Source organism: Arvicanthis niloticus, chromosome 4 (assembly GCF_011762505.2).
Source record: "Arvicanthis niloticus isolate mArvNil1 chromosome 4, mArvNil1.pat.X, whole genome shotgun sequence".
NCBI classification, from domain to species: domain Eukaryota; kingdom Metazoa; phylum Chordata; class Mammalia; order Rodentia; family Muridae; genus Arvicanthis; species Arvicanthis niloticus.
The window spans coordinates 2515427-2639898 of NC_047661.1; the positions used below are offsets into that span (position 1 = coordinate 2515427).

Genomic DNA, 124472 nt, shown 5'->3' on the forward strand with positions numbered 1-124472 from the left:
TGAAAAAAATAAAATTATGAAGTTCACAGCTAAGTGGATGAAACAAGAAACAAGCATCTTGAGTCAGGTAATTCAGAATGAAGAAGCCAAATATTGCATGTTTTGCTTTATATGTGGATGTTACCTTTTAAGTTTTTGACAGGCATGTTTCAATCAAAACAACCACAGAAGTTAGGCAGCTAGTAAGGAACCAAGAGGGGAAGAAGGGAATTTTCCCAGGAAGGAGAAATAGAATATACTGTTATAAAGAGATGATGTGGACACTAAACCAGAAGGATTGACTAAGATGGGGATGGGAGGGCAGGGTAAAGGAAGGAATATGAGAAGGCTCATGGATCTACAGACAAACAGATTGTAAGAGCCAGAAATGGTGGATGATTTCAAGAAAATAGCATCATCCAGATGAAACAGGGCTGATACACATATGAATCATAGATACTCTGACAGCATGCACAAAATTGTACAGATTCAAGCCATACTGAGGGGGAGAAGTGGCCCCACCCCTAACCAAGAAGCTGTTTGCAATTGATATCTGCTTGGAAAGGAAAAATCCATTTTCTCCAATGTTATGTCACTAGATCTGACAAGCCCCATTCCCAGAAATATTTGGCCAACACACAACAGATGCCATGGTTTTATTTGTGTGCTTTTTGTTTTGTTTTTATTTTGCTACTTTTTTTGTTTTCAACCAGGTAAACAAAGGACGGCTCTCCTGAAAATACACCATGCCCCAAGGTCAAATAAGAAGCCTCTTAGAAACCTCCCGGTTGCATCTCTGGCTGGTGCATGCAAGCAAGTTTCAATATTTTTTCATTCCTTGGTTTATTCAGTGAAAATTTCAAAGCTTTCTTTTTCTTCACCAACAGGTGCTATTTGAATATTGAGGTAATTTCTGCAATTTACTTCAGTTAAGAATGAAAAGTTGAAAGTTTTGCAGGAGAGGCTCCATTAAAGCACTCTGGAAGCTTTCTTATGCTAATCTCAAACTTGTCTTACTGTGAAGCTTTCTATCTTTAGTTTTTGCAGCTACAGAAAAGCAAATGAGCCCTTTATTACCAAGCTAGGCTGGCATTCTTCAGTTTTTCTCTTATAAACTGCACATCACATGCTCCATATCACCAGTCCAGCTCTCCTCCTACACCCATTTCAGGTGATCTATGTTTATGAAAGATTTGTCCATAGCTGAACAGAGCTTTGTATGAATAGGCCAAGGCAGAAGGGAAGAAAGCCACTCTTTTTCTATCCTGCATTACATAATTCTACAGGCCCTGTATACACTTTGAGGTGACCATGTATGTCACACTACAGTCTTAAAATGACTTACCTGCTGTGAGAAATATAGGCAAAACACACTGCCTTTTCTGTCAAAAGGTTGAGTAACAAAGACTCTAAAAATAATAAAGCAGCAGTTTGGCCAAAACTAAAGTTCTTCCAAGTTCAGCATTTCTTGAAATTGAAGTTTGTGTTCAAGGTTGCATTTGGTGCTCAAAATTGCAGACTACATCATTTTAAATCTATTAATCACATAAAAGTGTGAGATGGAGTTCTGATCAGTCAGAGTGAGGCACAGGACTCCTTTTGTTAGTAATAAGAACCCAGTGGGCCTCCAGCTGTGTGTGCTTGCTGGTTTAATTAGATACGGTCATGTACTCTTCCAGAGACTTAAAAAAAAATGGTTTCCTTGCCCAAGTGCTTTGAATTGTGTGATCATTTTCTTGAGACCATTTCTTGCACAATGGTATTCGACATTGAGCTATATCTCTCTATGACCAGGAGTCTTGAAGACTGACTCTTATTCTGACCCCAACGCCTTGTTGAAGCAGACATGGATGAGAAAATAATCTTCTGCTTTGCAACTAACAGAAACCCAAGAAAATCAAGAGTAAACTGGCAACATAAGATAAAGACTCAATGCAAATCCCAGCAGTGACTGGGTAATGTTGCGGATATATGGAGGTAAGAAAATTGTATTAAGAAGTATGACTGAGTGGGTGGAGATTTTTTGGAGGATGTAACCAAGGCATTAGTCTGAGAGTCTGAGATTTTTCCAAAAGTCAGAAATAAAAGAGAAAATAAAATGAAATTAAAAAAAAAAAGTGTGTGTGTGTGTGTGTGTGTGTGTTTGTGTGTGTGTGTACGCTCGCATATGCTGGAAAAAAGAAAAAACTCCAGAGAGGATAGAAAAAGGGAAAAATAAGGATTCTCCTTCTGACATTCTTTCACTGGGTCCATTAGGGTGACTGTTAACATTCTGGGCAGACAGCTTCTAAATGAAGGAAAGCAAAATAAAATAAAATAAAGTAAAATAAAATGTATGTATGATGTATGTATGTATGTTTGTATGTATGTATGTACGTTAAAAAAATTGAAGATTAGTGTTGCTTTGGTAGTTGGGACATCCCTGATGATGTGTGGTGTAACTGAAGTGTGTATTCAAAAGTAAAGAGGGCGTGGACTTCCAATCCATGGTTCTAGTCTTCCAGGAAGAAATTGGGTAGAGAGAAAACAATAAAGCAAAATGCAGGGAATCTCTATGTGAAACCTAATGGGGCTTATCGGAAGTATATATTCTTATAGTATGAGGTGGTCCACCCTACTGACCCATCAAATAAGACAGGACTCTGATGCTTTCTGAGCATCTATGAGGTGGTCTACCCTACTGACCTATCAAATAAGACAGGACTCTGATGCTTTCTGAGCATCATAATGTTTTCATGTTAAGAAAGATAGGGATGGAAAACAAAGCTGCTTGTTTGACTAAAGAAAAGACAGAAGATCTGAGTCTAATAAAAATATACCTCAACCCAACCCAACCCAATTGATCTTTGGGACATGCTCTGGTATTGAGGAGATAATCCCAGAACAGGGGGTAATCTGTAAATATAGGGAGAAGAGATGTTTGAAGGATGGCTCAGCTTACAGAGAGTACAAGAAGTAATCTCCCTCAAAAACGTTCATAATGAGAATTAAAGGATCTCTCTCTCTCTCTCTCTCTCTCTCTCTCTCTCTCTCTCTCTCTCTCTTTCTCTCTCTCTCTCTATCAGATCCCACCAGGAACTTTCAATAGGTGTGAAGTGGAAGCAGATGGAAAGAAGCAGACAGGAAAAATAACCTTTCTGCCTAACTTTGAAAGTGCATATTCCTCTCTTTCTTAACTAGAACAGGGGAAATACATATTTTCTGTCCTCTAAAGTCACAATTATATGGGCTGGAGAGATGGCTCAGTAGTTAAGATGACTGGCTGCCTGCTCATCCAAAGAACTAAGCTTCAATCCCAGCCCTCTCTGGGTTTCAAGCATACATGTACACAAAACACCCATACAAATAAAATGAAAATAAATTTTAAAATAAAAAACAAAAAGTCCTACTTTATAGGATTGATATGTAAAGATTTTAGGCTCTTTATGCTTTTCTTTTATCTGTCTTGTTTTGTTTACAAAGAGGATCTCACTTTAAGGTCATTTTGATAATGTGCCAAGGCTCTTGCTAAAATGTAAATTTTGTTTTCCCTCACTCTCAGGTTCTGTAAGAAAACACACGCACGCATACACACACACAGACACACACACACACACACACACACACAGTGTAAATCCAAGAAAAAGGAAGGATTTTTTGAGATTTACAACAACAAAAAGCTTGATAGTTAAAAGTACATGGACAGGTAACCTTAAATGTGCTACATATGTTTTTTGGATTCAGCTCTTGATTGGGAAAATAAAATATGAGAAAAAGAATAAGCGGGGCTGAAAAATTTTTAAGTATATAAATATGATATTATATTTCTAATATAAATAGTTTAAAAAAGAAAAAAGTTCAAGCAAGGATGGATATTATATGATAAAATTAGACTTTTGTCTGAAAAATAAAAAAAAAAATAGCAAAATTATAAAAGCTTAAAGCCAACTTGGAAAAGGTCTAAATAAATTATATAAGGTTTGTGTATGGTGGGACTTAAAAATAATATATATTTGATGATTGAAATTTTTAAGGTTAATTAATTAATCAACTAAGATAATTACTTGTGATTTTGCTTACTCTGTTTTGCTTTAATTATTTTGGGAAAGAATCATAACAAACCAAAATTTACTCAAAACTGTTTGGGTTGTTTTCTCTAATTATTATCTAATTGTGTACATTAAATATTATACAAAAATTAAACTTACAAGGCTGTTGAAGATATCTGTGTGTTCTGGGTGTTCAACAACACCAGGCTAGTGAAGATAAAATGGTAAAAGAACACAGCCAAATTTTTGATCCTTGCCCTCCAGGGTCAGTCAAGGCCTTATCAGATACCTCTGATAAGTCCCCTGTTCTCTTGATCAGAAACACCAGAGACTGAACTCTAATAAGTGCACATATAAGAAGAGGGAGTTAAGGGGACTTGGGGCTAAGTGCAATACAAATTTAAAACTTAGGATTGTATAGGTGTCCACACAATCACTAAAATGTTATAAGAAACATATGACTTGCAGAAAGAAAAACAAAGGGGTAATATCACAAATGAACTTCATCTGGGAGGTCCCTTATACTAAGATCTTTCAAAGTATGAGGTAGGCACCACAAAAGTGCCAAAGGTAAAAACAAAACAAACAAATAAACAAAAAGCAATCAAACAAAAACCCTAAAATATTTACTGGTGATAGTGGATTGTGGGGAGCCAACAGAAGGCGTAAATCAACTTTTAAAAAACATATAATTAATTCATACTTCAAACAAGATTAACCTGTGCTGAATGTCTCCTTATAGCTTTTCTTAGGATTAAGATCGTTCTAAGAAGAGATGCAGGCCACAAAAGTATTGTTTGGCTTCCTATATCTCAATGGGTTCATAGACTTTTCCCACCATGGAAACTAAAGATCAGTTTCTCAAAAATTATGGGTCTTCCCTCCACTTTGCTTTCTCTCATGTTACCAGACCTTCTCACAGATTGCTCCACTCAAACATCCAGCCCATCCTTTATGGGGGACCAAATAAATGCTGGTAAAAATTTGAAAAAAGACCAAGTTGGAATCAAACTTGGAGGGGTCCTTTCAAATGTCATTAACCATCCAATCATGATTTTGTTACTTAAAAGATATTGGACACATTACATCCTCCTATCCCCAAAACCGTTGACAACAAAGTCCAAGGAAAATAGACAATCTTATTAGAAATTTAAAGATCCTTTAAAATTAAGATAAAAAACCTAGTTTTATTCTGTTATTATAGAAATAGAATGAAAAACTTTGTGATTAATGTAATGAAAGCTATCCCTTCACTCACTAGTCAGCTTGGTGGTGTCTAGTTTTATTCTGAGGAAACTTATAAACCAGACAGAAATTTCTTAAATGAACAAATATATGTGTCCCAGGTTGTCTCCATGGGTCATCTAGGGATAATTTAAAATTAATAATAAGATTCCCTGAGACCCTCCCTACATTCCACCACACACAGAGATCCCTTTTGAGGAGTTCCATATTCTTCTCTGGACTCTAAGGAGTTTTGACACAAGCAAGGTAATTGGAAAGACAGGCTCCAGTCAGAGACAGTGAGTACAGGTAACACAAGTGTTAACCAGATGGCAAAAGGCAAGCACAAGAACATAAGCAACAGAAACCAAAGTTACCTGGCATCATCAGAACCCAGTTCTCCCACCATAGCAAGTATTGAACGCCCCATCACACTGGGAAAGCAGAATTCAGAATTAAAATCACTTCTCATGATGATGATAGAAGACTTTAAGAAGGACATAAATAACTCCCTTAAAGAAATACAAGAGAACACAGGTAAACAGGTAGAAGCCCTTAAAGAGAAAACACAAAAACCCCCTTAAAGAATTGCAAGAAAACACAACAAACAGGTGAAGGAATTAAACAAAACCATCCAGTATCTAAAAATGGAAGTAAAAATAATAAAGAAATCTCAAAGGGAGACTACCCTGGAGATAGAAAACCTAGGAAAGAGATCAGGAGTCACAGATGCAACCATCACCAAAAGAATACAAGAGATAGAAGAGAGAAGAATCTCATGTGCAGAAGATACTGAAAGAACCTAGCCAGTTCCATCTAGTCCCTCGCCCCAAAAAGACTCGGGAGACGGCAGATTGTTGCAAGCATGCATGAGGTTTATTGATCCAGTGTACTGGGGTCACCTCGCACACAGGCTAGAGGAACCTCTAGCTAAAGCTAAGAACAGTTTTTATACAGTTTTCACAGGGCTCATAAGTGCAGTTTTACAATCACCTCTTAGACAATGTTAACCACAAAGGCTGGCCACAAACAGCCTCTCCCACGCCAGGTTTCCTGGCAACTCATATTTGCACATTATCTTGTGACAATGAGTGTTAGCTAAGTCTATCTTACCATAGCTCTTGTTTATCCAGGTTTATTGCGCTAAGGGCACAGCTTCCTGATAACCTTTTAATTTTGTTATCTTGTGCCCTTCTCCTGGAATGTGTGTGTGAGTCCTTGGAATGTGCTTCTCCCAGAACGTGTCTCTGGAGAAGTTAATTTTTAAGTTTAGGCTGAGATTTAAGATTCTTTCAATACCATGGAAATCATTGACACAACTGTCAAAGAAAATGCAAAATGCAAAATGCAAAATGCAAAAAGCTCCTAACCCAAAACATTCAGGAAATCCAGGACACAAGGAGAAGACCAAACCTAAGGATAACAGGTATAGAAGAAAGTGAAGATTCCCAACTTAAAGGGACAGTAAATATCTTCAACAAAATTATAGAGGAAAACTTCCCTAACCTAAAGAAAGAGATGCCCATGAACATACAAGAAGCCTACAGAACTCCAAATAGACTAGACCAGAAAAGAAATTCTTCCCATCACATAATAATCAAAACATCAAATTCACAAAACAAAGAAAAAATTCTAAAAGCAGTAAGGGAAAAGGTAAAGTAACATATAAAGGCAGACCTATAAGAATCACACCAGAATTCTCATTAGAGACTATAAAAGTCAAAAGATCCTGGACTGATAACATACAGACCCTAAGAGAACACAAATGGCAGCTCAGACTACTTTACCCAGCAAAACTTTCAATCACTATAGATGGAAAAACCAAGATGTTCCATGACAAAACCAAATTTACACAATATCTTCCCAGTGTGACTTTTTAAACTGATTGGTCTTTAGGGAATGAGGTGGCAAGAACTTCCCTTCTCTGTAGATGGCAAGTGTTGGTCCTGTGAAGTGTGTGCTCTGGACCTTCCTCACCCACAGGTGGGTTTTCTCCCCTGTGTTCTGAGAAATGTTAATCAGCCTCTCCCATCAGGCAAGTATCCCATGACCTTTCCAAATTTCCTGAGCTGACCAGGAATGTTAATTAGCCTCTCTCTTGGGGGTGGGGGGCAAACGTTCCAAAGTTCCTGAATACTCATTATCACCTTCTCAAAGTGCCAGATCAACATCTAGAGGCCTGGGCTAGTCTAGTGTCTCTTGCCTGCACCACAGTCTCTTCTGCTAGGACCCTTTCTCCCTATCCCAAAACTACAGACACCTCTCACAACACATCAAACCTTTCCTCTCAGACAAACACCCATACTCCAAGTGTGAACCAAGAGGCACATCCTGTACACAAACACAGTCCCTCTGTCTATCTGCCTTCATTCCGTGTAAGGCGTTTCCAACCTTTAGGCTTAATCTGATCACATTCTGCCCCAAAATATTCCATCCATTCCAGAATTAGAACTAACAAAAGAGGTCTGAAGGCCCAGATTTCATGGCAAAAATACAACCAATACGAAACATAAAGACAATATCTTCTTTCCAAAATCAACCAGTCCTAAGTAATGTTTGCAAATGAGAATTGCCTAGATGAACACCCCCCCCCTCGAGACCACAAAATTAAAAAGAACAAGTATAAGATTCATCAAAGAATTCAAGGAGTTAAAAAAAATCTCAATAAAATCAAGGGGAAAAAATATAAGGAGGCTAAATACCTGAGTGATGTCCAAAGTGCACACAGTGTGAGGCTGATGGAGGTGACGAGAACCACTCAGGCCTTGAGAATGGAATCAGTACAGAGGTAGAAGCACTGACAAGACCTCAAGCTGAAAGGAAGGTGGAGTTTAAAACTCTAAAAAATCTCAACTAGAAAACTCAAAGGATAGTCGTACAAGTAGAATGAATCAAGCAGAAGAGAAAATTTCAAGACTCAATGATAAAGTAGAGGATCTAGACCAAATATATAAGGAATATAACAAAATTAAACAAAGCAAAGCCAAACAAAAGAACATACAGGAAATGTGGGACTCTGATAAACCAAACCTTTGAATTATAGGCAAAGATGAGGAGGACGAATCCCAAGTCAATGAATGGCATAGACCAGATCCTCAACAAGATTACAAATGAATACTTCCAGAAACAAAAGAAAGACACATAGAAATAGGAAGCACACAGAACACAAAATAGACAAGACCAGTGAAGAAAATTGCCATGATATAACATAATTAAAACACAAAGTATATAGAACACAGAAAGTGTATTGAAAAATCAAGAGTAAAACACAAGTCACATATGAATGAAAACCCTTTAGAATAACAGCTGATTTCCCAGTGGACACTTGAAAATCAAAAGAGCCGGGAGCAATACCTTCCAGCTCTCCACTAACATACCTGCAGAACTATGTACCATGATTGAGGGAGAAAGAAAAAAAAAATCCCATGATATAAACTGCTTAAAATTTTTATAACCAATAAACCAAAGGAAAATACAGGAATCAATACTTTGTGCGTAAGAGAGGAATGAATATAACCAAAATGCAAATTACCACTGAGAACAAAACACCAAAAACCAACAACAGGATGAGCACAATTAAAACACACATTTTAATAACTTAAATTACAAATGACCTCAATTCTCCAATCAAAAAACATAGACTCACTTAATGGATCAAGAAAAAAAAATCCATAAATCTACTGTCTAAAAGAAATATATTTTAGTTTTAAAGATAGGCACCACCTTAGAGAAAAATGATAAATAAAATATTCTAATAAAATGGGACCAGGAAGCAAGAAGGTGGGACTATCCTAACATCTGCAAAATATACTTAAAACTAAAACTAATGAGAAGAAATAAAGTAGGAGACTTCATTCTAATCAAGTAACCATTAACCAAGAAGACATTACTATCCTAACCATACATGCTCCAAACTTGGGGACATCCAATTTCATAAGAAATGTATGTAAAAAAAAAAAATCGATTTATAAGAGCACTGACTGCATTTCCAGAGGTCCTGAATTCAATCCCCAACAACCACATGGTGGCTCACAACCATCTATATTGGGATCTGATGCTCTGGTGTCTGAAGACAGTGACAGTGTACTCATATACATAAAATAAATAAATACATAATTAAAAAAAGAAATAGATTTATATCAATACTCTACTTTTTCTAATAGACAGATTATTTGGACAGAATATAACACATAATTATCAGAATTAATTGACACTATACATCAAATGGAGTTAACAGACATCTACAGAACATACCACCTAAATTCAAAAGAATACACAATTTATTTTTCAGTACATGTAAGCTTTTCTAAAACAGACCACATCCTAGAACAGAAAACAAATACTCATAAATTTGAAAGATTGAAATAACATTTTATATTCTCTTGAACTTCAATAAAATAAAACTAAAAATTGACAGAAAAATAAAAGCCTCTAGTAAATACATAAACTCCTGGAAATTAAACAACTCACTACGAAAGGATGAATAGACTGAACGGAGAAGAAATCAAGAAAAAAAAACCACAACTAAATGAAAACAAAAACATAACAAACCTTCCGGGACAGGTTGGTAGCAATTTTAGTAGGAAAAAATAAAAATATATTGCATAATGATGAAAAAATTGAAAACAAAACCTCTACAATGAAGACATTAAACCTCTAAAGAAGGCAATAGGGGAAGTCGCTAGAGATTGGAAAGACACCCCTTGCTCACGGACTGGTGGAATTAATATTGAGATGACTATTTTACCAAAAACAGTTTACAGATTCAGTGTAATCTCAATTAAAATTCCTATCTCATTCTTTACAGAAATAGGATGGAAAAAAAACTCTCCTTAAGTCCACTTGGAAAATGGACTCACAAAAGGCCCTGGATAGCCAAAGGAATCCTGAGGAAGAGAAACATGCTGGAGGGAATCTCCATTCCAGAAATGTAAATCAGTGGGATAAAAATCCAAGATGCAAACATGAATACCTGTGCTCCAATTATTTAATATTTGACAAAAATGCCAAAAATAATCAGGAGAAAATAAATTATCTCCAACAAATAACGCTGGGGAAACTGGGTATTCATATGCAGAAGAATGAAATTAAACCAGTATACACTACCTTGCACAAAAACTAACTCCAAATGGATCAAAGAGCTAAAACAGAAGCTTGATACTGCTAGAAGAAAACATAAGTTGACATAAGTCTATGAAAGGACTTTCTAAATACAACTCAATTTGCCCAAGATTTAAAGCTAGTAATCAATAGATGGGACTTCATGAAACTAAAGTTTCTGCCCAGCTAAAGAAACAATGAACTGGGTAAAGACGAAGCCCATAAAATGGGAGAATCGTTACCAGCCTACATATAACACTGGGTTAATATCCAGTATATATAGAAAACTCAATCTCAAAAAACAAACAAACAAACAAAAAACCAACAAAACAAAACAAAACAAAAACCTTCAAAAAATCAAGGACTTTTTAAAATGACACATTCACAAAACTGGGCTGGGACCTGAACCAGAACTCCTAGAAGAGAGAAAATGGCCAAGAAATATCTCAAAAAATGCTCATATTCCTAGAAACCAGGGAATTGCAAATCAAAATAACTGAGATTTTATCCCATCCCTATCAGAATGGCAAAGATTATCAAAACAATGGAAAGTAAATGATGGGTGGGTGGGGGTGGGGTGAAGGGAAAGTAAACCTTCATTCACTGCTGGTGAGATTTGGTGACATTGACAACAAGGGGTGGGCAGCCACTGAGGATATCAGTGTGGGGAATTCTCAAAAGGCTAGATCTACCATATGATTCAGCTATACCACTGTTTGGCATAAGACCAAAGGACTCAACATCCTTCTCCACAGATACAGCCATGTTCAGTGATGCTCTAGGAAATGGAGACAACCTAATGTCATTTAACTGAGGAATGAATAATGAAAATGTGGTAAGTGTACTATAGCATATTATTCAGCTGTAAAGAATAATGAAACCATGTATTTTGCAAGTAAATGGGTGGAACTAGAAAAGATAATATTAAGTTAGATAACCCAACCTCCCCACAAATAAATGTTGCATGCTCTTCCTTCTTAGAAACTCCTAGCTCCACTTCATTAGATTTGAATACGGATCCTGGTGAAACTGCAGAAACCAGGAAAGTAAAAAGGAACCATTGCCAAGTCAGGGGTTTAGTGAGCAACACAGACGGTGACAGAAGTAGGAAGGAAGGTAAAATAACAGTAATTATGCCTGAAACCACACTATTGATTATTTACCTAAAAAAATAAATCTATACAAATTCTCTTGCAACTGTGTAGAAGATGGAGCAGCCACCAGTACCCACGAGAGCCACTGAGGCTTCACTGGGAGACTAGGTGACAGAGGATGAGCCTGCTGAGCACACGGTATCCATGGACCAACTAAGAACAGGCAGGTTTTCTGGGAAAATGCATTTAAAATATGGTTTCATAGAGTTGGAGCATGGCAGAAAGAAGTGGATCTGATGACATGGCAAAGATGCAGTAGACATAGGACCATGTCCTTGGGTTGCTATCAGGCCCTCTCACTCCATTGTTGCCTGCTTGGCCAGTGTCACCACTCTACCACGATGACCAACATGGCATGATAACCCTAGAAGTTCCGTAGTGGCATGCATTCCTTGGTAGTACGCAAAAGCTCTCTAGCTGTATTTAAGACCTTCTCAACAAGAAAACAGTCACTCCTGGTCCTGGAAACCTAGCCAACTAACCAGGGAGAGTAAATCACGGATCTTGGAGGAGAGCCTACAACCACCACTTTACTAAACCCAAACAATCTCTAATTTCTCTCTAAATATTTGTCCTTATATCCACAGATATGTTTAGTCTTTGTCCTTTGTCAAAGAAATTTCTCTTTGTAACAGACAGAGACCATTACAGATAAACCATAACCAATCAAAATGTAGAGTTGTGTAGCCTAGTTTCACTAAATGCATCTATGAAACAACTACTGCATTTAAGTCTCAGGGGGACATTGAGGAAAAGAGGGCAAAAATAGTCTAAGAGCCACAGGGTTAAGGGAGTTTGTTGTGAGATTGTCTCTTAGTAATGTCAGGAAAAATATCCATAAAGTCTCACCGACATGACTGCCTAAACGTGAGCTGAACAAGGACAAAAAAAAACATGTCAAAGTGGGCGTGGGGGGATGAGAATCCTGATACATGAACCATACACAATGAGCTACAAGGAACTGAGAAGCACTGAGAGTGGGAGAAACAGCCTTCCCTAGGGGCGAGCACAGCTATTGGTTATCAAGTACCAAATGGGAGCTCTGAAAATTTACACACAAGTAACGTTAATCAGACTGAGAAGGTTATATTTAGGAAGATACAGATACAGATGCAGATACAGATACAGATACACATACACATACATATATGCATGTCATTAAAGAAAAAAGAGGCCATGTACTTGAATTGAAAAAGAGCAAGGTTGAAGAAATGGGAGGGTTTGAAGGGAGAGAAAAAAGGGAGAAATGATGTAAGTATATAATAATCTTAAAAAATAAAATCTTCAGCATACTGCTCTAGAAACTTTTTAAAATAAAAGTTTATATATCAAAATTTCCTTTTATGGAAGTAATGGGTGATGTCTAACCTTGGGGAGTTTGATATGTGTCTGAGTCAATCCCCTGTCTAGGTTTAATCCACAATCATAAACTTTCACCACAATGCTCAGTTTTGCTTGATGGAGCAAATTCTATTTCCATAAGAACAGTAAAATATGTGTAAATGTTTGCATATTTCTTCAGGAAAGGGTGTGCTGTATGTAATGTGTTGTCCTTTACAGTACTAGAGTTTCGTTAAGGTAAAAAATGCAAAAAAAAATGCATAGAAATTAAATCTTCCAGATCTCTTTGAATGAAACTGATGAGGGATGTATTTGGAAACTTTAATAGTCTACTGGGAAATTGTAATATATAATAGATTTCCTCGTGTGTTTGCTTGAAATGATGCAACTGCATCATACAAGCTCTAGTCAAGGACTGTAGCTCTCCGAATCCTTGGGTAGGAAGAGGCTTTGTCAGTTTCAAAACAGAATTCTTTTTGTTGAGCTGATACTTTGAGGAGATCTCACATGAAGTCTTTGGAGAGAGAGAATCCAGATGGTTGTTGAAGAGAGGCAAGTAAGAATAGGAAATTCCTTTTAACACAACTCCGGACTCAAGCTGGCTCGGCCTACACCCACAACGCCCTTCTAACACTGGCAACCTAGTTTTGTACCATGTGTACAACCCTTATGTACACATGGTACAAGACTCACCTGAGACAATGAACCTAGCAGCGTGTAAGTAACCTAGGACTTGCATCTACAAATAAATTCCTTCTCCCCTTAATGACTCGTAAACTTTGGCAGTTATATTTAAATGTATTTCTATACATCTAGGTATGAAGGAGATATGATCAGGTTTGATCTGGTTTTGGAGGCCCAAGTAATAAGGCAAGCTGTGTCCTCACAAGGAAATTTTATGGAGATTCCTGTTTACCATGCATAATTGGACACATACTTATGCATAATTGGACATATATAATTAAAATTAGATGTATTATGAGAAGTTTTATTAGATATATTATGAATGTAAAGTGAGAAAATGGCTACATAACTCAAGAAAGAAAACCACCCACACTGCACCCATAGTAACCAAACTGTTCTTTTTCCCAAACATAAAAGGAAGACCCAAATAATTACGGAGGCCCTTTTCATTCGTGTGGCTTACTGTCAATGTCGACAGTGTGTTCTTCCCTGATTTGTGTCATCACTTTGTTTGGAATTAAGTTTCCCTGTTACCTTTTGCAATTTGTGTGAACCATGTCTTTCATTCTTTAATAAGAGGCCATGGTCCTGAAAACACCCAGACAAACTCCAGTTACTGGGTCATGGTCAGAGAGGTGTTAAGTGCTCATCTGGCAACAGACACTTCAGCTACACTACATTAAGGGATGTTACAGACTTTTATAGCATCATCCATATTATTTATACTAGTTTTCTAGATCCATCAAAGTATTACAAACTAGATGTTTTGAAACAACTAAAATTTAGTATCTCATAATTCTGGAATCTAGGAATCTTTGAGGCTCTGAGAGAACCTGTTTTCTGACTTTTCCTTAGTTTCTGATGGCAGCTTTGTGTCCCTTGGTTTGTAAATGCTCCACTCACCTAACTAATGGTATCTTCAAACATTTTATTTCCAAATAAACTTACATTCTAGGATTCTGGGAAGGTATGAAATTGAGGAGGAACATACTTAGCTAACTGTAATTTCAAAGTTATCTACACATTAGCATTTAGATACAGCTGCTGGGTACAGGATTCGTGCTCCATTGAGATGATCAGAAAGCCACTTTTAACTGATTTTAGATTCACAACTACATGTCTCTATGGTTTGTCCCCTTCGCAACTCATGTCGAAATTTTATTGTCATTTTACTGAAGTTAAGAATTGAGGTTGGGAAGTCATAGATATGACTGTGAAAAAGTACTTGCTACACAGGCATGAGGACCTGGGCTCAGATTTCTAGTTTCTATATTAAAACCAAACAAAACCAGACAGTCAAACAAAGAAGCAATCAAGCAAACCACCTAGGAGTATGTGTCTTAAGCCCTGTACTGTTAAAGCAGACACCGGAGGATACTTGGTGCTTGCTGGCAACATTGGTAAGATCCAGATTCAATGAGGGATCCTGAGTCAAAAATAAAGTGAGCAGTGATTGAGGAAGACATGTGACACCATCCTGAGTGACCTAAAAGAGGGAAAAGAGAGGGAAGGAGAGAGGTGTAACTAGGTAAAAGGCTACCAAAGAGTACATTTGGGCCTCCCTTTGTCGTTTTGCTCTGTTTTATGAGATGCAACGGACACGCTGTCCTGTGACTGTTGAGACTAAAGGACATTAAGAGGCCCTTCCAAGGCTGTTTGCTCGTCCAGCTTTTTTTTTCTCTGTTTGTTTTCTAATGAACCAGACTGGGAGACTCTTACCAAAGAGGCACATAATGAACTAAGACACTTAAACTGTATTTTTTCCCAGATATTTCAAAATACTTGGCAAGACACTTGAATGTGTTGTCAAGGTACAATTTAGGTGTATAATTCTATACCTAAATAGGGGTAGGTTTTTAATTTCTTGAGTGTGCTTAACAATACAGCATAGCATAGGTAGCTTAAAAAATACAATTTATTTTTCATGTTCTAGGATAGGAATGTCTAAAAGTTTCAGCAGTTTTGGTGATTGGTGAGAACCTGTTTCTTGGTTTACAGGTAGATCCTTCCTTCATCCTTACAAGGATGATGGGAATATCTAGCTCTTCCTGTATTTCTTTCATAACGGCCCAAATTCTAGCCATGAGGGATCTGCTATCATGACCTACTTATCTTCCAAAGACTTTGCCTTTTATTACCATCACTCTGGGTCTGAGGATTTCAACACAAAGCTGAGACTAAACATTAAAACTTTGGCAGGATTAAAGACTATATTCATCTTGTGGCTGGCCAGCAATGTTGTTTTCCTGTAAAGCTTTGGAGGCATCAGCTCATACAGGAAGGTGATGAACAAAGGCAATTAGACCAAGCTGGATGTTTAACTCATCGCTGTGGGGTCCTCTCTCCCTCCCTTTCTTACTTTCCATCTAGACAAATGCTTTCTCTGGCTGTCATTCAATTGCTGATGACAAATTCTGAAGCTTTGACTGGAACTTGGTGAACCACCAGCTCATGGTACTGCCTGCTGCATTCTGTGCTGAAAATTAAAAAGACTAAAAGTGGTCTGAGTTTGTGCAGAACTTCCTTTTCAGAGCCTTTATTTTTGGCAAATATGTGGGAGTACTGTAGAAAACAACAAAAACAAGAGTTGTATACTGACAACTACAATCATAAAACTTTAAGTTTGTAGTAAATTTTTAAAATAAGTAGGTAGAAATATATTGCCTAAACTATTGGTTAGGTGTTGGCATATTAATTTTTACTGCTAGACTTTTTGGTTTTATTTTAGTTTATTTCAAACATATTTAAATAAAGACTTAAACTTATTTATGAAATCACTGTAATAGAAGGAATTTTTAAAAATGACTGCTGAGGTAGGGGCTTGGGGGTTGGGGGGGAGTTAAGCAGAAAGTACTCAGGTTATATTTGGTCAGTAACATCCTTTGAAACCTGACCAATTACAAGAACTTGGAGTCTACATTCTGTCCAACCTAAGCATTCTGCTTTGAAGAAGTTATTTTTGAGAACAAATATTTGTCTTTGTTATACAATTATATATAATGGCAAAGTACTAAAAACCATTTAAACATGTGCCAGGAAGAAATAACAATATATTCACTTTGCCAGATAGCATGCAGTTGTTTAAAGTAATGTCATAGATTATTTCTCAGTTTTATTAAAGAAGTTCAAGCCAGGTAGGGTGGTGTGTGTCTGTGATCCCAACATTTGTGAGACACAGACAGAAAGATTGGCAGTTCAAGGCCTGACTTAGCTACATAGGGAATCTGAGGCCACCCAGGAATATAAGAGATTGTTTCAAAAAGACAAAGAAACAAAACCGTGGAGGTACATGCCTATAAACCCAGTGCTGAGCAGGTGGGGTCAGGAGGATTAGGAGTTTTTAGTCAGTCATCTTTGGTTCTGACAAATTTCAAGGCTAATCTGGGATACAATGACATCCTGTCTCAAAAGAAAAAAACCAACCAACAAACAAAAACAATGAAAAGAACCATAAACAAACAAACAAGCAAAGTAGTTAGATCTGGTGTCTTACTCCTGTTGTTTGACTACTTGAGAGGCAAAGGCAGGAAGATCAGTACTTCAAGGTCACTCTGGGTTATCCATAAATTTTGAAACCACCCTTAGATATATGCACTTTGCCTCAAACAGTAAAACAACAACAACTCACCTTTATGACTCCATTATTATCTCTTGCTTCCACCTGGTACTTCATTTGCCCACATGTCCATTTCTTACTTTCATTTTTTTAAATTTTAATGACAGTATTTAAATAGTGTTGCTTGCATGAGCATCGATGTGGGGTTATTTACTAGAGCATGGGCAACTACCAATCACAGTGTCACTTTGGAAGAATAGCCCCTTGTCTCTCAGGAGCCATTAACTGGGACCTCAAGAGTCTGTCACCCATCCATGCTGAATTGTCACCCATCCATCCTACTTCAACTTATGCGGGTCTTGTGCAGATAAAACTAGCTGCTGTTAAATTCAGGAGAACAAAGGCCATGTTTCCCCCAGAAGACCAAATTACACAATACTCTTGCTTATCTCTTAACTCCCGCATCTTTTTATCCAGATGTCCCCTGAGTCTTGGCTGGGGTAGCAGTGGTGATGTCCTGTTTGGGGCTGGGTACTCAACATTCATGCTCAGTACTTCCGCTTATTAGTCACTGCATTAATACTGCAAAAAATAAGCTTCTGTGATAGAGGTTGACAGCAGTTACTATATATGTAAATAAATACAAATATTTAATATGTTTCTGTTGCTAAGAAAGATCCCATCATCCCTTTACTCTTGCATCCTTCCTGACTTGACTCCAAAACCAGCACCATGTTGGCAACAATCCCAAGTTCATTGCCAGTTTGGCTGACACTTTGGCCCTTTGAATGACATTTGAACTAGCTTTTGTATTCAGCTGCTTGCTAAGAGCAGAAGACTCTATAGGCTTTTTTATTTCAGAAGTTGGAAGCTTAGTCTCTCTCTCTCTCTCTCTCTCTCTCTCTCTCTCTCTCTCTCTCTCTCTCTCTCCCTCTCCCTCCCCCCCTCCCCCATGTGTATGTCCTTGACCTGAGGACACTTTTCCTTTCATTAACACATTTTTAACCTCCTTAATAATTCCAGCCTGTCTTCCAGCACAAGCCAAAGCTGTAACATCAAGCTTGCCAGGTTCCTTTTCTACTCTAAAATGTACATTTCTACCCCACTTGGTCTTTCTCACTGTAGAACTGCATAAAGTGATTACTAATAACCACTCAACGGGGTCAATTAGGCTTTCTTGAAATTTCTTCCCATAAATAAATTAGTTCATTACTTTTTAATTTAGCCCCAGGCAAGTTCTTAGGATGAGGACAGAAAACAGATACAGTCTTGCAAAATACTGTAAGAATAGCCTCTAGACCAGTTGCTAACAATGCTCCCCTCTGAAGCCTCTTGAGCTGGTCCTCCACAATCCACATTGCTATTTTTACTACTGTCTTCCAAGCACCTACTAGGATGAATCTGATAATAATCTTCAACTAATGTTCTATTCTAAAGTTTCAAAGTTTACATTCCTCCCATTTTCTGGTTATGTCTTAGTGAGGATTACTGTTGCTGTAATAAAACACCTCAACCAAAAGAAACTTGGGGAGGAAAAGGGTTTGTATAAGCTGATGCCATGACTGCTCTGTGATATGGTTAAAGGGGAGGTTTTTATTATAGCTATTAGGAAGAGAATTGACCAAGGCTTCTGGAAGAGTTCAGAGAAGAGATGAAAGGAATCAAGTTAGAGTCTATTGAAGAATGCCAAGAAGGAAACTAAACTGAGTGGAAACCTGGAAGCGCAATTGAGTCAGAGGCCATGGGGGAGTACTGTTTATTGGCTTGCTTTTAATGCCTTGGCCAGCCTGCTTTCTTACAGAACCCAGGACCACCAGTTCAGGGGTAACACCATCCACAATGGACTGGGCTCTCCCCCTCAACCACTCATAAGAAAAGGCCCAGGCTGGAGAGATGGCTCAGAGATTAAGAGCACTGACTGCTCTATCAAAGGTCCTGAGTTCGATTCCCAGCAACCACATAGTGGCTCACAACCATCTGTAATGGGATCCGATGCCTTCTTCTGGTGTGTCTGAAGACAGAAACAATGTACTTACATATATAAAATAAATAAATCTTTAAAAAACAAAAAAGAAAAAGAAAATTTCAAATTATAGAGTTGCTTATGGCCCGAGGTTTTGGAGGCATTTCCTCATTTCTTAGTATCAGATGACTTTGTGTCAGATTGCCTTAAAAAGTAGCCCGCCCAAGTGTTTCAGTTATGGTTTCCATTCCTGTGATAAAGCATTGTGACCAAAGCAATTCACAGATGAGTTTATATGGCTCCAGAAGGTTAGCGTTCACAGTGAGGAAACAAGGCAGCAAGTTGCTGTCATAGTGGCTGGAGCAGCATGCTGAGAGTTCATATCCTTTACTGCAATCACAAAGCATAGAGGGTGAACTAGAAGCAGGTGAAGCCCTAAGCTTCCAAAGCCCACTCTACATGATCTACTTCCTCCACCAAGATTGTATTTCCTAAACCTCCACAACAGTGGGTCTAAGTGGGGACCACATATTCATAACCCCGAGACCATGGGGACACTAATCATTTAAACAGCACATTTATAACACAGTGTGACATGATCACTTGGTAAAACAGTGTCAGTAGGCTCCACTGAAGGCCTATGACTTCTCCAGCCTCAAGTTCTTGACCAGGTTTACAGTGCCAGACATGAATTTCTTCCTGTGAAGTGGGCCTGTAATCTCATGAGAAAGCTGTTGGTCACCCACCAAGCATTTATGCCATTCCTGTATGAGCGGGCACATCTTGCTTGGCAGGTGGGTACTGCAGCATGCAGGGGCTACTCCTGGTTAATATCAGGGATGATGCTCCCCACCTCACCACAGCTGCCGGCCTGAGTAGCACCACCTGGTCTTCTGAAAACTAACCAGCAAGAGGAAACCTTCCAGCTCGATTTCTATCTAGCCTGACAGTAAACTATGAGGCAACTTCAGCAACAAGGTCTTACTATCCAGTTCTGTGGCAACCAAGAGCAATGGCAATAAGCTCTACTGTTCTGGGGTCCTCGGAGTTACTTTGAGCAACTCATAAAGAGGTATCCCATGCCTTGGATTGTCATTGAATAACCCCTGGCTTCCGGGAGCAGCAGCATTATCCATACTTGCAGGGTACCTCTATTCAAACTCCCATTTGTATTATTATTATTATTATTATTATTATTATTATTATTATTATTATTACTACTACTACTTTTTAATTAACTTACAAAGAAGTAGGTTTCCATAAAGTTTTGTTGGGCATCCTTAGCCTTTATTTATCCTCTCTCTCACCTTTCCCTCTCTTCCTTCTCCATTTAAATCATCCCACCTCCCAATACTCTCTCCCTTCTGTTTTCAGGTATTATGTGCTCTAGAATTCTCCCCCTGCTGAAAGCCTCTTCCATTTTCTGCACTCATGGATCCTCAAGCTTTCTGGCCTCTACAGACACTCCAAATTAAATATCTAAACCTGAGCTAGGACCCACATGTAAGGCAGAACAGGTGGCATTTGAGTTCCTGGGCTGTTTTTAATTCTTTTTTTTTTTTTTTTTTTTTGGATTTATTTATTTTATGTATAAGTACACTGTTGCTGTCTTCTGACACACCAGAAGAGGGCACTGGATCCCACTACAGATGGTTGTGAGCTACCATGTGGTTGCTGGGAATTGAACTCAGGACCTCTGAAAGAGCAGTCAATGCTCTTAACCACTGAGCCACCTCTTATGTTTTTAATTCTTTAAGCAAGAAAATGAAAACTATCAGGAAATCACACACACACACACACGTACAATCAACAATAATGATTTTGTTTTTTGTTTTTCAAGACAGAGTCTTTCTGAATAGCCCTGACTGTCCTGGAACTCACTCTATAGACTGTCCTTGAACTCTGTCTGTCTCTGCCTCCAGAGTTCTGGGATTAAAGATGAGTGCCACCGCTGCCTGGATAAATAATTTTTTTTAAAAGAAGTAAAAATAAAGTCTCTTTACTGTTCCACTTATGATAAAGTTTCTAGGCTTTTGGCCAAGTTTAAGGAAGCTTACAGTACTCTAGTTATTTAGACATCATTTCTTTCTCACCTCTAGGCGTGAGTCTTTGATAACAAACCTTTCTCTTCAATTTGAAAATCTACACAAAACCAACTAGGTTCATAGGCCAAAATTGAGAGTGATTATGAACTTTATACTTGACAAAAGACATAGGATCCCGTTGGTTGCCATAAGTTCTCCTTGGCCATCTACCCAGTTCTTGCTGGTGCTATTTCTAATTGCATTTATATCTTTATAGTAGACCGAGCTTTTCCAACATGGCTACACTGCTACATATCTGGAGAATGAGTGACCACTCTTGCTTCCAGTGTTTCTAAAAGCAGCCTTTGTGATTCATATTTCAAAGGTTTGCGGATTCTTTAAAGACCATGGCTTTTTAAGCCATGAATCACAACCCCATATGGAGTCACATCACTGAATGTAAGGGTCACAAAAAAATTTGTCACTTTCTGAATATGTTGTGAGCAAAAGTCAAAAGCACCCCATGCTCTGAATTGCAATTTTATATTTCATTGAAGTTTTGGTTTTGAACACACAGTAGCATGCTTTGCATTGCACAAATTGTCAAACCACTGAGCGTATTGTTGTACCTAACCCACCATCCAACAACACTGTCTTAAATAGCTCAGCTCAGTGCCCCGGCCCATGGGAGATCCAAGGGGGGTGGGGGGAGAATGATAGGACAAGAGACACAAAGAAACAGCACAAGTCTGAATGTCTGATCAAGTGCTTAAAGTTTATTGTTGGGGCTGCCATTATAAAGGCAAGCAGGCAGGAGGGTCACCTAACAGTCAGGGTCCAGGGTCATCACATAATTGCAGAGTTCTCTAAACCCACAAGAATTCCTAGCCCAAATTACTTATCTAAATATTTTCTCACAAGCAAGAGGGCCATTAAGACATTTCTCAGCTCAAGTTGCTTATCTGATTAATATTTTCTCCCTGGCAGGAGGGCAATAAAGTATTCCTTAACTCAGGGTTTACCTACCTGACATTTGCTCTCAGGCAGGAGGGAGCCTTGGCTCCAGGCACTCAGGTTTGACACTATTGTGTAATGAATTACTTTTTCCCCTCTACACATACAGTTTTCTGCTCTTATAGAAACATAATGGTCTAATTACAGAGAAGAAAGACTTGATATCCATTTATTGACATTCCTGAACAAGTTCATATTAAATTAGTGCGTCTCTGGGTTAGACTGTGGTAGAATGTTTAATTTAAGAAATTGAATTCCTGACTTGAGTTTCAGTTAAAAAAAAAAAATCCTCCAATATATTTTGACCTGAGATCAGAACAATTTCTCATCATTTCAGAAATGACCTTAAACATACTTCAGTCATTTTATAAGATGCATATGTGTGTGTGTGTGTGTGTGTGTGTGTGTAAATATATAGTAAAAAAGTGGCTGAAGTACAAAGTCAAATAGCTTTTTCAGCATTGATGCTTATGGAATCAAAGTGTCTAATTCTGAAAACATGTTCACGTTGTTCTCTGTCCTGGAGTGACAGGTATTTAAACAAGATTTAATTCCTCATGTAAAATCAATGAGCAATCAGTCTAACTAGTATGTTAATTTTCTGTCCTCTTTCATAAATGGTAAAACTGTATGATAATAAAGAATCATTTTAAAGTTAAATTCTGTATGATTTCAATGCTTATTTTATATATCTATATGTAAAAAAATTGGGAGGCAGAGATCACGAGTGGAGAAAGTTTACAAACCCTTGTCTTAGGTAACCTTAGATACCCCAAAAGCGAGAGTCCACTTCCTCATCTTCTTGGTCTCAGAGGTGTTTCAGTTGTGACTAAAGGTCCACATGAAGCCAACATCCCTGCCATATCCTCAGGATATAAATCAGGGAACTGCCATATCCTCAGGATACACCAGTCTCCTGCCCTATCCTCAAGATCTATCAGTCCTTGAGATTACTTTTCTATTGGTTAATATGGTAGGTTTTCAGAGTAGGTGCCTGAAGACCTGATGAGATCTGAATTATGATTATGAAATTTCTTCTACTTACAGTCATTTCCCTTTTAAAATGTAATTAAAATAAAATTATATCATTAGCACTCCTCAAACCTCTCATGTGTTCAAATTCATGGTCTCTTTGTTATTGTTACATTTGTATGAACAAGGATGTACTTAGGAGTCCCTTTAAGAGTTGCTTGTTTGTATATGTTCTCAGGATTGTATATGTTGATAGGGGCTCATGCCTTCATTTTAAATTAGTTTTGGGGGAATTTTGTACCTTCTTTTGGGTTAAAGCCCCCATGGTCAGCGTTTCAAATTCAAGGCAGACAGATACATCAGTTCACTGTTGAAGATTATTTGAAGATGAGAGGGGCCCTATCTGGGAGCACTTTTTGGCGTTGTATATAAGATTGTATATCCTCTTAAAGACCTGAGAAAGGGGAGGCGCTGAAACTTCTATTCCCCCTACCTCCAGACTCCCGTCCCCCACTGGAGTCTTAGACCAAAGGTGGTGTTTTATAGTTTTAGAACTGGTGATTCTCATGCTCTGTTTTCTGCAGTGTGCTCTCCTCTCCTGACTCTGCACCACTGCAGGCCCACAGTCCTTGGCTCCTGAGTGCCATCGATTTGGAACTACTCTCTGCTCTGGCAGTCACCCTTATAGCTCACCATGCCAGTCCCAGTGGCCCCTCTCACCTCTGCATGAATAATAAGAACCTGAATGGAGAAACAAAACCAACCAACCAACCAACCAACCCACCCAATCGACCAAAACCCCCACACCATTGGGCATCGCTCCTTTGCATCCTCACTGGCGAAAAGCAATTTCACTCCAACAAAGGTTACTCCTCCATTCTCCCGTTTTGGGTCCAGGGTCCTGCCATCTCCCTGCCACCTCCCAGCTGTGAGTCCGGCAACCTCCACCAGTCAGCTTCCAAACTGCTGATTCCACCACCTCCCAGTCATCTCCCTCGCCCTAGGTCCCTCCCCATCCCGGTTTCCTCCAGCGGGGAGTCCCGCTACCTCCCCGCCCCCTCCCACCCCGACGTCGCCCCGCCTTCTCCGCACCCGCCGCGCCCCGCCCCGCTGCCGCCGCCACCATTGGTCAGGCGGGAAGTCGTTCTCCCAGCTCTTTCTGCGGCCGCGGGAGTGCGGGGGAGACTTCATTATTACTGTGACGCTGAAGGCCCGGGAGGCCTGAGCTGCCTGAGGGCTACGGCCGCGGGGTCGGCGCTGCGGAACCGGGTGCGGGTGCGGGTGCGGGCGGGGCGACGATCTCAGGGCACCGAGCCCGCCGCACCCGCGGGGGAAGGGGGCTGGGCTGTCCGCAGCTCCCTGTCACGGAGGTGCCTCCCGCCTGTGCTCCCCCGTGGGCGGCGGGTGACCTCCCTGCGTGAAGAGCTTCGCAGCGCGGCGGCAGGGGAATTCGCGTTGCGGCTGGTCGCCAGCTCCTCCCACCCAGCTGGCGGGCGGGGCTCGGGGATCCGGTGTCTGGTGCAGACGCTGCTGCGGCCGAGCTGACTGCTGGACCTTGGAGCAGGTGTGTGAACCGAAGGGCTGAACCTGGGGAGTCTCGCTTCGGCTGCTGCCGGGCGTGTGTGGAGCTCCGGGGCCCCAGGGGAGGGATGCTTGAACTTTGCTCTTTCTGGCTGTTTTCTTGTAGAGTTCACACCTGCCCCATTAGGAAGTGCCTTAAATTTTACCTAAGGCGTCTAGGATTTTACTGGGATTTGTCTCATCGGGGTGCTTTGGGGGAGGACGATTCAAGTGATAGCTTCCATTTTTATGTGCCTTCTGGCTCTTTCCACAAATAGGAAGCTATTTCTAGAACCTTTCGTTTGATAATTTGATAAAGTGAACTGATTTTTAGCTTTAGATCGGAAAGACCGGAAAGCGAAGTAAAAAGGATTAGCATTTTAAAATCTACCCAGAGCAGTGTGGTACTTTCCGAGGCTAATTACAGTGCAGCTCTTTTTTTGTACTCCTTTCCTCCGATATAAATCAGAAAAACAAAATCGGTGGCTTACTTCAGTTTTGACCCCATCTGAGAAGTTAAACTGTAGGAATCAAATTGGGTGCAAAACTCCTTTGTCGTGAAAAATAGAAGCGTGGTTCGCTGCTTGCCAGTTGAACTTGTTCAGTAAATAGTGGGCATTCATTGTGTTAAAGAAAGAAGCAGGAGTCCAAAGATGTTCCACACTGTGCTGGAGAAGTCAGTAAGTATTGCATTTCATGTTGCGGGACAAACTTGAATCTCTTAAGATCTATATAACCACTTAAAAACGTCTGTGTAAGTAATGAAAGTAGCGCCCCTGCTGGAGACAAACATAGCTTTGCACCAGTTTCAGAAATAAAAGTGATAGTCTCCTAATTGAAAGGGATTCTCTTACGAAAAGATGTCCAAACTCATTCAGGACCACGGAGTACATAATGGCTCATACTAGCTTAGCTGCTCCGTGGGGGATCACATCTTAGTGCTCCCCTTCGCTTTATGTGGGTGACTGGAGGTGCCTGTCTGTGACTTCTTGTATTGCACTTAGAGGATATGGTAACAGGGAGAAACGAAAGTAGCAGTTGTGGTCAGGTAGCTAGCTGTGAAAGATACCTGGAGAAATGAACAGCACAATTGAATTTTTTCAATAATTTCTGTCCAATCTGTCTATATAAGAGATTTGAAAGTAGTGAAAATTTACTGCCCCTATTAAGTGACAAGAATTTTATAAAGTTGTCTCTATGGCTCTAGTCACATTAAAGATGATCAAGGTTCGATTGAGGTTATCTTAACCAAACCCCTGTCCTGATACACACTGAAGAACATTCTGTCTTGAGTGGCTAAACATATTCTTCCTTTCAGAAGTTTACTCATACCTTTCCTTCCTTTTTTTCTTTTGGAGATGGAGTTATGCTATATAGTGTAGACTGGCCTCTAAGTTACTATAGCCCAAGTGTACGTTGAACCCTCAGTAATCCTCCTGCTTCAGCCTTATAAGCCCTCGGATTACAGGTGTGCGCCATCACTCTAGGCTTATTATGTATTTTTAAGCACTTAGCAGAGTCCTGTTCCGAAGTTATTTCTTTAATGTGCATCTCTCCATGCTGAGGTGAAACAGTCCTGGCTTCTAGTCCAAATGCCTAGGAGTGAGTTAACTTAAGGCCTCCGAGCCTTAGTTCCCCTCCACCCCACCCCCACCCCGGTCTTGTAAAGGGTGATGCCCAGAGCTGATAAGAGGATTAAACAAAGTTAGTGTAAAGGCCCAGACTGATACAGCTGCTTGGTGAGGGTCAGTAACACATCATGCTTTCCCTTTACTTTGAGGTAGACCAGAGTAAAAGATGAGTCCAGAAAGTGGGGGACCTAATTTCTGGGCTCTGCTTCAACAGCTTCTCCTTCCTCTTTTTCTTTTGTTATCCCCCCCCCCCCCTTCATTCGAAAACTGGATTTTATATAGCCGAGGCCGGCCTTGAACCGGATATGTAGCTGGTGACCACCTTGAACTGATGCTCCTGCCTTCACCCTCTTAAGTCTTTCTCTGTAGCCACTTAGCCATACGTACTTAGTCCTGAAGCTCTCGGCTGCCATTTCTGATGGATTGGTAAACCTGTTTCAGTAAGATGGCCCCTTTGACAGTACTCCCCTCTTAAACATGTAAAACATTCAGAAATACTAACTTGCTGGTACTAAGGGTGTGTGTTTCTGTGTAGGTGAGCTGGTTTTATCATGACTCAAGGTTGTAGAGGACAGTCTGCTTAACTCTATTGAGATCTGCTGGCTCCCCCTCCCTCGGCTGCCTTAAGTTCTGGTTGTATAATCACCGATGGTTATTGCCTACAGCTTCCCTTTTTATATTTTCTTTTAAAAATGTTTTATTAACATATGTTAATTACACATAGTAATAGTTTTATCATCACATTTTTATACATTTATAATGTATTTTGATCATATGCAGCTTTGTCTTTAAACTCATATTTACAAAATTTAGAGAGTGTGTGGCTTTTGTGATTTGGTTGGCTTTTGTTTGAAACACAGTTCAATGTTGTGTTCAAGAGTATGGCTTGTAGTCTAGTAGAGGAAATTTGAATTCTGCCTTTTGACTTCAGAAGGTTCTATTTCAGCTCCTTATTTACATGTTCTTGGGCAAGTGATTTAATCTTGCTAATCTTGAGGTTTCTAAAGTGGTTTTGCCAACTGAAACTCCCACCAGCTGTGCATAAAAAGACTTCTGGCTGTTCTAGATCCTTGGCTTGACACAGGGTAAATTAAAGTTTTTAGATCTAGACCCAGGATAGGTTTGCAGTCATGGGAAGCATTGTTTTTTCTTGGTTCAGAAATAATTTTTGAGCCCTGCCTTACTTAGCGTTACTTTGCTGTGATGAAACACCATGACCAAAGAAAGCATGGAGGAAAGGGTTTGTTTGCCTTATGCTTCCACATCACAGTTTATCACCAAAGGAAGGCAGGACAGGAATCTGGATGCAGGAGCTGATGCAGAGGCCATGGAGGAGTAGTGCTTTCTGACTTGTTCAAGGCACCCAGGACCATCTGCCCAGGGTGGCACCACTGCAGTGGGCTGGGCCCTCTCATTAATCACTACATAAGAAAATACCCTACAAGCTTGCCTACAACTTGATCTAATGGAGGAATTTTCTTGAGGTTCACTCCTCTCAGCTGACTTTAGCTTCTGTCAAGCTTCATAAAACTATCAGCACAAGCCTCTTCTATGTACTAGACCCCAGTCTGGTCTCTAAAGATGGAGAAAGGAACAGGAGTCTCAGGCTTGGAGCTACCATGGAGAGCCAGAATTCCATTTTCTCAGCTGTAGCACATTGATGTGCTTACTACCTCATAACCCCCGCTCCCCTGTGGGGGGTGTGTGTGTGTGTGATATGCTAGGGCCTTGCTGAGCATGAGGCTTCACACCTATGACTTACCTGTACTAACCTGTACTACATAGCAATACTCAAAAGCAGAACAGTGGGGGTCTAGATGGCAGTGGAGCTCATGGTATAGCCTTGAGTTCAGTCCCCAGTAATGCAAACAACAACAGCAAAACCCCATGTTTTGTCAGCTGTGATGGCTCATGTCTTTGATGTTAATACTTGGGAGGTTGAGGCAGGAGAATTAACGTGAGCTTTAGGCCTATCTGGCCCGTATACTAGGGGCCAGGCCAGCTTGGGCTTAATGAGTTAGAGTCTTAGTGAGTTAGGCAGTTTGGCTGTATGCCCAAGAATAAAATTCCTGTACTGTGCATATTTATATCTCTGTCTTCACCAGCAAGTGCAGACTGTTTTCCATAGTCATTTCTGCTTGGGGTTTGGAGTGACCCTGTCTCAAAAAGTAAAAGGAAAGAAAAATGGCAGGCATGTCATCACAGACCTGTAATTCCAGCACATGAGAGATAGAGGTAGGAGAACCAGAAGTGTCAAGGTCATTCTTAGATATATAAGAAATATATATATATATATAGAGGCTGGCCTGGGCTGCATGAGACACAATCTCAATAAATAAATAACCAAGTAAATCGGAGAAGTAGGCAGAGTCATTTCCTGTTTCCTGGCATATATGGTTGTGGGTGGTTACTGTGCTGTACCTAATCCCTGCTTCACTTCTGCCCACTTCCAGGGGCTTCTGGTAGTTTCCAGATAAAAATTCAATGTGTCTTTTTTGTAAAAGTATAGCAGTATATATACATGTGTTCCTGTGCACATATGTACACATATATAACACATATGTACACATATATAATTACAGTAAATGGAAAATAAAAAGCCTGCTCTCCTAAGCTGGCGATCCTGATCCACTGTGTTAAAGGAGAGCTACATTGTCAAAGGCATTTTCACTCTCAGGTCAGCCGAAGCACAGGAGGTCCATTTTAAGTGGAGACATACATTGTTATTTTTGTTAGGAATAGAGACTTAATTAGCCATATCCAGGCTGGAAAACATAAGTGTACGCAGATTAAACCTGGGGAGTGTGGTCTTCTCAGATCACGACTACGTGCATCTGGCTCTCCGCACCCTTGCATTCTGCTGAGAACAGGAGCCATCAAAGATGAACGAAGCTTGGTTCCTTGGTAGAGGCTGCCAGTCTGTGTGGGCATAGGCTATGGAGGGAGGCTGTAAGAAGTGGAACACTGCCTTACCGGTGCTTTTTCTAGATTGTGAAATACTTGCATCATAAAGTGGTGCTGGTGATGTATGTTTAGAGATGTGAGGACAGAAGCAGAACATCATCCTGCTATTGTAGCTCCTCCCGGGTGCTCCTTCTAGGTTGTCTGCTCTTCCCCTGATGCCTCCATAAGCTCTACCTTGTGTTTTGTGTTTATGAACGTGTTTGCTTCATGCCTTTACTACAACAATGTATTTGTTTTACAGCATTTAAGCTTTGTAACGTTCTGAACTTTCTGAGACTCAGTTACACTGTGTCTTGGTTAGGGTTTTACTGCTGTGAACAGATACCGTGACAACATTTAATTGGGGCTGGCTTACAGGTTCAGAGAATTATCATCAAGGCTGGAACATGGCAGTGTCCAGGCAGGCCTGGTGCAGGAGGACCTGAGAGTTCTATATCTTCATCTGGAGGCTGCTAGCAGAATACTGACTTCCAGGCAGCTAGGTTGAGAGTATTATAACCCACACCCACAGTGACACACCTGCTCCAACAAGGTTATACCTTCTAATTGTGCCTGGGTGAAGCATATATAAACCATCACATACTGTTAGTTTATTTTTAATTGCTGTATAGGATTCTGTTTTTATGCATCTGTAGTTTGTTTCCTTTGAGACAAGTCTCATGAAGACCAGCCTGGCCTTGAACCCCTCATCCTGCCTCTATTAGATTCTGAGATTACTTTTAGCCATCTCACAAAACATTCTTGTTTCTTCCCTGAGCATCCTTTTAGGGGATGGCTTGTAGGTATGTACCACCACACTTGGCTTTTTTTTCTTTCTATTTCTAATAATAATGAAATTCTTATATATATGAATTATATATATATATATATATATATATATATATGTATATATATGTACATATATATACATATATATTCACATTTTTTCTAAATAGAATTATATGTTTATATAAATATACCAAAATATATATTTATTTATACTTATTATCTTATATAAAATATTTATGTATACATATTTATATATGATATATATCAGGATGTCTAGATTAATGAATTTCTTCATTGTATGGTAAGGTAGCCAGTAGCCAGTCTGCTCACTTTTATTAAAATTAAAATCAAATAGTATTGAAATTTCAGTTCTTCAGTTGTATTAGCTACATTTCAAATGCACAGCCACTATAGTGGACAGTGCCAGCATACAGTATTTCTGCACTGACGCGTGTTCCAAGTTTCCAGGTTTTACTCTCTGTCTCTCTGCAGTTGCAGGAGCACCATAGATTCTTAATGAGTTAGACAGTCTGGCTGTAGGCTCAGAAAGGAAATGACTGTGCTATGCAGCATTCACATCCCCCTATCTTCACCAGAAAAATGCTAGCTTGTTTTCCAGAGTTGCTAATGGCAGTTCACACTCATTAGCTGTAAGAGCTCTGGTGTTGTGGTGTTACCAGGCTGTCAGATTCTTGCCAGGCTGGCTGGGTGTCTTTTGAAGGTAGCTCCCAGCTCCCATGGAGAGCCTCTCATTCAGTTAGTGTCACAAAGCCTAATGCCAGATAGCGAAGGCGGTAAGAAGGTAGTTGGGGGGAGCAGGTAGAATGAATCTTGTTATTGGCATTTGAGTTTTGTCTCTAAATTTGCCTCCATTTGGGGTGTACTTGCAACGTGCTGAATCCTTGTCCATGGCCTTCACACCTGCACACACATCACCATTCACGTATCTGTTGCTCAGCATGTTTGAGAGGATGCACATCGTCATGTCACGTGAGCTAATGAGTCCTGCCTCTACGTTACTAGGTGTCCGTGATTTTCAGAGGAGTAGGAATCCGTTGTTAGGTTGCTGTGATGTTAAAGACAGTTTAGGAAATGGAGGTTGCCTTTCAGTATTCAGCTCACTCACTAGGACTGGAACAGACAAATCTATCTCCCCTTTCCCTCCAGATTTTAAAGAAAACTCAGAAAGCTCTGTAGCAACCTCAGATGCCCTAACAAAAATGATGGCTGTGTGGGAAGCACAGCTCTGCTGCGGTGCAGGCTTGGCAGGACATAGCTTAATGCTAGTCCTGGCCAGGGAGATGAGGAGTGACACCTCAGCCTCTTCTGGAACCGTCTTGTCTGCAGAGGCTTTAATGTGGAGCGCCAGCCCTCATAGGAATCGCAGTGACAGTTGGTGGTCACTCACATTATGCTAGGACAGTGCTGAGCTCTTTGTACACATTTTGTCCTGGAACTTAGTTATTCTTCTCCATTGGAGAGAAAGGAATCAGGCCTGGGAGTCTCTGCACTTCCTTCTCCAGGCTTCTCAGCTAGTTCTCAGCTAGCTCAGAACTTGAGCTGAGTTGACCCATTTGGCCATTCCTAGTATCAATCTTTTACCAAGACTAAATGAAAAAAAAGAATGAGCCATGTGTGACACCCAGGGAATGTTGTCATTTGAAAGCCATCTCTGCTTTTGGTTTGTGGTTGAAGGAAAGAGAGACAGGAAATGGAAGCTGAGACTGAGAAGGTGTAGGAGATGGGTGATGTTCTACAGTCTTCTGTCACAGACTCCATAATTGGGTATTTTGTAGGGAAGCAAAAGAATTACCTTTTTTAATAGCCAGGGACAGGCATAAATGTAGAAACATGGATGAGCAAAGTGGAGAGATCAAAATGCTGAGCTAGAGGTTAAGTTCATGGACACTGGCAGCAACTAGCTTTAGAGCACGTCTGTAAGTGGAAGCTGAATTATTGGTGTGTGTGTGTGGGGGGGGTCCTCCTTCTTTTGAGAGGGTCTCACTGTTATTCAGTGTGGCCTCAAACCCATGTTTCTCCTGTTCTAGCCATCAAAGTACTGGGATCTCCAGGAAGTGCCATCATGCCCAGTTAGCAGTATTCTCTTTAACACACTGAACAAGCTGGGTGAGTTCAGTGCCCCCTGCTGCCATTTTGAGACAATTGCTTTCAATTAGGAAAGCAGCTCTCCTACAGAGATGCCTCTGCTTTATGTTACTGCTTAATTCTCCTGGCAAACAGATTTTATGTGGCTACTTGAGGATTCCTTTAATTCAAGTGGGGTGAAGTTTTGAAGGGTTTTTGTTTGTTTGTTCTTTTATTATTTTTCTTCCTAAAATGTTTCTACTTGTCAATCAGAGGTCACTCCTAAGGCTGCTCACCCAGGATTATACTCACCCAGAGCCCTGAGAGTTCAGGTGTGTCTCAAGCTCAAACTCCTCCAAAGTTGACTGACTCAGGATACCAGCATAGTAATGAAGAGAGATGCTACGCAGCTTGGGATGCCTGGATCCCATTGTCAATATGTTTCACCATTGTTGTAGACTTGGCCCTGGGGGTTGGGGGATTAGGCTGCTTGTTCACCATGGAACCCAAGCAAGACAAATGGCTGGGTGAACTTAGTAACTGCTATGATGGAGTCCTATATACACCATTAAGAAGTAATTCTTTAGTATATCCAATATACTGACTATTGATCAGGGTATTCATTCTTTGTGGATAATTCTGGGGACTTGTGGGAATGTTGAACATTCAGCAGTCCCTTGTAGGTTCCTTACTGGAGAGGTCAAGTGTAGAGTCTGAATTCAAATCGCTTGCTGTGCCACGATGTGAGTGTAGTCCTACGATAGTTTCTCTTAGCACTCTGTCTTGACTTTTCCCTTCATATGCATATATGTACATAGATACATACATACATACATACATAGTCACTTTTTTGGTCTTTCTGTATGTGTAAAATCTTATAGAAGATTAAACAGACCAATACTTTTGGGGTTGACTCAAAATAAGCTCAAATTAAGGCTTACTTCTAGATGTTAATGATGTAATTATTAATATTATCAGTTAGGAGTTTACTACAAGTAAAACAAACCCAATTCCAACAAAAGTAGGTGCCTGGCACAGTGTTCTTTTAAGGAGCATGATTTATGTGATTATATAGACATAGTCATAGTTGATTCTCATTATTTCCAATAATTACATTTTATAAAGCTACTATGAACACCACATTAGTGAACTATGGAAACCTTACATCCAGGTAGATGAAAGAGAGGGCACTATGTTTTTGTCACCACCAATGTTGCTTTATGTGTGCCTGTTTAGTGTACATTACAACTAATGACACATCTCTTTATCCACAATTGAGGAGGTTACCTCTTTTTTGGTCTGGTTAATGAAATGTTGGTATTTTAACTGTGAGCCTCTAGCTGTCTAGATACACAGCTGCTCCCCACAGTCTCCATCATTGTCATGGACTCTAGACTTTATGTAAAGATAGAAGAATTTTCCGTTTCTTTTTTTTTTTTTTTTTTTTCCTGTTACTGATTTTTAACACTTTAATTTACTCATGGAGAAAATTCACCTAAGACACACATGCTCTTCTAACAGAAGCCTTCTTGCACCCAGTGTAACTACACGGCATTCAGCTCTAAGCCTAAAGGCTCTTCTGAACAGCAGACTCTCCAGCATGTCAAGGCTAACATTTGAGCAGGCTCTCAGCTCTGAACCTCCTGATTGGACTGCAGACACTCTTAACTGCTGAGTCATCTCTCATCCCCAGACACATTTTCTTCTGTTGGCTAATCCTATAGTTGCTCATCTCTGAATTATGACTTGTCTGTGATCAGAGGGCAGATGTATTTTAAATTTTACAATTTTATGCCTTTGTTGAAAGCTTAAAAATTTAAAGAATAAATTAGAATTACTGCAGTACAGTTGTGTTTTGTATACTGACTACAGTGTAATCATTTCTAAAGTATTTTTGTGTTGTGGTATTTATTGTAGGTAACATGTTACTTGGGTATCAGGGTCGGCCTGTGGATCCGTGTGGACACTGGTGCCGGTGGAGCGTGGCTCTGCAGCCTCCAGCTGTGTGACTGTGGCGTTTTTTGAATGCTGCTTTAAATGAAAGTGGTTGTTAAGATAATGGCCGGATGTAATAATAAACCATGTGGTATTGCAGTGGCTGATAGTGTAATATCTTGGTGCTAATACAGTTGTTGGTAGAAGAGAAAAGACAAAACCACAAAATATTAAATTGAAAGACTTGAGTGTGGATCAGCAATTGAGTGACCCCTGGGGAAGCTCCATTGTAAACAAATGTTGTATCCTTATCTTCTCTCTGCCTGTTTTGTACTTCTAGGTTTTTTTTTTTCCCCTAATCTTAGCAGTTTATCAAAGAATAATACTTAAGCTTAATGCTTTTTTAGTCTAGCATCTAGACAAGATATTAAACTCTTGGGAAGAAGCAGTACTTTCTGGTCATGAAAAAGAATTGAGTTCAGTTTTATATTTTTGTACCTTTATGGAAAGCTTCGAAAAAATTTAAAGAATAAATTAGAATTACTGTAGTGCAGCTGTGAAGATATTTTACATAAATCAAGGACTTAGTACTGTGTCTGTTGTCAAGGGTTGAAGCAGTAGACTTAATTGGATTATAATCTGTTTGTAGCCTTTACTTTCACGTTAAGAGGAAGGAGTTACAGATCTTAAAGCCTGCATTTGCACAAAAAAGGCTGTCTGCTTTGTGCCCTTACTTCTTCCCTTGGGCTGGTTGATGACGCTGTCATGCTGTGTCTAGCCCTGTTGTGAGACTATCAGGCCTAGAATCCCAGTGATTAAGTAAGACGTCTGAAATGTATGCACTACAGAAAGTTGAAATGTAATCTGAGTGTTCCTAGATTTCCGGTGAAGGGGAAATCTAATATGATGGAGTTAAGTTTGAAGAGTAGAAAGAAGAAACTGTCAGTTCAGGTAGAGAAGTGGCCATGTCAGAGGAAGCAGGCCCAGATGGGTGTAGAGATTGTTTCTGTTGAGGGCCCCACTTCCAGGTAGAAGCATGACTGGGCTCACTGAGGGATGTAAAGAAGATTTACTTAAAACTGCCCTTTTAGTGCTACTGAAAACAAAACAGCATCTTTCTAACTTAAAGAACTACTGTTGACAATATTATTTTAAGATGCAAAGCATGATGATTATTAGGCAAGGGCCATTTTTAATTAACCCAAAAGTAACGGATTTCGCTTTGAGGTCTCATTCACCTGTCACGTCTTCTGCTCACATGGGAGGGTCGTTTTAACTGGTTGCATTTGTTACTTGATTTCTTCTGATGCTTTTAATAATTTTTTTTCTAATCTTCCTTTTTTTTCTTTAAAAAAAAACAAACAAACTATTTTCTAGGCTATATGAGACCCTGAAGAATAAGAACAATGCTATGTTGGGGGTATTGGTCTCTGGGCCAACCAGGCATCAGCTCCAACCTGCAAGGAATTGTGGCTGAGCCTCAGGTATGCCGCTTTGTATCGGACAGAAGCATCAAAGAAGTGGCATGCGGAGGAAACCACTCGGTGTTCCTGCTGGAGGATGGGGAGGTTTATACCTGTGGAGTAAACACCAAGGGACAGCTTGGCCATGAGAGGGAAGGTAACAAGCCAGGTAAGTGCTTTGATCATCAGGCACTGCTAAGACAAATGTAGGAGCTCATTTCTTACCAATCCCCTTTTCTTCAGGGAAGCTCTGGCTTCTTTAAGTAGTGCAGTATTCCCCATTGAACTGTGTCTAATTTAAGCTATGTAATGGGAAAATAGCCTTTCTTCTTTTAATCTTATTATACAACATGCAGAGCAGGATTGAGAGGTGATTTTTCCCTAGTAATTGAAAGCTAAGACACGAGAGTTTTAAACAAGAAGTCCTCACGTGATCAGTATCAATTTCCTCCCCGATTCCCTCTGTATTCTTTTATTTCTGCAACGTGCTTCTGTAAAGCGTTTGATGCTGAGAGCTGTGCGGGACTTCGTGAGCAGACATGAAGGATGTTGTGACGAGGAGACCTGTAATTCTTGTGGCAAGTTCACCACATGGACGTTTGGGTGCAGGCTTGTGACAGATACGCTGGGGTGGAATGGAGAGGTGAGGTGGGCAGAGCAAAAAGGATGAGTAGACATTTGACCCCAGAATGTGTGTGTGTGTGTGTGTGTGTGTGTGTGTGTGTTTATGACCTAGTGACCTAGTACTGACTGCACCCCAGGGTATGGGTGGCAGGTGTGTGTGTGTGTGTGTGTGTGTGTGTGTGAGAGAGAGAGAGAGAGAGAGAGAGAGAGAGAGAGAGAGAGAGAGAGAGACCTAGTACTGACTGCACCCCAGGGTGTGGGTGGCAGGTGTGTGTGTGTGTGTGTGGCCGAGTACTGAGTGTACCCTGGGGTGTGGGTGGACAGGTGCACTAGTGCTGTGCTGAGACTTGGTAATAGCCAGGGAAGGAAAGGTTAAGCGGAAAGACAAGAACTCCTCAGGGTTCTTACATCCGTACTTTTCCTTGATTTCTGACAGCCAGTGTGCCTTTTAATTCCTGAGAGTCTACATATTCTTCTCCTCACTTTATCGTTATAGAACCTAAGTTTGACCCTCAGTGGGGTTTCAGTGTACACTTTTGACCTAGAGGGTGGTGCTAAGGCGAGCCTCCTTGACTGTGCTCGCAGTTCGCACGCTTGGGAGCCAGTTTCTTTGCTCCTCGTTGCTCCTTCACTTAGTCCAGATCAAGTGTAGATATGGAAACGTGATGAAAGAACGGTCGCCAGGGCTGGAGAGACGGTGTGGTGGCTGATAATCGCTACTTTTTCTAGTCCCCTGGTCTGTTGGCTCAGAACATCCTGTAACTCCAGCTCTAGAGGATCCAGTGCGCTTTTCTGGTCCCAGTGTTCACTAGGCATGTGGCATATACTCACACAGACAAACATGAATGCACACAATTTTCTTTTAAAAGAAAAGGCCAGGGGTGGTGTCCTGTTAACAGCAGCATCTGTGGGACTGCAGGGTCAGGAGCACCCATCTGTGTTCCTTAAGGTGAGTTGTGTCATGGGACCTGATTCATACTGTTTCCTCCTTGTTTACCTTACCTTGTGCCATGTGCCTAGGCCCCTGTGCTGCCCTGCCCAAATGTCAGTCCTAATTTGCAATTGAGACTTTGTGTTGAACATTTGAAAACAATAGACTTTAGGATTGGTTTTAGGCAGAATTTATGTGGGGTTTAATGGCGAATGCTTCTGGTCTTAGCACTTGAGAGGTAGGGGCAAGAGGCCCCAAAATTCAGGGCAGCACTCATCTATAAAGCAATTGCAGATCAGCCTAGGCAATGTGAAACTGTGCCCTCTTCCCTAAATTATGAAGGGTATGAGTGTTCTTATAAGGCTTCCTCCTGTTCATTGTCTGCCACCGAGTTCCCACTTGGACAGTGCCCACTGTGTGCTCATGTGGCTGTCATCACAACTTTCCCAACACGTTGCCCTGATTCTTGGGATTTTGGGAATGGGTTTGTAGACTCACCTATCCACCAATGTCCTCAAATACAATGCATCAAAAATGCAAAGTACTCAGGGCTTGTTTTGTGCAGTAAAATACTATCAGTGAACAGTGTCAATAATTAATAAATGAGTAAGTCACATTATCTGTTTTGCCATTAGTAGAATATAGCAGGAAATTTCTGCTTTTTACTGATGGATGTCTCAGTGGAAAGCATTAAAACCTAGCATCTTTCTCTGTCTTCTCTTACAACTCACTGAGTCACATTAACACCGTTTCTTCAGGTGAGAAGCACTGTCTATTGATGGATGCCTACAGGGTGTGTGGCAGCTCACAGCCTGCCTTTCATAGGGAATGTTGATGTTCAGACAGTAATTGCTGGCTTGGAGTCACCTCACTCAAGTAATTTTTTTTTAATGTGTGTGTGCATCTGCGCACGTGCGTGCGTGTGTGCGTGCGTGCGTGCGTGCGTGTGTGTGTGTGTGTGTGTGTGTGTGCACGCGCATGCGCGAATGTGCATTCAGGCACTTATAGCACATACCTGGAAGTACAACTTTGTGAAGGATTTCAAGACAGGCAACATAGTACAGGTACTTCTCGATCCTGTGTGACCTTTGCATCCATTCTGGAGGTAGTCTCTGCAGTTGTTTAATGTAGTATCTCCCTGTCTCCATCAGGATGAGTCATGCTCCTTGCAGCTCTCTCTAGCAGATGGGAAACTCTGACTTTCTCTGTAATTACAAGGCTAAGTGTCTGAGCTGAGAGTCTGAGAACTGGTCTAGTCTTTTTACTACTAGGGAGTAAATGTAATCCTAGGTAGGACTCTTTCGTAGCTTTAGATCCATTTTCTTTTAAGGGATGAAACTTCTTGTTCTGGTATTGTAGATTTTTGGAAGGGGGCAGGGTGGGGAGTGTTTGTTTTTGACACATATTCTCATGTAGCCCAGGCTAGATTTGAACTTTATGTGAAACCAAACATGAACTTAAACACCTGTTCTGTCTCTGCCTTCCAAGGGCTAGATTACAGCTTTGAACAACGCTCATCATCTTTCACGGCCCTGAGTCCGGCAGGTAGCTTCACTCAGAGGTATGGGTACTCACATCTCACTCCATGTCTTTGCCTTAGAGCCTACTTACTAGAGTGGCAGCAGATAGGAAAAGGAACAAACTTGGTGGCACAATAATGGCAGCCGTCATTCAAAGGCACTGTAATGGGTAGGAGTGCAGTGTCACCTGTCTCTAGAGAGCCTCTGGACACAGTTCCGTGACTTAGTGGGAACCCTTGGGCCTCTGGAAGTAAGTGGACAATGCAAAGCAACACTTTGTTTGCTTGTACCCAGGGTTAAGGCCAGCACCTGCCTCAGCCAGGGCTGAGTGATTGCAGAAAACCAGAGAGCAGCACCAAAAAGGCCTTTGGAGTCAGCAAGGGGAGCTGGTCCTACCTGGGATGTAACTTTGTGGTAAGCCAGACTCCTGGGTAAATTAAAAGAGAGTCCAGAAATTTCTATTCCACTTTAAGCTAGTAGGTTAATTATAAACTTCACAGCAATTGTTGAATAGTGCCTCTGAATGGAGAGGTGTGTAGGTGGGCTCCCTCTAATGCTTTAACTTTTTCATGGGGTTCTAAATCTGGCTACCACTGGATTTATTTTTAATGAGTGGAAGAAAAAGACTGAGCTATCATGCTCCCTGTGCTTGTTGGGAATCCTTACCTGGAGAGCTACTAGGCAGAGAAAGGCAGCAGGGGACTATGGGTAGAAATCAGTAGACAGAACACATAGAACAGGGTTGCAGTCTGCTGTACTGTGGGAAAGAAAGGAAGGGAAACAGGGCAGACAGGCTCTACTGGAGGGACCTTGCTTCCCTGGCATCAGAACGGTCCTTCAGGTGGAACTGGGGAGGAGACTGCGTGAAAGCTCTTTGCTAGGGGGGTGTTCTTGTGTGCGTCAGGTTGAGATTTCACCTCACATCATACAGATCAGTTGTCTTTGGAATATGAAGGTGCCTTGGAAGTGAGTATGTGACGATGTACCACAAGGCTTTAAGGACGTGAAGAGAAGAGTTGGAGTTGTTCTGTGGGCTCTAAGGTCTGAGATGAGAAAATAGTTAATGCACCCTTCTCTGGCTTCAGGGAATATGAGGCAGGACTGTTGTCTGTGTCTGCAGTCATTACACTCATGTCACCTAGAGCACTGTGGATGCCGATGACAAGTGCATGGAGGACTCACTGCTTTGCCTTATGTCTTGAAAATCCAATGACCCAAGGAACTGTGAGTCAGACCTGTGGAGGAGAGTTGGGCGGTCTCACTACAGAGGTTTTTGGTTTGGCAGTGTGCCTTTGGTCTGTCTAGCTAGCTGTCAGGTTACTTGCTTTGTCTAACTGATATGACACGTGGACTTGCCTTTTTGATACAGATATCATTTTTTTTTTTCTTCATCTTGAGAATATGTGTTGCTGTAGATGCCCTTGAGGCTCCGTGGTTTCCTCAGACTGCCATTTCCAACTTCTCAGATTATGCATCTCCATCCCTGTGTGTGATAAGGAGGGATGATTTCTTTTTAAAGAATTATTACTAGTTATGTGTATGTGTGTATATATCTGTGTCGGTGTATGTGTACGAGTGCAGTTGCCCATTGAGACTAGAAGAAGACATTAGATCCCCTAGAGCTGGGGTTATAGTTGGTAGTTGTTGCTGCCCAGCAGGGTGTTGGGAACCTAAGTCAGCTCTGCGGCAAGAGGAGCACATGCTGTCAGCCTTTGAGCCGACATTCAAACTGCAAGAAGGGGATGTTTCAAGAATAGGCTGAATATTAAAACTCCTGGCTATGGCTGTCTGTATAGCTGTCTAAAGAGAGGATGATTATTTTTTAGGGGTGTGCTTGTGTGTGTATGTGTGTGTGTGACATTTGTTTGCAAATAGCCTAAGGGCAGTGAGGCCTGGGACAACCAGAAACTTTTTTCCTAACAACTTATAAAACTTCATCCAAACCCAGTGTCCAGCTTTCCTAGACTCTGGCTCTTCTGCAGTCTCCCTTTTTCTCTTTTTTCCATCTTACATTCTCATATCAGCCTACCTTCCCTCCTCCATCGAGGATGGAGGATTAGAGGATGGTAGGATTATTACTAATTCCTTTATGTTCTTGTCTGTTCATAATTTCATAAGACAATATTTTTATAGGCAACTTAATTTGTCACTGAAAAATAAGTAAACATGGATGGACATCCTTTTAGTGAGCTCAGTAGAAACTGTTGTCTGTCCATTTATTGCCCCTCTGTTGCTTCCACCGTGTTGTCAGCATCTCACCCCTACTTCCTTTGCACACACTGGTTTCCAGTGTTGAGATTTTGATGTAAGCTAATCCTTGTGTTATTAGGGATGTCTGAACTTATATAAATACCTGCTAGCCTTTCTTCCTGTTTTGAATAGGCAGGAACTGTGGTAGGTGCAGTACATTTAATTGAATTTCGCTCTGTGAGACTTCCAGTTCTGCAAAGACATCCCTAGAAACCTTTTGTAGAGAACCCAAAGGGTGACAGTTTATATCGAGTCTCTATGCCCTGTTTGATTCATAGCTCGTGCTCTTTCTTTGCACGAGATTCGTGCTCTTTCTTGTAGATGATTTAAGTCAGTTCATACACTCGCTCTGTGTTTTATCTAAGGACCTCCATAGTGCCGTCAGTGAATGGAGTAGCTCTGCTGTGTGAGGAATGAGGTTTATAAAGAATATCTAAAAGCCTCAATTCCCAAAACTGGTGCCGCTGCTGTTCCTGCTGGAAGTGACCCTCTCAGCTCAGGTATCTGGTGACTCTTGGCATCTGAAGGATGTGACAATTCTTGGTGAAAAGCTTGCTGGCTGAGCTTAAAGGAGACGGGAGCGATCCTTTCCTGAGTCCATGTTATTGAAGTGTGTAACATCAGTGTAAAAGGAGGAAGTCACCACAGGAAACATCTAGGTTTAACACTGTACTTGTTAGGCTTCCCTTGCTTGCCCATTTGAGTGGCAGGGAACTTGGGAAGCTGCACTTCTGATGGGGATGACAGCAGTCGTCAATCCAGTTCTCCATGCTCAGTGGTGTATAGACCACCGTCTGATGGGATTGATCAAAAGTTACTACTTTCTGCCTGTGACACTTATTCTAATTTCTTTAAAGACAGTTGAGTATTCTTGAAAAGCTCTCCTTGTTAACTAGCATCCATCTTTATGTGAGAAGTATTGGTGTTTTGTAATTGGCATTATTTTAGAAAATTATTAGCATTATTTGAGAAAATTAACCCAGTGGCTTGCATTGAAAACAAGAAGCCTTGGTTACTTGTTGTTGTAAGAGTGTTTATACCTGTTATAAGCTGTCATCATCTATGCTGTGATTAGCTTTTCAAAGCACATTAATCCTCATGCTGCCTCTAAAGTAGGTCGGTCAGTATCATTGTCTGAAGTATATGTAAAGGACAAGAGAGTTGAGTTTGGGCTGACCATTGGGATGTAATAATTCTAGGATGTTTATCCACAGATTTATTTTTATTTTATGTGTATGAGTCACCTGTTTGCCTGTGTGCTTATATGTCTGGTGTCTAAGGTCATAAGAGTGCATCCAATCCCCTGAAGCTGGAGTTACGGGTGGTTACGAGCTACTGTGTGGTCGCTGGGAAGGAACCCAGGTCATCTGCAAAACCAGCCAGCGTTCTTAACCAGTGGCCCATCTCTCCAGCCCCCATGCAAACGTCTCAGGTTGAATCGGTCTTCCTGATAGGAATTTATTCTTAAGTTATGCTTCTTGTTTATATTTATATATATTTTATATTTTCTTGTTTATATTTACTTTCAAAGAGGATGTACACTTGGCCACAAGGAAGTTTGCATTTTTTAACCTGCTAGCTAAAATACTAAATACAAAACAAGGCATCTGCTAAAAGGTATCGAGAGATAGTTCTTGTTTTATTGATAAGATCTTTAGACAACTATTGTTAGCTACGTGCTTTTTAAACAAAGTCCATGCGCATGTCTGCGTGCACATGTGTGTTTAACTTTTCCTGGTTTCCCTTGTATTTATCTGTGTGCACAAGGACTTTTTACCCTCTACAATAAATGAGATAAAGAAATAAGTAAATCAAAATTGCCATTACTGCAACATAAAAATTCAGAATTAAGAGGTATCTTTACTCACTGAAGTTATGGAACATTGCCAGTGTGTTGACCAAAAGACACTGCTCAGAGCTGCTAAGAGGACATGTGTCCCATAGCTATGATGCTTGTTAAAGATCAGCACTTGGAGTAGCCTGTGTTAGACCTGTGTCACCATGGGGCAGGTTACTTTGGTATGTTGAGGGCATTATCGTGTAGTGCATGGTAAACTGCTTTAGATAATGTTTACAGCTATAAATTCCATTCCCACCTGGTCTATAAGCTTCCAAAGAGTAGGGCTGGACTAAAGTTTGTTGTATTCCAACAATATCTAAATGAATGAAACTGATAGTCTAGTTACTCAGGAAATACCTTCTCAGTGACTTTCCCTCCCCCCCAGCAGCTATCAGCTGTTACAAGCTCCTCAGTCCGGGTCGGGATCCTTTCCCTGCTCCATGCTGAACTTTCTAACTCATGTGATCTTGTGTAACCACAACTGCTCTGAGTTCATGGGTTGGATATTCATGTCATGTCTAACCATCTCTAGCTCATAAATTCCATCTGTCCTCTCTTCTGGGATGCACCCTCAGCTTATAGGTAAGAGTGTAGAGCACACTTCATAGAGATGTCTCCTCTACAGCTGAGCACCCACGCTCTTTGAGCAGTTAGTATTGTCTGGACTAACCACTACCAGCCACAGTGAGAAGCTTCTCTGAGCCAGATCAGAGAACCCAAATCTATGACATACATATCAGTATTTAGAAGGAAGTCTGACAACAGGAAAGCAAAACAGCATCTATAGATTCTGGCCTAGGGCCCATGGCTTCCCTAACCCTGTGTATTTTGACCATGTCTATAGTGCCAGACAGAAATTCCCTTTTGTGGAACAGGCCTCGGATCTGATCTAGAGTGTGGTTGTTTGGACACTCATGCCGCTGTTACACCAATGGGCACATTTTGCCTGGTACGTTGGTATTGTCGGATGAAGGCCTCAGTGTTGGCTAAGACCACTTTGCTTCCCCGGCAGCCTGCATGGCATTCATTTCCTCTATCCTGCTGCACCCTTCTGCAGTTAACCTCTCTCTCTGCTCCCCCACCCCCACCCTCATATCCTCCCAATCCCATTCACTGTCTACTGTCACCATGGTTTGGCTCTATCTCTGTGAAATCAACTTGCATAGCTTCCATATTTAAGTGAGAACCTGCAATGTTGATCGTTTTGTGTCTGATTTGTTCCTCTAACATAACGCCTTCTGAGATCATCCATATTGCCCCACACCACAGAATTCCAGCCATTTTACAGCTGAATAATATTATGTATAAATGATAAATTTACATTATCTACTCACCTCCTGTTGATGCTTAGTTTGACCCATACCTTGGCTGTTGTAAACATCTTCATCCCATTTTCTGTCTTGCTAGACTTCTGTGTAGCACTTTTATTCTGTTCTATGTGGCTTGAATTTTTTTCTTACTCTTTTTAGAAGGTTTTTGTTTGTTTGTTTGTCTTTGACTAAGTTTAATTTGAGTTGTGATGTACTTATATCTCTCTTAGGTATTGGCAGGGTTTCAGCTATTTTTCATTAAATACATACCCTGTGGCTTTCTGCGTTTCTTTTTCTTCCCAGGCTATTGCAGTGATTTGTTCCTTTAAGGCTGTACTCTAGGCTTTACTTCTACCTTGTTTTTCCTCCTTTGAGAGATCATCGAGCTATCCCTGAACTCTCAGTCCTTCTGCAGCTCCCTCTTTAGTACTGGGAGGGTAGGCAGGTGCACCATGCTTACCTGTGGCATTGACATTTATTTATTCCTTTCCTTCCTCACTAAGTGAGTCTATTCTTTGACTTAATTACATTCTTTTCCTTGATCTCCTCGGGCACTGTGGCTCTCAATTACATTACTTATTTGCTGGATTATTGGTTTGTTATGATGTGTTTTGAGTGCGTACATGTCAACTGTGTATGGGTACACTGTGACCTAGGCCATGGATGTTTGTAGTGTGATGACGTTGGTACAGTTTGTCTGGGGTTGGGCCTCCTACCTGCAAGCCTGGCTGGTAGGAAGTGGCAAGTGTCAGCGTTTCTGATGTGCAGATCTGTCTGTTTCCTGGGAATCAGCTCGAGTGTCAGCCTTTCTCGTTGACACCGGGCTCTGTGTAGCTGTTCGTTAGATGCTGCCGTTGCCTATGCACTTGTGGTGGAATAAAAGAAGAAATTCAAGATGGAGATATATTGTGGCTACTAGCTTTCAAGGCAGTACACCTGATTACAGGATGGCAGAGAGCTGGATGATTTTCCCTGAGTGAAATCCTCCTATTTCCTGGCTGGGTACAAACACGAATGTGTTTTGGACCTCAGTAAAGAAAGAAATTTAAAATTATGAATATTTTGTGACCCTGATAACATCATAAAGTATCCCCTGCCCTCTGTTACCTGGCAGTAGTATTACAATTATGGATCTTACATGAAGATCTGTGAATTACATTTTAGGTTTTCTTTTCTGTCTTTCTTTTATGAGTCAGGGTCACATATAGCCCAGGTTGGCCCTTGATCTCACTATACAGCAGAAAATAACCTTGAACTCCTGATTTGTCTGCCTGTACTTCCTAAGGGCTGAGACTACAGGAATGTGTCACTGCACCTAGATTAAGCCGAGTTTTAAAAATAGGGTATAAGGTAGGGTTATAGTTTCAATCTTTGACTACTTGTTAAAAAAAACCACTATTCTCCACTCTATGCTTTCAGTGACTTTATTTAAAACTCAAATGGCTGTGCCTGTGTGGTTTATTTCTGGGTCTTCTAGTCTACATACCTATATATGTCTGTTTTCTGTGTCACTGATTTTGTTATTATAACTCAACAGCATAATTTGATGTCACATGCTATAGAGCTTTCAGTGTTGCTTCTTTTATTTCATACATGTATGTGTGATGGGCCAGATATGCAGCTGGTGAGTCTCATGTTAAGTGACATATGCCGAACTTAGACAAGTAACTTGTGTTTTCTTTCATATGTGGAATCTCAGTTAAAAAAAAATGCCATTAAAATCAAAGGAAAACATCAGCAAACAGATGGGGGATGCAGGGGGAGGCGTGTTAAATACATATAATGAGAATAAATATGACTAAAGTCTTATATACAGTTATGAAAATGTCAGATATGTACCGATGAATCCCCAAAGTTTAATATCTCTGTGAACTAGGTTTCTTTTTTTTTTTTATTGAATATTTTATTTACATTTCAGATGTAATCCCCTTTCCCCATTTCCCCCCCAATCAGGAACCCCCTATCCCATCCCTCCTCCTCCTGCTTCTATGAGGATATGCCCCCAACCCATCCTCCTACTCCCACCTCCCCACCGACGATTTCCCCCACACTGGGTTGTCCAGCCTTTACTGGACCAAGGACTTCCTCACCCACCTATGCCTGACACTGTCATCCTCCCCTACATATACAGCTGGAGCCATGGGTCCCTCCCTATGTGCTCCCAGGCTGATGGTTTAGACTCTGGGACCTCTGGTGAACCAGGTTTCATGGTTCTCTTTATAAAATAAAATTGCCTTGGATGATGATTGCTGTGGTTCACCTTCATTGTCACAACTGGATCTGGCGATCACCTAGGAGATATCTTAGAGTATTTGGGGGTTGCTTCTGAGGTTTAACTGAGGATGGAAGACCTACTCTAAGTGTGGGTGTTATCATCCTGTAGGCTGGAGTCCTAGACTCAACAAAAAGGGGTAAGGGAGAAAGCCAGTAGAATGCCAACATTCCAGACTCTCTTCCCAAGTGTCCCACCTGAGGATTCACACTGTTCGCTCCTTTCACTACAATATACTGAGCCCTTCTAGCTGTGTGCTGAAGTAAATGCTCCTCCCCTTCTGGTTAGGTGTTTGGCATGCAGTGAACGTGGCTACTGCAAGGGGAGCAGCCTTTTTGTCCCCAGGCTGTGTATTTTCTTCCATTATTTTGATCTCTTTCAGAACAAATTGGAGCATTGGCTGATCAGCATATCATACATGTGGCATGTGGCGAGTCACACAGTCTGGCTCTCAGTGACCGGGGCCAGCTGTTTTCTTGGGGTGCAGGCAGTGATGGCCAACTGGGCCTTATGACTACTGAGGATTCCGTGGCAGTGCCCAGGTGAGAATGTTGCCCAAAGGCTTCTTGATTTAGATGGATTCTTTCATGTTGTTATTTCCTTATGCTATTGAGACGCCTGGTAACAACATTGTGTTACACAGAGAATGATTATTGTTAGAAATGTCTGCCTCAAGTTATAAGCATATGAGCTGGTCCAGAACGGAGTTTGTTCTGGTAGACTAGGTACGGGCTGAATGGTAGCAACTGATAAACGTGTTGACTAAACTGGGCGCCCCTTTTATTTCTTATTCTTATTTACCTTGATCTGATGATCAGAAAGTTTTAAATTACTTTTATTTTCTTTTCAGATTTTTCTTTTTCTTTTCAGGTTTCTTTTCTCTCTCTCTTTCTTTCTTTCTTTCTTTCTTTCTTTCTTTCTTTCTTTCTTTCTTTCTTTCTTTCTTTCTTTCTTTCTTTCGCAGTGTCTCATTTAGCCTATGTAGATTCCTGGGCACTGTCAGCCATATTCTGCTCCTTAGCATTTATGAAAACAGTACATCATTTGGAGATCTCAAAGATCTTGTATGTGACAATAATTACTTTCTGAAGTTGAAGTGGCAGGTAGTAGGATTTTAGAAATGAGCCCAAGGGTGGGAGAATTTTTGTTTATTTTAAACAGTAAACTCCCAAGAGTCAGCCTAGTGAAAGCTGTAGTAAAATTTTTAACAGACAAGATTACATGCTTGATTTTTTTTTTAAAGAGGTCTTTTAGACAAGATAATACTTTTTATCAATCTGTATAGTCAAGAGTGTTTCTGATAATTGTGTTTCTGTGTGAATGCAAATTTGAGAAAACCCCTTTCTGTTTTAGGCTAATACAGAAGCTGAACCAGCAGACCATATTACAAGTTTCCTGTGGCAACTGGCACTGCTTGGCTCTGGCAGCTGGTAATTTATATAAATATATGCTAATGCTATGTTAATTTTAAAAGCATTTCTCCCCTGCAGTTCTATGTTATCTAATTCGAAAGCTTTAACAACAGTGACATTTATCACTCAAAGTCTGTGCATCACACCCTTTCTTGGAGATGTGGATGATGCAGGCATCATTGTTGCTTCTCTTATGGAAAACAGAAACAAAGGCCAGGACTGTGCCGGGGCGAGGGGAGGGGTTGGGGAATATAAAATATTTTCAGGACTTTATTTTAAAAAGCTACAATCCATTCTCAGACTCCATTCTGCTATGAGGATTCCAAATAAATGTAAAATTAGGAGTTAGGGACTGTAAGGCGGTGCAGAGCAGAGTGTTCTTGCTGCTTGTACTGCTCGGGCCTCCTTCCCAGAGCAGCGCAGGGCCGCGGCTGCAGCTCCTGAAATGTCCCGAGTCTCCTGGTTTAGGGTGGTCAGAAATCAGGTCACCTTGCTTAGATATGAGCCTGGTCACCAGCCTGTTTATAAGTGAATTTACTTAACCCTTTAGATTTACTTAGCCCTTAATACTTTAGATAAATGTTGATAGTCTTTGAAGGTCACTGAGGCTTGAGTTTACTTTTCTGTTGTCAAAAGCTAATTTAGACTTTGGAAATCTTTTTTTCTTTTCTTTTCTTTCTTTCTTTCTTTCTTTCTTTCTTTCTTTCTTTCTTATTTTTTCAGATATTTTTTATATCCTTTCTTTTTTTTTTGTTGGATTTTTAAAATTTACATTTCAAATGTTTTCCCCTTTCTAGGTCTTCCCTTCTGAAACCCCCTATGCCATTTCTCCTTCCCCTGCCTCTGTGAGGGTGCTCACCTCTCCTCTCCCCCCTCCTGCCTTCCTGCTCTGGCATTCCCCTACACTGGGGCATAAAACACAGTGTCTCTTTCCTTTCTTTTGGGTGAGTTTGGTGTCTATAGGGTAACTGATGACTGGTGTAACAGCTGACGTATCTTTGCATGTGGAATCGATATAATCGATATCATTTTGTTTGTAACATCACTTGACCTGTTGTTATTTCAGATGGCCAGTTCTTCACTTGGGGAAAGAACAGCCATGGACAGCTGGGCCTGGGGAAGGAGTTCCCCTCCCAAACCAGCCCACAGAGGGTGAGGTCTTTGGAAGGGATCCCGCTGGCTCAGGTGGCTGCAGGAGGGGCTCATAGCTTTGCCCTGTCTCTCTCGGGAGCTGTTTTTGGCTGGGGAATGAATAATGCAGGGCAGCTAGGACTCAGTGATGAAAAAGGTATGTAACTCTCCGTGCACACCCTTCAGTTCTATACCGCACTTGTTTACTTAACAAATGTTCCTTGTGGACCTTCTATGTGATAGCCTGGTGCTAGCTAGGCATTGAGGCAGTAGCAGCAAGTGAGGCAGGACATCTGTGATTTCACTGACCCCATGTTCTAGTGGGTGGATGGGAATAGCAGACAATAAGTAGTGTGTCACGTGGCTTTGGAGTAAGCGTTGTGTTTACCACAAGCTGGTCAGGAAGGAGACCTGGGATGAGAGCACATTCAAATTGAGTCCTGTGGGAAACCAGCTAGGAAGTGGGACATGTAGATAGCTTGGTGAGGAGTGCTCCAGTCAGGGAACAGGAACTAACAGGAAGAGTGGGGAAGCAGAGGTAGAAGGGAGGGAGGCCCTGTGGGTACTGCTACCAAGGACTCCTAGGGTTCACTTCCTGTCTCAGTGAGGGGAGAAAAAACCAAGGGTTTTGAAGAGAGACATGGTCTAGTTGAAGTCACTGTAGTGAATCAAGGGGCAGGGGTCTGTTGCGAGGTAGAAACTGCAGTCAAGTTTTTGTGGTACATGATGAGATGAAGATTCTCTTCATAGGCTGTGCAGTTGGAAACAAAGGGAAGGCTGGAAGGGTCAGGTTGTATGAGTGGGGCAAGGAAGGATGGCGTGAGTTGGATTGGACAAAGTTAGAGAGTTAAGAGATAATGGGTTAAGGTTTGAATAAATTAAATTTAGATTTTGATGGACTTTTCAAGTAGAGTTGGAGGCAGAGAGTCGAAGCGAAAGTGAATCAGAAGACAGGGGGATGGAATTCTTGCTGATTGTTGTGTATGTCTCATGCAAAAGGCCAACGGTAGTGACATGACGCGCTGATGCTTACTTTATTGTAGATCGAGAGTCTCCGTGCCATGTGAAGCTTTTACGAACACAGAAAGTCGTCTATATTAGTTGTGGAGAGGAGCACACAGCAGTTCTCACGAAGGTGAGGAGATTAGGGAGCTGGGCTGTGGACAGGGGTGACATGGGCAATTTCAAATGTCACAGAGAAGCTAGCTGTGGTGTTAAGGTACTATTCTTGGGCTTGTATTTTCTCTTTAGCTTTGTTTTGGTTGTTTTGGCAGGCATAGAAAGAAGACTGCCTTTTAAAAATATGCCTGTGCTTTCCTCTTGGATAACCTTATATATTCTTTAGGTAACATTCTAAATTAGTTCAATAGAAATAACTTTAAAAGTATGGTATATATACATATACAAAACAGCTCCCATCCTTTGTTCTTTAAAAATAATCCATTTGAATATAGAAAACAAATAGTAATTAATTGCTATTTTAAAATTATTAGGTAGTCACTATTGATTCTCAAAACATTAACATGCTAGAAAGAATAAAAGTCTATTCTTCCTTCCCTCCCTCCCTCCATTCCTTCTTTCTTTTTTGTGGCTGTTTTGAGACATGGTATTACGTGTCATCTTTATCCTGTCATGTCATACAGCATGCATTAGTACAATTTTCAATTCCTGCCCCTCCTGCCTTTACTTCCCAAGTACCAGGACTATAGGCATGAGCCAGCATGCCTAGCTTGAAAATGTCTTTTCATGGTGAGAACTTGGCTGTCATATGCTCATCGTATCATTTATTCAAGTACAAATTGAAAGCCGTCGCTACCGTTTCTGGAGCCTCAGTTTCTTGCATGTGAGTGAACCTGAATATTCAGTTCACCTGTTGTTTTTTTTTTTTTTTTTCCTTTAAAATTTTTTGCCTCCTCACACATTACTGCACTTAAAAAGATAAGTGCCTGTGTCTATGTACTTGTGTATTTGTGTCATGCACATGCCGGTTGCCTGTGAAGTCCAGAGGAGGTTGTTGGGTCACCTGAAATTAGAGGTACCTGTGGTTGTGAGCTTTGGATGGCGAGTGCTGGGACTAGAACTCAGGTCCTCTCAAAGAGCAGCAGTTGCCCCTCCTAAACTACTGACTAACTCTCTAGTCCTACGTCACCTCATACTCTTGACATACTCTTCAAATCTCCAATGGCAGCCAGTCCTTTAAGCAGTGTGGACCCGTTCCCTAAAGCTATAGTCTTACATTCCTTTATTCTGTTCCAATTCATAAACATTCTCAGGAAATGCTGACAGCCATCAGGTGAGTGCAATACCTCGACTGACTGGTGAGATGGAATTTTATGAATAAGGTTTAGATGACAGCCCTCAAACTCATTTATCAACTCACCTAATTCTTGTTCCTTGCTAGAGTGGGGGCGTGTTTACCTTTGGTGCTGGCTCCTGTGGACAGCTTGGCCACGACTCCGTGAATGATGAAGTTAATCCGAGAAGAGTCCTGGAGCTGATGGGCAGTGAGGTCACTCAGATTGCGTGTGGCAGGTGAGTGTCCCCAAGAGCTTTCTCATGGTAGTGATGGTAGAGAGATGCAGAGAGGACCTGGCAGTGGGAAAGCCTGTGGACTCACTGAGACACTGTCAGTCAAAGAAATATTGTTGTTGTTTGTTTTCTTTTCTCCCTACCTCTTAGTCACCTGTGTAGGGAAAATCAGGCTGTAGTGGGTATGGAAAGGAAGGGATTTACGTAAACAGATGAACAGGAAGACATTGACCCTCTTATAGAATAGAGGGCAAGTAGCAGAATGCCAGGAAGAGATATCTGAAGGAGGAAGGTGACAGGTCCTTGCTTGGGCCTGTTTTTTTTTTTTTTTTTATCCCAAAGGGAGGATGTGGCAGGTCGTTAATCCACTTCCACACACCGAGATCAGTAGGCACATGTGTGACCTTTGTCACAGCAATACAACAGTGTCATCTATGGTTGGGCTGGTGAGATAGTTCGGTAAGTTACAAGTCTGCCCTACAAGCACAAGGACATAAATTAGGACCCCCACCAAGCACATGAAAAGCCATCTGTAATGTCAGTGCTGAGACAGGCGTGCGTGTTCCTGAAGCTCACTGTCGAGCCAGTCTAGTTCACCAAAAGACTGCCTTTAAAAAGGATCAGTGAGAGATTGTCTTTAAATATAAGGAGAAAATTATTTCTGACCTACCCACTTGTGCAGGTATACATATGCATATGTACATGCAGATATACAACCTCCATACTAGCAAGTTTAAAGCACACACACACACACACACACACACGAACCATAAAAGCAAATTATAAAACACTCCTTTTAAGCAACTTTATGCTTTAGTGTTGGACCACTTTCAAAGCTGTCATCTGTTTGAGCCACAATTAGCCATGTCTGATGGGGTGTCACAAGTGAGAAGTCTGTTATAAACACAAGAACAAGGATAGGCTACACAGGAGCCCCTAGGAACTTCTGTGATGTTATGTGAATGTTAAAACATCAGGCTGAGTGTGCACCGTCATCAGTAGGAAGCCGGCCAATGAGTTTACTATTCCCGCAGACAGCACACTCTAGCCCTTGTGCCTTCTTCTGGACTCATCTATGCATTTGGTTGTGGAGCTAAAGGTCAGCTGGGAACCGGACATACATGTAATGTCAAGTGCCCATCTCCTGTGAAGGGTCACTGGGCTGCCCACAGCGGTCAGCTTTCAGCTCGAGCTGGTAAGAATGATTTTCATTGGAATTATATTTTTAGGTAATCATAACTGTTATTTTGATATGTATTTACTTGTCTTGAACTACTTTAGAGGGAATAAACAAGAGTTGGGTTCCTTCCTTCCTTCCTTCCTTCCTTCCTTCCTTCCTTCCTTCCTTCCCTCCCTCCCTCCCTCCCTCCCTCCTTCCCCCTCTCACTCCCCTTCCCCCCCCCCCCCTTTTCTTCCTTTCTTTGGATACTTACCAAATCATTTGAGTAGTCACTCTGCATGGAAGTCTTCAATCAAGAGCCTGAGGAACAATCAAAGATGCTGGCATCAAGGTGCTTGGTAGTGTATATCTTACTGTCGTTAAGTGGTGAAAATTAATCTTCAAGTCGTAATTGATTGCTTAACAAATTGCATTACCATAGCAATGGTAATGTGTTTGCTAGAAAGCAAACGCATGACGATTGGCCATCACCCCCTTGTCAGGAGCAAAGGACTGTTCTCCCAGAGGTTAGGGAACTTGTATAAGATCAAAACAATTCTAGAGGCATGATTTGAACTCAAATCTTCCTCATTCAAAAACCCATGCCCAGTTTTCATGGTGTCCGATGATAATGGCGTGAGACTTTTTAAAAAAGATTCTCTTGAGAAGATTGAGCAAGCAGACTGTTTGTTTCATTGGAGATTAAAATTAGACAGTTAGGCTTATTGACCAACTTCATCCTGGAATCATGTACTAGAGATAGAGATGGAGCTGCAGAGCTATTAAATAGAAGGATAGTTTAATAATCAAATTTAATTTTGAATTCTAAGTTAACAAATGCAGGGCTTGATAATGATTTAAAAATAACAATTGTAAGTTCCCTTACTTTTTTTGTTTGTTTTTGTGAAAAGCAGGCAAAAGAGATTCACTCAATTGGACACACTGGGAGGAAAAAGCATTGAAGGGTCCATTGACCCACAAATTCATCTTTCTCCTTCCTGGATGCTAAGAAACTTAAGGCCAGGGAATGAATAGTCTAATCTTTGTAAACCTAGCATACATCACCGAGCTGCTACAGACCTGTCACTCAGCAGATACTCACGGGACAGATATGTCTGAGATGTAGTAAGCTTAAAACACCAAATAAGCATGACTGTGCGTTAGTATTCTCCAAAGCAAAGAATGGTGTCGCCTTTGTCATTTCTAAGTCTCTTTCCTTAGGCATCCCCGTCATACTCCTCACGCATATGTTTAGCAAGTGTGTTGCTGGATTTAATTCTGCGTGCCTGTAACACAGACACCCAGTAGGACTGCAAGGCCTAGGTCAGCCTTTGCTGTGTAGCCTTGTCTCAGTCTCGCCCTCCTCCCAGGCAATAAGCAAGTCAAGAAACTCAAGTTTTATTTGAAACCACACTTTTTAATAATGGACTCACAATCTGGCTTGACTTAGGTGGTTGTAAGCTTATGTCTGTATGTTTGAAAAAATATGGTGCAAATAAGAAAATTTACAAATAAGAAAACTTACAAATTTCTTGTCATACGACATGTACTCAGGGGCCTTTGTTGTAATGTGATACCGCGGGGGACGGCATGGAGGAGTCTTACAGCTAGAGGAGGTTACTGCTGCTGGGTTGAGTTTGTCAAGGGGAGGACTGAGGGAGCAGGGCTGTTACCTAGAAGTGAAAATTCATGTCTAAGGAGGCAAGCCATTCAAGGAGAGTATACTTTGTGTGAGAGGAGGGAAAAGGTATGGCGAGATGAAACAGCATGAGAGATTAGGGGTGTTGGAAGAAATAATCATTCATATATATATGTGTGTGTGTGTGTGTGTGTGTGTGTGTGTGTGTATGTACATATACCTGTACATATACATACACATATACATATACCGTACATGCATGCATACATACATACATACATACAGGTAACACTAAACAGAATAAGAAGGTTGTGTGTGTGTGTGTGTGTAAAACAGTAACAATTAAAAAGGGTCATAATTTCAAAAGAGAGAGGGGAGGAGGGTACATGGTAGATCATAAGGGAATAAAGGAAAAGGGGGAAATGATGTAATTGTATTTTTAAAATTTTTTTAAATTAATTTTTTTTCAATTTTTTTAAAAAAAGCAATTAGGTGGTCTAAAGACTGGCCCAGTGATGGGATATTAACCCAGGACTAGGAAAAGAGGTCCTCGTATTGCCAGCACTGTCCTTGAAGGGGTTAGAGAGGAGTGCCTGCAAATGTGTGATTGCTATGCTTGTTACCATTTATAGCAGTGCCCAGTTTAGATTTCTGGCTGGTGGCATGGCGGAGTTAGCATGAGGAAGAGAAACAGGGTCAGGGTTAGCTGGCCGTGAGGGAGGCAGGCTGCGAGGGTATGGGCACTATTTCATATGGTTATTTTTAACTGAACTAGAAACAGTCCTGTGCAGGGAACCAGGAGGGCCTCTTTTCTGCATACAATTAAAACAGATAAGCCCTTCTGAAGCATATTTTGGAACATCAGGGGAGGATGGAGGGAGCGCCATTGACAGACATACTGTTTGAAATGCTTTTTGACAGATCGCTTGAAGTACCGTGTCGTTAAACAGATCTTCTCTGGAGGGGACCAGACTTTTGTGCTTTGCTCCACGTATGAGGTAAGTTTCTTTTATCACGTTTGAAGTAGAATGATGATAATCAGTTGTTTTTTTTAAATAGCTACGCAAAAGCTTTGTTGCTCTTTGTTTCTTGTTGATTTTTTCTTATTAAAAGAATCAAACGTTATCTCCACTGAACTCCTTTGAATTGCTAATAATTATCTTGTTCTTAACATTGTAGAGTTCTAATTTATAGTGTAGAATTAATTATTTATATTCATATTTGTTCTAAAAGAAATTCATGGAGGCTTAGAGCATTTGTGTTATTATTTTTGTTTCCTCGCTGTTAAGTACCAGCAAATTGTAGGCGTTTGATGATGTAGGGGGTTTCATTGTTTGGCATGACCAAGTATATAATAAATTTATAAGAGAGGTACAAAAAAGTTGAGATTTGTTATTATTATTTATCACCTGGTCATGATACCACACCAAGATTTCTCTTCTCTTGTTCCTGCATCACTCTATCAATTAAGGCACAAAGAACAAGTCTCATACATGGACATAGCAGTGCATACTTGTAACCCTAGTTACTTCTTACCTATAGAGACAGCAGTTCAAGGTTATCCTTGCCTAAGAGGCCAGTTTGGGCCAGCCTGAGCTACATGAGACCCTGTCTCAAAGGAAAAGAAAGGAAGAGGAAGGGGAAATGAGATGTGGTGTATTGCCTTTCAGGGTTCAGAGTCTGTGTAGATATAAGAGTCGGTGGCATTTATTTAATTCATTCTGCTCTTCACCGGCTAGGGCAGCCAGCTGAAGAGTGCTGAGATATGCTTCTCTTGTCTTCCCATACTCCTATTTAACAAGTGCTGCATGAGGTAGGGTAGGGAGTGGGGAAGGGGGAGGAGGCAAACTCAAAATTACTCAAGGCACTAATTGGAAAAGCCAGAGACGATGGAAAAGCCAGAGAACAGCACCTGTGGAAACAAAGACCCTTTCCAGTTGGGAAAGTCTCTCCCTTGCTCTGACACCACCATCTGTGTCCTTAATACCATTTTGTGATTCCATAGGAAAGGTGCTGGCCAGGGAGGCTCTGCAGCTGCACAGCCATGCTTCAGGTCAGGAGCCTGAGGGAAGCCATGTGCCTTAGCTGTCATAAGGGAGATGCAGAAGCTGCCTTGGGTTCAGCTTTATAACTTCACAGAGAAATTCTAAAAGGAGCTGAGGTTATGCCAGCAAAACGGATGATAAAAAGACAGGGTCTCTTCAGTAACTTTTTTGTTTTCAAGAAGTACACTTGTAGGGATTTATTTCTGAATGAAACTGACTTAAGATTCTGTCTTTTGTTGCTGTTCTTGAGACAAGGTTTTTCTGTGTAACCCTGGCTTGTCTTGGAACTCACTCTGTAGACCAGGCTGGCCTCTAAGGCAGAGATTTGTGTGCCTCTGCCTCCTGAGTGCTGGCATTAAAGCCCTCCACCACAACCACCTGAGAAATTGACTTAAATAATATCCAATTGTTTTTTCCTGAGAATTAAACATAAAACTTAAATTTCCTTCCTTTAGTAAATATACAATATGATCTGTGTAGCTGAGTTTTAAATATACTAGTAGTGTTGAGTATGGAAAACAACCCACCGATGAAAGAATGTAAGGTATACGATAGTGTTAGTTAGCTGGTAAGTTAAAGTTTCAGTTGGTGAGAAGTGTCCCCCATTAATGTTTTAAGTTCACAGTGGAATGTTCCTCCCCTCCACCTTGAGAAGGTAGCCAGGCTCAACTGAAACACAAAGTGCTGTCCTTGCAGCCATGAAAACCTTGCCTTTTCAAGTTTAAAGCCATACTTATTTACATGTTATTTTATATATATATAATATATATAATATATAATATATATAATATATATTATATATAATAATATATATAACATATATATTAAATATATATTATATATTATATATTATATATATTATATATTATAATATATTATAATATTATATATATAATATAATATATATTATAATATATATATAATATAATATATATTATAATATATATTATATATATAATATTATATAATATATAATATATATAATAATATTATATATAATTAATATATATTATATGTATAAAATACATATTCTATGTAATATATATATCTCTTATATGAACATAAAACAATGTGTGTGTGTGTATACTTACATACATGCTCTAGATGCTTATTAGATAGTTACCCTATCACTGCTTTAATATGTGAAGTGACAACCATAAAAGTAATGTTTCAGATTCTTTTGAATTTTGAAATATTTGCATATACATAAAGTATCTTGGAGATGGAACCCAAGTCTCTACAAGAACTCATGGCAACTCCAGTACATCATGGAGATAATGCCGTATGACATCTTAAATCCCTGTGTGGGCAAGCATGAAACTCACCAGGACTCACACACACTGGTATAGGACATCTTAAGTTATTGTTTGTGGAAATGTGAAACACACCATGAAGGTGTATGAGAGGATATATTAAATCACTGCATGCATGAACAAAGCTTCTTGCTATGGAGTCTTCCACTTCCAGTATCATGCTGGTCTGCAGCCCAGCCATATTTGAGATGCACTGACGTAGTACAATTTTTTTTTTTTTTTTTTTTTTTTTTTTTCTTTTGGCCTGTATATAACCAGCAAGTATGAAGGCCTGGGAATACAGCTCAGGTGTTCATACTTCCTAGCATGTGGGAGATCCAAAGTTTCATTTCCATACCTGTGGAAGGGAAAATTACGCTTTTTCTTGTATCTGTGGATTATTAAATACATGATGAAGAATAAGTACAGTAGTTTGAAGCCTGCATGTATTTTCTGTAAATTTGTGTTACTGTTGGTGTTCAGTTGTCCCTCTGGGGATGCTTTTCCAATTTGGTAGTAATAGTGCTTTACAGCTAAGATGGAGGAAGGTGTGTGTTTAAGTTGTGTATGTTGAGCCGGGCAGTGGTGGTGCATGCCTTTAATCCCAGCACTTGGGAGGTAGAGGCAGGCGGATTTCTGAGTTCGAGGCCAGCCTGGTCTACAGAGTGGAGTTCCAGGATAGCCAGGGCTACACAGAGAAACCCTGTCTCAAAAAAACAAAAAACCAAAAAAAGTTTTTTTGATATAATTCAATATATATTTGTCATCTGTCTAGTCATTTTTGTAGAATAGTTATCATCAGGAGCCAGATGACATGATGTGTGTTATAGGTCCCTTTCTTTCTCTATGTAATCTTAAATTACAACTGTAGAGTGGAACCAGCAAGTTTTCATTGAAAGCTATATTTTATGTACAAGTACAATGGAGAAAACAATGATTTTTCTATGCATTGATGGCTGACTGCTTGAATATTTCTTCCTCTCCATTAGGAGGCATAAAGTACCGTCAGCTTTTTCTTAGTTCTGGAATACAAATAGATGTTGGAGGAGAAAAGTTGAAAACAGGCAGGTTGAGAGAATAAAGTGTTTATAATAGTTTCTTTAAAGATCCCACTAAATGGGTTGGCATGTTGGCTCAGAGAAGAATGGTGCTGCCACTAAGTGGGCCATCCTCGATCTACCCCTGGAACCAGCAATGTGGATGGAAAGAACTGACTCCTTAAATTATCTTCCTATCCCACACATATACCTGTGTATGCATACACACACGCATACACAGACATACACATATACCTGTGTATGCATACACACACGCATACACAGACACACACATGCACACACATACCCGTGTATGCATACACACACGCATACACAGACACACACATGCACACACATACCCGTGTATGCATACACACACGCATACACAGACACACACATGCACACACACAAAGTAATAGTCATTGGAAACAAAAATACCACTGGGGTTGGAGAGCTGGCTCAGCGGTTAAGAACATTCATTGGTTGCTTTTCCAGAGGACCCAGGTTCAATTACAACATGGCAGCTCACGGCTATTTACCACTCTAGTTCCAGGGGATCCATTGCCTTTGGGTTTCTGTGGGCACGAGACATGCAGTGGTACCAGATATGCATGCTGGTAAAACACTTATACACGTAAAAATAAAATTAAAATGTATGTATCACTAAAGAAAGGACGTACATTGTGGACAGTATTTGGTATTTTCAGAGCTATGATTAACATCCCTTTTGATACTTTCAGAAAGTTTATAGGCTCAGTAGTAAAAGTGCTTGTCCTGCAAAGTGTGTGGACAAGAGTTTAGATCCCTGGAACCCTTGTAAAAGTTAGGTGGCTGTGGCATTAGTTCCATCATTAGGAGGTGGAGACAGAGCTAGCTTTCTAGCCAGACGAGCCATTGGTGAGCTCTAGGGTCACTTAAGAGACCTTGTTTCAATAAATAAGATGGAGAGTGATAAAGGAAGAGTGACCAGGTCAACTTCTAGCTTGTACATGCACATGTGTGTACCCACACACATGAAAATATACCTGTAAAGGCATGCACAGCACACACAAACACTTGACAGGGGAAAAAAGCACATGAAACTGAATTTTCAGAAATTTCTTACACTATACCTAAATTCTGCATTTGATTTTTTTAAACATATTAAAACAGGGTTTTATGTAGCCCTGGCTGGCCTTGAGAATTCACTATTCACTGTATAGCCAAGGCTGATCTTGGACTCTTGATTCTCCTCCCTGTCCTCACTTCTAAAGTTCTGGGATTACAGGTGTATATACTGTCATGTCTGGCTCAACCAGTTTTTATATTATATTTTATCGGAATTGAGGGAGCAGTTATGGCAACCAATACCTCTATGACCTGGTGACTCAAGCAAGGGGAAGGAGAGGGGCTCGATGGAGGGAGATGCTGGGTTGCAGAAAGACCTCACCCAGTGTGGTGTTTAGTGTACCTGACGTTGAGGCCACCAAGAATGATAGAACAGTGCGGGGCCAGGGGAGATCCTGGAGAACAGCCTGCACCCTCGCTGCAGGAGTGGGGACTGGTCTCTGCTCCAAGGGAGAAGATTTGGGAAGCTTCAGTTCATGAAGTGCGATCTGGGGACCACAACGAGGAAGGAAGGGGGAGAAGATCCATGTCTGTAATTTCTCTTATCTCTTGTATTTATTTCTCCAGAATTCTTCTCCTGCTGTTGACTTCAGAACTGTGAACCAAACACATTATACCCACTTAATAAATGATGAAACCATAGCAGTTTGGAGACAAAAACTCTCAGAACACAACAACGCAAATACCGTCAAGTACGCATTTGTCTGCCTTCGTTTTGCTTCTTCTAAAGCTGGAGTTTTCTAGCCTAGTGACTGATATTCCCTGCACCTACACTGTGGTTATGAATATGAATGGAGCCTTGCATTTATGAAATCATTTTTGTATATTTATTTGGAATTTCATCTCATTAGCCCCCAGCTAACACAGTGGTTTGTTTGCCCTCCAATATTTACTCCTCACCTTGATGTATCATTGCAAGGTCTGTGACATCCTCTGACGGAAGGCCTGAGATCATGTCTCTGCTGAGAGCTCCTAGGATGACGTTGCATGTAGAAATGGTTTTCTTCACACTGATGTTTCAAGGAATTATGAATATTAACAGCCTTTCATTATTTTAACTAATCTGAGTAACTTCTACAGTTTTGTCATTCAATGTGATTAGTTGAAATGATAATACAGAGTCTTCTGGGTGAAAGGTACATTAGAAATGCAAGACTGGTTGGGTTTAAAAATTAGTTTTCTGTATATTTTTACATATATTTTTACTTTGATCACCATTTCCATAATTTTCCTATAGTCTCACATATGGAAACAAATAAATCACTCTGTATAACAAAGACAGCTGTCTTAACAAATGCACAGTGGGTCTTGCTTTATGGTCAAGGCTGTGCTGGAGCAAATGCCCAGGCCCTACCCTGCAGCAGTTTATGGAATCTCCTGTGTTTTGGGCATTGTTTCGGAACTGAGGATAGAGGGAGAAGGAGGACAAGAGAGGCCAGGCTGCTGAGCAGCAGTGACCTAGAAGCATGGGCTCTACCTGGACTTCTGTTTTCTTAACAACGGAAGCTAGAGGAAATCATCTCTAAAGATCTTACTTGATCCAGATGCTGCAGTTGACGGAAGTTACCGTGATCTCTTTCCTAGCCATTTACTTGTTTTATCCCTTGTTTCTTGTGGCAATCCTGGGTCCTCACAGAGTAGACCCTTCTACAGACTCTGTAGAATTTAGGTATTAGGAATAGGTCTTTATTTCCACTCATTCTTAGTTTCATTCTCAGATGGTCACTAGAATAGGCAGACATGATTGGTCATGTGTTAACTTCTGTACTTGGGAAATAACAGCTCATTTTTTCTGTTTGTTTGAGATGATGGTCAGAGAGTATTCAAGCTTTTTGTTAGAAAAAAATACATACACATATATGTATATACATATATGCATACATATATATATATATACATACATACATACACACAGACACACACATATGTGTGTATATATATCTTGTGGGCTACTTGTTCTTGTCTATTTGGAGGCAAAGCATTGTTCTCTAATGAAGTATGCACTGATGACCCCCAATAGAAGCTAGCTAGGAAGATGTCTTGTTACTGAAACTTATATAAGTGCTGTTGGAAACTCTTAAAAGACTCCTTTCTCCTTTTCTGTCTTGAATAGTGGTGTTGTTCAGATACTGTCTTCTGCAGCTTGTTGGAATGGAAGCTTTCTGGAAAAAAAGTAAGTGTCATAGATGCTTCAGAAGCCATGTGTGATGTAAATACTTAGCAAGGCTGTGAACGACTTCTCCACAGTGCTTGGTTTCACTTGAAGGGGAAAGCTGACATTTGTATAAAAATTGAAATATCCAGCAATGATGAATTAGAGGATCCTAGAGTAGTGGTGTTTGCTCACTCCTCACTGGGGCAGATTTGCAGAGAGAAACGGTCCCTTGGGAGACGTGTGACGCAAAGCTAGAACTCCAGGCTGTCCCAAAGTGCTGCTCTCACATGTGTGTATGATTTGTTCTTAAATTCAGGATTCTCCAATAGTTCTTTGTTTCTGTAGTTTGCTCAGGTAATTTTTCATTTCTCAACAGGAGTGAAGTCATGTAGAGGTCTTAGGGAGGCTTTGTTCTGGGGCTCTGTGGATTCAGTCAGGCTCAGCTCTGGCCAAAACCAGAGGCAGCAAATAGGATGTCTCCTTTGGCCTTATCTCTTCTGCAGATGGCCCCCAGGAACCTCATGCAGCAGAATGACCTTGTCAGGAATTAGGATCTTCAGGGATCCCAAGTCCTATCAGTTTGCGGTTCTTTTTAATCACCGACTAGATTAATGAAATATTAGGATGAATATGTCACTCAGCTCTCTGTTGTTGTGAAACATACTGGTGATGACTGATAAAGACATGCTTCCCTTAGGTACATTTGCAGCATCTTCAGTCCATGGTCAGGTATCATGTTTCTTTAGGGCCAGTGGTAAGGACATCCATTATTGTAGGAGAAAATTCCATGTAGAAGCTACTCATGTTACATTGGCTGTCAGGGAAGAGATGGGAAAGGACAAAGGTCCAGTATCGAAAGGTGCAAACACTATATCTCAACTTCTAAGTGCTCCGCTCCCTCCCAGTGATGCTACAGGCTGAAGTCCATGCTTTCTACACATGCTATTAAGCAGATATTCCAAATGCAAAGTATAGCAATGAGGACTAACAGGAGTGGGTAAAAGGGAAGCTGATCAAGATAGATAGGGAGCAGTGAGCTCAGTGCACAACATTTGCTAGTATGGAAATGTCCCTATGTAAAAGTGCACTATGTGTAATTAATATATATAGTCAAAGAACGTTTTAAGTATAGCGACGAGTTAGACGTTAGTTCTCTGTGTGATTTACAGATCTGCCACATGATTCAGTTATAGCAGACTTGGGCATAAACCCAAAGGACTCCATATCCTATTATAAGAATACCTGCTCATCTATTTTTAGGGTTGGAATGCTCACCTCAGTATGTATTATGTGAGATCAACAGACCAACCATAAACCTGGGCCACACCTCCTGGTGCCAGCCACATGAAAGCTTTTATTTTTTGCCTATTTACCCTGACTCTTCAGGACAGGATCATTTGTCCTGTTGCTGAGGCATTCCTTTGCTGGTATTAAAACCTACTTCTGGATTCTAACATAAACCAAAGACCAGTGAGATATCCAGCCACATAGTCTGAAAAAACTACTGAATTCCTGGTCATTTTATGGAAAAACAGTCATTGTTGAACTAGTCAGACCATATCCTGTAAGCTATTCTAATAAATCCCATGCATATGTATGCATTCAATCTAATGTGTGACTAAGAAATATCTTTAAAATTATTCAACATCCTTAATGATTAGGGAAATGCAAATTAAAATGACTGAGATATCGGCTTACCCCAGTCAGAATGGCTGAGTTCAGGAACAAAACTAACAGATAATGCAGGAGAGAATGTGGGGGAAGGGGGCCCTCTTTCATTGAGATTTTTCCTAACAACATAGGAAAAAGTCCTTCCGCCTTTGTTCAAGGTTACCTCTAGGATATTAAACTTAATGTCTTGGTTAATTCATTGTAGGTACAAGAACAAAATACTCATTAAGGAAGTCTAATCAGCTGTTCTGGGTTTTGCCATTTTGATTCTAATATATGCAATGTCTACATTCTGAGTTTTCATCTATTGTAACATTGTCAGAGATTGTTAAATCACTTGTATATATACATTACTCAGAACAAAGCCTGTTTTTCAAATGACTATTTTTGCAAACTAATAGATATAATATATTCAAGAGTGACACTCTTAGAAATATCCTTTGTCTCTGGGGAGCTAGACTATGTGGAGTTGGAAAAATGATTTTATTGCTAATAAAGTTTGAACACTAGCTGTAAAATCCCTGGGAGGTAACTGTAATTGAATCTGTTTAAGTAAGAGAGATAATAACTTGGCTTTTTTGATCTGATATTTATTTTGAATAGTTCTTGAGGAAGGCTTGAAATAAGAGGGTCGATGTGCCATCTTTTAGGAGTGGGCCCCTTTTGCATAAGGGAAATGTGTGAGTGTGGGTGGGTGATTGCAACCAGCTGCAACATCCACATCTAGCAAAACAAACAAACAAACAAACAAAACAAAAAAAACCCATAGAAGTGGGTTGGGCAAGGGACCTGCTTTCATGCTTTGTGAAGGCCTGGCTTGAAATGGTAGAGTTTCTACTTTGACTTGAGGGCGAAAAGGCTTGAAACATTTAAAGTCATGTATAACAGTGGAATTGTCCCCAGCACTTAGGGGACAGAGGCAGGTGGATCTCTGTGTTCAAGGCCAGCCTGATCTACATAGAGACTTCTAGGCGGGCAGGGGCTACCTAATAAGACCCTTTCTCAAATTAAAAAGAAACAACCAAAGTGGGGTAGGTAGAATTGCTTTAAGGCTTAATCCTCTGGTCTTTCCCAAATTAGTGTTCTTGAATATCTTATTTACTAGGTCAAATTAAGATCTGTCTAGACTGGGTTAGCTAATTAAATACTTATAGTTTGGTTTTTTTTTTTTTTTAATCAGTATTTGCCTTGTGTTTAATTTCATACGGATTTTTGCTTGTTTGTTTAGAATTGATGAACATTTTAAAACCAGCCCCAAAATCCCTGGGATTGACCTGAACTCCACTAGGATTCTATTTGAGAAGTTAATGCACTCTCAGCACTCCATGATTCTAGAACAGGTACGTTGTTTACATTCATAAAATTCAGTTTACCTTGGAGAGTTCTGTTGAAGTAATAATTTAAATAGTCGTATTCTTGGGCCAACCATCTAAGCGGTGGCAGCTCTGCTTAGCTCAGGCCAAAGTGCACCGAATCCTAAAGCCAACTGCTCTGCAGCTGGAAGTGGCCAGAGGCCACTCACGTGCCACGGCTAGAGCTGGCCAGCCAGAAACACCAGTCCTGGCACCCAAGAGATGCCAGTGTGGGAAATGGCTCTGCCAATCTTCCACACTGTCTCCACAAGGCTGGGCTGAGCCCAGACCATCCTGCCATCCACGCAGGCCCAGTAGGAAATGAGACTCTAATGCTTAGATTATCCAAAGGCTTTATATATTTGGTAATGCTCAGTAACAAGATGCCCACACAATCAGAGGTGTAACGCAATACCCAATCTAGATATATCAACTACCTTTGACTGCTAGAGACAGATCCACATCCATTTTCCCCTCTCTCTGGTCTTCTCTCCCCTAGCTCCTCCTCTTCCTTTTCCTCTTCCTCTCCTTCTCTCCTTACTCCTCCCACCTTAGCTCCTCCCAACTTGCGAAAGAATATCCTGTTACAAATCACCCTTCCTGTTAAAATTAAAAGACAAACAAACAAAAAAACACATTCTCTCAAAATACAACTAGAATACAGCTATACCAATTTGTATCAGTAAGGAACAAGATAGACCTAATACCCAGTCCATTATTTTTGTTAACTAAACAGAACCTCTGTCATCTCTCCTAACTAAGAGACTTAGTTCTGAACCTGGCTTATGTCCTGGCTTTAGAATGAATGTCATTTGAAAACCATCCTCTCAAATCCACTGTCCCAAAGTAAATAGCCTGGGTTGGCTATGAGACTACAAATCTTCAACCCCATCAAAAATCCAGAATGACTGAATTAACTGAAATTATGGGAAGCACAAAGCATGGCTTCTAAAACTTAGCCAGTTTATAGAGACCGCTGAACACCTGGACAGTCCTTTACTTCAAAACATTGGAGCAACTGGTCTTCAGCCTTCTGGCCCAGGATCATCTGACAGACCTAGTAATGCAGAAATTTTAAGGGCTGATTACTCTGGTCTTCTCTCTCCTAGCACCTCCTGTTCTTTCTCCTCTTCCTCTCCTTATCCTCTTCTTCCTCTCCTTACTCCTCCCACCTTAGCTCCTCCCAACTTGTGGGAAAAAATCCCGCTACAGAGTTCTGCTGTTAAGACAAAGGGAACAGCAAGAAGAAATGATACACCTTGTACAAGCTGTAATTTTGCAAAAGCATTAGTGTTGGCACTTATACTGTCTGTTGCTCATATCTTCCTAAGGAGTTGCCTCTAAAGTACCAGGTCTGAGGGGTGGGAACTTCCTTCCTTCTCTTCACATGCTGGGAGTCTGAAGCAGCACCTGACTCCTTCTGTTTGTTCTGTGCACACCAAATGAGTGAGCAACCGAGTGGTTGTGAGTTCATTAAATCTTTTGAATTTAGAGATGAGTTAAGTCTCAGATATGTTTACATTTCTCACTTTTTTTTTCTTTCTTACAGATATTAAACAGCTTTGAAAGTTGCCTCATTCCACAGTTGTCAAGTTCACCCCCAGATGTGGAAGCAATGAGAATCTATTTGATACTGCCGGAGTTTCCGCTGCTTCAGGATTCTAAGTATTACATAACGCTGACCATTCCCCTGGCGATGGCCATTCTGCGGCTGGAAACAAACCCTAGCAAAGTATTAGGTAAATTCATCAAATTTAATACCACTGGCTTTGGACTTACTCGCTTTGTTTTGTCAGCTGGCTCTTGTGGACTGAGATCTAACAATCTGTTTGTCGCCATTTACTCGCTTTGGCACCCACTCCTTTCTTTGCTGTTGATACCTTGCTAACCTTGTTTGCAGTTCGGGCGAACTGATCTCATATTTAACTCATGTGAAATGATTCATGGGAGATGAATCTCAATTTTGAGATTTTCATAAAGTTCGGTTATTCAACTTTAAACCGCCCCCTCCCCACATTTGCTTGCAGTTGCAATGCCTCAAATATTAGTATCCTTCTGTCTGTCCATCTCCAGTGCTGATGTTAGCGGGTGGGAGTCAAATGAACCGATTGAGTGAGGCAGAGATCTCCATACAAGGAGGGACAGAGTGACCCAGTGAGGACTTACGGAATGTTTGTTTTCTTTTTCTTTTTTAGGACAGTTGAGTCCACACTGATTTTTGCAGGCTCCGGACACTTTGCTGAGATAAGAACCTTCCGTTCCTCAGCGGGCTGGAAAGGGTCTCTGCTGGAGTAGCGCCGAGACGTTTTTTTAGTAATGTGGTGCAGACACCTGTCCCCTGGCTTTTGACTTTTTTCCCCTCCCTTGGTAATTTTTCCAGGTGTTCCTTTCAACTTGGTAACGTCTGTGGTTCAGGTGGCCTGAGTATCAGTGCAGCATGGTTTGCCCTCAAGAGAACTGACCTGCTTCTAGCTATTCTGTTGCTTCCGCCTTCAAACAAGAGTTATGATGACTTCATCAGCAACACGTTAGCACGTGCTACTTCCCAGCATCAGGGCCTGTTCAGAGCATGTGTTCTTGGCTGTTTCTAATAGGTGTAAAATAGAGCAGTGGCTGTTTTAAAAGACATTTTATCAGACTTAAATTTTTGGCGTTTTAGCTTTTAAAATTTTTCTAGGCCAGTTAGCACAAAACAGAACTGGATTATTCGGTTTTATAATTAGTTTATTTCTGACACCTGCCAGTTCAAATTGAAGAGAAAACCTTAAAGTAGAGCAAACCCAACAGATGCCTGTCACACAAATCCAACAGCTCTCAGTAGTTTGTCCTTTTTATTTGATGTTTCTCCCACTGTGATTTTTTTTTAAGGTTTCTTTTATGTGTATGGATATTTTGCCTGCATGTATGTCGCTGTACCATATGCGTGTCTGGTGCCGTGGAGGCCAGAAGAGGGCATCAGATCCCTGAGAACTGGAGTTTCAGATGATTATGAGAATGAGTGTATGTGGTAGGAATCAAACCTGGGACCCCAGGAAGAACAGTCAGTGCCCTTGGACACTGAGCCAGCTCTCCGGCAGCCCTCCCACTTTAATTTTTAATGAAATATTTTAAACAAGGAAACCTTATGGATTTCAGTATGGCTGAGTTCATTTATGAAGATACAGTGATATAATCCTGCTTGAATGGAAAGGCACTGCTCGGGGAGAATAAACATAATCAATTTCTTAAAATCATTATGTCTCATAACAGGAAGGAATAGTTTCCCACGTCCTCTAAGTGTGAAGTGTCCCTTGTACAAAATGTCGTTAGTGGCTGAGATCAGTCCCAAAAGGTTGAGGGCGCACAAATACGACTGCAGTGGCTGCAGTCAGCATTCTGCCCGGAGTATATGTCCAGTCCCCACAGCCTCGGAACTGAGTGTTTTCAGGTTAGCCTTCAGCCTGTATCTCAGAAAATAACGAAAACTCCAACATAAAAACTTTTAAGAAAGAAAGAGGCAGGGGAGAGAAAGGAGGAGTTAAAAGTGTTAGAGCCTCTTGTATAACTGTTTCTCCACACATGTTTTAATGGTTCCTTTGAAAGATCATTTTTGAGAAGCTGTCTTGTAGACTAATACTTACCTTCTAGCCACAGGAGTTATAGCTAGCAGGAAGATGACATAAGAACACTTGTCCAGGGTTATATGCTAAGACATGTCTTTCTTTCTTCCTTTCTTAAGATAACTGGTGGTCTCAGGCCTGCCCAAAATACTTCATGAAGCTGGTAACCCTCTATAAAGGTGCCGTCCTTTACCTCCTAAGGGGAAGGAAGACATTCCTAATCCCAGTAGTGTTTAACAATTACATGACTGCAACCCTCAAGCTTCTGGAGAAGTTGTACAAGGTAACCCTTGGGGATGAAGGGGGAGGGTGTGGAGGGATGAAGCATTCTGCCCCAGGCTTTCTCTGGGAGACTTCCCAATTCTTTGGTTTTAGTTGTTCTTATTTTGTTCATTATCAGGTAAATCTTAAGGTGAAGCACGTGGAATACGATAAATTTTATATCCCTGAGATTTCTAGTCTTGTGGATATTCAGGAAGACTACCTCATGTGGTTTTTGCATCAATCTGGGATGGTAAGAATTTCCTGTAAAGCATATTTTAAGGCTTTAGCCTTTTGTGTTTGAGGTGTGCACTTGAGCCATACACCTTGCCTTTGACTTGAATGCTGTTACTACTTTGGAATTCTTGAAACTTGCAAGTATTTTAGGTAACCATAAGTGTCATAAGTCTCATGAAGTATGTAGGGCTAGGGTTGTAACTTAGTGGTGGACTTTGTGTTTAGCATGCTCAGGGGTCTATGTTTAATACCAATAACTACATTTAAAGAAAAGAAAAAAGAAAAGTAAATCCAAGTATCTAAAGCAGTCAGATTGATAAATGCAGAAAGTGGAATGGTTGGCAGAGGTGGTTTGGAGGCACTGGGAAACTCAAGTTGTTTTTAATGTATTTTAGGTTCCAGTTCTCCAAGATGAAACAGTTCTGGAATTCTGTTGTACAACAGTGTGGCTGTTTCAGGGGCTCTTGTTTATCTATCAGTCTATTGACTTTAATATTTTATTTTATGTTTCTGAGTGTTTTATTTGAATATATGTCTGTGTACTGCGGTGAGCTTCTTATATGTGTACTGAGGATCAAACCTGGGTCTTGTATCTTTAACTGCTGAGCCTTCTCTGAAAGCCCTTATGGTTTTTGTTTGTTTTGTTTTGTTTTTGAGATAAGATCTCATGTATTCTAGGGTAGCTTCTGACTTACATATCCAAAGATGACCTTGATCCTCCTGCCCCTCACCTCCTTACAAGTTCTGCAACTATTAGTGTGTGCTTCCATACCTGTATTTTATGCACCGCTGGATATTGTACTGAGGACTTCATTGATCTAGACAAGCACCCACCTAGTGAACTATGTATCTCTAGTCCATGCAAATATTCTTAATATTGCTGATTTGTACATTTGAAAATAGTGAGAATGATATAGATTTATACTGTTTACTTACTTTTTTGAGCCACAAATTAAACATCAAGATATTAATATATAAACTTGCAGCATTTGTTGGGTCTTGGGCGATCTGGCACATAACTAGCTTCCAGAAGTCACTAGCTGGCTGGTGCAAGAACATCTTCTAGATGAGGCTCTGTGGGCTGCATCCCCACTGATTTATCTCTGACATTTAGGATCATTGACTATTCGTTTTCTGAGAGTAAGGCTATTTCACTCTTGTGTCAACTTTCCAGACCCTGTGACCAACCTCTTATTGAGGAAAGCTCAAATACAGATGCCATACATTTCTGCCCCAACTCTGATGATGTCTGACACAGAACTCAAGGCTCTGTGGATTCCTGCCTACCATCGTAGGCATGGCAGCAATTGCTCAGTGATAGCAGACTGGCCTGGATATATGAATTCATACAAATCTGAATATCAGAAAACAAGTTATCACTTAGTACTTGTGTTTAATGCAGCTGGTACAGCAGATACATCTGTCATGAGTTTTTGCTAGTCTTACAGATTCATCACTGGCATTAGGATGGATTTTTTTTTTCCTGTAAGGTTTTTAGCTCTGGAATGGGCTCTAAAGGCAGAATATTTATATAAGTGTATTTAACAAAATAGGCAAGTTAGTTTTCCTTGTCAGATGATAGATGATCAAAGTAATAGAAATATTCTAATGAAAAATTAAAATTTTGGGGACACTTTGTAAGTTTTGTAAGTTTGTAAAAACTTTTGTAAGTCTGTAAAATAACTTTTGTTATTGTTGTGAAAACAAAAAATTACTTTTCAATAGAAATCATGTTTTAAAAGAGTTTTGTTGGAATTTTAACATGGGAGCATCCATGGGCTCTAGTCTTACTTTCTTTTAAAATTATAAGTATCAGTTTGTAAATTATAAAATGTTAGAGATAGACACGAGTCTTGAGTTATTTCAGGTAACTGCTTCGCCCCTAGGTAGAACACAGAGGCCTGGGCAAGTTGAACAGTTTTCTCTCACTCAGTTTGCTCTGACAGTCTGTCCTTCTCTTTCTTTCTGGCCTTAAGAAAGAAGTTGGTTACATGAGAATGTTAATGCTCATAACCATGGTCTCTGAGTAAAGGTACTGAAATAAGTTTTTCTGTGAACATGTAATAATCAAGTGTCTTACTAGACTAGATCTCGAAAAATTTTCATCTCCTCTTTGCTAGTTAAAGCCATTACTACAACAAGATAGGAAATCAGCCGAAGTTTATGTGTGACATTTTATGCTTCCAGTAGAATTTTTCTATTACATAAGGGACAGTGTAATTAGAATTGAAATGTAAGCTTCTTGGTGTCTTAAAGTTTTGCCTTAAATGCTGGTGAAATTTTATATAGTTTTATTTTTTTTTAGTCACTTAAAAATAAAGAGTAATTGGTTTGCTGTATTAATATTTTAGCCTGGTACTAGCACAGTGAATAGGTGGTACACTTTCAGTGGTCCATCCTGAAAGAACTGTCTGGGCATAGGTGGTGTCCCTGCAATTGCTGAGGCCTGCAAAGAAATGAATTATGGAGAGACAAGAAAGAAACTCAGTTCAGCAAGACCTAGCCAGGCTGGCTCAAACTTCTGAAGTCTAACACCAGGCAGTTAATTTTAGATAATTTAGGTACAGTACAATTTAGGAAAAAAGGTTTCCTGTACCAGTTATCTCCATCCCATGTGCACACTAAAGGTTAAAATGTGACTATAGCAAAACCGTGTAGTAAAGAACATGTTATCTATAGCATGAAGATGGGTTTCATAGGTTACGGACCTAGGGGAAGATCTGATGTCACCAGGCTATAAAGCATGTGTGGCATCTCCCCTGAGGTTCTATTGATGGGCAAACAAAGCTAAAGGTAAAGGCTTATGTGAAAATGCTGATAAAATGGACTCACGGAATTGGAAAGAAAGACGGTAGACCAGAGCTTCGTGCTGCAGAGAACTACCAGTCTATACTGTTCACTGTTACATCTCATCCAGCTGCAAGCACAAAGACTGTGCCTGATGAGCAAGGAGCCAGGAGCAGGGGCAACATCCACCACAGGGAGATGTGCCATGCCTGAAGCTCCTATAGAAATAGGTCAGTCAATACTGAAGAGGGCTCGCCCTAGGCCTGCTGCCTAGCCCCCAGCATGGAGCCACCATGGTTGCATCTGGTGCTGCTTGTCCTGCTGGGAGATGAAAGGCACAGGGTATCAGTGCTGCCCACATCTTCCAAGCCTAACCCTGGTGACTGGCACCGACAACAGGGTGATGTCCTGCAAGCAGCCTGGCGCTCCCTTGGAAACATGTCATTACAGAATAAGGCTGCTGCTGTGGAACTCTCAGCCAGCCATCCACCAATGTTGATCACTGTGACCGGAGAACCAGGTGCAGTGGTGCTTGCCTGCATCCTACAAGCTCAACAGTAGGCCTGCTAGCTGGCCCCCAGCCTGAAGCTGCTGTGACCGCAGCCCACACTCTTCTCTTGGAAGACAGATAGTGCAGGGCTGTGGTGCCCTCAGGCTACAAGGACCAAGGGCAAGCCTGGCAACTCTTGGGTGGTCAACATCAAGAACCTAGCCACAACAACATCCTAACTCTGGGCAACAGCAGGACATCTAAGTCTCTCGGCAATGGTCCAATATTTATGGTGCTTCAGAAACCAGACACCTTGAACCAGACCTATGACTCATTGCAATAAATATTTGCATGTAAGTCTGTACACCATGTGATACAGTGCAGTTTCCAGAGCTACTACAATGAACACTTATGCGAGGGAGAGGTAGGAGAGATTGAGGAGCAAAGAAGCAGTGACATGGAGCTAGGGACTGGTTGCTGATGTCAGGTGTGAGAGAAGGCTGCTGTGGACACAGTTGCAGAATATGGTGGATAGGGTGATGGGAAGCAGCCTGGAGCTTGTGCAGACTTGGCCCCAAACATGCTGCCTAGCCAAAAGAATGCTCTGGTTCTCAGAAGCAACTGAATGTCCAGATCAGTTCTCTTCTGGAGTTAACTACCTCAAAGACCTCTGTGGTCCAGGTTGTGCCTGGAGCCCATGTTCATTTTTTTAGTCTGCCACTCCAGGCCCTGTTGAGGCCTGAGGTTCATGTGGGTTGTTCATGGTCTGGGCTGCCACTGGAGGCCAGGTAGATGTCCATAGTCTGTGCTACCACAGGAAGCCATGTTGGTGTCCATGGTCTCCAGGTTGCCACTAGAGGTTATGTCAATGTGAGTGGCCTGTATAATCACCCGGGGCCATGTTGATGTCCTTAGTTCATGTGGTTGCCAGAAACTTTGTGCAAAGTTCATGATCTGTGCTTCTGCTGACTGTTAAGGGCAAGAAAGCTACTTTTTCAGTGGCATCAATGACTACAGATTTACAGTTGGGAAAGCTTCTGTGACACCTCCTCCCTGTGAAAACCGTAACAGCCTGGACAGAAAACTATCAAAAAGAACTCTTAAAAATTGTGATAAGGATGCTAAAATGTAGTTCTCCATAATGGTTTCTAGCAGGAGTGTGGTTAGGGAAGGACTGTTTTCTTTAAGGTGCTGGCCACTGTTAGTTTGATCATACTCTACTGAGTATATAGACAACATAAATTGAACTTGGTTTTTGTATTTTTTTTTTTCTTTTGTAGAAGGAGGTCACAGCCGTAGGGAAGAGGCAGACCTGGGAGAACTGGGAAGTAGGTGTGATCAGGGTACACAATGTGAAATTCCCAAATAAACAAGAAAAAAATACTACATTGGAAAAAAAAATAAGAAAGGAAAAGAAGGAAAAAAGGGGGGAGGCAATAGTGGCTTATCTTACTGGCTAATAATGTGCCATAGTCTTCATTTGAACACTAAAAGGCATATAGGGTGAATGTCTTTGTAGGCTCTGTAGAGGGCAGTGCAGGTGAGACATTCACTGGTTTGCAAAGGCTTTCAGAGACAAAAATCTGAGAAATCTTTGACATCTTGCTGGTTCATCAAAGGAGATGCAGCACATGGGGAGTGTTTGCCCTTAGATGTCGGTACTGGGCACATACAAGGAAGAGAAGGCGGGGCCTGAACAGAAGCAGCTGTTTCAGTTTCAGACCTTATATGTCTATGTGCAGAGCCGCCTTGTCAGCGTATCTAGGAAGTGATGATTTCTTACTTAAGAAAGGGTGTTTCTGATTCTTCAGCTCTGAACTATTTCCTTATTTATGGCTTTTGTTTCATATAGTTTGAAAAATGAATTTATGCCATAGGTACAACTGTGTTGCAGGCAGAGGCTTTGACGTTCCCAAGCTTGTGAGACCCATTTCTGGGAAATGAATAGCCCAGGATAAACAGTCTTATAAGAGGTGATCAATCCAATAGTTCAATTAAAAATATCTTGATATATTAGTATGAGAGTGACCTAGAGTCACCTGCATTATGTGTTCCAGACTTGGTTCCATGGACTGGAATTGTCTCTGGTGTTTCTCAGTGTAGACAAATGTTGTAAGATCCCTCAAGGAATATAGTTCTAAAGTATCAATAGGATGGATTTTAATTATTATTGTTGTTATACAACTTCATTTAAATATGCATACACACAAAAGGAAGTGTAGTTCTTATTCATATAATATACATAAGATAACATAGTTAGCCAAGTGCTTAGCTTCACTGGCTCCGAGTGGTGAGCTAGTGTGGCCTGGAAGCGAGCATTCTAGCGTTCGAGAGAAGGACTTCAGCCGCCAGGCGCAGGCTTGATTCTCCCACAGGCCGTCAGGAATGATTCAGCTCTTTTTCTCCCTCTGCTGTGAAATCTTATTCATGGAGCGAGCTAGCATTGGCTTTTTCCTTAGTAACCGCAGCATCTACCAGGGGAAAATTTCTTTTTCTTTTCTCACTGTGCTCACACAGTTAAGTGTTTATAATCCGCCTGCACAGTCATTAACAGATGAGTGTAAACTGTGTGATTACACGTAGGTAAGAAGAGATCTTCTGTAATGTTTTTGTTTTGTTCAGAAGAATCATTTTAAGAACACAGAACATTCTGGGAGACATTAAAGCAACAGCAGCGTAGTGCACTCAGGTCTCTAAGCATGAATTTCGTTCATTGTTTCCTTTTGATAAATGTCACAGATCAAAATGATCTTTATTGCTCATTTTTGTGTTTCTGGTCAAGATACTTATTACATAGCTGTCAAGAGCACACCATGCTAGAAACATAGACGGATATGTTTGTGTCTTTCTGCAGTATCAGTTTATTGAACAACGGTGAATTCACATTTACTAGTCATTTTCCACATTGCTGTGACTATAAGCCTGAAAAAAAAAAAAAAAGCAATTTAAAGGGGTTCAGAGGGATGCAGTCCCTCATGGTGGATGAGGCACGGCAATGGGGGCAGTCGAGTTCATGGTATCGTTCAGGAATTCAGTCACTCAGATCTCTCTCTCTCTCTCTCCCTCTCTCCCTCTCTCCCTCTCTCCCTCTCTCCCTCCCTCCCTCCCTCCCTCCCTCCCTCCCTCCCTCCCTCCCTCCCTCCCTCCCTTCCTTCCTTCCTTCCTTCCTTTTGTCCTTTCTTTTTGCTATAAGCCCTTCTGTAGCTCGATCTGGCCTCAGAGTCAGAGAATGACCTTGACTGCCTTATCTACCCCTGCCCTACCCTCTCTGGGTTGAGCATCATAAGCACGCACCACCTTGCTCAGTCTATGTAGTGTTGGGAATCAAACTGAGGGTTTATACATGCAAGGCATGCACTCCACTAACTGAGCTACTCCCATAGTCTGGCATTCTCACTTCTTAATCCGGCCAGGACCGCAGCCCATAGAATGATGTTTCACACTTCCATGATGCTTCATTTCCCCTTTGAACACCCTTACCAATATATCCAAAATGCTTTTCAGAAGATTGTAAATGGACCATAAGAGCTAGCTATCACAAGAGCTGGCCATTAGCAAGTTACAAGCTCTTTTGTGCTAGTTTTCCCCCCCACCCCCCCATGAGAATGGGGCGGAGACGAGCGGGACGAGAGCAGGATTCGAACACACACACAGAGAGAGAAAGAGAGAGAGAGAGAGAGAGAGAGAGAGAGAGAGAGAGAACACGCACGCAGAGGGGCCGTGCCCGGTTACCTTAGCTGCTGTGCCACTGCCGGTTCACTCTTTTGTGCTAGTCTTAATTATTAGTCTTACCTGTGAAATCCTGGATTACGTTTCACACAGTATACACACAGGTTACATGTTGCCTACAGAAGAGCTCAAGGAGCTACAGTTCAGAGGCCATACAAGAAGCAGGTGCAGAGAACTCTATTGCAGGTGCTTTCAGGGTTGCTGAGTCCAGAGAGATTGCTACTAGAGGCCAGCAGAGCTGAGTCATAGGATCAAAACAATGAGAGAGAGCATCAGGTTCAGCTGCAGGGCTGTAGAATCATCCATGTGAGACACAGGACGTGGTTCAGGTAGATGTACCGGTCCATAGACAAGTGGACAGGTGGTCGGATAGATAGACAGATAACAACTCACATGGGCCCTGTTGGCTGAGCTGAAGCTAACAGCTGGTAATCTCTGCCTGGCAGTCAGTCCCTTGACATGTTCACCGGCTGCTCAGTGACTGGGATCTTTTACTAGCTTATTGTTAAATGTCCTTCTTTCTGTGGGGTCCAGGTAAGTATGGTGCACTTTTGTTGGTTTGTAGTGTCTGGAAAGTTCTTGGGCATAAGGGTTTAATTCCACCATTTCTTCTATCTCATCAAAACATTGTCAGCTATTGAAATGATATTAGGTTGATGGCTGAATAACCAGAGACTGTGAAAAGATTTGTTAATATATATTTTATATTTGGGGAGGGATAAAATTATGCTTTTATAATTCAAGTAAGAATTTTTTTTTCTGTTCTTTACACAGAAGGCTAGACCATCCATCATGCAGGTAAATAATACCTTTTGCATGTAGGTATGTATCTGTGCTGTTCTTTCTCTGTAGACACAGTAAAAATACTAATGATGTGTTTTCTTTTAGGATACTGTAACCCTTTGTTCCTATCCTTTCATCTTTGATGCCCAAGCCAAGACCAAGATGCTGCAGACTGATGCCGAGTTACAGATGCAGGTGGCTTGCTCAGAATCTTCCCCTCCTTTTACCATTCTTGTCATTGTCTACATTCTCTTGTAATATCTCCACATGGAAGGGGTGTTTCTGAGTGAAATTTTATTATGACTTTAAAGAATTATATTTTTAAAATAACTTTATTATTATTTTATTTTTTGAGAAAGTCTCTAATTATAGTCCAGGCTTCTTCTGAAAAAAATTCTGGTTAGAAGTGGATTATATGCACACATACACACACACACACACACACACACACACACACACACACGCATATATATATAATTTTATGTATATGTAAATTGTGCGTTTGTGTGTGCATGTGTGTGTGTGATTATACTTTGTTCTTTGCTTTTCCATTACCCTCTGTCTCCCTCTGAGCCGCACTCTTGCTGGTCCCCTTCTCTGATAAAATACCCCTCCCTCCTTTCACCTTTTCTTCTGTACTCAGTTGCCCCAGTTAGGCCTCTTCTACTCTCTCAGTTCCCCTCTTCTGTGCATGTAAATATTTACAGTTAAACATATATTGTGCAGATGAAAGCAGGATGTGTTTTCCTCCTGGGTTTGGTGTGCCCCTCCAGACATTTTCCTGCAAATGTCATATTTTCATGCAGTCCCATCAGTAAATTCTTAGATTTATTTTTTGTGAAAGCCCTTGGCTAGTCTCTGTTTTTAAGTATTTTTTAATTTACCTTTTACTCTAGTATTTTCCAAGTCTTACATGAAGTTCACTTTGATGTCTTTTGAGTTGATTTTTATACAGGAATAAGAGAGTTGGATCTAGTTGGGTTTTTGTCTTTTTTTTTTTCTTTCTTTCTTTTTCTATTTCTGTGAATATCCAGCCCTTCCAGTATCATCTGTTGAAGAGGCTGTCTTTTTCTAATGGGTGTTTTTAACATCTTTGTCAAAGGTGAGGAGTCTCTAGCTATGTGGATTTATTTCTGTAATCTGATTTTTTTTCTCTTTATTCTTCTGCATAAAATATATCAAATAATGCTGTTACAGGAATGTCTGATATGTCAATTATATTAATATACAGAAAATAAAATGATTTTTAAAAATAAAAATTTTGATGGAGAGTGTATTGACTCTCTATCTTGCTTTTGGCAGATTATTGCTCTGCTGGATCAGGCCTGTCCTTCAGTCTTCTGTGGCACTTTTCCATTTTTTACCCCATGCATCTTACACATTTCATTGTCAAGGTCGTTTCCACCTACTGGTTGAGTTTCTTTCCAGGCTAGTTTTGACTTCACTGTGTAGCCAAGGTTACTTTGAAGTCTTGGCCTTTCTCCAGGCCCCTGTTGCTAAGATGATAGATGTATACCACCATGCCAGCTTCAGTAATTTTATGTTCAGTGTACACTCCTGTAGACTTGGAGTGATAGGTATTTCTGTTTCTGCCAGGTAGTAAACATGTGGGCCTTGTGGACCTTGTGTCTTTATTAAGAACCATTTATTTCCTCCACAGACGGCAGCCTCAGGAAAAGAAAAAGGGGGGTTAAACAATTGTAAGAATGTCAAAACACCCCAAAATTAAAGCAAATTTCTATATATGTATATTAAAGTTTGAATTTCATATATTTTCTTACATTGTAAATATTATACCCAAACTTTTAAAATGATAGAAAACCATTATTAGTTCAATAGTTTTGCAAAATCAGGTCCCAGGCTGGGGGGACCACAATTTGCTGAGTTGATGCAAATTAAATTATAGGGTGGTCCTTAATGAATCAAAAACGATTGTTTAATGGTTTGATTTATTGTGCATTTTATTATAAAATATAATATATTTTGTTTGAATGTATACAGAGACATTAGTGAGTTAGAAATCCAGATCTATCAAGCCCTGCTCTTAGTGGGCATGCCTTCATTCGTGTTTCTGTCTCTGTCTGGTTTTGTCTCTATCTATATTTATATCTGCTTTTATATGGCTATAGCTTTGATACTGCTGAGGTGGAGGTTCTCTGCTGAAATGGATACTTTTCACACTGACTCTTGGTTTCTATTTCTCCTGTTTTGAGAATCATGTTTTCATGTCCTCTGTCATGATTCTTCAAGTGTATTGTTATTTTAGTCTTAACGAATTGAAATCACTTTAGTTGGCCTACTTATTCATATCCTATAACTCATAAATTATTTCAGCTTATCTTGTTGAGCCCATACTAGGAAGATTTAGGTATCCTGTAAATATAAGTAGTGAAAAATTTAAGGCTTTGTAGAAAAGGCAAAATGGAAGTGAAGTCAGCCGTTTCTGCTGTCTCACATTCTGGCACAGCACATTCTTCAGACTGTGTGCTGGACTCAAAAACTTGCTCTGTTGTTCTGTTCTAGGTGGCAGTCAATGGAGCCAACCTGCAGAATGTCTTCATGCTTCTTACCCTGGAGCCTCTGCTGGCCAGAAGCCCCTTCCTGGTCCTTCACGTCCGCAGGAACCACCTTGTTGGAGATGCCCTGAGAGAGCTGAGCATTCACTCTGACATTGACTTAAAGAAGCCTCTCAAAGTGAGCGCCTTCCCTGAAATCCTTTAGTATCTTTGTAAGCATATGGCAGCAAGCAGAGATCTTACTAAGATATGGAGGGCAGCAATATATCATAGCGTATCATATCATGTCATCATTGACTTTTTTTCGTTTTTCTTTTTTCTTTTTTTTTTTTTTTTTAAACAAGGACCTAAACACCTCCTTTTGTGAAGTCACCAGAAAGAGCATATCATTGTAACATCAGATTAAATGCTGTTGGGTTGTTGAGTAACCACTGGGCTCCGCTTCTGTTTTCTGTAGTTCCCTCTTCTAGACTGTCAGAAACAGTCATTTAAGATGTAAGGCTTTGACAAAATATAAGAACTAAGCTCTTAGCCAGGAAGATGAGAAGGTGAACGAGAAATGGAGAAATGGAAAAGTAGGAAATCATCTTGAAAGCTGTTGGCCTACTAGCAACTTGTAGTTAGTAATAAAGTATCTGTTCCCATAGACTGTGCATTAGTGCATAAGACTGATTACTATGCTCCAGGCTGAAGGTATCCTGAGGAATAGTTAATGAATTTCTTGAAGTTGTTTAAAATTAAATGACTTCTGTTTCTTGTAATTACATCATAAGTATTGGTTTTAGGAGTTTCAGAGCCATAGTCCACAACAGATTAAATTGATATGTTCAACAATTTACATTGTTACCATTTCCAAAATCTAAGAAGAACACAGGTAAACAACTCTAATCCCAGCTAATCAGGAAGCTGGAGGAGGAGAATGTGGGTTCACAGCCATTCTGGAAAAAGCACTAGCAGTGTAGCTCAGTGCGAGAGCGCTTGCTTCTCCTTGTGTGACTCCTGTTCAATTACTAGTACCTTACAAAACAGACACTTTTAAAAGACCCTAAATAACCTTACTGGTCTGTCTGGCTAGTTCTCCCTAGAACTTCTAGGTTTGATAACACACAGCCATTGTTTTCAGTTATTCAGACAGACCTATTGCATAGTTGAGTCTTTGGCTGGGCATTTCTTTCTCTGAAGTATTCATTTTGTTTTCATGTTTCAAGGTAATCTTTGATGGGGAAGAAGGAGTAGATGCTGGTGGTGTTACGAAGGAGTTCTTTCTTTTGCTGTTAAAAGAACTTTTGAATCCCATTTATGGGATGTTTACCTACTATCAAGATTCAAATCTCTTGTGGTTTTCAGATACAGTAAGTGCATGATGTCACAATTAAGTTTACTATTTGTACTAAACATTTGCTTCTTGTCAGCCTAGTCCTTGGCTTTCTATCATTGCAAAATTAACCATTAAAATGCCTAGAATGTCCAGCCTTCAGGCTTAACCTATTTTCAAGTCTCATGGTACATTTTGTCATCCATGAGCCCCAGTGTCATTTCTAGTGGTAAGATCCAGGACATAGTGTACATGAAGGTTAAAAGGAAGTGTGATAACTTAGTTTTAGGAGCTGGAGAGATGGATCAGTGGGTAAAAGCACTGGCTGCTCTTACACAGGCCCAGGTTTGATTCCCAGCATCCCCATGGTGGTGCATCACAAATTCTAGGGGATGTTCTCTGTTGCCTCGTCAGACATCAGGCATGCATGTGTCCACAGACATGCAGGCAGGCAAAAGAGCCATGCACATAACAAAGTAAAATAATGTTATTACTTTCACTCTTCCTGTTCTCTATCATGACTCAGGATCAAGATGAGAAGAGGCCCTACATAGAATCCCACATGTGTGGACAGTGGAGACAGACTGACCTGGTCAGCCCAGGGACTGGAGCAGCTCAAAGGCCAGAACCAATGCTAGATGTATTTTGGGGTTCTTTAAGCATTGAGAGATGTGGAAGCATTGCCATCCACTATATGGTCTGTAGGCCAAGGTGGAAGAAATCCTAGACTGCAGGTGCCAGAGAAAGAGTTAGGTAAAAACAACCCCCAGATATTAGAAACTTTGGTTATGGGGATTGCATAAGTCAGAGTTCTCTAGAAGACTAGAACTAATAAGATAAATTTGTATTGTATAAAAAGTTTCATTAGATTGGCTTACATCATAGGGGTTGGGTAGTTAACAATGGCTTGCTATATACTGGAAGAGTTGCTCCGCCCTTGAAACTGGATGCTTCAGTAGTTTCAGTTAGTGGGAAGGCCTGGAGAGTTCCTGAAAACTGTTCATTACTCTACAACAGATCCCCCCAAAACTGGAATGTTATGTTAGCAGCAGCAGCAGTAGATACACCCAAGAGTGCAGGCAAAATGGCAGTGTTGCTCTTACCCCAGACCTCTGAGGAGTGCCACCAGCTGTGTGGGAGGGTCTTTGCTCTCAGTTAATCCTTCCTAGAAATGCCCTCATAGAGCCTCCCTGAGGTATGTCTCTTAGTTGATTCTAGCCAGGTCAACAATCAAGACTCAGCCATCACAGAGACCCAGAAACACACAGATCCAGGTATCAAATACGATCTGAGCATTGATGTGCATTGCTGAGACATCTGTGTAGTGCTGGGTAGGGCAGGTTTCAACAACAGACAACCAGAGGACAGGGTGCTCGAAAAGCAAACAGTGAGAAATGGAGGTGATGGGATTACTCTAAAAGGAGTAAGATGGCTTCGTGGGGTCATCCCTTACAACCAATAAGCTCTATCCAAAAGGCCAGGAAAATGCTTTCATTGAACAGTTAAAAAAAGAGAAAAGAAATTAGCTTTCTAATGTGTTGGGCATCGGTCATCACATATTTGCTCTTTTAATAATAGTAGTTTGTGTCTGAATATGTACACATAGACTTGTACTGTTTTGTTTTTTTTTTAAGAATTCAATAGAGAGCTAAGTTTTAAAAGGTATGCTAGGGTCGGGGTGCGGCTCTGGGTCGGGGTGCGGCTCTATGGTAGAGGACGCACCATGCATGCATAAGTACCGGGGTTAGATCTCTAGCATTTGTGGGGCTCTTATTCCATCCAAGTCATAATTTAGGGGTTCCTGGAGTTTTCTTGTTAGATATTCATTAAATTATAATTCAATAATAAAGATTTACTACTATTCACATTCTGTGTGCTTTGAAGCCAGTAAGGGACAGCGCAGAATACAGTTGTTCTGTCGTCACAGAGCAGTCGCTGAGCCATTCTGCTGGAGAGAAGAGGAAGCTGTTTCTTTATCATCAGGAGAGTCACGGGTGCTTGACTGTCTGTATTGCATCTATTAACACTAACAAACTTTGACCAGGGAAGTTTCTCTGCCTCAGAGTGTAAACATAAACAGGGCTTTATTCTAATATACTGAAATATTTTGAATAGGTGGTACAGTGTTTCACAGTCTCAGACACTACTTCTTTCTAATACGTTTGCATGTACCCTATAGTGTTTTGTAGAGCACAACTGGTTTCACTTGATTGGCATAACCTGTGGATTAGCTATCTACAACTCCACTGTGGTTGACCTCCATTTCCCATTGGCTCTCTACAAGAAGTTGCTGAATGTAAAGCCTAGCTTGGAAGACTTGAAGGAACTGTCACCAACTGAAGGAAGGTAAAGAGCTAAAAGTTATGCTGATGGTGTGGCAACCTGCACCCCCTGCTCTAGCTCAGGAGCTAAGATGGAAACAACATATGTTACTGTATAGACAAGTGAGGAAATTAAAAAAAGAGGCCTGGGCCTGTAAAGATGGCTCAGTAGTTAAAAAGCATTGGTTTCTCTTTCAGAAGACCTGGATGTTGTTCCTAGAAACCACATAGTGGTTCACAACCATCTGTAACTCCAGTTATAAGGGATCCAATGCCCTCATCTGGTTTACACAGGCATCAGGCATGTACAGACAAACATGCAGGCAAAAACACCGACACACCTAAAATAAGTAAACCTTTAAATAGAGAGTGGGGTGGAGATCATAGTAGCTCCCTAGGAATATTTAGTAATCTCTGCTTTTATTATTTTCCACCATAAATAAATAATGAAAGAAAGAAAGAAGGAAAGAAAGAAACTGAGCCTTGTCATAATGCAGAGATAAGACTGGGGAGATTATTGAAATGAGAGACTTTGAAAAATTTTTTGATAAAGTGATAGATAATTTACATATTATACAACTGACCCATGTAAACAGTATTTAAAATATACTTTAGTATATTTAGGGTTGTGTGACCATCACTGCAGTCAGTTCTAGAAGATTTTCCCCACCTGAAAAGCAGCCTAGCCCTTTGTTATGTTACCCTGGTCTCCATACCATGAGTCCTAGGTAAATACCAATATGCCTCTGCCTCTGTCAGTCTGCCTGTCCTATGTCAGTCTGCCTGTCCTAGTTCTTGTTTGTTTTGTTTGCTCTTTTGAAACAAGGTTCCATTATGTAGCCCTGGCTGGCCTGCAACTTAGTTAGTTGCAGACCAGGGTGCCCTCAAACTCACACACAGTCTTTGCCTCCTGAGTGTTGGAACTAAATGTGTGTGCTGTCATGCCTAGCTACTCTGGATAGTTTTTAAAAATGGAATCTTAACTGTTGTTCAGTTTGTCTATTTCATTTGGTATGTTTTCCAGATTTGTCCTGTTATAACATGAATCAGTGCTTCATTTTTCAGACTGGCCAATAACATCCCGTAGTTCACCATTGTATGGTCTACCATACCATTGTATGATAGCCCACTGTGTAATAAATCCTTTGTACACATACACCATATTTTGTTTTTTCTGTTCTTCCATTGATGGACACTTGGAACATTTCTGCTTAGAACGACTATGAACAGTGTTGCTGAAAACATTTATATACAAGTTTTTGTGTGGGCACAAACTTTTGTTACTTTGATGTATGCCTAGGAGTAGAATTACTGATTCATATACTAATTCCATATTGAGCTTTTAGAGGAGCTGTCAGAATGCTTTTCAAAGTAGTCAAGCCCTGTTTTTATGTTACTCTCATTTTTCTGCGTCTTAAGTGCTCCCTTTTTCTTGAGTTTCTCTGTGTTGATTTTGGGGAGCAAAGAAATGCACAGCTGTCTTCAGAGGGAGGAAGCAACTTCTTTTTATGGGAGGAGATGCTGGTTCTGCATTGGAGCAGGGGCTGGTGGTGTAGCTCAGTGGCACTGTGCTTGTCCAGCCTCCCAGAGTCTTGGAGTTTTCAATTCAGCACCATAAAACAACAAGCCTACCCGCCATAGTTGTGAACATCTGTAATCCCAGCATGCCGAAAGCTGAGACAACAGAGCCAGGAGCTCAAAACTGATTTCCATTTCACAACTTAGTTCAAAGCAATACTCTATCTCAGAAAATAGCGTATTTACAGACCTTAGGGCTATAGCCTAGGTTTAGCCCCCAGTGCCAGGAAAACAAAACAACGAAACAAAACAAAACTATTACTTAAAGGTGAAAGAAGTTTCTAAGATACTATCTAGAAATGAGACTGCCATACTTACATAGGATACTAAAGAACTCAGGAATAGTGGGGTGGGAACACTGAGAACCTTAGAATATGGAGAAAAAAAAAAAGCGGAGGACACACAGGCGGGATTTATTCTGATTCCTAAGGAGAAATCTGCAGTAAGCGATCTGGCTGCTCTTTGCTTTGCCACTGTCTGAGAAGTGGGTATTTTGAGGTATGGTTTTGGCTGGCTACCTGGTGGCAGCCTCAGGTTCTGTAGAAGGAACTTGTCCCTCAGGTGGCTCTTTGGCTCGTTTTCTCTGCAGTCCTCCCTCTCTGCTGATTTGCCTCATCATTTTGACACTGTCTCACACATCCACCAGGCTTTGCTTAATCTGTTAGGAGGGGCAGAAGAGAGGTAAGAGGTGCAGAGCTTGCCTCATCACGTCACTTCACTTTACCTTCTGAGGCAGAGGCTGGCATGTGGCATTTTAAGATGTCTTCCTCAGAAGTCTGGAATGTTAATGATTTCACACAGAAAGAGGAAAGCTCAAAAACTACCATGGTGTATTCTCTCTCAATAGGAAAGATATTTCCTTTTTATACATATGTATTTATAAAAGATAAAATTTCCCAAGATCCTAGCTCTTTGGGTGACTATATATTTTATGGTGACCCAGTGTAATGACGAGTCATTTTTTTTCAAAGGCTTTGGGCTGTTCTTTATTTCCAGCGGCCACACTTACAAAGCTGCTGCTCACACCAACCAAGGAGGTGTTACTTGTTTTTACAGTTCATTTTTTTGGTGTATTTGCTTGTGAATAATGTTTGTGTGGATCTTAACTACTGTGCCTGTACAACTGCGGTTCATGTATTTGAGTGTTTATGCTTTTGAAAGCCTCTATTCTTCGCCCACTTTGTGTTTTGAAGTGGTTTCATAGTGTTGTATTTTCCCAGTCCTCCTTTCAGAGTGGAAGCTACTGAATTTGTCTTTTCTGTTTGTTTGTTTGTGAGGGTTGTTTTCTTCCTTATCATTTTTAGGGCTGGATATTGAACCAGGACTGTAGTCTGCCGACTGAGCCACACCCACCGCTCCTTAAAAGTTCTTAAAATTAGTTTTATTGGAATTATAGTTGATACTTTAGACTTTAGGAATTTTAGACATTAGACATTCTGATGTTTGAGGGTTTCAACATTTGGAATTGTCATTTGGGTGATTAGGTCCTCACTCACCCTTAAGATTCCTGTCTGGATAAGGTGACTGACTGTATTAATAACTTTTCTTTTATTGTGATATAAAGTCATGAAGAATTTTCTGGGCTTGGTTTGTCATTACCGGGTGGCACAGAAGTAGGCAGTAGACACGGTGGCAGGAGCAGCTGGGAGCTTATTTCTCAACCCTCAGTCAGGAACCAGACAGAGCAGACTGGGAATGAGAGTGGTTTTGAGGCTTCAGAGCTCCCCAAGTGACACTTCTTCCAGCAAGGTTACACCTTCTAAACCTACCCAAACAAAGCCACCATGTGGGGACTCAATATTCAGATACAGGGGCCTATGGGCATCAGTCTCATTTATACCACCACAGTGACTTTGTGGCCTTTTCTTTTTTTAATGGTGATATAATTATTCTCCTCTTAGAAGGGGGTAAAGCTCGTCTCGGGCCCTTAGAGTACCCAGTTCTTGTGTATATATGTATGCACTAAGAAATGTTAAGGAGAAGCAAACATAAGTGCATCAAGGTTAAATCCATCTTGATTTCATGGTTCAGTTTAAGACTGTGTCAGGAGGAAGGGAATCCATAAGCCTGCTGCTTTAGTTCTCTACGGTCTAGGTACATGGCTTTCTATTTTCTGAGTTTATATTCATTGTAGATTTTTGAGTTTTAGTTTCCTTAGCAAATAGTCTGGAACTAGATGAGGTAGAGACACGATTGTGACACTTACCTTGCCTCTTTTCCTTTTCTTTGGTGACTAGGAGTCTTCAAGAACTTTTAGATTACCCTGGCGAAGACATTGAGGAGACCTTTTGCCTCAACTTCACGGTACGAACTCCTGTGTTTATGACTGGCTGTTCCTCATAGTGATGGCAGTCATGGTTAGCATTAGATTTCTGACAAAACAACAGAGCCAGAGACTTTCAGTCAGCAAATCTTGAATTCAGTAAATGTGTTGCACAGAGGAACCTGTTTATCTGTGCATTTAGGAAAACTGCTTTGCTTTTGACATTTCTACAGCTCATGTCATTTTCTCCTTGATTCTGTTACTACATGGCTTAAAATGTTTTTAAGATGTTGACATTTTCTGACTCAGATTTTTATCCTACCCCAGATTTCTGGCAAAGATGGTTATTAAATTATGTTTATTCCTAATTTCTCCTGAGTCATTTGGGTTCTAGAAAGGCTATTGTTAGCTAACAAAAATGAAAACACATCTTTTTCTGCTTTGAATGAAGGTGTGCCGAGAAAGCTATGGGGTGGTAGAACAGAAGAAGTTGATACCCGGGGGAGACAGAGTGGCCGTGTGCAAAGACAACAGGTTAGTCCTCATGTTGGGCTGCTGAAGATGTGGGTGTTTTAGATTCCTGAAGTTTGATGTATTAACTCTAGGATTAAAATTATATTTTAATTTCTCTACAGAGAATATGAGGGCAATAGAACAAGAACCTGAAGACTGTAGAGAATTTTAATAGCAGGGCAAGCCATGGAATTTAGTGGATAGCTATTTAGCTACAGATCTGCAACCTTGTGGCTTTGAAGCTGAGTAAGTCATTAAGCCACATACACTGTTTACTTTCAGATATCTCATCTATAAAACAAAGACGATAAAAATCACCCTTCCTACCTTATGGGATAGTTGTGTGAATATAGTAATATATAGGAAGGTATTTTGAATGAAGGTATTTGAATCATAAAATAAATGAATAGCATAGGGTTTCTCCTATCTAGTGGAATGCCTAGTGCTAAATGCTATATAAATATGTATTGCATAAATACTTCCAGTGTGTGTATAGAAGGAGAAGCTGACGCAGAGCCCTTGCTACTACACTTTCATGACTAATTACTTTTCAACCCTGCAAGTTGTCAGGATTTCCACCTCACAGTAAACAAGCAATTAACTGCCTTCTAGACAGCAGCTCCGTGCTCATTAACCCAGCTCAGTTGTGATCTGCACTGTTGTGATAATGAGACTTTTTTTTTATCAGTTACTATAAATAACCTGAGAAAAATAACCTAAAGAATAAAGGTTTTGGCTCACAGTCAAACATAAGCTGGTGGAGCGTCATGGTAGCATGGTATGGTACAGGAAAGCCGTCTTTTCCATGGGAACCAAACATGCAGAGAGTCTGTAAGAGGGCAGGAGCAAGAGTCATTCTTCAATGATAAGACCTAGTGGCCTACTTCCTCCTCACATCTATTAATCCGAATAGAGTGTATGGGGAAACTCAGAGCAGGGTCTACTTGTATGGTTCTCAGACTGTATTGCATTCTTAGTGTGGATCAGAATCTCTTCTGAAACGGGTATCTTGTCATCTATTATCAGCCAGGTAGGTCAGAGTATGGCAGAGATAACCCAGGACCTTAGGACAAAACAAAACAACACATACTCACAAATCCCAGAATGTCTCAGTGGTGACATACTATTCTTAAGGTGAGATTTGTAATTCAGGTTTGAAGATTTAGCTGAGTTTTCAGGATGAATCTCAGTCCCTGAGTTACCTTGTTAGAGGAAGGTAAATATTTGGTTTTATTTAGTTTTACATTGAACTGTGATAATCTGTACAGACATTCATTTACTTTACAAACACAGTGTTTGCTGTGTGCCCATCATGTTGCAGACTACAGGATATGACTAGTTCTTATCCTTCGATCTGTGAGTTGAGAACGTGCACAGATATGTAACAGATCATAGTATATGTTATATGTCAGGTGCCATGGAAGTAGGAGAGAAGCAACAGACTTGTTATAAGACATTTAAGAGTGTAAATGTTGGGGCATATTTTAGGCTAGTGAATATGTGAGTCAGAATTTTCAGGGTTGATAGAGGATAGAGATTGTTGAGAACTTGTGAGTGGGTCAGGATGGTGGGTATAGGAGTTCTAGAGTGAAGACCATCAAAGTCTGGAATAGGGCTTGAATCGAAAGATAACAGGCCCCAGTTTATAGAGATAATTTTGATGACCTTATAGATATAGACAGTGTGCACAGAGGCCGGAGAGGAGGTCATTGAGCTGGCTCAGATAAAGAATGGCAAGGACCAGGGTGGGAGCTGTAGAAATATCAAGTTGAATATGTGAATGGCAGTGTCAGTAGGTGTCTGATTATGTATGAGCAAGACTGGAATTGGTAAGTTTGCCACAGTTTCTAATTCGGGTAGCTGTATAATAGGTAACAGACTATAAATAAAGGTGGTTCATCGAGGGAAGTTCTGTTTTGAATCTTTTACTTTGGCTGTCTGTCTGATAATATTGAGGCAATTATTTAAAGCAGGAAATTGATGTGGGTTTCAGGAAAGAAGTCTCATTAGAAATCTTTGGTTATGCCTGCCAGCTTCAATTGACAGTGAGTTTGAAATCACTTGAAGTGGGAAGTTGATAGAAATATTAAAAGAAGAATGAGGAAATCTTCCGGGCCTCTTCTGTGTCCCCTTCACCCGCGAAAGAGACACGTGAGGCAGTGTTCGGGTGGTTACCACAGCAAGGCTTTATTCTTGTATCAGCAGAAGCGGAAAGACACCAAGCCTGGAAAAGGCACTGCTATATGTACCCTAGGGTAGCGTGTTCACTTCTGATTGGCTGTTCACTCATTACCCCTTATTGCACCCCGGGATGGGCAGTGACTTTGGCGTGCTTTTGCCTTTTGCACCTACGCAGTTAGTTGTTTACTTGTGGGAGCACAGGATGCCCGCGCCATCTTGTAATGGCGAATGTTGTCACCGCTAACCGCGGCTCCTAACAAGGAAAGTATACATTCTTCAGAGGACCTGTATCATTAGATTGCATGGCAAACCACTTCGATGAGAATTTGAGCATTGTTGCCACCCTCATTGGCTGGCAGTGATGCTTGTGTGAGAAGAGCAAGGGATCTGGGGGATGAGAAAATGCTTTTCTCGGAGGAGGAAGGCTGTAAGTGGGGGAAGCTGGACACAGGGAAGCTGGGCTTCAATTAGGCTGTGAGCAAAACTCACAAGATTGCATTTGTGAGTATGGAACACCACCCTCCCACGCCCCCCCACCCCCACCCTGCCCAACCTCACAGCTCTCACTTCAAAGAGAATAAGGGATAAAAGACTGTGGCCCAGAAATGGGGTGCTAGGTTATCGAAGGTTCCGTGTTCCCAGGCAGTTTCACGTCAGAACAAGGAAGGTCACAGTGGTGCAGACATCAGTCTCTGTGCCTGCAGGTCAGAGAACTTGTGAACTTCTGTCTGTCCAAGTGATCTACCTTTGTTTCCTTCCATGAGCCTTCCTCTGAAAAGAGAAAGAAATGATAGAAAAGCTGACAAGCTTATTTTTTTTTATTGTTTGGCATTTTTACAAAGGAGCTAGAAGCTAGTGCAGATTTGATAATCTTTTTTTTAACCCAAACTGTATCAAACACTCAAGCTTTGTTTTCAGACTTGTGGATATTTGTATAGACTTCAGCAGCCAAGCAGCCCTAATCTAGAAATATAAAATCAGAGACCCGATGAGCAAAATGTTGTATTGAGGAAGTCTCAGATGCTAGAGCATTTTGACTTCAGGTTTCTGGACTAGGGTTCACTTTGCATGGTATCTTACAACACACAGTGATCTTTTTTTGTAATATAAACCTTCCAGTCAATCTAGGATGTTGTCTTTGGAAACTGTGAATCCTGATGCCAGAATGTTGAGTACCCAGCAAAAATGGCTTTAGATGACAAAGTTACCTTGGTGTCTTTGTTGTTCTATTGCTATGTCTGAGCATGACCAAAGAAATCATTGAACTGGGGTCTTGCTTACAGTTCCAGAGAGTTAGTTGTGATCATTATGTGGCAGAAAGCAAACAGTTATGACTCTGGATCTGTAGTTTGAGAGCTTTACATCTTGATCTGCATCCAGTAGTCAGAGAGAGAGGAAGGGAGTGTGTGTGTGTGTATGTGTGTATGTGTGTGTGTGTGTGTGTGTGTCTGTGTCTGTGTCTGTGTCTGTGTCTGTGTCTGTGTCTGTGTGTCTGAGCCTGGCATGGCCTTTTAAACCTTCAAAACCCATGCCTAGTGACACATTTTCTCCAACAACCTTACACCTCCTAATCCTTCTCAAAGTGTTCCACTTACTGGGAACCAAGCATTTAAACAATATGAGCCTATGGGGGTGATTCTCGTTCAAACCATCATGCTTGGCCCTGGAAGTCTAGTCTTGACTCAGATGATTTTGCTATCATTAAAAAATGTTTATTGGATAAGGGACCAAAAAAGCAGGTCCTTTATTTTTATAACATTTGTATTTTTGTTAGCATTATAAATAGCTTATTTTCAGGCTATTTTTCATTCGTAAGAACAGGCTTATTTGTGGCAAATTTATAAAGGAAGCATTGCTTACAACTTGGTTCCAATTATTCTTCTTTACTCCTAATTTTGGTCACTGCATCATATTAGATGCATGTGCATATGTAGATTCATATACAGCTATATGACATGGTGACATTTTGGTCTGTGACCAAATGCAGGAATGACACCTACAGAACAGAATACATGAGCGTAAACAAGTATGTCACTGGGTTTTATATTTGTCACACTCTACTTTCTATAATTATTTTAGAGTGTTTTTGGCATACAAAAAAACCACAGCTCTCACCCCAAAAGAAGTAAGAGTTTATTACAGAGCCAAATGAGTGACCAGTTTATGGTAAGTGTGGAGTTCATTATACCAGGTTCCATGTTTCAACAAGGAAATCAAAAAATATATTAGTGGAAACCTCAGAGAGACAGGTTACAGCAAGATGGGGGAAATATCTTCTATAGGCCACAGATGCTGTCTGATGACTTCTGTCTGCTACGTTAATACATTCCAAAGGTTTTCTTCCATTAATCACAGAATGGCAGGCCCAACATTTTGTTAATTACAGAATGGCTTAAGGGGTTAAATCTAATCCAAGATAAACTGTAATTAGGCAATGGACTTATTCTAACCTCACCAGACCACTGAAGTTCAAATCACTAGTTCATATTTGCAGATACAGCTTCTTTCTGGGAATTCTCATTCTCTGTGATACTGGCAGCCTCCTCCAGCATCAGATGTCTGTCTGTCTGTCTGTCTGCGTATGGGGTGTGTTTCATACAGGACATCCTCAAGATGCATGGTTAGATAGTCTTTAGTCTTTCCTAAGATGTCTTACTGTTTGTATTAACTTGGTCTCAGACAAGTGTCTGTGTGTGTGTGTGTGTGTGTGTGTGAGTTGTTCGAAATTAACAATTAACACTGGGGTAGACAGTAGCCTGAAGAGGGGTGATGGCTTATCCCATGCTCTGGTTAGTCTTCATAGGGCTATGTGTGCTCTTGATGGGGAAAACCAACCCAGCTCAGGACAGGCAGTTTGTGATATAGTTAGGGTTGTGACAATTTTAGGACTTAGAAATCTTTTTCATACTGTTATTAAATCATTTCTCTCATACGTTCCTTATTTAGCAGACATTTCTCTGAATCAACAGTTCAGTTGAGTCAACAATTGCAAGATAAACTGTGTGGGAATAGTGAAATAAAGCTGTTTAATTAGGGAGATAAGATGTTCTCACACGCCACCGTAACTGGTCTTGGGAAGACTTAATAGCTGTGCTTTAATGTGAAGACAGAGAGGTCATGTTCAGCAGATCCTCCTCGGGTCTGTTAGACCTGGATGTTAGCCTACCAACACTTGGACACAGAAATGGAGAAGAAGGGACACACACATGACAAGGTGTTTTGTGGGCTGATAGATAAGCCTGAGTTATTCAGGCAAAGAGGACTGGGGCACTGCTGGGAGTTTGGCTTGTCCAGCTTACTCTTCTTTGTGGGAGACTAGACTGTAAAAGACTTGGGACATTAGAGAAGGTAGTTTCTGCTTGCAGCTGCTGAGAAGTCACTCCTGTTCTGTAAGTAGAACCTCTGTGTTACAGAAGTGGGTCCAGAGTACACTGTTTACTTTGCCTTTTTATCTTCCCCACTGTTTGATTCTGTTGCTGGCACATGCACTCCCCTGAGCATTGCTGAAGCCCCGAGTACCTATTCTCTGCCCTTGGAGGAGACCTTGTGTTTATCTGAAAGGCATGCCTGTTTTCTTCTCTCTTGCTTCTCAGTTGCTAGTCTCCCTTTGACATCAGTTCTACTCTTACAAAATGCCTACTGCGGGATGCTCTAATGGTACCAGAAAGATTGTCCACAATCCTAGGAGTAGTAACAAGACAGCACACACAAGCTCCATTTCCTCTCCTGCACTCTCATAATGCAGGTTACTTTAGTGGCTTCTGAAGTTGCAGGGATTTCACAGTACCAGTGAGCAAGCAGGCAGTTCTAGAGCAAACTGGCAATCCTCGAACCCAACTTATTTCTTTCACTGTTTCATGGGCATATCTCACAGGCTGAGGACTCAACACTCCTGTGACCCCTATCAGGTGTCAGTTGTGAGCCTCAGGTTGCTTAACCTTGGCCTGCCTTCATACTTCAGTTGCTTACAAATTTAATGGAAAAGATAGTTAGTTGCCTCTACCAATTTGTTGTAAGAGATGTTATACAGGTTATACATGAGAAGATGTCTCAAGAGGTAAGGTATCGAAGAAGCATGTGCTCCTCAGGTGGCATCTCTGTCTAAACTTGCATGTGTTCAACCATCCAGTAGCTATTGAAACTCTATCCTTTTGGCATCTAATAGATAGTTCATTTTATAGGCATGGAAGCCTAACCAATTGTGTGGAAGTTTTCGTGGAGAAGAGGGTACAATCTAATGCCAGTACACTGAATAGGGAAACCCCATAAGGCCTCTTCAGGCTTTTCCTGGACTCTGTAGGATCTTTTCATCTAGAGTATAAGGCAAAAGCCTTGGAAATGGACTTGTCGGGACCTTTTATAGGACAAGGTTAGTTAAAGAATTATGGCTTGTTGCTTTTCTCTCTCTCTCTCTCTCTCTCTCTCTCTCTCTCTCTCTCTCTCTCTCTCTCTGTGTGTGTGTGTGTGTGTGGTTGGAACCCTGGGCTCTGTCAGTAGTAACATATTTGGATGAAAGTACCAGAAAAATACAAATTTCATTCAAATGAATTACATGCATCCAAAGACAAAACTTCTGTGACCACTTGCTGGTGTCTACCTAAGCCAAGTCTCTCCATAGTGGTAGCCACATCTGGATGAAACTGTACTGTGTCAGTCCTGGGATTAAGTATTTTTTATATTCCATAGCATGTGTTATTACCACTAATGAAAAAAAAAAAAAAAGACCTTAAATTAGTGCAATTAAACTCCAGCTTTGTTCTAAAGGGCATCTAAATTCTATAGAAAGGAGTAAGAATGGAGCTCGGACTCTGAATTACCCCTTTGACGCACCTCATGGACATTGGTGAGGGCTACAGTCTTTAAGGGCCACGCTATACTTGTAGTAAATTGTCCAGGAACAAAAGATAATGAGAACAGCAGTCCCACTTCTGGACTCCTTTCCATGTGCCCAGCACTCACTCTCCTAAGGACGACATGGAAACCTTCCCACTTGGCAGATGATGAAATTGACACAGAGAATGACATCATTTGACCAGCTATACAGCTAGAAGAAAACGACTTGATTCAGGGCCTGTGCTCCTGGAGTTGTACCTGCCACTGAGAGCTCACAGCGGAGCTTGAGCGTTCCTGTCCTCTCCCCCAGGGAAAAAGAAGTGACTGAACAATTTACTGTTTCCCCTTTCGGGCAAACTGGATAATTTTCTAAGAAGGGAAGGCTGGTATAGCTAGGAGCATACTCTAAGAGTATGAAATTGAATGTCTGAACATTGAACCGGGAATCCAGTGCGCATGCAGCACTTAAGAGGAGATAAAACTCCCACGAGCGTCTCGTGGCTCAAGCCTGTGATCCCAGTGCTGAAGAGGTTCAGCTGAGCAAATCTTTGTGAGTTTGAGGCCGGCCTACGTTAAATGAGTTCCAAGACAGGGCCTGAGCTATATAATGAGAACCTGTCTAGAAAATAATAAAATCAATCAATCAGTCAAACAAAACAACAACAAGCGCCTCCTGGATACATGTACTACTGTGTAGTCCACTATGTAAATGTGTTTTCTTTGGATATTTGGTCTGTTTGTATGTTTTTTTAATTATACTTTCTCTATTCTTTCAGCTCTCCCCCATTTTTTAGTAAAAGCGTTACAAACATCTTTTGTATATTAAGAAAAGGATTCTTTTTACCTTTAAAAAATACTTTTTAAAGATCAAATTCTAAGGATAAATGTAAAAGTATGGCATTTTGAATCTATTGACAAATATTTTTGCTGGGTTGATTTTATTAATGAATTGTACCATGTTATTCATCTTTATCAGTATATAAGGATACCTATCTCACTCCGTCCTCACAAAATCTTTAAAATATTTGCATTTGTTTCATACATATGGTACTTTAAAAATTCTTCACAGCACTGATACATTCCAATGCTGTGTGAACTTCTAAAATACTTTTAAAAATATGATTTAGAGGTAGTGTTTGCACAGTACTGTAAACATCTGAAATTGGTGCTTTAAAATTGGTTTGTTTTATGTTATGTAAGTTTTCCCTAAAAAAAAAAAAAAGCATTTGTTTCCACGTATGTACATGTGTTTTCATGTATGTGTATGCATATGCGTGACCCTGCAGACGGGCAGAACTGCACCACCTCTGAGCTTACCCTGTGAGCCTTGAGGTGCTGCAGCTTCCTGTGTCACACTCTGAGATCGTGCACTGACTAGATAATGTGTGCCGCTGGCTGGTTACATCGTGTTGTTAGGTTTGGCCTGTCAAGGGTTAAAATGGTTTACTGCAAAGCAGTATTTTACTTGCCTGGAGGAGATGGTGTCCGGCGACATTACAGTGCAGCTGTGACGCACTTTCAAATAAGCAGCTCAGGAGACACACATTTAGGATCAGCTCAGTGAGGAAATGGATAGACCTCCATCCTAAACATCTCTGATGGACATGTATATAAAATATAATATGTATATCATGTAAAATAGTGCCTGCTGGCCGGAGCACACAGCCGTGACATGATGTCTCCAGCCTTGCCAGAGCCCTGCTTCACCTTGTGCTGCTCAGAGCACACATCTCCCTCTCCAGCATTTTTCCTTTTGAAAATAATCAGCAGGGGTTCTTTATGTAAATCTCTACTAGTTACATTTTAATTTATGTAAATCTCTGCCAATTTTATTTTCATTTTATTTTAGTAGTGTAAAACAGTACTAATTTTCATGTGATTTGTCAAACTATTAAGAGTGCTGATGTTCTGTTGTCTATATCTGTTACAGGTATAATTCACGGTACTTGTTTGCATTTGAAATGAGTGTAAATACTCAATTTGATTGTTTTCTAATTTTTTGTTTTCTAATTTTGATTTCTAATTTTTTGTCTTGTCATGTTGTCTTTTGGCTGTATGTGTTCTAATCTCAGCCTTTCTATATCTAATACTTAATAAATATTTTATGTATTTCCTTCATTAAAATGTTTCCTTGAGTCAAAGTCTATAACTTGTTTCTGAGTTATTGAAAGATGCCTTAGGTATTTTTATGGGTAAACAGCATAGAAATTGTATTACATTCTAGATTCCACTTAGGCTTTTAATTGAATTGTGATAAATTTAAATTAATTTTGGAAGAATTTATGTTTTGTGATAATCTTCTAAATCAGGGATTAATTTTTTTGTGAAATCCCATAATTTTTTATATACATTATACACATTTTTATTATAGGCTAGCTTATATTTATGTATGTGTATACTATTTCTAGGATAAAAAAAACTTATATATTTTAATGTCTTGGTTATTGATTTTATATATTTATCTGATAACCAATCAATTCATCAAACTTTTCTCTAATTGTTTTCTAGTTTATTCTTTTGAGTTTTCTATATATAATAATCATATAACTACAAAATAAATTTCTCAGTGTTTAGACCCTTTATACATAGTTATTTTTGAATTCTTACTAGACCTAGAGAAATATGAAATGACGGTCCCTCCATTTCTGAAGAGGAGTGAATGTTAATTTTCATCACCTTTGTCTTATTGAAATAATCATGTGGTTATGATGATATTGATCTATATACCTCACATCTTCAGTTGGATTGGTCTGGCCAAAAGGAAGATTACCACTCCTTAGAGTTGTTCGGACCCATCTGTTGTCATTAGCAACAGGTTAGCACTGCCCCCCATCTCCAACGTCATCAGATTTTGCTGCAGTGTGATTAACCCTTGCAGCAAATGGAAAAGAATGGCGTCTGATTTGTGTGTGTGTGTGTGTGTGTGCGCATTCATATTGTCACATTAAAGTCTTACCTTGTCTGAGAGGAAATTAAAACCAGGCTTTGTATGGAGGAAACCAAGATAGTTTTTAAATATCCTATATTTCTGAATTAGAAGCCATATTCTTTTCTGATAATAAGAAATCACCAAGGTAGAAATGAGTAAAGCGACCATTTTCTCTTGGGTAGCAGGGGAGGGAGTTGAATTTTCTCTAAGGGTCTTTTGTCTTTACTATAACAATAATAGCTGGAAATTATTCCTAGGTGTCAGACGCTGCTGTGTGGGCTGTAAGTGTAGTAACTCGTTTTCTCCTCATGATAGCTGTGAAGAAGGGACTGTTACCACCCACCTTTATTGATGACAATACAGGCAGTCAGAATAACAAGGTTTTTTATTTTTGAAAATACTGTTTCATTAACACCACAGTGGTAAACAACTTTATGTTTGTGTTTCTTTACAGAACATTGGTTCACAGACAATTCAAAACCCACAAAGAAGCTAAAGGCCTTTACTTTAAATGTCTTTTCCCTTCCTTTATGCCATTCTGTCCTCAAGCAATAAAATTTGATTATGGCACCATTTAATAAGTCACGTTTACATAGCAAAATAATGAAGGCACAGCTAATACAAGCAAACTTAAACCCTTTCTATTTCTGAGCTGGGGTTGGGGATACACACTTGGGTTTATTCTTCAAGTATATACTTTTTCCAAACGTTAGCTTCATTGAGGGGTTCGGATGGTTTTCACAACTACTTGCTAAAAGCTACAAGACAAAAAGACTTCACAAAGGTCAAACTAGGCAACACATGCTTTACAGAATTGCTACATTCTACATCTCTTCAAGTAAATTATATTTCTAAAATGCTATAAGGTAATTTAATACTTAAAACGTTTGGGGTCATTTTTACGATTTTGTAAACAAACACTACCAAGAAAACAGATAACATGAGACCATCACAGATGAACACGTGTTGACAATATTATACATGGAATACACCCTCATTTGTGGAACCTTGTTCTTTCTGTAAATTCAAATATTCAAAACACTTTTCACAACTTGAAATGGCAGTTTTCCTAGCCACATAAACAGTAAATGTTGTCAGTCCAGACTTCCAGGCTACATCTCCTCTGGAGTGGAAAGCTGATGTCTGGGTTTGCAAAAGCAAAAGTCTTAAAGATGACGTCGTTCTTGGGTTCCTCTTCCTCTGCGCTGGGAAATGTAAAGAAACTGAAGAATTAAGCATTGAGAAGAGTTCTGTCTTAGCATGGGTGTTCAGGTGTAGTGTGATGAATGGATTTCAACGTGTGACGCACTTTAATTTTCATCTAACTGACAACCTTTCATCAGTCTCAAGTCCAGTTCTTACAGAAGAGCAGGGAGAAACAAAATAAGTTTAATTATCCTTTTAAAAAAACATCTTTTGGCATCTGTCTTACACAAATAAAAGTTAGATTAGAAACGGGCTAGCCAGAATCTACTTGATTGAATTTAATTTTAGGAATGTCAGAATAGATTCACATTGTATTTTGGGCAAATCCTGAGCCTTTATAGTCTGCCAACACTGGAAATAAAAGGGGCAGGGGATTTGTCACCTGTCAGCTGCTGTGCTCACTTCTTGTTGGAGTCGGGACCTCCAGTTGCACCAGCTGCAGCCCCTTCTTCCTCCTCCTCCTCGTCATCTTCTTCCTCATCGTCTTCATCATCCTCTTCCTCCAGGGTCCACGCGCAGCCCTCCATCTCTCCGGTCAGCTCCTGGATCTTGGCCAGTAGTGGCTTGTAGATATCGTTGTACTTCTTCTCCAGAGCCTGGAATTCCTTGTCAAATTTGGCCTCGATCTTATCACAGCGCTTCTGCAGCTTTTTGAGCGCCAGAACCCGGCATTTGACGGAGTTGGGCAGGCTCTCGATAAAGTCTTTTTTGGGCTTGGTCGCGTTCTCCGCGGGAGCCTGGGGCTCTTCGGCCGCTGGCGCAGTGGCATTCTCACCGGTCGCGGCATCCTCGCCACCCTGGGCGCCCTCCATTACCTCGTCCTCGACGTGGCTCTCAGTGGGTCCCTGCTTCTCGGGGTCGGCCATGGCTAGTGCTCGGCTCAGCTGGGCTTGTTTGCCGCAGTGGTCTGGTGGTTGCGCAGTCTGTGACAGAGCTGGTCCAGAGAGGTCCTGCAGCTGTGACTGCGGCTGGTCCAGAGTGAGTCTAAAGATGCGGCAAACGCTGACGGCTGTGCTGACGTCCGCGCTGCCGCTTCGCGGCTCGCGGCAAGTGAATGGCTGCTCACTATCAGCTGATGGCTGTGCGCACACACTGCACCAAATTGTTGCTATGCCGCTATCTTCGAGGTCTCTAAAACCTACCACTTAGACACCCAGCCCCCAGCATCCGCCCCCACCCCTGCAGAACTGGCTGGAACCAGCTCGAGGCTGAGACTGTATTTTTCCATACCTGTTTATACAGCCCCCCTCTGTTTACTGTGTGCTCCCCCTCCCATTTCAGCACTTCGAATCCGCAATGCACCTGACAATCTTTTTCGGAAGTGCGCCATAGCCTTGGTTATGGGTACATTTCTAAATCTTGATTGCGTCTTAAATTCACTTCCCGAGAACAGTAATGCGGGAGAACGATTTTCCTCCTTCTCTTTTGCAGACCTGTAGTGCGTATATCTACACAGACCATCTTGGGCTCCTAGAGCAGTCAGATATCTCTGTTAAACCTAGTTACATGTGGCAAATTATGACTGGAGGGACTTTGGAATTGGTTCTGTAAGTGTTTGTGTGGCAAATTTCTGCACTGTGAGCATTCTAGTAATGTTACCGAAGGGTCCACACAGGTGCCTATGAAAAGAAATAAAGCGAGGATGAACAGAAGAAAAGCAAAGCCTTTGGAGTGTCCAACCTAACGACATTGTGAAAAGATGCTGTCATGTACAGATGTGCAAGGCCCAATTCTGGTTTTTGGAGGAGGTACACTGCTTCCAGTTAGCAGATTAGACACTCCCATAAAGACAGGGGAAAAGGCCATTTTAATACATCTTGAAAAGCATGCGTTTGGTCCTACTCTTCCTTAGGGACTCACAGATGCATGTACAGCCATTTGTCACCAAACACTTCACAGTTAACCATCTGTTCTTTGAGTCTGCTTGTGATTTCTATGTGGGAGCTTTGGAAAAGACCATAAACATCAAAGTCTTGTTTTCTGATAATGAACTGATCTTTTATTTTTTTTACCCATACAAGCCAGAATTAGAGAATTATTTATTTTGTTTCTTTCTTTCTTTACTTATTTAGCCGATCCAGTCTAGCTTCAAACTGTGTGAACTTCGGGTCCTTCCAGTCTCCTTAGAGCTTCTTGAATAAAGAGCAGGGCACAAATCTTAAGTGGTCCTAGAGAATACATTCATTGTTTAGATCTGTCTTTCTCTGTGTTGGGGCTTGCCAGAATTTTACTCATATTAGTTCCATAAGGAATTTATATTTTTTTAGTTCTTATGTATATTAATTATATGTAAATCTTTCAGTGCTGACACGGAGTAAACTCTGGATATTTTTTAAGTAAAATTACTGTATTAATATGCAACCAATTGTTATGCATAATGTCTTTCAAAAACACTTGTCCCTCTGATCAAAGAAAGTAAATATTTACAAAATACATTTTAAATGTACTTATGAGGCCTTTAGTTTGTTTTACTACCCCTCTTTTTTTTTTTTTAACATTACATTTTTGTCTTTATTTGTTGATAAAGCAGTTGCACATTCCATATGTGAATGTCTGTCAGTTCTGTCATTCAGACTATGTGTTTCTTGGAATCTCAATTAGGTCTTAGGCTTGGGAGCAAATGACTTATCTGCTGAGCTACCTTGCTGGCCCTTTTTGAAGACTTTTATTTTTCACTCACAAGATCTTAAAACTTAGTCTAGGCTGTTAGTAAAACCCAGCATTTGGGGAGTGTTTCCACAAACAAATGTGTTCATGTAAGCTCTGTGCTAGTCAAGATAGAGAATAGTAACTTTACTCACCTAAAATACCCTTGGGGCCTTTCTCCTACAGTGCATGTGATACATTGATCTGTATACTGTCTTAGTAATTCTATTCCCTTGTTTTGTTTCTGGAGACAGAATTTCTCTGTGTAGCCCTGGCTGTCCTGGAACTCTCTCTGTACATAGGCTGGCCTCAAACTCACAGAGATCCACATGCATCTGCCTCTGAAGTGCTGGAATTAAAGGTGTGTGCCACCACCATCTGGCTTAAAATTTGTTTGTTTTGTTTTACAAGACTGGATTTTTCTGTGTAGCTCTGCTGTCCTATAGCTTGCTCTGTCGACCAGGCTGGCAAGAACTCAGACATCCACCTGCCCTTTCCCCTGAGTGCTGGAAATAAGGGTAAGCACCACCAACCTAATTCTGTACTTTTTAAATTATTGTGAATGAAATCATATGTGTTTTTTAGAGTTTGCCATTTTCACAGGCAAATGCGTTTGATACTCATCTATGTGGTCATGCATGTTATCAATTTATTATGTGGTATTGTTGAGGAATATTTTTAGTGGTAGTATTTTCAGTTTAAAAAAATGAATAATACTACTGTGAACATCTGTCTAAAGATTTCTGTATGAGCACATCTGTATTTCCTGTAAATACCTACCAGTAAAATTGCTGGATTGCTTGGTATATTTAACTTCATAAATAACTGCTGCACCTTTTCCACATGGCTATAATAGTTTGATTTCACACAGTGATGTGGGGAAGCAATAGTTGTTCTGAATGCTTTGTTTTGAGATAGAGTCTGTATACCATGTCGATTGGTATGTCAGACCTGGAACTCACATCAGCATCTTGAGTGCTGGAATTGCCGTGTTCCTGGTATTCTGAATGATGAATGATTCTGAATATTCACCAGTATGCATATTTACTATTCTTATATTTTTGGATAACATGTATTTAATTCTGTTACTTATTTCCAATTTTTTTCCTGAGTGTTAAGTTTTTCTTATATATTCTGGATGGAAATTCTTTTTGAAATATGTATTTTATAAATATTTTCTAGCCTGTATTTTAGTTTTATACTAGAAATCAGAAGTAGACTTCAAATAAGTAGACAAAAAAAAAAAAAAGGCAGGTTCTTTTCAGCAACAACTCACTGTTTGGTACGAAGTTCTATATTAGTTACTTTGCTGCTGTAGTAAAAAAGCAACTATTGGAAGAAGGAATTGATTTTGGCTTCTGGTTCTAGTGGCATAGAAGTCCATCATGGCATTGGCAGTCGGCCGAGTAGGATGCTGAAAGCTTACCTCATCAGCTTCAGGCATGATGCAGAGAGTGTGGTGTGGCAGTTGTACAAAGCTTTCCATCTTATACTTCCCAGTGACATACTTCCTTCAGCAAGGCTGCATCACAAAAACCTCCCCAAATTGCACTGCCCACTAGGGAACAAGTGTTCCAGTACATGAGCCTATGGGGAAGTTCCCATTCAGAGAAAAAGTGTGTGCTGTATCTACAACACTTTCCTTCCAAGTTCCCAACTGTACTTTTCAAGTTCATGGTTTCTTTATTTTTGGGGTGTGTGTGTGTGTGTGTGTGTGTGTGTTTATGTAATATACAAATACAAACTGCCAAGTCCATTTAGGATTGCTGTTCCATCTTCTTTTCAGCTTGAATTCTCTTCAGTATTTCCAATCTCCTTATTAAACTCAGTTTTCTAATCTTGGATTGACTTTGTCCTCTCATTTGGCCATATTTGTGTGTTCTCTTAGGCTTTACTCAGGCTTTCATTGAGGTGTTTGTTTATGCGATCTTTAAACTCTCTGAATTATTTGATGATGGTTATGATTGTTCTTTCACATCCTGTGTCCTCGGGTTCATGTAGGTACTTTTCATTGGGGAACATTTCTATAGTATATTTCTGATGTTGCAATGAAACCTGGGTATGTAAACTTATTTCATAGGTTGTATGTGTATTATGAGTTTCTAGGCTGCCTGGTTAGAAGAAATGTGTTTCGTTGCTGGCCCAAGTTTGGTTGATTTCAGGTCATGCAGAGTTGGTAGGTCAACCCTCCAGATGCTTAGTGTTGGTTATGGATCGGTTGAATGGGGGTGATTTTAGCTCAGTGGTAAGCAGGAAATCATAGTACAGGCTAGAGAGACACCTCAGTGGTTAAGAACACTGGCCACTCTTTCAGAAGCCCCTGGACTTGATTTCCAGCGTTCATATTGTAGCTGAACACCATCTGTAACTTCAGTTCCATGTGAATTTGATGCTTTGTGGGCACTAAGAGTGTAAGTGGTGTTCAGACATACATGGAGGCAAAACACTCATATATATAAAATAATGACTTTTAAAAAGGAATGATATGGGTAAGCTTTAGGTTGAGAAAACATTTAAAAAGAAGGAAGAAAGGAAGGAAAGATGAGGGGAGGGAGAGAAAGAAGGGGAAGGGGGAGAAAGGAGGGGAGGGAAATGAATGAGATCATTCAGTTGGATCTGATTAGGTTGGCTTTCTGTCATTGCTACCCAGGCTATGCCTGAGACTGTGGCCATGCTAAGGGTGTGCTGAGATCTTGGACTTCACTAGTCTACGACTTTGTACAAACTGAAGCAAGGCCTAGGAATTTGGGATGGTGCAGCTGGGTGTGATTAAGACTGAGCTGGTGCCCAAAGTGTGCAAAAGGGACCAAGCCTTGGGGAGTTGGGAATGGCATACACAAGATAACTCAGACTACGCAGAAGCACTAGTTTATGAGCTGGTGGGATAGCTTCAAGGACTCAGGAGGTTATATGCAAGCCAGGATTCAAGGAACTCTTCAGACTGGGCACAGGGTGAATGCCCTGGATAAGGCATGAAGGTTGGTGTGACATGGGTAGGCTAAATAAGTCAAGTAAGCTGACTAGACTGGGCTGGCACAAAGCATGTGCCACTGAGAAAGTTCTCAGGGGCCTGGAATAGAGCAGGCAGAGTTCTGCAGGTGATACTTTTGAAGAAACAGGAAGTCATTGAAATCTGAAGAGAACTAAAAACTTTCAAAACATTTCCTAAAACCAGTAAAATTGGGAATGCAGCACCCCACAGCTGGAGGCTGCAGAGTTTCACTGTCAGGGAAAGTTGCAACAATCAATCCCAATCAATAAAAGAGTTGGAATAAGCTGGGCAGTGGTGGCACACACCTTTAATCCCAGCTCAGGAGGCAGAGGCAGGTAGATCTCTGAGTTCAAGGGCAGCCTAGTCTACAGAGTGAGTTCCAGGACAGCCAGGGCTACACAGAAAAATCTTGTCTTGAAAACTCAAAAGAAAAAATGACTTTGAATAAGAAAACTAATACGGCATCTCAAGGACTTAGATAAGCAAGAAGGTACCAAAGCTATTGGGGCTCTGGGAATAGGTGCACAGAACACTCAAAAACCATTCTCAGTCAAATAGGGATGGCGTATTGCATGCTACACCCCGAGCCCGATCAATCACGACCACAATTCAGCTCCCAAGCATTACCCAGGCCTAAACAAAACCTTAAATCAGATTGAAAGGAACAGCAAAGAGAAGAGCCAAAATAAAATCTTGAAAACAAATGTATGTGATATGAATGGAATGATAATGGTTTTCTTTTCTATGCTTTCAAAGAAAACGTATCCAGTTTTTATAATGAGAAGAGTGGCTTAATAGTCAGGCATAGAACAGAGCATAGCCTAGATTTGAACCTGTCTGCTCTGGTTTTTTGTTGTATTGTACCATTCATTTGTTAGGTCCAAGCACATGTAGAGTTTGTCTTTCTGAGTCCGGTATTTTTATTTAACACGATCTCTGATTCCATCCATCTTCCTGCAAAAGACATAATTTATCCTTTGTGGTTGTATAATACTTGATTGTATATGTATGACACTTTATTATTTATCTGCCAATGAACACTGTGGTACTTAGTGTCCGTTGTCCACTCGGTATGGTTGTAGGGTGTGGGGTGGGCCAAGCCTCTAGACACACCTGTGATTGACTATCAAGACTAAGATTAGTCTCTGATAACATCCTGTGGGATTGTCTTGACTACCCAAGTTGATGTGGGAAGACCCACTGTAATTATGGGCAGGACCAGTCCTTGGGTGTTGGGTCCTGAGCTGTATAAAATGGAAGAGCAGAATGAGCAGTGGCATGCATTAATTCATTGCTCTCGGCTCGTGATTACAGATAAAATGCAACCAGTTCACTCATGTTCCTGATGCCTTTACTTCCATGCAATAATGCATGTGGAATTGTGAACCAAACAAGCCTTTTGACCCTTTAAGTTGCTTTCGTCAGGAAATTTCATCACAGCAATGGGAAAGGAAAGTAATTACAGGCAAAGGTTGGTTCTGTAACGTGGCTGCTTTGGTTAGTAGCACAATAAATATGGCAGCGCAGGCATTTCTTGGACAATTTCATTTCCGCAGGATTTATTTCCCAGCAAGTCCGTTATTGGTGTATAGAAAAGCTGCTGACTTTTATACTGATTTGGTGTGTTGCTGCTCTGATGAAAGTACTTATCAGATCTCAGCCTTATTGTAAAGTCTGTAATATATTAAAGAAAGATAGAATCTTATTATCTGAAAATAGGGATGCTTTGTGTCTATCCCTTTTTATTTATAGTCCTTTCATTCCTCGCCTTTTGCTCTGGCTGTGATTTCAGACTATACTGAATAAAGGTTGGGAACATGGACACCCCCTTTTCACGGACACCCTCTTTCTCATGGACTCCCCCTTTTCATGCCCGATTATAGGGTAAATGCTTTCAGTTTTTCCCCACTCTATACACACTGGGTATTTTCCTGTTGTTTTTCATCTTCACACCATTGATTTCTGTCTCAATCTTTACTGTTTCTTTCTATGTGCTACTTTTGGATTTGTCTTGTCCTTGTTTCTCTGCAATGTTAGGTCATTTATTTGAGATCTCTGAAGTTGAATGTGGGCACACATGGCTCTAAAGTTCCTACATAGAGCTAGTATTGCTGTGTCCCTAAGCTTGTGATAAGTTGTATTTTAATGTTCATTTGAACTTATGAATTTATTAATTTTCTTGTTGATTTTTATAACCCATTGATCAGTCTCTGTGCACTGGCTTAATTTCTGTGGGCTTTTCTTTTCTTTTCTTTTCTTTTTTACTGTTCATTCCTGAATTTCTTTTATTTTCTGATGAGATACAAAAAAATTTTCCAGTTTCTTCTGTATTACTTATTGACTTGCTTTATGACCTAAAATGTATTCTATTTTAGAAAAAGTTCTGTGGGTTGCTAAAAAGAGCGCATATTCCACAGCTGTTGGATAGAATATTCTGTGGATGCCAGTGCTAAGTCCACTTGTTCAATGGTCCAGTATAACTCTGGTGTTTCTCTGTTGATGTTTCTGGTTCTTTCTCTCTCTTCCTTCCTCTTTTCTTCCTTCCCTCCCCTTCCCTCACTCTACCCTTCCCTCTCTCCGTCTCTCTGTCCTTTTCCCCTCCTCCTTTTTTCTTCTGCCCTCCCTCTCGCCTCTTTTCACTAGAATTGAGATATCTTTTTAAGTTTTCTTTTTTTTTTTTTTGAAATTTTTTTTATTATTTTACTTATTCACTTTACATCCCACTCACTCACTGCCCCCACTTCCCGGTCACCCCTTCCCACAATCCTTTCCCCCTCCCTGTCCCCTTCTCCTTTAAGCAGGTGAGGCTCCCCTGGATATCCCCCAACCCTGACACTTTATGTCTCTGCAAGGCTAGGTACTTCCTCTCCCACTGAGGCCAGACTAGGCTGCCTGGCCAGAAAAACATATCCCACTTACAGGGAACAGCTTTTGGGATAGCCCCCATTCCAGTTTTTCAGGACCCACATGAAGACCAACCTGCATATCTGCTATATATGTGCGTAGAGGCCTAGATCTACCCCGTATATATTGTTTGGTATATATTGTTTCAGCCTCTGAGAGCCCCAAGGGTCCAGGTTAGTTGACTCTATTAGTCTTCTTGTGGAGTTTCTATCTCCTTCAGGGCCCACGATCCTTTCTTCTATTCTTCCATAAGATTCCCCAAGCTTCGTTCACTGTTTGACTGTGGGCATCTGCATCCGTCTGAGTCTGCTGCTAGGTGGAGCCTCTCATAGGACAGCCATGCTAGACTTCTGTCTGCAAGCATAACAGAGTATCTATCATTAATAGTGTCAGGCATTGGTGTTTGCCCATGTGATGGGTCTCAAGTTGGGCTGGTTATTGTTTGGCCATTCCCTCAGTCTCTGCTCCATTCCCCATTCCTGAATTTTTTGTAGACAGGTTAAATTTGGGGTTGCAAGTTTTGTGGGTGGGTGGTGTCCTGCCTGGCTACAGTAGATAGCCTCATCAGGTTTCATATCCCAACTGTGAGTCACAGCTAAGGTCACCTCCACTGATTTGTGGGAGCCTCCCTTATCCCAGGTCTCTGTCTTGTCCTGGAGATGCTCCCCACCTCCCCGCCTGTCAGCTGCAGATCTCCGTTCATTCTCATGGCCATCTAAATATCTCTCCTGTCCTTCCCCACACCTGATCCTCAAGCATTTCCCATTTCCCCTTTCAATCCCCTCTTCCTCCCAGTTCCCTCCCTCTATCTGCCTCTTTTGACTATTTTATTCCCCATTCTAAGTGAGATTCAAGCATCCTTGCTTGTTCAAGAAACTAAGCAAGCATCTTGTTTAGCTTCATTGGGTCTATAGAGTATAGCATGAGTATTTTATGGGTAATAGTCACTTGTAAGTGAGGACATACCATGCATGTCCTTTGGGGACTGGGTTATCTCACTCAGGGTGATATTCTCAAGTTCCATCTATTTGCCTCCGGGATTCATGTCTTTGTTTTTAATAGCTGAATAGCATTCCGTTGTGTAGATGCACCACATTTTCTTTATCCATTCTGCAGTTGAAGGACATCTAGGTTGTGTCCAGTTCCTGGCTATTACCAATAAATCTGCTATGAACATAGTTGCACAAGTCTTTGTAGGATGCTGGAGCCTCTTCTGTACCATATACTCAGGAGTGGTATGGCTGCGTCTTGAGGTCGATTGTTCCCAGTTTTCTGAGAAATCGCCAAATTAATTTCCAAAGTGGTTGTACAAGTTTTTACTCCCACAGAAATGGTGAGTGTCTACCTTGCTCGACATCTTTGACAGCATATGCTATCTCTTGAGTTTTCAATCTTAGCCATAGAATCTATATTTCTATGCTGGATATTTCTATCCAAATTGTTGAATTTCATCTAGATTTTGAATTCTTTAGTTCATTCTTCTGTTTATTTGAGTGATCTTTGAAGTTGTTGATCGTTTAAAAAACAAAACAAAACAAAGCTCTAAGCTTTTGAATTATTTGGTAGTTTGACCATTACAGTTTTTCCGAGAATTGCAAACTTCTCGACAAATCATGATGCATTGCACTTTTGGCCGATGCATGTTTCTAGCTCCAGCTTATGTGTGTGCTGGGATGGTATCCTTTCTGGTTTTATGATAGAGTCTTCTGGGTGGCCAGCTTTCTTTTGAGGGCTCTGCCACCCAGAAAGTAAAAAAACAAAACGAAAAAACTGCTCTTAGAATACCAGCAAAATAAATGACATAGACAAACCAACTAAAGTCAAGAACTATACTAACAAGAACTTTAGGGAAAAAAATAGTATCAAATAAAGTATGAAGTTCAACAGTTTGTGATGGTTAAAGAAATAACAATGAAAGAGAATACAATTAAGGAGCTGGGAGGGAAGGAGAAAAGGAAGAAACAAGGTTAAATAAAAGAGGAAAAATGTAGCTCTGAGTTCTGCACTAGAAGGAACCAACTCTGCCTGTGCATCTTAGCTCTTTCAAGCCTGGTAACAGTGTTCTGGTAAGCCAGGCTTCAGATTCAGGTAGTAGCCTCAGATCCCTGTCTCCACAGGGATCCTCGGGCAATAGGACCCTCACTGAAGAACTAACTACATCTGCAATTCTCAAACAATCTCAAAAATGTTCAGTAGAAACCAAGCTTCTTAGTATGAAGTAAACCATGTCAACATTTACGTAAATTGCTTTCTTTGCCCCTGAAACAATGTTACCAATACAAAGCAAGATCTCTACCACTTACAGCCCAGACCTTATGCAAGTTATTTAGTCTATCTTTGCCTGGGTCTTTTAACCTTGGAGGCTAGGGCAACGAGACACTGGCCCTCCACAGCCTTGGCTCCCACTTGGAATTGTTCCATGTTCACAGATCCTCTATTGTCCACTGTCAGGATGGTGCCTTCTGCAGCACTGAGCTGCTGAGAAATTCTCTGAGTTTCTTCTACTCCTGTCCTAGAGGAATGGCTGTTAACCTAAACCAATACTGGACTTTAGGCTTGAGGGAAGTGGGTGATCATCCTGAAGCCAGTCCTGCTGGTTTCTTAGCACCAGGGTCCTCTGCTTTACCCCAAATGCAGCTTCAGAAGGGCCCTCACACTCCACACCTGGCCTGAGCTGCTACTTTTCAACTTGTTTTCTGCAATCTCCTTCTATTTCTCTCTGCCTTTTAGAGGTTCTTTCACCACATTTTCAATTCCCAGTACTCTTCCTCTGAAATACATTCTTTACTTTTTTTTTTTTTTTTTTTGGTTTTTTGAGACAGGGTTTCTCTGTATAGCCCTGGCTGTCCTGGAACTCACTCTGTAGACCAGGCTGGCCTCGAACTCAGAAATCCGCCTGCCTCTGCCTCCCAAGTGCTGGGATTAAAGGTGTGCGCCACCACCGCCCGGCCATTCTTTACTTTTGACCTACTGATTCATGGAGTCTAAAGATGGAGACTTCTAATCTGCTATCTTCTAGAAGCCTAAGAGATATATTTGATTTGGCCATTTTGGAAGAAGTCATTGATACCTTATATATAGTAAAACCTGATATATTTCTTCAATCCCTTCATGCTCATTCATTTTTGTTCTCTCTCTCTCTCTCTCTCTCTCTCTCTCTCTCTCTCTCTCTCTGTCTTTTCCCCTTTCCCCATCCCTCTCCCTCTCCTTCCCTCCTTTCTCCTCCCTCTCATTTCATACTGCGGATTAAACATAGAGCCCTGAGACCTTACACATTTTAGGCAAGCCCTCTCCTGGCCAGTCTCTATCCTTTGCATAAAATACTGCCCATTTGATGTGTTATTTCAGGTTTTCAACTTTTATAACAAACATGTACATCAAGACAAAGACATTTTAGCATTATTGCTTTTATTTTTAATGATGAAACTATATGACATATATACGTATCATACATGTAAATATTCCTAAACAGTATGACAGCAATAGCTACATCCTGTTTTAGACTGCTCTTGGTCTTAAGCACCTTTATAGATATTAACTGTTTTTCCCGGATGAGAAGACTGAGAGAAAGACAGAATAAATAACTTCTTGGGGGATGGAGTTGTGAGTGGGGGACTCTTGCTTTTCATTGCTAACTCTGCATTGAAGACAAAGGAAAGAAAGCAATGTGCGTGATTGCTGGCGTGATTTATTTCACACCAAGAAGCTTAGTTTGCACTGAACATTCCTGAGACTGTTTATTTGGAGAAGTGCAGATGTAGTTGGTTCTCTGAACGCAGTCTGCTGATGCTTTCTGTCATATCCTCGCTCATTCTTATGTTAGTGGATCGTTGCTTTTGTTTCTCTGAATTCTCTTGTTAACAGGGTTGTGCTGCAGCAGACATCCCAAGTTCTTTGTCCTTTTCCTCCAATGTCTCCAGATCTCTTTGAAGGCTCGAAAAAGGGTCATAAAGCTCAGGAGGAAAAAAAAATCTATATTTTCAACATTTCCAGATATTGGCAAATTCTCCCCTTGAGTATTTATGTCTCACTTCTTAGTTTATGCCCCTGTTTATGAAAGATTTCATAAACACATGGACATTAGTCTGACCACCTACAAGATAGAATTCTGATCCATAATGTGTGGTGACTTGCAGAGGAAAACTAACTCAGTAAGCCATGCAGGAGGTTGGCCCATTCTGTCAGCCTTTCTATTTTTCTCAGTAACTTCAATAAGAATCAGATCAAAATGATCACTATTTTAAACAGTTAGCAATCTTCCTATGACCCAACTACCAGCTTAGCCAGAGAGAGAGAGACAGAGAGACAGAGAGACAGAGAGAGACTGAGAGAGACCGAAAGAGACCCAGTGTGCACACCTCAGTACTAAGTACTTGCTTAGGATGCCTGCATCTGTTCAGCCAGCCACAGCTTCCATGTACCAGAGGCCTCCATCAGACTGTTTTGAAATGATCCCATTTTCTGCTGTGAGTTGCTCCCTCCCCATTCTTCTGACTGCTTTTGAGTCACAGGCAACTGTGGCTAACTTTTTTGTTATAGATGCTTTGATTGAATAATCTTTATTTTTCTCATTTGGCTGGTCTTCGTTTATTTCTACAGCAAGTATTCATTGTTCCTGTCATGTCCCAATTTATCCTCCCCTGGCTCTCTATGAAGTTCTAGTTTCCCAATGATGTCATCTCAGTTTTAAGTTTATGCCACTTAAATGGGTGCAAATGGTAATTCACTGCTTTTTATATTTGCAGTTGCCTAATTACTAGGAGATAGAATAGCTGTTAAGACAATTGTTTCCTGAAGTGCCCTAAAGGATTTATAAAAAAAGCAGATGCAGCCAGATCTGGTGGGACAAATTTGTGATCCCAACACTAGAGGCAAAAGATATCAGAAGATGGAAAGATCTCCCATGTTCATTGATCTGATCGGTAGGATTAACATGGTAAAAATGGCCATCTTACCAAAACCAATCTACAGATTTAATAAAATCCCCAGCAAAATTCCAACACAATTCATCACAGATCTTGGAAGAACAATTCTCAACTTCATATGGAAAAACAAAAGACACAGGATAGATAAAATGATTCTGAACAATAAAGAACTTCTGACAGTATCACTATCCCTGACCTCAAGCTGTACTACAGAGCAATAATAATAAAAACTGTAAGTGCTTAGTAATAAAAACTACATAGTATTCATATAGAAACAGACAGTTTGATCAATGGAATCAAATTGAAGGCCCAGAAATAAAACCATACACTTACAGACACTTGATTTCTGACAAAGAAGCCAAAACCATATAATGGCAACAAATGGCGCGGGTCTAACTGGATGTCTGCATGTAGAAAAATGCAAATAGATTCATATTTATCACTCTGCACAAAACTCAAGTCCAAATGAATCAAAGACCTCGTTGTAAAACCAGATGCACCAAATCTAGTAGAACAGAAAATGAGAACTAGCCTTGAACTTGTCAGTACGGGAGACGATTTCCTGCGCAGAATACCAGTGGCTCAGGCACTAAGGTCCAGAATCAGTAAGCAAACATAAGTTTAAGAGGAGTTACAACAGGCTAGGATGCAATGGTATATTTTGATTGGGCATGTTAATTAGGTAACCCTAAAAGGGCTTTTGATTGCTAGACTTTAATAATTTGATAGCGGGGCCTTTCTAGTCAGCCTCAAGAGGAGGAATTGGCCAAATAAGGAAATAGACCTTGATGACTAGCTTTAGAAATGTAATCTAACAGGTTTTTTTTGGTTGTTGTTTGTTTGTTTTTTGTTTTGTTTTGTTTTAGCAATGCAGAGGGAATGGGGGAGACAGACAAGGCTTGCCAGACCTGGTCTGGCTGGAGTCCCTTCATTGACATTCTGAGTTTGACTCCCAGTATTTAGGTAAAAACACAAAGCACGATAGTACACACTTGTAACCCCAGTGGTAGGGGAGATAGAAGGAGGTAAATCCACAGGGCTTGCTGGTCACCCAACCTATTCTACTTGGTGAGTCCCAGGTAATGATAAAAACTGTGTCTCCAAAATCAAAGTGGATGACATCTGAGAAATGATACCAGGAATTGTCTTTTGACTTCTACATGCATACACATATACATTAAAAACAAAGGAAATACACAAAGATATAAATAACAGGTAGCTTTAGTTTCTGAAGACAGAGCAGTTAACCTGCAACTAAGACTTTGGGCATTTTTTTTAAAGAGTATGTTTTTTTTCTTTTAAACTCTAAGGAAGACATTAAAGAGATGGCAACTGGAGTAGCTCAGGCAAAATCAGTAGTTGGGTTTTATACACTTGCCTCCCCTGCTGCAGATGATTGCTTTAGGCACACAGTGAATCCGGGGGGGGGGGGGGGGGGGGGGGGGTAGATGCTGAGGAGGAGAGTCCCTGATACTACAGCCTGCAGGATACCCGAGGAACAGCCATTTTCACCACTTTCCACCTAAGTGTAGAAAGGGAGTTTCATAAAACCTATGGGCTTCGTGCCATATCTGCTTATTTCTCTGGTCCTCCCGCAGACAAGAATTTGTGGATGCTTATGTGAATTACGTCTTCCAAATTTCGGTTCATGAGTGGTACACAGCCTTTTCCAGTGGCTTCCTAAAGGTGTGTGGTGGCAAAGTCCTCGAGCTTTTCCAGCCTGCAGAACTGAGGGCCATGATGGTGGGGAACAGCAACTACAACTGGGAAGAGCTGGAAGAGGTGAGCTCTGAGAAACCGTGTTTGAAGCCGGGTGAGTGTGTAGCCGGGCAGATGTGCGGAGGACCTTGTAGCCGCCAGCGGCTACCGGTACCGGGTTCACCTGAGAGGAAGGCTGGGAATGAAAGGGGAATGGAGGGCGAGAAGAGATGAGACCAAGACACAGTTCTCTGATCAAGGCCCAAAGTTTAATATTTTGCTTTCACACATAAAGGGTAAGGCCCACCCCCAGAGTCTCTTCTCGGTTCAGCCCAGGGGTTGGGCAAGGAGATAGTAGCCAGAAGGTGTCAGGGCAAACTCAGCAGGCGGTCCATTCTTCTTAGTTCCTGTAACAGACTGCCGGGGCTCCAAGGCCCGCAATGCAATGCATCCCATGTCCTATTGTTTGGTCTTTTGTGGTAAACAGCATTGGGTCTGCTCAGGCTGGCAGGCTGGCAGGCTGGGGGAAGGGCACAGGACCTGGTCTTCATGTGCTTTGCCCTTGAGTAGTTGGTGGCGGTCTCTTGCCTCCCAGTGACTTCTGTTGAAAATGTAAGTGATATCCAGTGTGTGCTGTAATGTTTCTCTAAGATTCATCCCCCCCCCCCCGCCCCCTCTTTTGGACAGACTGCTGTCTACAAGGGTGATTATTCAAGCACACATCCCACTGTGAAACTATTCTGGGAAACATTCCATGAGTTCCCATTAGAGAAGAAGAAGAAGTTTCTCTGTAAGTATTTATCACATCGATGGGTTGTTCATAGTTTAGTGTGACGCTGTGTAGGAGGATGCGATTCACAGGTAAAGGTTAACTTCTAAATGGCTAAAGACAGTAAGAGAAATTAAGCGTCAATATGTTTACAATATATTAATTAAAATGCATCGGAGGCTGTTAGTACACATGTGAAACAAGAAGATAAAAGTAAGTAAAGAGTCATCTCACCGATCTCCACGTTAATAACAGTCACTTTAGCTGGAAACAGTTGTTTATGCTTACAGCCTCAGCTACTTGGGAGGTTAAGACAGGAGGATTGCTTGTGCCCAAGAGTTTAAGATTAGTCCGAGCAACATAGTGATACCCTGTCCCTCTCAAATGTAAAAGGATTGATCTGGAAAGATTCTAGATGAAACTGGGTGAGATTTGACTTGTGAAAGCTTTGTTGTGATAAGCTCCTCCCAATGTGCAGTTTACCTGTTCACAGTGTAAAACCGAGGGGGTGTTAGTGTGTCCAGAAGTGGATAATGAGTTTATTCCCGTAATTTCTGGCAGTTCAACGGTGGGAAAAAACAAACTGAACAGACACAGCAACCAGAAGCACTGTGCAGCTGCTTTGGTCTATGCTATGCAGGGCAATTGAATCATTTCGGTCAAGTAACAATGTATCACAATAGTGAATTGCCTACAGAACTTGTAGGTCAAGTCCTCTGGTTTTTGAAAGGAGGGAAATGAGTCTGTAGATCCCTAAGAGGAAACAGTTTCCAGACACCTGAGAAAGGGGAGATCTTGAGGTCACAGGGACTCGGGTTCTCTGCTGGCTGTCTTTCCCTATGACAGTAATTTCTTTCCTCTTTGATTTTGTGAAGGTCTATGAGGACGTGCATTCTACAGAGGTGCTAGGATGTGTCTAGTACATACATGTTGGTATCTAAAGAGCATTGTAGTCCCATGGGAGCCTTTTTCTGTTGCTTAGAAGACTGTATACCATTGATGCCATTTTCTTCTCCTCAGTGTTCCTGACAGGCAGTGACCGGATTCCCATCTATGGCATGTCCAGTCTGCAGATCGTCATCCAGTCCACAGCCACTGGGGAGGAGTACTTACCTGTGGCTCATACCTGCTACAACCTTCTTGACCTTCCTAAATATAGCAGCAAAGAGATCATGAAGGCTCGACTGACCCAGGCCCTCGACAACTATGAGGGTTTTAGCTTGGCCTGAGGCACTCCAACTTACCCAAGACATCCATCCCTTCCTTCTTCGGTGGCCACATTGAGGCTGATATAAAATATCATGGGAAGTGATTTCTATTTTTTTATTGTTTAAGTGGTTTGAGACTTTTGAATCCTAAACCTTAGTCAAGGTGTTTCTGGGGTTCAATAGTAAATAGTCTTTTTGAAAAATCAGTGGTTGGGGATGAGCCAAAAAATTGGCTGTAATATGGAAAGTACATTCAATTTTGTTTTGTTTGTTTTGTTTTAAACCAAGGTACCTGTTGTTGTTCCTTCATCTGTGAATGTGTTGCAATCTGCTGGATTTAATGGCAGCGGGTTTTTAGCTTTTGTTTCCCAGACGTCTTGCAGCCCCGATGTTTCTTCACCATGCTTCGATGCTCTCTTCCTGGCTTCTCAGTCCCCTGCCAGGATGACTTGATGGATATGTTCCTTCTTGCCCTCCATGCAGAACATTTCCTTTCTCCTCAGCACTGGAAATGCATGGCTTGTTGCAGCCCACCCTAGCCCATAGATGGAACAGGCTTCTTCAGAACTCTCAATTCCAAGAAGCTGAGCCTTGTCATAGCTCCTGAGTCTTTATGGGAACCTTTATGAACATGTCCTGCTTCAAGGAAACAGGTCATAACTGCCTACTACCTGGGCCTCCTGAAACACACACACACACACACACACACACACACACACACACACACACACACACAGGCTGCAGGTTGCAGGTGGGCTGCATGTGTCTTGTTAGCCATGACCCCTGGATTTACAGTGAATTTACAGTGAAAGGTAGATGCCCTTTATCATACTTTTGAAATGCAAGTTGCATTTTTTTTGTTTCCATATTGCCTAAGAACAGTACAATTAATAAAGGTTCCCCCTTCTTTATTACGTTATATTTCCTGCTCTCTCTTCCTTCCCTTTCTTCTTGTGCTCCCCACTCCTCTCTTCCTCTTGCTTCTTACTCTTCCTTGTCTTCACTGCGTGAATCCGTTCCCCTCTTCCTTGTGCTAGTGGATGCATGCTGTCTTTTTTATTTTAAATTTTGTAAGGTTTTTTAAAACCTCTGTCTCTAACTGTAAAAATATGAAGATGCTCTTTATAATAGAGTTACAGTTCATCACATGTGAAATGTGTATTTACAGTGATATTTCAGCAGGGGGATTGTGTTAAGTCAAATGTTTGTGTCTCAAAAGTGACATGTTTAACTGTTCATCATTGTATAAGAAAATTCTACATGGTCAAAGAGTTCATGTAATTCTAATTTTAAATCTGTAGTAGATAGAGAAAGTATTTATCTAAAATGAAATACTTATAGATTGTGATGCAGCACTGAGTCTTGATGAAGGAATGTAGATTTTGCTTTTCCCTTTTTTGTTGTTTTTAAAAGTTACTCCAATTGCTAAATTGGTTGTTTTCTGTCCTTATAAATATAACATTTAAAAAAGATACACAATTATATGAAATGTTTATTTTCTATGTGTCTGCATATAGTTCAATATTATCCAATAAATTTGGTGTTTTAACTTAAAACTGTTTGTATTGTTATTGGGAGACAAACACTATGCTTTCCGTGGGAGCATTAAGCCATATAGCCAAAGAGTCAAATGATTTCTGCCTAAGGACAAAAGACCCCGATGCTCTACAAGTGGATAGGAGAGCGATGGGAAAGAATAGGAAGAATGGGAATGGTGAAGGGTGTTAATGTTCAAAAAGCATTTCCTGGAGCAGGAGAAGAATCCGCAAAGGTTCAAACATGGGGAAAGACACAGGGATGAGCCTAGGAGAGTTCAGAAGGTAAATCAGAAGAAAGAGAGTAATGACTAATAGAGCAGAGCTGGAAGGAGGACCTCAGGGCCCAGAGTTGGGAGTCAGACTTTTTTGAGTGGCTCCACAGGATGTGTTCGAGACTTCAGAAATGGAGAGATAAGACATGAACTTGAAGTGTGTGGGTGGTGTGATCTGTAGGCATTAGAATGGGAAGGACAGAAGCAGAGAGGAGTTCTAGCATTGAGAGAGGCAGACAGTGCAGGTGGGAAAGAATATTTGAGTGGTAGAGAAGGGGAGGGAAGAAGGAGAGACCTGAAGTGAGTCACACCCAGTCATCTCATGCTAATTAGTATTAGCCTACGTACAAAATCTGTGTGGGCAGCCCAGCAAGAAAGTACGTTCAACAAGTTTGTAACATAAGTATGATGTATTGTTTTGACAGAGTTAATAGTTTAATGAAATGTCTCAGTGGGTAAAGGCACTTGACACCATGTCAAGTGTGACTCAATTTCAGGACCCATCTGGTGGAAGGAGAGAACCAAGCCCTGGAAGTTGTCCTTGACCTACGTGTGCCATGGCATGCACATGCGTATACACACACAAATAAATATATGTAATTAAAAAACTAACTAAGTAATAAGGGGAGCAGTAGCTTCTTAATGCTAATATCCATTCAGTAAACATTAACTTATTAGGCGTTAAGTTTAAGGGAAATAAATTTGGAACACAAACAAGTTGTTTCAATTTTTTTTTTATAGGTTTGTTTTTTTGTTGTTGTTGTTGTTGTTTGTTTTTTTGAGACAGGGTTTCTATGTATAGCCTGGGCTGTTCTGGAACTCACTCTGTAGACCAGGCTGGCCTCGAATTCAGAAATCTGCCTGCCTTTACCTCCCAAGTGCTGGGATTAAAGGAATGTGCCACCACTGCCCTGCTGTTTCAGTTTTTTATTGTAAAATTTATTCCTTCAATATTTTTTGTGTGATAATTTTTAATTTTTCTAATTTTAGGTCATTTCATTCATCTAAGGAACATTTTTTTCCCTAATAAGCATTTATGTCACAAGCTGTAAGACTTTTATATGTGAACATTCAGGTTTTCATATTTCCAAAGCTGATAAAAGTAGATTGAGATTGTTATCCTTGTAAACAATAACTCTACAACATTACATCTGGAAACTAAGTGTGGGAGGAGATGGGGGAGAAGTACAGAGGGTCAGGAAATTGAACAGAGGTGTGTAGCAGTGGGGGATGGGAACTAGGTGTAGCCAACAGAAAGTCCCAGATGCCAGGAAAGCAAGAGGCTCCCAGAACGCAAATGAGATGACATTAGCTGAAATACCCAACAAAGGGGATATAGAACCTGTAGAAACCATATCCAGAGGTTACCACAGCCTCCGGTTGAGGGATGGGGCCACCCACCCTTCTCAAAATCTTAATCCAGAATTGCTTCTGTCTAAAGGAAATACAGGGACAAAGAGTAGAGCAGAGACTGAAGGAAAGGCCATCCAGAGACTGCTCCACCTGAGGTTCCATCCCATATACAGCCACCAAACCCAGACACTATTGCTGATGCCAAGAAGTACTTGCTGACAGGAGCCTGATATAGCTGTCCCCTGAGAGGCTCTGTCAGAGCCTGACCAATACAGATATGGATGCTTGTAGCCAACCATTGGACTCAGCATGGGGACCCTAGTGAAGGAGTTAGGGGAAGGACTGAAGGAGCTGAAAGGATTTGCCACCTCATAGGAAGAACAACAGTATCAACTAATCAGATGACCCCCCCCCCCAGAGCTCCCAAGGACTAAACCACCAACCAAAAAGTACACATGGAGGGACCCATGGCTAAAGATGCCTATGTAGCATAGGATGGCCTTATCTGGCATCAATGGGAGTGGTGGTACTTGGTCCTATAAAGGCTCGACGCCCCAGCATAGGAGAATGCTAGGGTGATGAGGTGGGAGTGGGTGGATAGGATGGGGAGCATCCTCATAGAAGCAGGGGGAGGGGGGTGGGGGGTGGGGGGCCAGGAAATGTAAATAAATAAAATGTAAATAAATAAAACAACCAATATAAAATTTAAAAGAAACATGGCTTTCTTATTAGTAGTTCATAGCTTAAGTAACTAAAGAAGATAGTTCAGAAAATTGTTTTTGAAATCTTTTGGAGGTGGACTCTTAATCGTTTTACCTTTAAAAAGAAAATAATAACAAAACCTGTATCCAGGGAGCATGCCCCGAGCATACTGTTTCTCCAGTAGAGGGCACCCTCTTAGAGTACCTTACTAGGTAAAGGGAGCAATCGGAAATTCTCACACCAGGGACTCCTTCAGAGGCCTCCCAAGGCACAGCCAAGGTGTTGATAAAAGTGCCAGTGCTGGTGTGGGCTTGGGCTCTGTCTCTCTCCTGACTCGTGTCTGTGTGGACTGAGGCCTCATCTTTCCCAGCCTATGCCGTATGGGATGAGGACTTGTCTCTCCCCAGACATGTCCATGCAGGCTTTCCCACTTGCTCTTTGTCTCTTTCCCGAATAATGGGATGTGTACACTTACTGTAGCACAAGTAAAGGTAACTCAGATGTCGGCTTCTCTCTCTTTCCTGACAGAGTGACTGGGTGCTTGGCAGGGTGCCGAATCACATGCTCTTCAGATCTTTTGAAAGCTGATTTTCCTAAGCCTAATCCCATGAGAGTTAGGTACAATTTATGATAATTATGGATTCAGTTCCCAATGGTGTTAAACTTCCTGACAAACTTAAGTAAGAATTAAAATGGAGCCAGACACTAATAACCAGACTGGTCTTTTGTGGTCCCCTTTTCTTCCAGATCAGGAGGAAGATAGCAAAAGCAGATTTGTAAATAAGCCTGTTCCCTATTGGCTCCTGCGAGGCCCGAGTTCTCTAGGATGAAAGCCAACAACCAGGGCCAAGTAGGTTCTGGCTGCAGGTTACAGGGCTGGCAGGACACTACCAAAGCTGCTTGTTAAAAATAGATCTCTTGACCTTTTGTCCCTGAAGTGAAGGACTCTCAAGTTCAAGTCACTATTGGAGTATTCAGAGTAGAGACCTGATTTCTGAGGTAATGTTAGAGGTGAGAAAGAACAAGATTGTGGAATAAGTTGAATCTGAAAGTTGCCTGGTGCTGACCTCAGGCAGGCGTGGTCATCAGCTCTCTCTTTTTTCATATGGTGAAATAGTGGAGGACCACTCAGCCATGGCCACATGCTGTGGCATTTGGGATGCTCCTTAGCAGCTTGGCAATTAGAGCAAACTATCCCTCCTTAGGGTTTGATTAGAGTTTAGTTTAAAAATACACCCTGAAATAAACTTTAGGGCATCTAAGTCGTCCAGAAATCCATTCAAGATTACTTCTTACCTTTACTCCACCAGACTCACACATTTGTTTCCACATTGATCTCGGTGATCGTTTCAGTTCATTCTGTTGATATGAGATACCAGCCAGGGTGTTTGAGAATAGTGTTAGCCATGATATGGCTTTTCCCCAACAGCATTGGTTAACTGTTTCCATAAAATCTTGCTCATCGTCACATCCTGAGGTGGACCTCTGTCCTACACACACACACACACACAAACACACACACACACACGTACACGTACACATGTACCCACATGTACGCAATAGAAACATGTACAGTCTAGATATACAACACACACATGAATACCCTCACACATACATATAACACACATATTCACATACACATATATACATACACCCCACAAGCACACATGGATAACACCCACACACCACACACAAACATTTAATTGACCACATTCTTCCATATAGAGTGTTGGAGTAATATTATGTTTCTAATATATACAAACAAGAAAGGAGAGGGTTATGGGTCAGGAGTGTGATGGCGAATGATCTTGGGAAGTACAATGAATGCCTGTTCTGAAAGACTTCAGAATGTGTCGCTGGACTACAAAAACACTTTATTTCAATGCTGACACAACAGTGAGCCTACAACAACCTATTAAAGCAAGTAATGCAATCATTAGCATTTTTCATCCAATGACCCAGAGGCTCTAGGAGGATTAATACTCTACCCAGGTCATGCAGTGGGGCCTTGAAGTACGAGTAGGCATTCTGTCTTTGGGTATTGCCAAGTGGGTCGTTTCTTGTTACTTAGGAGGTTGGATGAGTTGTGGAACTGTTCATTTCTATAGATCCAGGGCATGCAGCCTGCACCCTTCTGAAGACTGGACAAGCGACATGGCAGAAAGCAAGCTTTAATGTAAGACCTGACCTGAGACCCTGGATCCTAAAGCCCCTTCTGAGCTACTGCATTCATTCCAAAGCCTTTACTGAGGTGGCATCTCAGTAGCCCAGCCACGTTTGTTCTGATGTGAGGAGCACTCTCTTGCCTGCTGCCCCTCTCCCTTCCCTCACTCTGCCTATCATATACAGTGATTGTCAGTGCTTCAGAAGTACCAGTTAAAGAAAAACGACAGTGTCTCAAAATGTCTTACAAGGTAGTACTCAAAGCTGCATGCCCAGGAGGGTCTAAAGATTGATGCATATTTTTGAATGGCTTTTGAGAACTTTAGAATTCATGGCAGCATATGACTTAAACACACACAGACTCTGCTGGGAATCTGAGTGGCCCAAGCGATCTGTTTCTCACCGTGTTTTGTGCCATGTTGCCTTCGTGGTAATAAGCTGTGTAGCTGGAGAGGAAAGTGAGAACGGAGCTTTCAGCACCTCCGGTCCTGCCAAATCCCCCCTGTCTGCATGCCAGGACTCTGAAATGCACTAGGGAATTTTGATTTGGCTTAGTGGGTATAAGATTCTACTAACTTCAGCCTTGGCAAGCTGACATAGCTTAGAGATAACACTGGTAAATTTTGTCTTACAAGATGCTGAATCCATTCCAGAGAGACAATGATGAAGGCACTTAGGTCTTGTTTCCCTTCCCCAGTGAGCCCTCCCACCATGGGTAGGTCACATTGCAACATTGTGTGTAGGCCACCAGCTTTTCGAAGCATATGCACTACATGGCTAGGGCAGAGGGCAAGGAGAACATGGGAATGCATCCACCACTTGACACAAGCTGTAGACCTGTGTGGGCTTGAACTCACTTAACTTTTTGTTCCCTCAAAAGATTCATCATCTGCTCTGTGGGTACACTGCTTGCTCTGAAAGCATGAGGATTCCATCTCTTACATAAACATCTAGGAGTGGCTGTGCGTCCCTCTGACCCCAGCACTGGGTGGGCAAACAGCAGGCAGATCTCAAAAAGTCCCTGGCAGTTGACCTTGCAGCTCATCTAGAGACCTTGTCTGAAGGCAATAAAGTGAAGAATGATAGGAAGCTTCCAGCACCCTGTCCTGTTCTAGCACCCTTCAGTTTTACACTTACATGTGTATACCATATATAACATACACATGCACACACAAAGCAACTTCAAAAATATTGAAGAAAATAGGTTCACTAAATACCACCTATCATTTTTTCCAAATTTACTACTTTGCTTCCGTTGAAGAAAACTAAAGTACTTCAGGTGGGCTTCGGTTTTGGACTAATTGAATTAAATATTGTGGTACTCAGAAGTTACTTATATTTCAGCAGTAGGACAATGTCCTTCCACCCAAATCATTCTAGTCACTTGGAAAATATACAATGTGAACAGTTTACTCCCATGCCTTCTACCACTGGATGACTGTGTCCCCTTAGCCACTGGGGCACAGAGTCTTGTACCTACAATTGAGACTTCCCTTCTGGGAGCAGGTGCTGTGTGGCACCTGGCCTGCCAGATGACTCCGAAAGCTGAAGTGTTCACAGAGATGCAATGCATTGTCTCCAAACTTTTTATTGTTTCTCTTTAATTTTAGGATAGTAAATGCCTAAACTGTATACCTAAGGTGGCCTCATAGACTTTGGAAACGTACTTAACTACAGAGAATTCTCCTTAAGGAGAATTTGCTTTGCTTCTGCACCCCTTCAGCTGTTATGAATAGTTGAAAGGCCGATGGTAGAAAGTACCACCTGCTTTTTGAGTTTCTGCACTGACTACCACATGTGCATAATTTGCTTCTCCTTGCAGTGCCCTCCTTCTCTGGAGACAGAACAGAAACCTAATCCTCATGAGGCTTTGGAGAGACTCAAGTGAGCCAGCACTAGATCCTACAAGAAGGGAAAGGCCACACCCCATCAGCAGCTGAGTCACGTGATGATGACCCAAACTTCAGAGCTTCTACAGTTAAAAATGATTTATTTTTTTTAACAAGATGTAGTTGTGTGTAAAAAAAAAATGTACATAATGATTTGAATTCAAATTCTCTTTTTTAAGAACATTGGTAATTTAAATATTTTTCTGCTTATATTTTATATAAGTATTGTTCCGGGCCCGTATTAGTGACATTTTACCCATTTCTGTTTTTTTTTTTTTTCATGCTTCCAAATGGAGAATTAGATCTGTTAACAAACGATTCCTTGCGCTATGCACTTGATCGTGGCTGGCACCATTATGGAAACCATAAGACATTTTTAGAACCGTGCATGAAGCTTCAAAATAATATGGAATTGTAAATGTCCATAGACTTTTCCTTCACATACACATCTATGTGTATCTGCAATTCTGGCCTTGGTCTATATCCATCCATGTACTATGATCATGGGGCAGTGGCCAGGGATATGTGCAGTGTTAGGTATGTGCATATTACTCTTGTTTAGAACATCCCATGTTGGCTAGCATTTGTAGCCATGCTGCTCAAACAACTTGAAAACATGTTGGCTTGATTCTCTCTCTCTCTCTCTCTCTCTCTCTCTCTCTCTCTCTCTCTCTCTTCTTTCTTGTTTCTTTTTTTGTTTTGTTTTGTTTTTCAAGACAGGGTTTTTCTGTGTAGCCCTGGCTGTCCTGGAACTCACTCTGTAGACCAGGCTGGCCTCGAACTCAGAAATCCGCCTGCCTCTGCCTCCCAAGTGCTGGGATTAAAGGCGTGCGCCACCACCGCCCAGCGTTTCTTTTTTTTAAATTTGAGAAAATGTTATCTTTAGAGTATTTTAGGGTCAACTGAACAAAATTACATCAATGAAGGAAATTAAAACAGTCTAGATTCTCTTAAGTGGCTTCAACATTCAGGGTACAGTTTGTCCCTCTCTACTGCTTTAACCAAGTGGACACTGAAAAAACATCAGTGGGTACTGATCTCGGCAGGGACTTCACCTTGCCACACTGGGAGTGGGTGTTGGGGGGCACAGAGGACTTGAGTGTCCCAGGAAGAAACATCCATGAAAGGAAAACAGAATTTAGACTACAATT

At 40.9% G+C, this 124472-nt stretch overlaps 2 protein-coding genes across 7 annotated transcripts; one reads left to right on the forward strand and one right to left on the reverse strand.

Annotated features, from left to right (window-relative positions):
* Positions 1-24151: 24151 nt before the first annotated feature.
* Positions 24152-116960, forward strand: Herc3 (HECT and RLD domain containing E3 ubiquitin protein ligase 3). Of its 6 annotated transcripts, XM_034499561.2 has the most exons (25): positions 24152-24603; positions 35360-35614; positions 46575-46734; positions 47546-47622; positions 48671-48892; positions 49779-49870; positions 51137-51267; positions 52299-52459; positions 54984-55060; positions 60111-60235; positions 61657-61716; positions 64598-64709; positions 66271-66460; positions 68440-68603; positions 68721-68834; positions 76599-76622; positions 76713-76802; positions 79131-79301; positions 80332-80475; positions 82618-82784; positions 86575-86641; positions 87052-87134; positions 113328-113511; positions 114115-114217; positions 115217-116960. In XM_034499561.2, exons 2-25 carry the CDS (start codon positions 35389-35391, stop codon positions 115423-115425), a joined length of 3153 nt encoding a protein of 1050 aa, XP_034355452.1. In that variant the 5' UTR covers positions 24152-24603; positions 35360-35388; the 3' UTR covers positions 115426-116960. The 6 variants fall into 6 exon arrangements, with proteins under 6 accessions (XP_034355452.1, XP_034355454.1, XP_076788272.1 ...); XM_076932156.1 differs by lacking the exons at positions 24152-24603; positions 35360-35614 and adding an exon at positions 35944-36088 and having other exon boundaries at positions 115217-115593; XM_034499563.2 differs by lacking the exons at positions 113328-113511; positions 114115-114217; positions 115217-116960 and adding an exon at positions 94247-94428 and having other exon boundaries at positions 24457-24603.
* On the reverse strand, positions 97424-99418 carry Nap1l5 (nucleosome assembly protein 1 like 5). The gene has a single exon (XM_034499564.2). It carries the CDS (start codon positions 99126-99128, stop codon positions 98661-98663), a length of 468 nt encoding a protein of 155 aa, XP_034355455.1. The 5' UTR covers positions 99129-99418; the 3' UTR covers positions 97424-98660.
* Positions 116961-124472: the final 7512 nt, after the last annotated feature.

Coding starts and splice junctions, on each gene's coding strand:
- Herc3 (XM_034499561.2), top strand. CDS start 35,389: ATGCTATGTTGGGGGTATTGGTCTCTGGGCCAACCAGGCATCAGCTCC. Junction 48,893..49,778: donor AGGACTCAGTGATGAAAAAG/GTATGTAACTCT, acceptor ACTTTATTGTAG/ATCGAGAGTCTCCGTGCCAT. Junction 114,218..115,216: donor GAAGAAGAAGAAGTTTCTCT/GTAAGTATTTAT, acceptor TCTTCTCCTCAG/TGTTCCTGACAGGCAGTGAC.
- Nap1l5 (XM_034499564.2), bottom strand. CDS start 99,128: ATGGCCGACCCCGAGAAGCAGGGACCCACTGAGAGCCACGTCGAGGAC.